Below are 142,801 nucleotides of genomic sequence, written 5' to 3' on the forward strand. Positions count from 1 at the left end.
GGGTCGGTTAATTGCACGTGGCGCAAAGCGGAGCGAACTGCGGACCGGAAGGGGCTGGGTGGGCATTTGTCCCCGGGAAGCGACAGACCGCTCAGAGGATTGTGCTCCTCCAGCGATTGCTTCTAAAGAGCTCTGAGTGTAGCTGGAGAAAATGCTGGTAGAAAAGAGTCACTGGCACATGTGAAACACAAGGAACCTGACCTGATAGAAACGCTCCCATTCACCTCGATGGGTTTTGGTCAGACCCAAGAGCAAAATCCAGATGGTCCGATTCCACTGTTAATTTACATTCATGCAGGCAGGCCATTGCCCTCAATGGGGTTTGCCAGGCAAACATTATCCTGCTCGGTAAGGTGGAGATCCTAAAGCAGGGGCGGGCAAACTTTTTGGTCCGAGAGTCACATCGGGGTGTGAAACTGTATGGGTGGCCAGGTAGGGAAGGCTGTGCCTCCCCAAACAGCCTGGCCCCTGCCTCCTACTTGCACCCTCCCACTTCCTGCCCCCTGACTGTCACCCTCAGAACCTCCAACCCCCCTGCTCCTTGTCCCCTGACTGCCCCTTCCTGGACCCCTGCCCCAAACTGCCACCCCCCCCCCGATCCCACTCCCTATCCAACCCCCACATCCCTTGACTGCCCTGACCTATCCACACCCCTGGGACTCCCACGCCATAGCCAACCCCCCATGTTCCCTGACCCCTGACCGCCCCAGAACCTCTGCCCCATCCAACCGCTCTCTGTCCCCTGACTGCTCGCCAAGCCCACCACCCCTAACCACCCCCTGCTCCCTGACTGCCCCCCTACCTACCCAATCCCCCCACCACCGCCCGCACCGCCACCCCCTTTCCATGCCGCTCAGAGTGGCAGGAGCTCACAGCCCCGCTGCCGGTGCGGTGGCGTAGCTTTGGGGGTAGGGGGAACAGTGGGGGAGGGGCCGGGGGTGAGCCGCCTGGGCCAGGAGCTCAGGGGCCAGGCAGGATGGTCCCACGGGCCGTAGTTTGCCCACCTCTGTCCTAAAGCCATATTTAGGCTGACATTCCCAGATGTGTAACCACCTACTCCACTTCCAGAATGTGCATATTCATGTGTAAGCAGGGTGCCCTCTACAAATAACATTACCCTGGGCCTGGCATTTTCCAGACATTGGTAAATAAACATGTAGAAGATCAAAGATATATATAGATCTGTGGTTTTCACCTTTTCCATACAGGACCTGCCCATTTAGCAATATGGGAAGGGCAAGATGGTCCCTGATACCTGGTCACATGCCCCTGGCTGAGAACCCCGATACAGATAATATGTAGTCTCTGAAAGTTAATTCAAGAAAGTATCAAGAGGACTCCAAGAGAAATTGGCTTCCACTGGAATTCTCAGCTTGGGGGTGATGGAAGGTGGTCTCCTGGGTGTCATTTCAAGGGCTTTTTTTTTTCTTTTCCTGAATATCAGAGTAATACTAATCCTACACAGAGGGAATAAGGCAGAAATCATAATGACAGAATAAGCTGCTAAAGTGAATAACTACTGAGTATTTCTCAGCATGAAATACATTTATATTCCATACACAGAATAACCAGAGGATGGCATTGCTGTACTACCAAAATCCCTGTGTCAGTTCAGCATACAATAACACAGTGGTTCTGAAACAGGGGGCTGGGGGGGCCGTTGGCATGTTTCAGGGGGTCCACTAAGCATGGCCAGTGTTAGACTTGCTAGGACCCAGGGCAGAAAGCTAAAGCCTCACTGCACAAGACTGCAGCATGGGGCCCCGAGCTCCACCACCTGGGACTGAAGCCGAAGCCTGAGCAACTTAGCTTCACGGTGTCCCCTGAGGCATGAGGCCCTTGGCAATTGCTCTGCTTGTTACCCTTAACGCCAGACCTGGCTTTTATATGCAGTTGTTGTGGCACAGGTGTGCCGTGGAGTTTTTATAGCATTTTGCGGGGCCTCAGAGAAAGGTTGAGAACCTCTGCTCTAAGGTGCCACAAGTACTCCTTTTCTTTTTTGCGAATACAGACTAACACGGCTGCTACTCTGAAACCTGCACTAACATATTAACTCATGACAGAAACTCCTGCCCACGCACAGTTCTTTGACCAACTTTCGGGGGCACGTTTTTGACCATTTTGTATCTAGTTTGGGGCACTTTTTAAGAACACATTTTAAACCATTTTGAAGCTTTTTTAAAAAAACAACCTAGTTTGTAAAAAGAAAAGGAGTACTTGTGGCACCGTCACTTTGGGCATTTGGGGGGCAGTTCTGTGCATTTTTTGTCCTCTTTTGGGGAATTTGGGAGCATATTTGAGGGGAAGTTGTTTTCACCGCTTTTTGCTAGTTTGGAGGAAAGTTGTTTTTTTTTCTCACCAGTTTTTTGGTACATTTAGTGTCTAAAAATTGCAAAACTCTGGCACCACAAATGCCCAATTGAAGTCAAGGGGCTCATTCAGGTTCATGAAATTAAGCACATCCTTAAATGTTTTCAGGGTGGGGACCAAAGAGAGAAGGGAGAGAGAGTGGAATATTTTGCAGTTGTGGTGACTGACACGTGCTGGGTTATTATTACTCTGGTTATTTACCTCTGATCGTCATTGCTTGGTAATGGCAGCACTTACTAGAACTCCTCAGGAGCTAGAGGATGCAGTGTTGAAGAGTTTGTATATCACCTATGTCAGAACAGAGTTGAATGCATGCTGTCCAGGATCCATTCCTCACTTTAAAATGTTTTCTCCCTCCCAGTGTGCAGAGACAGATTTCTATCAAACTCCAGATTTTCAGAACTTTGATAAACATTTTTTTTTCCTGTTTTTCAATGCTTTCATAGGGTTGAACTTTTGGAACTTCAAATTTCAGTTATAATTTTTCCACCAACTCTATTTCTCAGTACACCCGAAACAAGAAGTTTTGAATGCGTGCCTTCGGCTTCTCATTTCCCGTGTCTGTTGCCTTTCAAAAGTTAAGATGGAAGCAGCAGTCTAGCTGAAGCAAAGCTGAAGGCCACGCGGATTAGCACCCTCATACACAGGATCTCTCTTACCGCAAGGCATCGCACAACAGACTTCATGCCTTTTAATAAAATACAGAAACTAGCCATGAACAGCACCAGTTGGGGATGCCTAAAACATCTGTGGTAAGTGGAGAGTTGTAGTGACTTTCTTGAAGAAAGTGCATTTTAGTCATGAATGTTTAAAAAAAATTAAATTAGACTTTCCTTTTTGGGAATATCATTAGACTCTGTTCCAGATTATAAAGGAATAAATTACTATAATAAAGAGCTAGTACAGAGTTTAATTACCGGTGAGGAAAAATAGTCTAAGCAAGCCACAGTGAGACATTAGAACCTACATTTACCAAAGGAAGAGATGAACAAATACAGAGGGCTTTGCAGAGAGCAGGCGTTCTGTGCAGCGCAGGAATATCATAAATGCTTACAAATTTGGGCAGTGCTGGCTAGAAACGCTTACAAAGTGCTCCAGTTGGGTAGGTCATTTCAGAACTACATGCAGCTCAGACATTGGGGATCTCAGGTTCTGGGAAAGGATTATTAATATCCAACACTGGCACCCGCAGCAAGTACTTGGTTTTATGGATCTCTGGAAAGTCTTTCTCTGTCATTCCTATTTCCCACTTGGGAAAATCTGGCGCGGCCTTCAGCCATAAATCTTCCATGGGGTCTTTTGCAGTGAACCACCACGCCTAGGGAGAACAAAAGAGAGAGAGGCCAGAATGAGACTGGATCTTCAGAGAGAGCATTTCCAAGATGGGGAGGAAGGGGAGAAGTATGACAAGAGCCACCCTATTCTTGCTATCGATCACTATCTATCCCATACTGCCCCACGGGCAAACCAGGGAACAAACAGATTACAAAAGTTGCAATTTGATCCTTGGTTCCCAGCTGGCTTTGGGGAAGGAAGTAATCTGCACCACACCTAAACCAGGCATGGATCTCTTCCCCCTCCATGCTGGCTCAGCACTGCTGGCTGGCATGTTGGATTCCCTGCCTGTATGTAGGAAGGGAAGTAGGACCCCATTGAAACTACTCAGCTCCCCATGCTGTGACCCATGATACAGATAGCTCACACAGGAGTGTTGAGGCCCCTTAAGCCCCCTTACTTACACCCTTTTAGGGTGTAAAGTGAATGGTTTTCATTTGATGACTGACTCATGCTTCATGCTACAGAGGCGCTATACTGAAAGTGTATATATCATAGTGATTTATCTTTCTACAAAAGACTTTATTAGCAATAAAGCAGGCCAGCTGCCTTTACAATGACATCAGAACAGAACCGTCAAACCACAGAACTGTCCTCAGAGATGGTAAAAATGCATCTTGCCAGGGGAATTGTTCTCTCAGTTTGCCACCAGGGAGGAATTTCTCAGGCTAGGCTGGCAGAGCCTGTGGTTGGAAAGGCTGATTCCAAACTCAAGTCTTCCACATTTTGTATGGCAGAGTACTGTAAACAAGGAGCCGGAGAAGGATCTTACTCAGGTGGTTAGAATTCTACCTGTGTCCATTTGGTCTGAAAAAAGTTCTCAGACATCCGTATTTCAAATCCCCTCTCTTCCTGGTGCATGTCCTTCTGATGAAAGTAGTTGACCATGATTTGTTTGCCATCCTAGCTGTAGACTTCCCATACTTCTTTTTTCCCTTCTCCTCCAGCTGTGATTGGACCAAACGTATTTCTGGCCAATGTCTTTCTAAAAGGCCAATAGCAGGTGCTTCCTGGCTCCAAAGCTGTCAGCCTGCCTGTTAGTATTATTATTTATTATTTGTATAACCTCGTTGTGCTAGGTGCTAGACAAACAGAACAAAAAAACATACCTGCCCCAAGGAGCTAACAATCTAAGACAAGAGTCAACAGGTGGATACAGACAGACTGGGGAGCACAAGGAAACAGTGAGAAAATATTGGTCAACATGGTAGACTGTGGTCTCAGAGCACTTGGCATCATGGCAAAGGAGAGTTTTAACTCCAGCACCCACACTGGCCTTTGTTGCCTTGGTCCAAAACAGAACTGTGCAGCTGGGGCCCTGGTAGAAGGTCCTGTTAAGACAAACCAACTAGTTTTGAGTTTGCATCCATAGTAAGCTATCATACCTTTCTTAGCCTAATACTTTCAAGGGATGAGACAAATGTATCCATTTTGCTTAACTTCTAAATTCCAAACTATACACCTCAGCCATTTGCTCCAATCAGCTCCCTGGGCAGGAGAAGAAAATAGGCTCTGTGAAGAAATGCAAGAACTACATTAGAGCACTGGCTTTGAGATATTTTCTGACATTACCTCACAAGAGTGGGTTAAAATTAAAGCAGGTACTAATACGGTCAATGGAAAACTCTTCCAGTAAGAATGTTTGCCACTGTTATATGTCCATTGCGCCTGTGGTTGCCTTCACTTGTTCCATATCCCGTACATGCAGTGTGTACCATGAAAGCGCATATTACCATCCACTGATTTTCATGCATTGCAGGCATGCTACCATCTGGCAGCATGTTCCAATTATACCAGCCTCTTTGCAGGTGCTTCAGGGCACATGGTCCAGCAGATATGTATGTTGTCATGTAGGTGTCTGAGCCAGACTGCACTAGATCTTTAGTAATGCTCCTGTTTTTAAGTCTTTCTGCATTGCTGCTTGTGGGCCTTTTACATTTTTCTCTGCTTGTCTGACATTTGAGAACAGACATCTGCTGTTTATCAGGGACTGGGCATTTCTGTCCCTACTGGGAACAGTTGGCCAGGCAACCGGAAGGGGTGGGGTCAAGAAAGGAAAATTGTGGTGGGGACATGGTGTGCTGGGACCTACTGACAATGCAATGGAGGTGTAGAAAGGAAGAAGGGAAAGAGTGGCTTGTGCAGGGCTCTTACAAACACACACTCGGGAGAACCTGGGAATGCATTCCCTTCCCAACCCAAATCAGACCCCATCTGTACATTTTCACAACTAAAAAGTAGCTTACCAGATCTGAATGGCATCTCTCCTGCTCTCCAGGGTTGAACCTGCAGCTGTCTCAGGAAGCACCTCATCAGATTCCTCTTCCCCCTGGTACTCAGAGGCCTTCTCCTCTATCACTCTCCTAATGCAGTCTCCAGGACAGGGAATGTCCATCTCTGCCTGATGCTGGGAAATGCCATCATACCATACACCTTCCCTAGATGCTGTGGTCATGCAGTACCACAGCCTCTGGCCCTGTCCATAAGGCAGTAAACATGCTGATGTCAGTGCTGGCCAGCTGGCAGCCTGGTCGGATGATCCAATGAGGCAGTGTAGAGATCAGATCGCAAATCAATCAGCAGAAGAAGCCTGCCACTGTGGAAGCACTGTGCAGATAGGGGCCATCCATGTGTCCTGCACTGTTTGTACAGGTAGGTGGGTGCTGGCCAGGCTGACTCCTGGGCAGTGGAATGCAGACAAGTAACTAGACAGGCCACCTCTGCACTATGGGATTGCACTGGGAGGTCCATTTGCACTCTTTGGGCTAACACAACATTACCCTCTTCTCACAATGACACTGAAAACGACTGAGGCTCAATCAAGGTGGACCTCAAAAAACCTGTGACAGCACAGTCTATACTATAATAGAAACCCAAGTATGTGTGTAGATATGGAGCACGTTACAGCCATGCTAGGGAGAACATGCTATGTTAACCACGACATGTTTGACTAAGCCATGATGGGCAGGCAGATGTAGACAGAAGAATTGACAACATGAAAAGGAGATTTAATTTTGCAAATACAAAGTTTGCACTAGAGAGAAAACCACTGGCTCCTAAAAATGATGCTCCTATAGATCTTCCATCAAAATTTACTCCAGTCAAGGAGCCAAAGCACAAGTTCCAGGAGGCACAGAGCAGGAAGCAATGTTATTTTGGAATGGTTGGACTTGTACTAGAAATGGTCCTAAACCTGTTAAATGTTTTGAATGGGATTTTATGCTTCTTAAACCATAGTCCTGAGAACCAGTCCTGTGATGTCAAGGTAAGTGCTGTGCACACAGTGCTGAGTGAGACACTTGGGTTGAAATCTCAGGCTGAATCTCACTCCCCAGCTTGGCAGAGGTGGGCTTGTCTACACTTACCGGGGGATTGACGCACGACGATCGATACATCAGTGGTCATTTTTGCAGGTCAAGACTCACTAAATCAACTGCAGATTGCTCTCCTGTCAACTCCTATACTCCACCAGATTAAGAAGAGTGCGGGGAGTTGACAGGAGAGTGTCTCCCAATAAACATTGCATAGTGTGGACCCCACAGTAAATAGATCTAAACTACATCAACTTGAGTTATGCTGTTCATGTAACTCAACTTCCATAGCTTAATTGACTTTTCCCTGTAGTGTAGACAAGGAGTACTGCAGAGTAACCCTGGCAAGGCTTGGGGACCTATTTGTTGGGTTTTGTAAATAGTCACCACTGCAGGGTAAGCAATAGCACAGTTAATAGAGTCCTTGAGAGATTCTGTTTCATTCTGTTGGAGAAGAGTCCTGATGATGTGAGTGGGTGTGCGTGTACACAGCAGGGTGAAGGATCAGGTGCTGCGCATGCTCCTCCCCCAAGCCTTGTCCCCGAATATCATACCAGCCCCAGGCTGTCTGAGAATATACCACAAATGTTAGCAGAAGTTAGCAGTTAGGTGGGCTTGGGGTGTATGTCACAGTGGTGGGGCAGTTCCCCACCCCTGTCAGAAAGGAGTTAAAGAGCTCTTCTGGCACAACCAGCCTCAAGCTAGTGCAGCTGTATGGCTTGTCCAACCTAAGTATGGGGGTGGGGGCCTGAAAAAGGAGGATCCCAACTCAGTTTGGGGCAGCACTCTGAAGGAGCAGGACTGCAGTGCAGCGGTCCCTGACTCCCAGAAGCAGGGGTTGCTGACGGGAAACAGCTAGAGAGCCTTGCCCACCCAGGCCCTCAAAGAAAGGAGAAGGGCAGGTACTTTTGTCTTTTTTTTTGCTTTCTTTTACTTTGGCTTCCCAAACTTTTTGTTTGGGCTACTTTAATTCCCCCCACCCTGGGCAAGGGGGCAGAGGCCTTGAACAGCACTGGACTCTGCCACAGAAACAGTGCCCACCCTCTCCCCCAAGGGGTGCTAGAGAGGTATAGCCTACTGCAGGCACCCACCAGCTCCATCCAGGATTTTGATCATTTGCCTTCACAACCTCTCTCGACTTTATCTATATTGCAGCCATTGACCTGCAGCCAGCTCCACTTTCTTCTAGGGAATCCTAAATCCCTTCCCAGAGACCAGCTCATCTGGTGCTCAAAGGAAAGAACTTTCAGATTACCAGCTCTCGGGACTTACATTGCTGATCTCCAGCCAGGATTTCTCCAGGAGGTTTCCATATATGTCACAGAGTTTGAATGCTTTGGATAGGTAGATTTGGCTATGTTCTTCATTGCCCAACACCAGGAAGATATAGGCTTTCAGGTGGTAAACCCTAGGGTAATAGATAGGGCTTGTGGAGCATCGAGAGATAACCTGGTCCAAGTCCTAACAAGAGAACAATTGAGATTCATGTCAGGATGACATCCCAGAGCTTTGAGATCCCTTTGCAGGAATACAATATGCCTGAGGAGAAGAGCCAGCTAGAAAGAAACAGGAAACCTGCAGAGAGATAAAAAGTAGCAGGGGTGAGATAAAATCCAAGAAGATTCAGACTGTATGAACTTGTCTTGATCATGCACTTAGGCAGCACTCACTAACTTGGCTTTGCACTAGTCTCTTATCCAGCCTACAGGACAATTCCTCTTTGGGAACTGTGCACTCTGTGTGGCTGATTTCTCTTCTACCTCCTGTCCAGAGGCCACTCTGAGAGGATCCTAAAGATATGTTTGTTGAAAGTGAGTGGGATGGGAACGAGGAGTCATCTGTCAAAGTCTTAATAGCATCTTCTTCCACATCCTCACAACATCAGAATAATCTGTCATGGTTCTCTCACCCCACAAAGTACTGGCCCTGGAAGTTGAAGGGCTATGATAATGAAATACTGCTGTTTGATCAAGGTTGCCCCCACTTTCTGAGACCTTCCACTGGCTTCCTGCCTCTTATTGCATCAAATTCAAGTTTCTCTGTCTCCTCTACAAAGCTCTACAATGTAGACATAAACCTAGCTGCACAGTACAAAAATATCAATGCCTTCTCCCCTCCTCCCTTGCACAGCTGTACACATACAAATATAGAACATCACTTTTGACCAGTTTCCATGTTCCATGCCAAAAGTAGAAGTGTGTATGTGTGCTTTGGGGGCAATTTGTTTTGTCTAGGGATTTTTCCCCCTCTCCATTGTAGTGTATTATGGGGAAAAAAGAGTTTTTGCAATTCTTACCATCAATTTTTGGATGAATCAACTGGAAAGAAGCAAAATTAAGATCAACCTCCCCCTCCACTTGTAATAGGCTTTGCATTAGTTATTGCTCATGCTGAGCTGTAGTGCAACACAGAAGGGATTTCAAAACCAAACCACCACCTGAACAGCCATTAAAACCACAGGGGCCCGAATAGGGAACTAGGCAATTCAAAGGAGGAGACCAAGGCTAGTAGAGCTGAGTACATACACAGGACTGGAGTGCTGCAGGTGTCAGGACCCTGGTATTGAATCCAAGTCCATTGGATTCCTCAACGGTACCCCCAGCCTCCATGCCATTGCAGCATGCTGAGCCACTACCCACGACCGGCAGTCTTAGTGCTAAAGGCCTACAACCCCACAGCAGGTAGGTTCCTGATTGGCTGGACTGACAGCATTCTCATTGGGCACCTGGACTATATAAAAACCCCGACAGGCAGAGGAATCTGTCTGAGCAGCAAGCCATTGTCTGCTGGTTGGTACCTGGACCACCTTGCTGCCCTGCTATTTTGCCTGACCTTGCCTTGCTGCCCCACTGTCTCACCTGACTCTGTCTTGCCTGACCTCACCTACCCTATCTTGCCAACTCACACCCTTGGATTGGATCTCCTGGCTACAGACCCCCTGCGAGAACTCTGACCATTGCCCGGGACTGCCTGTAATACCAATTGTCCTCCCAGGACTGCCTGTAATACCAATTGTCCTCCCAGTTACCAGACCACCCATATACTATCTGGCCATGACTCTGGACTGCCCCTAGTCTGCTTCCCATCCTGACCTACCATAATGCCCAGTCGCAGAAAGGGAGGTGTCGGGAAACTTGACAGATGGCTGCTCTCAATGGGCCTGATTCAAAGCTTGTTGAAACCCCTGGAAAGACTCCTACTGACATCATGGGCTTTGGATCATGACTCTCCATGACTAGCAGCCATCAGGAGATATCAGTCCTCCAGTTGCAGAGGTATTGCATTTTACAGTCTTTCCACACAACGTGAACTTCTCCTGTTCTCACCTTTAGCGTCTTAGTACGAGTCTCCCGGACACTTTCAGGCTTTTCCTCAATGTGTTTCCGTAGCACAAGGACCTCACACTCCAAGAATCTACAGAATCCACTGATAGCAAAGAATGAGGCGCTAGTTCTCCTCAGCAACCTTCTGGCCTTTTCAAAAGGCTCCTTGAAGTTTCCCCACTGATGAAGTCTGGCAAACCTAGATCACCAAGCAAGAGATCCACATAAGATCTGCTGCAGGGGATTAGACTATTGGACTGGCCAATGGCACCAATCTAGAGGAAAATGGAAAACTCATGCTGCATCTAGATACCTGCACAGTGTTATACAATGGGGAGAGGAATTCTTCCTAATGCAATCAGCAAAGCATGAGATATGATTACCACCAACTTAGATTGTACTTTGGGGGCAGTGACTGTCTCGTTCTGTGTTTGTACAGCGCCGAGCACAGCAGGGTCCTGGTTCATGACTAGGGCTCCTAGTCACAATGATGTTGATTATAATAGTTTAGTGCAAAATAAAGATGTTTTTACTGAACCTAAAATTATCCATCCAAGGTATGTGACATGATGACAAAAACTTTTCAGCAACCCACCCTGCTTCCCTAGATAAGGTGGCCTTAAGGTTCATCAATACCCCATTCAGTCCTCTAATAGAACTGGCCCAATTCTGCCACCCTTACTCACATTGATCAGCCAAGTAGTTACTCTGATTTCAGCAGGACTCATGGATAAGGAGCTATTCAACATGAGTACAGATGGCAGAATCCAGCCCAAAGTTTCCAAGTTCCAAGCCACCATCTGGCTAAATAAAGACTAAACTAGTAACACAGCAAAGTAATTTTGAGGAGACTTTGTATATTACCAAATGGCCAGGGATGAATACAGCCCCAGCATGATGCTGTTCTGAGACATAAGGATGCAGTTTTTTTCATTGTGCTGTATGAATTCCAGGCACTCTTTAAATGACTTAAATGAAAATCCTGTAAAAGAAATTTGCATTAAAGAAGCCGTTTCCCCTTCTGGTGGGAGTGTGTTTCCCTATTCTAAAACTTCAATAGGTACAAAGATAGTCAAGAGGGATCTTGGAAGTAGCTGAATCACCTGGCAGAAAAAATTCTCAGATCTCAATGGAAATCGAAAAGAAAAGCTGCAAGATTTGGGGTTTTAACTGAGCTCCTTGGGGCCGTCATAGGCTCTGTATCAGTGGTCTCTAGTGCAAGGGGAGAAACCCCGTACTGGGCAAAAAAAATGAAAGCATCAATAACCTTTTACCCAAGCATGCAATCCGCTTTTAAACTGCCCATGTTTCTGTAACACCGAGAGACCCTGGTCATTGGCAGCCAGGATCGAACCTGGGACCTCTGGAGCTTAGTGCATGACCCTCTACTGCATAAGCTAAAAGCCAACTGGCTATTAGCTAAGGCTGTAGAGCAGACTCATAATCTTTCTCTGAGGGTCTTGGTGCCACTAGATCGGACTGAACACCACACCCAGGAGGTGTGTGGGTTACATACTTCCCCTAGGTGATGGGGCGTGTCCCAAGCTTCAGAGATTTCCCAGTTGAAATCCCAGACAAGCCCCCACTTGTAACACTGACAAACCCCGGTCATCACTGAATCTGGGACTTCGGGAGCTTAGTGCATGAGCCTCTACTACATGAGCTAAAAGCCAACAAGCTGTTAGCTAAGGCTGTAGAGCAGACTCAGAACCTCTCTCTTAGTGGACTTACAACCTCTCTCTAAGTGGCCATTAGATGGGACAGAACACTACACTCAGGAGGTGTGTGGATTACATTTGTTCTCCACAATGGATGCAATGCAGGGATGGGCAAAGCTAAAAGGAGCAGGGTGATTGGGGTTGAGATCAGGGGAATTCCTCCATGCCGGCCGAGTGAAGTCTGCAAAACCCCAGTTAACCTTAGGAGGTTTGTTAGCCAACTTTACAACCTCACACCTCCCAGTATAAGGCTCCAGATTTGTATGAGAATATCCCAAAAGCTTCAACGTTCACACAGATATCAACATCCCCTCATCGGAACTACCACCCCTTTTCTGTTAAACCTTTTAGCTCTCTTCTTTAAAAGCATGTCAATTGCAGTGTAACCACAAACAAGATGTCAGAATGGCACCACCATTTTTTGACAGTGTTGACATGGTGACCGTCCCTGTCCAGGAGCGTTTTTGCAAAGCACGCCATTATCTGTTGTCCTCATCACAGAGTACTTACCAGCATAAAGCAAGAGTTCTAAACAGTAAGAAAAGAAATAAGCCATCCCAATGATTCTCTCCTCCTTAACGGCCAACTCCTCCATCCAACTCAGCACTCGCACACAATCTTGGTACCTAGACACCATGGAGAATTATTGCATGACTCATTTTATTCTGGGGTATTTCTCCACTATCCCTTCGTTTCTTTTCCTCTTTCCATGTCTCATCCTCTATGCTCCCATCCATCATTCCACTCATGTATCTATCTTATTTTTCTCTCCAAGGATCTTTGGCAAACAAGCTTATGGAGAAGGGCTTCAAGGATGCCCAACAAGACAGCGAGTGGATAGAGATGTTCCACTGTGATCCTTCCCAGGTGCGCCAAGTATCCCAATGTGCATATAAGTGTCTGCAAGGTCCACTGTGACTATCTAGTTGCCTTTCCAGCTGGTCATTGACAAGGAAAAGCACCAGGAGCGGTGCATATAGAAGCCAGGTGGCCAACCTATCTCCACAGACAAACATGCCCCGGGAGAAGGAACAGTTGTAAGAACAAGTGTTTTCAGGAAGCCATTGTGGCTCAGAGAGAGTCATTATAGATGGATGTCTAATAAGAAGCAGACCAGTCTTCTCATCTGCTGGGGGTGGGAGGAAATAAGGGTGCCACATGACTCCAATTGACACTTCTGAGCTATGTGACCGAGGTACCTGTATCCCAAGTATGGGGATCCAAACTGCCTCCTAGTGAGGAAGAAATTCACTTCAGAAGAAAAGTACAAGCCAACCAAAGCAAAAAGCCAAACTTAGCCTGTCCATATTTCCTTACTTCCTGGCTCTATAGACCAGGGATGTCCTTGCTCCCACCTCTTTCTGTCAAGGACACATTGTTCTCATCGATAGTAATTCACATTAAGAGCTGTTATATATTGCTCAGTATTATCCCTCCATCTCCTCCTTGGTCAGCCGTCAGGCCTGACACCATAAATAGGGCACTGTGTAAATAGCATTTTCATGGAAGGGAACGGAAAATGCCCCCAAACTGTGGTCTTTGACATATTTTTCCTTACAGTTAACTACATTTACTTGTAATTCATTCCTTGCAAACTGTTGGGAATTTTCTAAAAAAAAAAAAAAAAAGGTGATTTATACAGGGCCTTAAACATAAGGATGTCCTTCCTAGAGACACTATCTTACCTGGTCTGTCTTCTGTCATTGTAGCCACATGCCCTGCCCACTGAAGTCATTGGGATTTCTTTACTTTTACTATACTTGGGTCTCCATCGACCTCCCACAGTTCCCTATTGGATTTCTTCTCCACACACCATTCTCCTTAGCCCATCCATATGGAAACATAAATTTGCATCATACCTGATGCTCAGAAAGAGAGCTTTGAAGAGCATGCAGAGAACCAGATAATCTAGCTTGGGTTTCTTTAGACGCACACACATTTCATGGGCTCGATAGCCTGTGGAAAAAACAAATGTATTAAGTGTCTCTCCCTTAATACTGACACCTTCTCTTCACAGTATATGATGAAAGCAGACTTACCTAATTGAATAGATAGGGGCAGGTTACCCAAGCAGAGCTTCATATAGGCCAATGACTGTGCTAATTTAACTGTTGTTAATAGCCCTCCTCCAATAACCTGGAGGTGAGAGCTACGCTGGATGGCCATCAGCTCATATTTCATCCATTCATCTTGGTAACCCATCATCTGGCAGCAGAGTGAGAATTCCGTATAGGATGAAATAATCTAAACGTTCCAAACAAGAAAAAACAAGAGCCTGAAACTGTTGACTGAATCGTTACCTTGTGTAGGTTCAAAAGGGACACATGGACAAACCAGAAGCCCCCATATTTCTTTGTTCCTTTTTCTCTTACAATATTGACCATTAAAAAAAATTAGGATTATTAATACTAACATTTATTATGCTCATGTCTAAAGGCTCCATTCAGGATCCTGCCCACCGTGCTAGGTGCTAAGGCAAAGAATATAAACTAGTGTACATGAAATTAGCAATAGCTTAAAAATCAAAACCAAGCTAAACTGTTACAATAAAAAAATGAAACTAAACCTCAGATCAACTCTTTTGGGAGGTTTAAAAAAGCTCGGTGAACTGTAATTGTTTGTCATTTCACCACATCTCTGCCTCCGCAGTTCTTACCAGAGACAGAAGTGCTGCAACATTACAAGGAAGACCATGGGCATGTTTTACCAGCCAAGACAGAAAGAAGCAAGCATGCTGGAAATCTGACAAGAAATCTGGTTTTCCATGAGATTTCCAGCCCCAGAGGCTTAGACAGTGTGAATGAGGTTCAGAAAAACATCAGAACATTGGGATGATTATCCAAAGCAAAACTTTTACAGGTCAACCCATTGCTCATTGAAATCAGACATCTGCTCCATAACAGCCAGGACGCCCCAATTGCAGGGTGTGTCCTGTCATTACAGTTACTTCCAATGCTGCTAGTTACTTCCTCTTCTTTGGGGGCAGAAGGAGAGGGTTCCCAGCGGCAAGGGTGGACCCACCTGGCTCTCATCCTCCGATTTCTCTGCTGAGTTCACCTTCATAAGCGCTGCCAGGCGACAGAACTTCTTGCTGTTTGTAGCAGTGTCCAGGCTGAAGAGTTGCCACAATAAGGAAAGGCAGTGGCCCTGTTGGTGCAGGAAAGCTAATTTCTTCTCCCTATCACACAAGAGACATCTTTAGCCAGAGCAGATCACAGCAGCACAAAGATCTCACTATCGCTACTAATTAAACAGAGAGCCAGGGTGGGAGGAGGAAGAGGTGGGATCCTGAACTGGACTTTTCCTCCTCTTCCTAGGAGAGGAGACATGGAGGATTCCAGGAGCAGGAAGGGGGAAAGGAAGAAGTAGCAATCAGATGATGGGGTACCAGTTGGGGGAGGGTCAGTCAGTGGAGGGATGGCATTGTGGGGGAAGTGGATGTAGAAGCAGGAGGTTGGGAGTAACTGTGGGCATTGGGAAGGAAGGGGAACTCTGCTCCCCAACTTTGGCTGGCTGCAGAAGGGAGCAGCACAGAGGAACCTGAGGCTGCTTTATGCAGCAATGCTGAGAACCCTCCCCCTTCCCTGGCCACTACAGATCAACTATTAGGTTCCAGCCAGTGGGGATTAGCAATTGTAGCCCTGTGCCAGCAGGGGTTGCTCTGTCAGCAGAGGGGAGCAGGACGGGCTTGGCCAGGGCATGAGGAAGCACCACTGGCTGGGGTAGATGCTTCTCCCCCACCATCCGGCAACCATGGGGGAGTACAGTTATGGGGAGGATCAGAGGGGACAGCTGTGACAGGGATATGGGGAAAGCCATGCTGTCAACTCTCACAATAGTTGGCATTTTTCTTAAAGCCCCAGCTCCTGGAGTCATGGGATCACAGGAGAACCTTGGCTGCCATTTATTATTTCAAAAGAACAAGGTTCATATTGTGAAGAAAAGCTTGAGAGACTGGTGATCTTGGGGAAGGGAAGAGAAGCCAGAAGAGCTGAGAGGGGGAGAGAAACTGACTGGGATGGGAGGCTGTTTGGGGCAGAGAGAAAGAGGAGTCTGGGGCAAGAGGGAGAGAAGAAGTGAGTGTGGGGAAAGCAAGAGGGGAGACTGGGAACTGATGGAGGAGAATCTTGGCAGGCGGTGCAGCACAGCTGGCTCAGGGGGAGCTGTTGGGGAGTCTGGATGGATTTCACATGGAGAGAAGTCTGGAGGGGGAAGGAGGGTGGAAGCTCAGCTCACCATCTGGAGACTGCTGCAGTGTAGGCTGGGAGCCTCCCACTGGGGACACTGTAGGGGGAGGCCAAAGTAGGTGTTGGGTGTTTTGTTGAGGGGTATTGGATGAAAGGCAGTTGCGCTGGGACATTTTGGTGATCCAGGGAGGAGGGTGGCTTCATGGCAGGGAATGACTGTCTATCTCCCCCACCAGTGAGGGCAAGAGGTGAATGTAATGTGGGCGGGGGGGGAGTTGTGCCAGCCGGAAGGGGGTTCCAGCAGAGATGGGGAAGAAGGTGAGCAGAGGAGGAGGGTGGCAGCAGCAGGGGGATACAGTGAGGTGTGTTGGGGATTCCTGGGGGAGAGGTGAGACAGCCTGACTCTCCCCTGGTGCTTCAACCCAAACTCTGTCATCCCACCCCTCAGGGCCTCACCTACCCCTCCTGGAATCCAGCCTTTTCCTGCTCACTTTTTCCCCCACTCCTGAAATCCCCCTGCTGGACTCTCTGTCACTTCTGTCCTCACTACCTCACCTTCACCCCCAAGCACCCCATCTTCTGACTCCCCTTCTCCCCTCCTGCCTTAACCCTTCACTTCTGCCACTTCCTCCTTTCTACTGCCTTAACCCTCACCAGCCGGTACCCCAGGCTGCCTCATTGATCTCTTCCCCCAACCCCTCCCCTTCTGTTCCACCACTGCCTCCCCTCCACTGGGGCTCCCTTATCTCCCCCTGCTTCCCTTTCCACAGCATGTCCTCCATTATGCACCCCACTCTGATATCTCCCCTTCCTGTGGTACCTCCATCCCCTCATGCTGATACCCTCACTGCCTCACCTCTCTCTCTCTGCTTGAATCCCCAACAACACTATCCCGCATGGCCCAAAGGGTCTCTTCATAACACCAGATGCTTTTCCTTGCTCCCTCTCCTCCTGTTGCCCCCAAAGACCATGGCTCCCAACAGAGTTTCTGCTAATCTCAGGTGCCCTTTCACCCAGGACATCCCTGAACCACTAAGATGATGACTTCTTGCTCCACAACCTAAAAGAATGCTCATAAACACATTATGCAGCCATGCAGTAGAATACATTCTGTTAAAACACTGGCACTGTTCAGGTAGATTATTTATAGTGCAAATAAAAACCTTACAAACTTGTTTACATATGTTCACCCATTTTTACTCACAAACGGGTAAACTGAAGCACTGTCCCCAGACTGAAATATGAGCATTCCCATGACGAGACTGGTTAGCAAGGAGAGGCCAACATTTGGAAATAATGCCTTTAGCAGTAGCAGGGAGTATAAACATATTCTCAAAAGCACATGCATTTCTTTGCAATCGATTCCTGTTTTTCAAAATAAATGCCTTGCTTTAAAGTACTGTACCATTGGAAATGCACATACCTGTAATTCCCCCTTTACTAGAGTATGTAAACACCACGATTTAAAACCCCCACTCTTCATGTGCTTAATTTGAAGCATGCGAGTTACACGCTTCCAATTAAGCATGTGCTTAAATGTTTGCAGGATTGAGGTATAAATGACAACCAGGGACTAAGGTAAAATCCACCCAACTTGGTTTTACTCCAGTTCTACTTCCTACCCTTTACTGCGACTATACAAGAATTGCTGCTTCTTCTGGTGAGACGCATGCTTTGACACTTCCACCAGAGTCTTAAAAAAGACTCCAATCAAGGTAAATGGGAATCTTCTGTTTAATAAAATCAAAGCCTTCCTGATAAATTTCTTTGCCAAATTCATTTGGCCCATGTTATAACAGACCTGCAGAGGGGAAGGGAGAGGGAGACAAAGACTGTTTGTAACTTTATCATCCAGCTGCACGTTCCAAAATGGTCGGGCTCTCAACTGCCATTTTCTAGAATGACATCAATGCTGGAGCCAAGGGCGGAAGTGGGGAGTAGAGAGTGGGTTGGGTTAAACCTCATTGAAACTATTGTGACCTCCACCCCTCATTTAAGATAGCTGTGAGAGACAACTCAGTGGCCCCACCTAAAGCAAAGGGGGCATGCAAGCCCATCCAGTATTTTGGACTTTTAGTTTTGGATGAGGTTGTACAGACATAGCAGGGAGACACAGAAAACCTCCAATCATCTTCCAGGATGGCCCCGACCAGATACATAAGGAGGTTCCTCAATATCTTTACCTCACCCTTCAGGCTGTAGAAGGTAGCTTCCTCAAACTGGTTAATTACAGTCGCTCTGAAGTCCACCGATTTGATCAGATTCTCTGCTGTATTCAAATTGCAAAAGGCCTAAAGAAAAGCAAACCGCAGAGAAGGGTGGGTGACCATCTGTGCCGCACACTTTCTCCAACCCCACCACCCGCTGAAGAGAGAGGGCTGGATTCTCCCATCTGCTACGGCCATTGCAAGCAGCCAGAGATGGCCAATGGAGAATCTCCTCTGCGCAGGTAGAGGCAGCTCTGTGTCTCCTGCCCCCCTTCTCCCATGCCCTGTGGCAGGGGAAGGAGGGAGTGTTCTGAGGGCAAGGTGTGAGCAGAATGGGGTCATGGCAAAGCTTTACACCTGATCTTCCACTAGTGGAAGCCTAAGCTAGGGGCTGCCCTTGTGCAGCTATCTCACACCAGGGCAACATGGCACTGAATCATGGAGCTGCAGCTGTGCACCCCGTCTCTTCACCACCCTAGCTGTGCTCACTCAGGGGTGAATCAAGCCACAAAGCAAAGGAAGCTCTCTTCACCCTGTCTAGGACAGCAACATTGCTTTCTTTCCCCTTGGAGTAACCTAGGAGCTGCTGGAGCTGCCTGTAGAGCTGGGACATAATACCCACGGGTTTCTTTGGCTGAATGTATAGAGGAAATGTAGTAGTGAAGGACTGATGGCACTGAGTCCCAGTCACCCTTCAACCCCCCTACCCTGCTCCACACACACAGCCCTGCCAATGCACCTTACTCCTGACCTGGCACCACCTCCAGGCTATTCCAGTCGAGGGCCCCTTCCACAGCTTAGTAACATACTCCAATCCTGACTACAAGCACCCCATCTCGCCCATGAGCTCTCCATGGTAGAGATTGCTAATTCATATGATGAGTTTTGTCATATGACTAAATGTCACCCAGAGACTATGATGGGCCTCCCAAAATCATGTCCCTAATGATCTCCTTATCCTGCCACCCCCCATCCCCATACCCCAGCCTCTTGAGGACTGAGGCTAGTGCCCTAAACCACCACGCCTTTGAACATTCCTCACCCCTCTCTCCCCACTATAGTCACTATACTGGGGGGATGGGTGAAACCGCCTTGAGGTCAATGGGTGTTAGCGCCGGCCTTCACTCCAGACAAATATATAAGGCACTCAGCTCTTTTCTGGAACAGACAGCCAAAGCAATAGGAGCCTCCCCCCAAAACACAGGCTACAGGCAAAGCTGGAGCAGGAGTTGATCCATGTGACCTAAGAGGTTTCATTGGAGTCTGATAACACACAGGGCTGGGGATTGACTGGATTGCACAGGCGTGTGTGGGTGTGAGAAACACCACAGAAAGACCCAGAGAAGGCAGAAGAAAGCCAAGGACAGCCACAGAAGGACTTGTAGCATGACCCTGAGAAAAAGGTGAGAGAGAGAGCATTTGGGCAGAGTGGTGTCTGGAAAGAAGTTTGGATCTGTGAGCAATCAACTGTCTCCAACTGTTTGAATCCTACAGTGTTCAGGGAAACAGAACTTTATGTACATTCCTTGTAAATAAAGAGGATTGCATCAATGAAATGCCTGACTCAGTTTCTCCTTCTAATAGAAAAAACCCACACAATCCCAAATTTTGACTAAAAGCTCAGGTCAAAAGGGGTAATAATATTAAACCGGATGTATGCTTATAATCTCCCATGTGCTGTGTCTGTGACATTAAAATCCTGCACTACAGCTCAGGGTTTCTAGCAAAGTAGGAAGGAGAGGCAAAGTAAATGTAGGGCCTAACACTACCATTCTGAAAGAACCAAAGAACGTGTTCCTAGATGAAATCAGGGCTAGCCTGTTAATGTGGATAGAAGTAAGAGGGAGACCAAGGGAGAGGACATGAACTTGCATGGGATCAAGGGAGCAAAGCAGCTCACCATGTAGTTGTTTGACAGATGTAAGTAAGCCGCTGCACACTCCAACAAGTAATACAAGGCTCTGGCGTATTCTCCCATCGCCATGCAGTGCCGGGCCAGGGGCACAAAGACAGACTCCACGATCTCTTCACATTCGCAGGATCCCAAGTGCCTGATCTTCTCCTGGCCCCTGTCAGAATGCTGAATGATCTCATCCAGCCTCTCCAGAAACTCCTTCTCTATCTCTTCAGCTCTGGCCAGAGACAAGATGGCAGAGAAGGGGCAGGATTCCCGTGTCACAAGGCTTTCTTGTGTGTCCGTGTGCACGGGGTTCGGTAGAATTCACAGTTCTAATTCCCTGGTGCTGTTTTTATGTTGTTCTCATGACCCAGGGGACAGTGCTCTCTGTCCCTAAACTCCTAGCCCCTCCTGGGCCTTTATGGCACAGTTCTATAGGAAGACTATGGTATTCCTTTAAGCAGGGCAAGTTTAAGGCAATCTGCGGCTCTTTGCACACCCCCACATGAGGTCTCCTGGCCACTAGAGGGTGGACCTGTGGCAATGCTCCCCCACCATCACCTTCAACAGGCACGGCAGAGCCCCCCTTCTCCCTGGGCCATGCCCTGTCTGCTGTGGGGTGGGCTCAAGCAGCTTCCTCCCTAGCTACAGTGGCTGCTGCTCCCCTTCAGACTCAGGCAGACATCACATCCCTGAATCAATTACTCTCTCTCTTCTGTTTTTTCAAATTCTTTTTTTGCAAGGGCTGGAAACAGACTTCTTAAAAATGAAAGCTGAGATGCAGACATCATTGCAGGATTCCTGGAGGGAGCCCAGGCCCACAGCACAAGCCTGTGATGTTAGCCAGCCCTGGCACCCTGTGCTTTTAGCCAGGATGCAGGTAGTCCTTTCTCTGCCTTGCTTGAGAAGACAGAACAACATCGTCTCTGACAGCACCAGCACCTAATCCCTCCTAAAAAGAACAACCAAAACCATTTCAGCTTGGAGATCTTCCTGTTTCTTAACACACCAGAGAGAAAGCAGAGCACAAAAGTTGGCTAAAATGTACCTGACAGAACAGTGGCTCTACAAGAGAACTTTGTAAGCAGGCCTGAGTACCTTACCTTGGATAGAAAAGAAATGTGACCTAAAAGCTTGCTTAATCTGTATCTCCTGCCCTTGGCTCATGTGCAGCAGGACTGTGAACCATAGATAGCCCGTACAGTATGGAGCTTTCATGACTATCTGTCTTTCCCGAGCAGGACCTTGAAAATGTGAACTGAGTGTAAACAGATGGAGAGATGCCTGCCTGAGTCTGCAGAGAGCCTGAAACAATCATTCTGAGAGTGTGTTCTACCGTATCCATCTCAACCAGGGCTCCATCGACTCTGCTCTTCCATGGCTGTGCAAGTTGCAATTTTTCCAGAATGCCACAGAAACCACCATTTCTGCCATGGAAATCACTGTTTTGCTGCATTCAGGCACTCACCGTTTTATCTTCCTAACCTGCCAGGACCTGCCTGCAGCTACCTTTTGCTCTGTGGATTTCCCCACAACAGAGAGTTATTTCAGTGCACACTCCCTGCACAGTTCCATGGAGCCAGGGAGTGGGGAAAGTGCCAATTCCATGGAACAACACAGGCTGGTGAGCTAAGCAGGCTGAAAAATGGTACAACAGCCAACGTCTGAGAAGATGAGCCACTAAGCCAGCTCCCAGCTTCCCAATTCCCTGGCATCCATGGGGGAAGAGGGCTCTGAGCCAGGCTGGGGCAGGAGCTAAGGTTTGGGGTGTGGAGCCAGGCCACCCAGAGGGTGTAATGAAAAATCCATTCTTGGACTGTTGAAAATAAACAAATTCTACTGCAAGAATGTTTAGTTATGAGCCACGGGGGGATAGAAAGGAGAGTCAGTGGGAATGAAAGGCATTTCCCAGAAAGAGAGAGAGAGAGAGAGTAAATTAATGCTGCTGTAGAATGTAGGATTCCCATTTTACCATGGAATACATGGGGCCTTGACAGTAGGGATGTTCCATTCTAAGGGAATCCCTCACACCCTCCAAACTCCCAGTCTCCATGGGTATCTCGCACCCCATTAGATAATGTCTTCCCCCACAGGTAGCAGCCAAACCCATATATTCCACTCACAACCTTTGGAGCCCATAGGAATCTATTTCTTTGTAAAATGGTCTGGTGAATGAAAACCTTGCTCCCGTACTTAAGATTTTCCTCTGGCAACATCTTGTGTTTCTTTAGTGTCTTTACAGTCTCTGGAAAGAAAATCAACCATGGGTTCAATGCAACATCATATGTCCTGGAATAAGAGCCGCTTTTTACCATTCTCTAACACTAAGGTAATGAGATGAAATTCCATAACATAGGAAATGTCTTCACTGCAGACTTAGCGTGTGACATACCAGGGCAGGAAACTCCAAAGGCCACAGTTAATGGGAAGAATCCCACCCACCCAAAAATCCTCCAAATGCCAACGGCTTAAAGAGGAGAAACACCCACTACTCCCAAAAATGTTCTTTATGGCCCAGATCTTTAGCTGGTGTAAATCAGCATAGCTCCATTGATGTCAGCACAGCTACACCCCCTTACACCAGTATATGATCTAACCCAGTGGTTTTCAACCTATTTACCATTGTGGGCTGCACATGTGGCCCACAACGTGTTATGTGGGCTGCATCCAATACTACCTCTATGGCCCTGAGGATTTCACACGGGCCGCAGCTCTGTGCTGATTGGGCCATAAGCAGCCCGTGGGCAGCAGGTTGAGAACCACTGGGTGGGGCTTTTTGCCCAAACCTGTTAGTCCATAGTGCTCTTCATCAAACTGTTAAAGGTTCTTTTCAGTGCAGCATTTTAGGCTTTGGCTACACTAGCACTTTTGTTGGCAAAACTTTTGTTGGTCAGCGCGTGTGTGAAAAAACACACCCTGACTGACATAAGTTTCACTGACAAAGCGCCAGTGTGGACACAGCTATGTCAGTGGGAAAGTGTCTCCTGCCAACATAGCTACCGCTGCTTCTTGGGGGTGGTTTAAATATGCAGACAGGAGAGCTCTCTCCCGCCGGCATAGAGCAGCTACACATGAGACCTTACAGATGTGCCGCTGTAAGGTCTGTAGTGTAGACATAGCCTTATTTAGTCAGAGGGAAGGGGAAGAAATTCAGTTCCCTCTAGCCACCTATTTTTGTTTGTTGCGTTCTTTTAAACAATATTTTTCATTCCTGAATTTTTCAGGCTAATATATGATGCTGAGGAGCCAAATTCTGCTCTCCGTTACAAAGATGCAACCCCCATTGAAATCAGTGGAAGTCCAATATCTAATAAATCTGTGATTTGAGCTAGACAAGCACAGTTCTGTTTGAGTTAGAAGCTGTTACAGTCAAGCATGGATTTGGTCTTTAATTTCTCATTGCTGCACTGACTGAGTCTAAAAGGAACCCCTGGCTGATCTGTTACATTCCAGGAAGATAAGCTTGAATTTACCTTTCTCAATGTCTTGTGGAAGTAATAACTCTAACTTCTTGGAGACAGTAGAAGTAGTGATGTCTGAAATTCAAAGAACAAGGGAGAAGGCATTATCTAAGGGTGCCTGCCGCACACATCCTTTGTTCAAGACAAATGGTTCTGGTACAGGTTGCATACATAGAGAAGAATCTTTACTGGCATTGGGGATCTGGAAAATTTCAGGAGATGGTTGTCTGGACACAGAGATCCTAGTCAAGGGTACACCTGCTCAACATGAAAAAGAATCAAAGAATAAAGTTCCTCTGAAAAACCATCTTAGAGTCATCACCTGCCTCTGCTTATTGGAAAGAGAGTGTGATGAGCTTTCATCGCGACCCCGCCTGCAGCCTGCAGATGAGAAAGAGAGTGCTGCATCTATGAAAGTGACTACCATCCCAATAGACTTGCCATTGAGCATTAGCCATTTTCTGTTGTACTCTTTTGTACATGATGACTTGAACACTCCATTCATTTCTTTCTGCAAAAGGACCACAACCAGCATAGTATGACTGTCTTTTGTATGACATGCCAAACTCAGGTACTGACCATTCACGGTCATGAAAGATTTCATAGCACTTTTCTCAAAAGTTAGAGATGGCAACCCTGTTGTCCTGGCCTAATTTCTTTGTGAAAATGTACATTCGGCTCCATAAACACCTTTCGGAGTGTCATTTGAAATAGTTATTCCTTCCCTACTACTCCTTAAAACACCCTGTTGGGTAATGTTGCTGATACAGAGTAGTTGCAGTTCTCCACCCCAGAGATGGCTGCATTTCATTGGTGGGAGAGTACTCCATGTTTAAATAAACTGTAAAACATGATGCCATTGAAAAACACTGTATAAATACTGTAAGAAGTTTTATTGTATTTTCAGTTCCCCCTTTGGCCATGTTTTATTCCCACAATAAGCGTAATGCCCCTACTCCATTTGTTACATTCTTAGACCTGGTGCGATGAACAGCTCAGTGGTGTAGGGGAGAATATATATATAGAGAGAGAGGTTTAATTATTATCACAAAACACCACCACACACGGTACCTCTAATCCACCTAACTCATTTCATTAAGAACTAAATGCCCAGTTCTTTCGCAGAGTCTGTGCAAAGCTGTACATTCTCATACATTAACATACTAAGTCAAATTCACTTTAATCCAACTCCAATGAAGTAGGCTTACTCTTCTCTTTAATTATTTGGCAATAGGTTTGTTACATATTGCACATATTTTCCTACTCATACTGTGAACAGCAGCATTCTTTAGAGAGAGCCAATGTTTCAACCTTCAGGCTGTCTGAACAGAAGCAGGCAGAAAGGAATGACCCAAACTAGAACTTGATCAGAACACCTGGGCTTGGATCCTTCTTGTTGCCTCATTTGCCATAGGATCTTACGGAGCTCAATTTTACATTTCATCTGAACAATGGGAAGTCTCCAGCCAGGCAGCACTCCCTAGCACCATAGTAGGTCACTAGGTCAGTACTGACTCAGGGGACTAGGCCTCAAAGGTATTTAGGCGCCGAGCTTCCATTGAAATCAATGGGAGTTAGATGCGTAAATACCTTTGAGGGGCTGGACCATAGTCAATTGCTCCCTGTGATGGGGCTTTCTTCCCATCACCTGCAAGGCAAGGGAAAGAACCCAATTAGTCATATTCCACACTTGGGAAGTGATTAACTAATTGCCTCCTGGCCAAAGGAAACAGAGCAAGGCATTTTAAATAGACTGAGGGTGCTCAGGTGGGGACAGACTACAGAGCACACAGATTTCTGATGGAGCAAAGCCTTGACAGCGGGTTTAACAGACAGGAAACACCAGAGGAAGAACTCTACAGGAGTGGATTGGGGCCCTGCAGGAGAAACCCTGAGGGAGGGCCAGCAAAGGAACTATAGTGGACCCTGATGCTGCAGAAGAGGTATTAGTTTGATGATCTGATTGGACTTTCATTTGGACTTCTTCATGTTATCCCTGAAAGGGGTTTAAATTTCCATGTGCCTTGGCCTTATGGCCATGCCACAGCACCCCCAGAAGGGGCAAAGAGGAAGCCTGAGAAAGGCCACCGAAGGGCAGAGAATGACCCCAGTAGGTGAGGCAGGAGACAAGGACCCTGTGCAAGGCAGCATGAGGGGTGCCCACAAGGTGAGGATGTGCTACTAGTACTACACTGCCCCTGAATCCTTCTCCACTCTCCATACCAGTGGTTCCCAAACTTATTCCACTGCTTGTGCAGGGAAAGCCCCTGGCAGGCCAGGACAGTTTGTTTACCTGCTGCGTCCTCAGGTTCAGCCAATCGTGGCTCCCAGTGGCCGCAGTTTGCTGCTCCAGGCCAACGGGAGCTGCTGGAAGTGGCGGCCAGTACGTCCCTCAGCCCGCACCGCTTCAAGCAGCTCCCATTGGCCTGGAGCAGTGAACCACAGCCACTGGGAGCCGCGATCGGCCGAAACTGTGGACGCGGCAGGTAAACAAACCGGCCTGGCCCGGCAGGGGCTTTCCCTGCACAAGCGGTGGAACAAGTTTGGGAACCACTGCTCCAATCTTTCTCGCCACAGCTCCCTGGATTTTAGCGTGGTGGTCTTGCCTCGCTCTCTCCAGGTTACTGTGATTTTCTGAAACCTGTATCTGATGGGACATTTTACCTTCACTTGTCCTCTGGACACTTTCAGGGAAGCATGTGGTGGCTAGGGAAGCCTCAGCTGTCACAGCTTTTCCTTCCATCCCTGCAAAATCAGAGGGAGAAACAGATGTTAATAAAGAGCTGTAGAACAACTCCTCATCGCTATTTGCATGGTAGTAGCCAGCGGAAGCCAGTGGGCCATTGTGCTAGGTGCTATACTGACTCAGAATACAAAGATGGTCCCTCTCCAAAAACACTTACAATCTAAACATTTAAAAGACAAAGGGTAAGTTCTGTCCTCAGTTAGACCCACTCAACCCCACCAACTGCCCAGGGGTAGGGCCCTACCAAATTCATGGCCGTGAACCATGCCTCACTGACCGTGAAATCTGGTATCTTCCATGAAATCTGGTCTTCTGTATAGTATAGGGTAAAAACACACAAATTTTACAGGGGAGACCAACGTTTCTCAAACCTGGGGTCCCAACCCAAAAGAGGGCTGTGGGGGGGTCACAGTATTGCCATCCTTACTTCTGTCTTGCCTTCAGAGCTGGGTGGTCAGAAAGCAGCAGCTGCTGGCCAGGTACCCAGCTCTGAAGGCAGTGTCCCACCAGCACCAGCGCAGAAGTAAAGGTGGCAATACTGCGTCCCCCCCCTACAATAACCTTGTGACTCCTACACAACCCTCTTTTGGGTCAGGACCCTTGCAGTTACAACACCATGAAATTTCAGATTTAAATATCTGAAATCATGAAATTAATGATTTTTAAAATCTCATGACCACAAAATTGACCAAAATGGACCGTGAATTTGGTAGGTCCCTACTGGTGGGGGTTACACAGCCAGGGCCTGCTGTGCTCTGTGGAACAACTGTTATTTATTATTTGATTGCCATAGTGCCCAGGAGACCCAGTCAGAGATCAGGACCCCACTGTGCTAGGGGCTGAACAAGCACAGAACAAAAGGTCCCTGCCTCAAAGAGCTTGCAGTGGACCAAATCCTGCAGCAGAACTCCTAAATTCTACCAACAGGGTGAATTCTTTGGAAAATTCTATGGCTGCTGAAACAGAGTCCACAGGGCCCTGATTAAGATGAATGGGATGGGTCACACCTCTCACAGCCATTTTTCCTCAAAGCCATTGTTTCAGGCAGGTGATACTGCATCTGTTTCCATTTTCTCCACCATCATAAAGCCTATAAACATATCTGTCCCAACAAGAGAGCTCAGATTATGAAGAACAATTCTGGGGCAAGGACTCAGTTCCCCAGCAGCCATGGAAGTGTGGAGTACTCTAGGCCCTGTGTCTAGGTGTAGCTGAAGGCAGAATTTGGCCCAGCCTAGGTACCCCCTTCACATATCACCAGCCCAGCTAACATAGCCTCCTTCCCTGCACACAGTCCTTCCACTCCACACCTCTGCCTGCTTCCCGCTACACCTTCACAGCCCCACGCTGCCCCCACCACAGCCCTGGACTTTCCCCTACCCTTCAGATCCTGACACCAGACCTAAAGGCTGAGCAGAAATGTGAGGGGGCATGCAAAGGTTACAGCATATGTGGGGCTTGAGTAAAGTGGGGATATAGGGGAAAATAAGGGGATTGTGAGGGCATGGAAAGAGGGCCAGGATGCCTCTCCACATTTCCCCTAGGGCGGGAGGGGATATGGAGCAAACGGGGCTACTGGAGGTGAAGGAGAAGGGAGAGAGGGACTTGGCAAAGGTGTCTGGTGCATCCCACCAGCTAGGAGCAGAAGTTGCCCAGAAGTACACTTAGTCACACCCACCAGGCCCCAGGTCTCAGAGAATGCTGAGACTCAATACATTCCCGTGCAGATGCGTTGAGGATTGTGCAATGTCTGCATAGCCTTAGTCTCTGCAGCAGTGAGCAAAGCCTTCCCTGTAAGATTCTGCCCCCTCCCAGCAGCATGGTCCCTTGGGGAGCACAGTAGAAACCAGGGCTTCCATTTACCTTCAAATGAGGGTGCCTGAAGCTTTTTCAGGGTTGTATTAATGATCAGTGAGGCTGCTTCACTGAACGGGTATTCCTTGTGCTGCTCAGAAATGTCTTCCTGAGACTCAGTGTTCACCAGCATCATCTCCACGGTGTGACGGTGAAATGAAATGAAGTCCCCTTCTCCGCAGCGTCTGCATTTGTGAGCCTGCCCTTCTAGATAGTTCACGCACTTGAGATGTAAGGCTTTCTTCTGGCTCTTCAGCCAGACCTCATAGGCTGCTTCCTGCAGCAGTGGTGTGCAGAACGCCATGATGCTGCTTTGCATCACCAGCTGTTCTTGCTTGATTCGGTTATAAACAGAAGAGCGGATATCTGAAAGACAACGTGGATTTATCCATAAGCTGTCAGCTAGGCCAGCTCTCATGCAGGGCTCTGTTTCTGCTGCAGCCACTGATGGAACTGTCCACACTGAAGGTGTAACACTGTCCTGGGGGGTGGGTGGTAGGGATCAAACCCAGAACCACCAGATCTGAAAGCATGAGACATTACTGCCTGAGTTAAAAAATGCAGTCCTTAGCCACGGATGTAGTAGGCTCCTCAACCTCCACATTTGGGCCAGAGTTCCACACTACATGGATTATCACCACTTGGTTATACACCAGCAGACTCCGAAATAACCTCATCCACTTTAATTCACTCATGTTGCTTTTGTTGGTGCCAAACTTGCACTGAAATAACAAAAGATGTGAAATAACAAAAGATGTATGGTGATTTCTGTGCCAATCTGTGTGTAGACAAGCCCTTAGACACCATAGGGAGGGTTTAGTGGAATCTAGGTGAGGTAGGAGGAGAACAGAACAAAATAAATTCAAGGGTAAGACATATTAGCTCATACCAGCCCATTTTGACCTCTATTCATCCTCACAGTATGTTAGGGGGTTTGGAATTACTATAATTTAGTGCTTTAAAGTATATGCTGCCACATCATGGTTATTATTGTTTGTATTAAAATAACTCAACAGAAATCTCAACTGAGCTGAGGGTTACATTGTCCTGGGCACTGTATAAACGCATAATAAAAGACAATCCCTGCACCGATGAGTTTATAATCTACATACGAATCAGACAAAGTTGGGAATGGAAAACTGAAACACAGAGCCAGAAGTAGAGATTAGGTTTCCTGTGTGTGCCAGGTCAGTTTCCTATCCCCTGCACCCAACTGTCTCTCTCTAGGTACCGCAGGAGTGACTTGAATGCATTTACAATAGCATTCCTAATGCTGCAACAGCTGAGGTTTTTTAATAGAATTTTCCTTTCTTTTTTTAAAGAAAAAAGGCATTGACAATTACCCTGAAACAGATGCTTCTCAGGAGTTTATTTCAAAAGTGTGATGCAAGATTCTGTTGTGTAGGCTGTGACTGTCAGTAGATACATTTAAGATGCAAGCAAGTACTAAAAGCTACCGGCAAAAAAAATCTAATGATCTGTACATTCCCTCCCTACTAGAAATAACCCTGCACTTTATGCATGTTAACAAGATGGATTCACACAGCACTCTGGAAAGATCATCAAGAACACAGACAAGGAGCTGTGGGATTTCAGCACACTCTGATGCCACCAGTCCTTGGCCAGCTCCACGTACCTGACTCTTGTCCAGTTGATCTGACCATCCCTGGGCAAACAAGTAATTCTATGGAGGGCATATCCTGTGATTGTGCATTCTGGGAGTCCTTTCTTTTATTAAAACACTTGAAGATATGGGAATCCACCAGGGCTGCAAGTGTCTGGTTCATCTTCCTCTTGGTCCATTCAGGAAGGATGTGGAGCAGCAGCTCAGTCGTGAAAGTCAGCCCGATGATAGCCGCACACTTCACTACCATCTGCTCTGAAGGGCTCATGTTGTCTAACTCAGCCAGTGCAATGCCTACCGAAAACAAATCATCCAGTAAATCACCACTTCTCCATGCTGGGTGCTCCTGAGAGACCAAGACAGTAAGATTACAGTGGTTAGCTTTAGCGTTGGGGGTGAGAGGAGGATGGACGTCCTATCTGGATCCTGTCCTTTTTACCCTACAAATAAACTGACCTGAGAAAGCCAACACCTCAATTATCTCTTCTGGAAGCTGCCTTCACCAGCAACTACTGATAATGGCCAGTCACGGGGAATTCACCCACTGGATTTTTGTATTGACCATGAGTTGATCCAGGATCCACCATAACTGCTCAGTAGCTTGATTTGTAGAATGTATAAGGAGGGCTGTGTTTATATTAATTCTTAATAGTTTGTCATTTAAATGAGTTTTAAAGCGGCTTCCCAGAACAGCATCAGGACTCTGCAGCACCGAGCTAGAGTGCCGACTACTGGACTGGAAGCTTGGCATGACTCCAAGAGCAGACCAGCGTATTCAGGGATTAGACTGGGGCAAAAGGAGGGGAGAACCTTTTACAATACAAACGCCAGAAGAATACCTGTTCAGCAGACTGTAGTGAGGCTGAGTAAGCGAGTGAGTGGCCTGCCTCCAAGCTGGAGAGCGAGGGACCTCTATACTCCCCCTGGTGGGCAGAGCTAAATCTGCCATTCCCCCCTCACTGGAAGTCCTGGGGTGGGACAAAAAGTATAAAAGGAGAACCCCAGAGCTCAGTTGTGACTAGCAGGGCCATCCTTAGGCATATGAGGTTGCGTAGGGCACCTGAAAATTTGGGGCACCACTGAGTCTTAGTGTCCACCCTCCTGCCTCTTCCTATCCCTGTTCTGACCCTTCCTGCAGGCTCCCACAGCTGGCTGCTGCAGCCTGGTGACTCTTACTCTGGAGGAAAAAGAAAAGGAGTACTTGTGGCACCTTAGAGACTAACAAATTTATTAGAGCATAAGCTTTCGTGAGCTACAGCTCACTTCATCGGATGCATCCGATGAAGTGAGCTGTAGCTCACGAAAGCTTATGCTCTAATAAATTTGTTAGTCTCTAAGGTGCCACAAGTACTCCTTTTCTTTTTGCGAATACAGACTAACACGGCTGCTACTCTGAAACTTACTCTGGAGGGGATCTAGTAACTTAAAAGTGAAAAAGCCTGCCATCCCTATTAGCACAACATTGAAACTGTTAAAGAGACATTCAAGGGGTAATGAAGCCATTTAACAGACATTTGCCAACCCCAAGATATATACTGTCAGTTTCTGAATTTACTGACAAAAACAGTTGTGCATTATTGTAATATTTACTCAGAACATGTTAGTCTTCAGGACCTTAATTTAAAATTTGCTTTAAAAATATTTCATTAGTGAGTTGGTGAAGATTATAAAATCACATCTCTAAAAAATCCTTGCATAGATTTTTAGATGCACAATCATCTTTAGCCTTAAATGCTTGGATCTTCAGAAATACAGTTTTTTTAAACAGATCCTTCAAAAGACCACCCTTATCTAAAATACACATTTTAATTTTAATTACTATAGTAAACAAAACTTGCTTCCAAAGTCTTCCTGTCCTTTCTATCCATCCCTTTCTCCCTTCAAATTCCACCCACCCTCCCACCCCTGTTGAAGAGAGCCCTTAAAGGGACAACACACCTTTCCTTCCAGATAGCTGGACAAAGAGTTTCCCTTTCTTTACTTCTGACTATATGATTAACTAGTTTTAAGAGAACTCTCCAGCAAAATCAGTACCTAGTAAGATATAAAATCCTTTGTTATGCCTAAAATCTTTGGAAACATATTTTTTAAAATGGTGAAATTTCATAAACATGTCTATTGTTATGGAGATCACACAAAGTAAATTAGTGTTCCCTTTTTCTTAAAGCAATGAACATTATTATGAACACACTAAACCTCTGTGACTGATTAATTTAAAATAATGTCTTTTTTCAGTGAGTTAAATATGTAGTATTCTGGAAGTATTACTTTATGAAAGCTAAAGAATACGTTTAAAATATAATCAGTATTTCTAAGCTGATTTTAAGAAAATGTAAAACAGAGAAGAGCTGCATCATGTATTCCATAATATTTGATATTGTATTCAGCAAGACAGCTGACTTGCCCTTGCTACAAAGTTTTTGCAAATAAATCTCTGACAAACTTCAGGGTATATCAAAAAACCTGTGGCGGACATTTTTTATTCCCAAGTTTAGTGCTTTTAATTAGGTACCTTCTACCATCATCTGGCATGCAATGTAAAACATGCCCCATTTTCTTTAGAAAGAAATTGCAGAAGAGTGGTTTTTTCAAATGTAATTTGCTTCATTTGGGTTCAGGGATTTGGCCGGAAGGGGGTGAGCAGGATGGGGGAGGGAAGAAAGGAGGGAGATAGTGGGGAGAGGGCGAGGTCTGGGCAGAGTGGGGTGGGGCCTGGGGCGGAGCAGGGGTGGAGTATGTGTGGGGACACAGGCAGAAGAGGTGGGCTGGGGAGCTAGCCTCCCCAAGCAGCCGCTTCACCCACAGCCAATGACAGCAGGTAAGAGCAGGCTGGCTCCTGCACACCGAGCGCACACTGCAGTCTCCTTAGGCAGGGGTTGTATTCACAGAGCTGAATGCGCCGGCGCCGCACATTCTGCGTTAGGGAGAGGGTACGGGGGTCTCTAGGAGGAACTGTGACTCTCAGCCGCTGTGAGGTGTGCCGTGGGGCTCGGTAGCCTTTGCTGCCTCGTCCCTTCCCCCCCACACCTTTCCCCCACCCCAGGCAGTGAGCCTGGGCTGCCGTCAGGCATGGGGCACCAGTTTAATAATACTGCATTTGGCCCCATAAATCCTAAGGACAGCCCTGCAGACTAGGCCCTGAGTGGAGTTGTGCCCTGCGGTCGGAGGAGACAGACGAGAATCCCCAAAGATTCCCCACCACTGTTAGGGCCCTGGGCTAGGACCCGGTGGAGTAGGGTGGGCCTAGGTCTCCCTATCCGCTGCTGCCAACCCCACCCCTGGGGTGGCAATCTACCCACCTTAGGCCAGATGGTCTACTTGCCTGCTTTTGCTCTGCCCCAGTCAGGAGGCTGTGAGCCATAGACTGCCTGTGCTCTGCCCCCCCCTCACCTCCCCCCCCCCCCCCCGAGGGCCAGAGCTTCCCCATAGACTATTGATTACTACCTACCTGTAGTGAGGCAGAGTAGCCTCCATCCCCACTTGAGAGTGAGGGACCACAATACAGACTTCTTGCCTAATTGGAAGGTCTGGCCTATTCTGCAAAGCTCAGACTCGTCCTTCTCCGCTTTGCTCCAAAGTTCAGACCTGCTCTGTCTGCCGCATTCAAGCTCCCAGGCCCTCTTTAACTGCTGCTCTTAAGGAACAGAAACATTGTGTCCCCACTGGCTGGAGACATCAGGATCAGACCCTTACCTTTTAACGTAGGGGGCAGCATAATATTTTGCAACTTAACGTTCTGGCGAATGGTGCAAATGTACAAGTCATTGTCTAAGCTGGAAAGTGATTCTGTTTTGGAGGGGATGACCTTGATTGCATTGGCTGCATGGAGAGAAAGAGGAGAAAAAACAATTACAAGAACTCACATTTTAATTTGTTTGCTTTTTAAATATAACCAAAGCAAAACAATACTTGGCAAGATCTGATGGGAATAGCCTTTATAGCCAGTTTGGTGTGAGAGTAAACTCTATCACCCAGCACGCAAAACGGGTTCCATTGCATTTCTACTTAATCACAACATTCCAAGGCCGGCTCTTCTGGGGGCCAAAGCTTTCGTATTTGGTCCCCTGCCCAAAGGGATCTCCTAGATTTTCCAGACTAATCAGATCAATGGCCCATCCAGGCCAGTATCCCAGCCCCACTAGCTGCTTAGAAGGAAGCCGTAACTCTTCTTCCCTTATGGAAATTTGGAACTAATATGTGGGGAAGTACCATCCTAATCCCAGAAAGTAAATGGCTGGTTTATGGCCTGAAGGAGCTGGGCTGCTATTTTTCTCTTCCCACTTATTTATTTAGGAAGTTTTAAAAGGCTTACAAAATCATTGTCATGGAATTATTATCATTTTGTTTTTGATATTTACAACAGCTTTTATTTAAAGAAACATTATTCAGTATAATCAGATCTCTCTGTTTAACAGGGTGTGTTACCTTTTCACTACGCAAGACGTTTTGTTTCTGGTGATTGTATTATTCTGATTACCCATTTATCAAGCCAGGCATATCCATCAAATGTTAATAATCAAAAACACGGACAGATGTGCTGGGTTTGGTTTGGTTTTGAGGCAAATGTACTTTGTCTGAATATTGAACAACATATCTAAGAATCTATCCCCTACATTTCTCATATCTTAGCTAGTATAACTGCAAGTTGTAGTATAACTGCAACTACCATTCCCATAAATATCAAAATCTTTTCGAAGATATTTGCTTCCATAATATCTTATATCAATTAGTCCACAGATTAACTGTGTGCTGAGTAGGAAAGTGTTTCCTTTAGTATTTTAAATATGTTGCTTTTTCATTTCACTGGATGGCAGCATAGTCTATTGTGGGAAACTATAACAATTCACTATTAGGGGGTAGTACATAGCTGAAACCTTTTAAGGTTGCTAACAAATTGCATTATAACCCTCTTTTTCTGTGATTTATAGCTTTGTTAGGCATTAAGCTTTGGGACTGAAATTTTCCATGCTTGGTCTCTGCCTCAGATTGTTTTTTTTGAAAAGTTAAGACTTAAAATGGTTCCGCAGTTTTATTAATGTTAAAAAAAATGCATATTTTCCCCCTTCCTCTCCCATACCTCCTTTTTGAGCAGCTTTAGTATCCCAAAGATTTGGAGCTGGAATAGAAATTTGTCAGGGACAAATAGCATCTAAGGGTTTTAACTCAGTCCCATGCTTTAACCAGTCAACCTTACTCCCCTCCTGGAGCCAGGAATAGAACCCTGCCACCCAGCATTCTACTGCTGCCTATCAAAGTGCTGCTCAATGTACACCGCTTACCCTCTGCTGCCTCCCCCGACCCTTGTCTCTCCTCCTTTCCTAGCCTGTGCAGCTACTCTTTCCATTCCTCTCAGCATGTCTCTTCCTTGCCCCTTGCACGCTCCTTCCTTCCCTGAATTCCAGCAACCAGTGCCAGGCTGACAAACATTCCCAGAAAAGATGAGAACTGCCTGGGAGGGTGATTCACTCTCCTGCGAACAGTATACAGTGGGCAGTGGCATTTAAGAATGTAAGAATGGCCATGCCAGGTAAGACCAAAGGTCCATCTAGCCCAGTATCCTGTCTTCCAACAGTGGCCAATGCCAGGTGCTTCAAAGGGAATGAACAGAGCAGGTAATCAAGTGATGATGAATTAATGACAAGTAGCTTACTGAAAAGGATCTCCCACTCATCATCTACTTCCTCCTCCTCCTCCCACAGATGGAAGATGAGCATGTTGTTTAAATGGAGGTTCCGCAGCAGCTCCTCGCAGTAAAATGGGATGCCATGGCTTCTCTGTATCAAGAACCTAAAGAGAGGCAAAACTATCACTACCATTAAAATGAGGGACTGCGATGCTCCTCAGGCGATGATGGAAATGGTAGCTACATAGACGCCATGGTGACAGGTGCCTTCAAAACACCTAAGGTTGCAGTTGAAATGGACGAGGCCGCACCAAGTGTCCTGTACACCTGCTATGTGGTAGATTGCAGGGCTGCTACAAGTACAGAGTATAAGCCGTACTGAAGATACAGAGTGTGTCGTGGGGTGAATGAGCACGCACCAAGTGTCCTGTACACCTGCTATGTGGTAGATTGCAGGGCTGCTACAAGTACAGAGTATAAGCCGTACTGAAGATACAGAGTGTGTCGTGGGGTGAATGAGCATCAGGGCAGGGGGTCAGGCTCTTAAGAAAGTATCTCAATGTTCAAATGACAGTCAGGTGTAAATCAGCATTTAACGTAGCTATGGATGTTTACAACAGCTGAGGATCTGGCCCCATGTTCTTTTTTAAATGTTACTAATAGCAACTAGATTACTAAAACTGGACCCATCCATGTCAAGCCTAAATATTCTCTGCTAACTCCTCACATAGGTGGCACCACCTTCCTGCAGAGTTCCAACCCGTCACAGCCAGTCTCTTCCTCAAACACCTTCTTCCTTTCTCCCATAAAGCCCCATCAGTCACAGGAAAAGCTCCCTGGCAAAGTCCATCTAGTCCCCACCTTTTCCTTCTTCAAATCCCTCCTTAAAAGTCACCTCTGCCTTTATGCCTGCAAGACACTGCCAGCTCACATTGGCTAGGCCATCTGCGAGCCATAAACACTGTTCATTGTGCTAAAATGTACTTGTTTGACTCTCACCCCTCCCATTCCCACCCAACCACACTCTTTGGCTACGTGTTGTAACATACAGTCTCAGTGTTTTCAGGGCAGGGACACTGGAGCCCTCATCCTGACTGGCACCCTTAGGTGTTACCATAATATAAATAAATGCCAAGATTTTCAAAAATGGGAGCTTAGAGTGAGGATCTTAAATCCACATTTGGGCACTTACATAAATTGCCTGATTTTTTCAAAAGTGCTGAGCACCCAGCAGCTCCCATTGACTTCAATCATGCAACTTTAATTGTGCATACACACACTGATTCAATCTTTAATTAATTACTGTCCCCTGCTCCCCCATGGGACTCCTTGCTTCACTCAATGCACACAAGGGAATCTAGGATCCTATGGTTACACCAGTGTGGGGATCTCATAGGAGTCCTTGGAGTTATTTTAAGGGTTCCTTCTACATATCCAAACCAGGAGGAGGGTAAGGAGATTCACTTAGGCACATACAGCAATTAGACATCTAACTTCCGGTTGCTCTTTTGAAAATCTCTCCATTTTATACCAGGCTTTTTGTTTGCAATGTTATAAACAGTTCGGCCAATATCCATTGACCAGTTGCTATGACATTTGCCGCCTTTCAGCCACTTGAATTGCAAAAAGAAAAGGAGTACCGGTGGCACCTTAGAGACTAACAAATTTATTAGAGCATAAGCTTTCGTGAGCTACAGCTCACTTCATCGGATGCATCACGAAAGCTTATGCTCTAATAAATTTGTTAGTCTCTAAGGTGCCACCGGTACTCCTTTTCTTTTTGCGAATACAGACTAACACGGCTGCTACTCTGAAACTTGAATTGCAAAGACTCAACACGTCAGTAAAGCTTCCTATGGCACAATATCCCCAAAGTCTGCTCATTACCTGATGTTTCATCGATTCACAGATTCTAAGGTCAGAAGAAACCACTCTGATCAGCTAGTTGCACTGCCAGTGTAACACAGGACATAGAATTTCCCTGAAATAATTCATAGAATATCAGGATTGGAAGGGACCTCAGGAGGTCATCTAGTCCAAGCCCCTGCTCAAAGCAGAACCAATCCCCATTTTTTGGCCCAGATCCCTAAATGGCCCCCTCAAGGATTGAACTCACAACCCTAAGTTTAGCAGGCCAATGCTCAAACCACTGAGCTATCCCTCCCCCTGTTGGAACTAGAGCATATCTTTTAGAAAAAAACATCCAGTGTTTTCGTACCATGCTTAGCTTTAGTATCTTAGAAAAATATATCTTTAGTATCTTAGAAAATACGGAAAAATGGAAGTAAAATGAAAAAACCAATGATAACATTTTAGAATGCACTGTGCAGGGTTTTTTTTAGTTGATTGCTTTTAGCGGAAGGCAGGTATCAAATAAGGCTTAATGCATTTTTAGCCTTGCAATTTGAATAGGTGAAAGGGCAACCTGGAGATAGACATTAGCTAAGTCTGTTTATAAAACTGAAGATGGAAGCCTAGTATAAACTGGGTTTTACTTAAGCAAAAAGGGAACTGCTGATACAACCCTAAGGACTCTCGGCAGGTCACAAATGGGTATAGCAATAGGCAGAAAGAGTCTAAAACTGGAATGAGTTGCCCAAATTTGAGGTACTGGCAGCTGTGTTCAGCTGGCTGGAATAATAAAGACAGATGGGTGGGTACGTCACCACTTGCCCCCTGTGGGACATGTTGAGAAGAGGTGTAGGAGCCACTGGCACTAGATGGCTGGGGGGTTATTCCAGAAAGCCTATGCTTTACTGTGAGGATTTTATCTTTGTTTGTGGGCTCTGGGAATTACTCTGAGGACATCCAGGCTTCACCCAGACTGGTGAGGACTTTGGGCCCCATCACGGGACCACTGGATCCCAGACTGTTTAGGGGATGGGAGCCTGAAGATTTCTGTTGGTTTCTCTCTCACCTGTCCCCGCTGCCTGATTCTATGCTCCTCCTCAGTTACCATCCAACCAACTCTGAGGCTGACTGAACCACATTGCACCATCATGACAGGCCAAGACACCATCTCAAGCTCTGCAAGCCAGACATGCCACCGCTGAACCTGTCTGGAGCTGCCCTGCCTGCACTGATTCTTGGGACAACCCCAGACAAAAAACTGCATTTCCCCAGCCTTTGCTGCCTCACCTTCCCTCCCCTCCTGTGCCAACCCCTTTGCCTAAAGAGCTGGAATAATCTCTGACCATGTTGACTGGAAACCCAGCAGCAAATGTAGCCTTTCTTTCCCTTCCCCAAAGGGGTGGACCCTTTAATATCACCAAATATTCTGACCACCTTCCCTCTAAAGGACTCTGAAAAACACTCCAGTCAGACTACTCCCAATGCAGAGCCACTTTCCTGTCAGAGCTCAGACAGCTCAGATTGTATTTTCCCTCTTTGCATTGAGTGAGTGTGACATTATTGACATGAACTGTGACCGTATAGATCATTGTTGCAACCAAGGTCCTGTAGTTGCACCAAATCTTGTACAAAGGAGGTCGAGTAAAGTGTCTGTAGAAAGGTTGTAATTTGCTGGTTATGATTATGCTGTTTGTATGTGTGTATCATTTTTGTATTTGAAGTTATGAATATTGGCTATGTACTTGTATCTCAATGTGTTTGATACTAAGTAGCCTCAGTGAAGCATTTGGTCAGCTTCTTGAGAAAGGACTATTCTCAGTAAGTGCCCAATCAAGAGACACTTAACTGACAATGGACTTTGGGAGACACCAATCCATATCTGAGCTTTCCTGAGAACATTCAAGCTAACATGTAAACAATGGCATCAGCCTGCAAAAAGCTGAATAATTCATGGACGTGTGATTTGCCCAGGTGGTTACAAACTCCATCTTGTTGCTGTGACTTTGCACAGAAGAACAAAGGGGTTTCCGCCCACAAGAGAGAGAATATAAAAGGCCCCAGAACCCCCTCCATTTTGTCTTCAGCTGGCTCAAGAGATGGCCTCTCCACCCCAAAGAGATGCCTGAAAGAAACTGGGACAAAGGCCTGTAACTACGGGGGTGTAAGTGATTGCTGGACCCAGGCCATAAACCACAACGTTGGTCTGAAAAGGATTGGGCCCAGACTAGGAAGAAGTCTAATCCGTGAAAGAAGTTTATTGGGATATCTCTGAGAGTGAGATTTACTGTATTCAGTTTCCTACTGTATTAGGCTTAGACTTGCTTGTTTTGTTTTATTTTGCTTGGTAACTTACTTTGTAGCGCCTGTCATTATGTGGAACCACTTAAATCCTACTTTTTATACTTAATGAAACCACTTTTGCTTATTAATTAACCCAGAGTAAGTAATTAATACCTGGGGGAGCAAACAGCTGTCCATATTTCTTTATCTGTGTTATAGAGGGCAGACAATTTATGAGTTTACCCTGTAAAGCTTTATACAGAGTAAAACAGATTCATTTGGGGATTGAATCCCATTGGGATCTGGGTGTCTGGATGCTGGAGACAGGAGCACTTGCTAAGCCGTTTTCAGTTAAATCTGCAGCTTTCGGGGCGTGGGTCAGACCCTGGGTCTGTGTTGCAGCAGATTAGCGTATCTGTCTCAACAAGGCAGGGTTCTGAAGGCCAAAACTAGCAGAGAAAACGGGTTCAGAGGTAGTCTCAGCACATCAGGTGACAGTCGCAAGGGGGTCTCTGTGACCGAACCCATCACAGTAAGTAGCTGAAGGAATTTTGACAGGGTGGTTTCTGTAGTAAGGTGCACTCACACCTGACTGATGAATGGTGGGGCAGGAAACAAAGGTCAAGTTAACATCTTAGCCTTCTGTGCTCACCACTCTTCACCAAAACAGAGGGGATGCATGGTACCACCTAAGCTCCCTGCCTAGGGAGCAAACTGATTGAGAGATCGCCCAAGCAACTGCCCTGGGATGTACTTGCAAGCCAGAACATTAGAAGGCAGTGACAAGCCAAGAACTCAATGTTAATAACAATAATACCTGGACTTTCTTTGGTGCTTTTGTCAGTAGATCTCAAAGTACTTCACAAAGGAGTTAGTATAATCATCCTCATTTTACAGATGGGGAAACTGAGGTACATAAAAATGACGTGACCTGCCCAAGGTCACCTAGTAAGCCAGTGATAGAGCTAGGAATAAACTTCAGGCCTGCTGAGTCCCAATCCAGTGCTCTATTCACTAGGCTACAGTGAATCTTTGCCAAGCCACTAGAACAGCATACAGTTAGGGCCGACCATGTTTACTAGGTGCTAGGCTATTGGGCTGTTTTGACCCTGCTTTCATGGACCTACAGAATCAGTCACCTGGCCATGAGCTATGTGGTTCGTCCTTTTTGGACCTGCTCCCCTCTGTTTTGTAGAAAAAGGTTGGTTTGCAGCTAAGAGCACAGAGCAGGTGCCTATCACTTACGTTTCTAGCTCCCGGGGGATGCTGACCACCCCAAGGTCCTGGCAGGCTTTTTGCAGGATCACAGAGGGCTTTAGCTCCCGCAGCTGAATGTAGGTGGTTTTTGCATTGTTAATGATGCTTGCAGCAGAGACACAAGGCAGCCGTGCTTGGTGGCTGAGAGGAGATAGAGACATGACCATAAACACTGGGATGCTGGAGAGCAAGTTGTCCAGAAATTCCCATGAGGCAGGATCAATGAAGTGGGCTTCATCAATGACAAAAATGAGAATGTCTTTCTCCACTGCCTAAAAAGGCAAAGAATCGCCTGAATAAGGTGTTGCTTCAGTTACGTATATCTTGCCTTCAGGCCAGGGCCCAGGTGTCATACCCCCACCCCCATGACTGCTACTCCAACCTATGGAGTGGAAGAGCAGCTGCAGCTCCTTTGTGTTGGTTAAATAAGATACTGGGGTCTCCATACACATGGATCCATGGCCCTTCCCGTGGCCTGACCCCTGACCACCTCTAACATGACTTTCTGTTCTGACTAGGGAGGAGACAAGGTCCAGAGCTTTCCTCCCAGCCAGCTCACCCCGCCTCACTGTAAGAGGGCTGTGTCCCTGCACACCAGGGGCAATATCACCCAAGATGATTACACTCTTTTGGAAAAGGGGGTTATTTATGTTTTTCCACTCTGGGGGTGTAGTCAGTGCATTTTGGGAGGAGATTCAAGCTTTGAGACAAAGCATGAGCCAGTTTCATGGAGAATCCATCCCATAATCTGAATTTGAGAAGGGCCAGAAAGTGCTCTCGGTGCTATAGAAAGACATAGTTCCTACCCTCTAACTTTAGACATCACACAGTGAGCACAGGTAACAGGAATTAGGATTGAGGAGCGATACAGAGGATAAGGACATAAGGAAAATGGCTGGGGTACACCAGATTCCCAGCCTGCTAACCAGCTGCTCATTAGCAGACTCTGCAAGTCCAGTGCAGTCTGGGGAATCATTTCTGTCTGTTTCACAATGAAGAGAGTGGTTCACCTTCTGTAGTATTTTCACAAGAAATAGTTCCATCTCCTTTGTCCTTGTTTCATTATTCATTTTGGAAACCTCGGCAGAGGTGGGAAACTAGTCAGAAAAAAATGAGAACAGTGAGAGAAGAGGCAGAGTTCCTGTTCATAATATACACATTCATGGGAAAAGCCCTGACTGAAATGTCCAGCCTAGTGAGACACACACGTTCATCTCAGTGTCTATCCTTTCCACACAGGGACTGCATCGTCTGGGCCTGCATATGTGACTATACCAAGGCCTCTACTTCTGGATCCTCCATCTAAGTCCAGCTGAACAATTAAACTACCATCTGACAGCTCTTTGGTGACCTATGTGAAATAAACTGTTGGTCTTAGTCCTGCTCTGGGTAGGAGGGTGCCTATAGCAGAGGAATTATGGGTGAAATCCTGGGCGTTGGGCATTGGGCATTGACTTCCCTTGTGATTCAGTTGACTCTGGTTGACTGACAGTGGACAGGCTAAGAACTGGAGGGGCTGGGACAGCTGAACTGCCCTCTCACCTAGAGAGGTGGTCCTTTCAGAGCAGAGGTGGGAAGTTGTGTGTTTACAGAAGGCTCACTCTGCCATTGTGGGAATTCTGTGGATAAGGAGAAGGGTTTCGTTCTCCAGGGCTGCCAAGCCTGCACCTTTCACCCAGCTTCCATTTTTGAAGCCTCACCCTCCATGACACCTTTTTCCCCTTACGCCTCTTTTGAAATCATGTTTCCATGCTGTGCAGTGACAGGCAGCAAAACCAAATCACTGAAGTGTGGAAAACAAGAAATGAACCCTCCCCCATTTACTTTTATGGCAACTAGTGCAGATATCAGAGTGAATCTTTCTCTCCACATTCAACTTTTCTCCACTCCTGTTCCCCTTGAAGTGAAATTCAACTTCTCATTGGAGGGGTCCTCTTACCATAACTGACGAGCATCCATCCATTCTCTTAAGTACTCTGTAAATCCCCTAAGCCCCCATCTGAATCCCCAACTCCCCCAAGTGCTGCTTTTGAAGTCTTTCCTGGGAGAGTAAGGGCTATTTCTTGCCACCTCACAAGTCTGGGTGGAATTGCTTTCCTTCCTCCTGTGTAGTTACAGATGGTAGACATTCTGTGAATATCTTTTAGAATGTATAGGAACAAAGTCCAGTGTGTGTGCACAAGCTAGGATTCAGACTCACCAAACAGGTCAGCCTCATGACTGCAAGAAGGCCAATCCCAGAATAAGAGTGAGGAAGTGGGACAGGTGAAATGGATGGCATCAGATCGACAGCATGATGCCACTAACGCTTCCATGCAGATTTAGGAACAAACATTTCTTCAGCCACACCCAGCACCCTATTTATCCCAATTATAATGTGTTGAATTTCATGAGTATTCACACCTTGGATCTAGTGTGCAATTTCAGGGCAAGAATAAAAAATGCTGAGATGCGGAATTGGTGTGAAGCAAGGTAAATAACAGAATCCAGTTCCACAGACAGGCTTTTCCCCCAGAAGGTGAGGACTTTCTCCATTACCTTAACAAGAAAGATGTTATTCAGGAGGCAATAGTAGGTCTGTTCTACCACACCTCGGAGTTTGCCTTGGAGGATGTGCTGTCTTGCATCGTAAGATTTACAGACATCAATCCCCAGAAACATGGCCATGAGTGTCCGGATGGCAAAAAAGTTCTGCTGCACATTTACCTTCGTCAGCTCCATAGCAACAACCCTGCATGATTAAAATGAAGAGAAATTATATGGAAGTTCTAACAGGGAGTAAGGAAGAGCCAGCACATTCTGAGAAAGAATTACAGAAACACAAACCTACCGCTTATCATGTGGACATCTAGACACATAGAAAAAGCTTCCAAATGAAGGAGAAATAATGGAACCAGCGTTCTTCAGCCCTTTGTGATCGACCTCCAAGACAACTACAAGACATTTCAGCACCTGATTTTCCTTATGGATAAATGGCTGAGGATCAGCAGTGGATTTGAGCAATGTCCCCTGGTCTCTGTTTCCTCCATGGCTGGTGCAAAGCAACCTAACCGCAGAGCTCAGCCTCTCCATTTTTCGCTTTTGTTTGAGGGACACAAAAGATTAACAGCCCTGAACTGATCTCCAACCACCTTTCCCAACCACACCCTTTTGGGTTTCTGGCAGAGTCCAGACTGATCAGCCTGTTTATTGTCTTCTGGAGAGCTCACCCTTGTCAAAAGCACCTGGCTGCTTTCAGTTCAGTTCCATGCATCCCCCTGGACTCTAAAGTTATCCTGCATTGAAAGACATGCAACCATACATACCCATGAGCATCCATCCCATTAGAGCTGCTCTCATTGCCATATCGCATGCATCCAAAAATGCCTTCTCTCAGTGAGGGGCCATCTCCCAGCCTCTCACTAATGACATTTTTAAAGTCTGTCCATTTCTCTTGGGGGGAGAAAACCCAGCACACGCATGAGCTTTCATCCACAGTTTAAAAATTGGATTAGCTCATGAAAAGCTAGTTACTCTGTGTCCAGGTAGACTGAAAACATGGGCCAGAGTTGATCAAAACCTTTTGAATTTTGAAATTTCAACATTTTTAATGACAGGTTTCATAATAGCAGCCGTGTTAGTCTGTATTCGCAAAAAGAAAAGGAGTACTTGTGGCACCTTAGAGACTAACAAATTTATTAGAGCATAAGCTTTCATGAGCTACAGCTTATGCTCTAATAAATTTGTTAGTCTCTAAGGTGCCACAAGTACTCCTTTTCTTTTTGCGAACATTTTTAATGTTGAAATTTGAAAAGTAAAAAGGACTTTTTTTGTTAATATTGACAATTTTCATGGAAGTCTTTCCCTAGCTTTCAACCAAGTACTAAGCTGTTCAAAATATTTCAAATTTTTAATTTTTAAATTAAAGGGGGGGAAAATGAGAAGAGAATTAATAAAACAAATTAGCAGAATGCCCCCCAATTTATTTTTAGCAGTTCTACTAGATACAGTCTTGCTAAACATGTTTCCTCTTTAGCATCAAATAGCACTGAAACATGAATCCAACTTGATCTGGGTCATGACAGCCTCAACCAAGGAATCTCTCATAGGATGGATGGGAGAAATAGCCAGCGGTGTCTCTTTCTGATGCGTATTCATGCGCTGCTAGTTTTGAGGTTCCCAGAAATCACACTTTCCATATGTTGTCAGAAAACAGATGGACAGCTATGCCTTCTGATTCACGGGGAGTGGATGGCTCAACAAACCAAATGGACAAGAAGCCACAGTTAATCAAAGAGTAGGTGAGGTTAATCTTTTGAACCACAAAAGGACCCATCCAACCACAAGTGAATCTCTCAGATTGCCTCATTTATTAAATGAAGAATTAGAGCAGTAGACAGGCATTGATAGGTACAATTGGACCAATGGTTGTTTCATCTCCCCTGTGACTGTGCTGGCTATTCCTGTATGTGAAATAATAGTTGTGCTAAAGGAGGAAGTTACTAAAAGCTCCTCTTCCCCATGCAGGGCTCATTTAAGCCATTAGAGGTCAGTTTGCAGCCAATTAGACACCGTCTCAGTCTATGCCAGCCTCACAAAGCCTCCATACCATTGGCATTTTTGCAGTCTCTGTGGGAATGTTGCAGCTCAGGATCACGATGCAGGGCAGAGGTGTGTGGGGCACAGGGGTTAGGTGTATCAAAGTGGGCCAGGTGTATCAAAGTGAAGTTAAAGGCACTTACCTGTGGCCAGCATTCTGGCCTAAGTAGGCAATTTCAGCAAGTAACTGGCTTTTTCCATAGCCCATAAGGCCTTCAAACATTATGATGCGGCCTTCTGTAGACCCCACAAATCCTTTCAATAAAGTGTCATAGATTTCAAGCTCTTTTTCCCGACCTAAGAAACATTGAGTGACTGTAAGAAAGCAAAGACCAATGCACTTCCCTTTCCCTCTTTGCTTAGCAGTGGCAGCATGTCTCCATCCATATAGAAAATGCATCCATAAGTCACTGGTTCATTTCCACCTCTGCTGCAGTCCTTATCCATCCCTTTCTCCCCACTCATTTTGATAATTGCAGCTTCCCTCTATAGCGTAGTCCCAAACCCGACTGTCCAGATTCCAGCAGACCGCTGCTACCCTCCCCCGCAAACACACAAAGAAGTATGACTACATTATCCCTATCCTCACACAACCCCTTGTTCATTCCAATACCCAGGGCCACTCTTCAGATTTGTTGCCAGCCTTCCTTATGGACCCTGAGCTACATTCACTGGAGCTGACACAGGGAAGCGTAATTTACATCTCTCCTTACCAGCCTGCCAACTAGGAGATTCACCTCCAAGGAGGGCAGATAGTAGTTGAGTGCATCAGCTCCTACAGGGCAACAAGATTAAAACTTAGAGACGAGGTGGAGCTCACCCAGTATTGGGGTACTGGGATCTAGCATTTTGCTTTAACCCCATTTGTCAGTAAAGTGAAAAGCCCTTAAAATGAAAACAACAAGGAGTCTGGTGGCACCTTAAAGACTAATAGATTTATTTGAGCATAAGCTTTCCTGGGTAAAAACCACGATGCAGCTGAAGAAGTGGAATTTTTATCCACGAAAGCTTATGCTCAAATAAATCCATTAGTCTTTAAGGTGCCACCGGACTCCTTGCTGTTTTTGTGGATAGAGACTAACACGGCTACCCCGTGATCCTTAAAATGAAGTGGGCAGTTAACACCTCTGCTCGAAAACTTGTTTCTTCCACTAACAGGAACTAGTCCAATAAAAGCTATTCCCTCACCCACCTTGTCTCTCTCCTATCCTGGAACCAACACAGCTACAACAATATGGCAAACTTGTATTCCATACTCTTGTCTGACCATGGACAGGTCCTGCACTCCTTAGCACCATATAAGGCCTGCAAGATCAGTGTAAAGGCCCCGTATCTTTAAGAGCATCCTGAGCACATCTCAGAGCTTTACATTTCTGAATGATCCCAATGGTCAATCACTTAATATCCTCAAGTAGTGGCTCCCCCTCAGACATTTCCCCCCACATCCATCTTTTCCCCGGGCATCATCTTCCCAGCACCAACAACTGCTCCACAGGTTCCTAATGACAAACCAACTGGAGTTCTGAAGAGCTCTGTCCACCTACCCAGTAAGGGGTAACACTCAGACCTCTCCTTGGTGAGATACGCTTTGCCAATCATTCTGCAAGGAGGAAGAGAAAGGAAAGCTGCAGTTAAAGAGCGAAAATACTCCTGGTCAGAATCTACATGAGTGGGGGCGCAGCGGGGCTGCCCACTCTCTCTGAATCCAAGCCCTGCTTCCAAGAAGGGTTTCATTATTCTTAGTCTCCTGCACCCAGAAGCTCAAGTTGAGATGGGGTGAAGTAGTGTCATGGGGTTTCCCTTCAGAAGAGCGCTAGAGGAACATCAATAATTAAGGAGCCTGATGAACCTGGTATAACGGGAGGATGTATTAAAATCCATCAGAGAGCTAAGAAGGAAATGAGGCACAGCAGCCTGTGAATCCTCTGGTAAAGAACAATACAATGCCCACCAATCTGGTTTCCTGAGGCTGCTCAAGGATCTGAAGGTAACAAACAATTTTGTACTGCAAATGGGCTAGAGATGAGAGACAAGTAGGAATAGATAGAGTCAATAAAACTTGCAGGGGAAAAGATAAGGAAAGCGAAAAAAGCAGAATGAGTTAATACTAGGCAAAGGCTGTAAGGGGAATAAGAGTTTCTATAAACATGTCATGGGAAAAAGAAAGTAAAGCCATTAATAAGTAAGAAGGTTGATGAAATCGGTGATTATTCTGAACTACTGCTGCTTTTTAAAATCTCTATTTAGCAAGCTATACATTAACAACAGCCCGGCTCCTGCAAATTGCTTCCCACATACGGACTCCCACTCATTTTAATGGGGCTCCTTCCACATAGAGGAACTTGTAAGAATGTAGCCTTGGATTTGGACAATGAGAGCAAGGCAGTTCTTGTATAAACAGCTGTTGATGAAAGGAGGTATCAGGATATATGAAAAAACAGAACACATGCAAACTTGGTCTCTGAACTCAATAACTAGCTAGCTACACCACAATTGCTATGAATTTGGATTTTTCTGTACTGCACCTTTAAATTTCTGCCAGCACAGCTGATGCAGCATGTTCCCAAGAAGGGACCCAAACTGTGCTCCCTCATGGAGACTTTACTTTTGTTCTTTCTTAGTCTGTTGTGCCCCTTAATCTGAACTGAAAGTCATTTGAACTGAGACTACAGGGCTGTTCTAGGGGTATGGAGAAACACTGAATGCTTCTACATTTCCATGGTGCAGTTTTCAGTCTCCTAGTAGCTGGAGCTGATGTGGGAGTGGGAGAGAGATGCAAATGAGACACTATAGTTACCCATTTTCTCAAACATGAGGCTTGATTGAAGATATGCCAGTTAAAGGTATTTTTACACTAAGGTATTTGCTGTCCAAGCAGCTGTTTGTCTCCTTGACTAAGTTGCCTTGAGTCGATCTTGTATGGGGAAGTACAGGACTTTGGAGATGAAATTTCTTAAGCCAGCTGTGAGATGATGCTCTGGATTCTGGCAAGGATGATGCACATTGTGGCTTTGAACAGACAGGATAGCACACACACCCCTTTGTGCTGATCAAAGGAAATTTGCCCTTTCATCACCCCCACCCCACTGTGGTAAAATGGGGGTGTGACTCTGGAAGCCCCACAATGCCAACTAGCAGAGGGCCCCCCTACTGTAACTCACATCAGGTCTGACATACTCATTACCCCAACACACTGTTGTCATGATATATATCTCAAAGATGTCATGAAAGGTATCGTATATAACCTGGTGACATGCTGGTTCCAAAAATCACTGTGTGATGTATGTACAGGTCGGGTACAAAGTGTTATAGATGTGTGCTGGAAATATATTCATGAAAAGTGTTTGGGAAGTAGAGCATAAAACCCAGTCTGCCCTAGGCAAAGGCATGTATATTTACCTGTCTTACCTGGGTTACCAGCAGAGGACAATGGAAGTATATTTACATATAAGGAAAATAAAGACATCAAGCTAAACAAGCAGGGGAGAAGACTGTGGACTTTGAGTAATATAAAGGGAACAAAAAGACCTTTTAATTCTCTATCACTGAGGGGACAGTAGAGTCCAGCACCTTTTGAGCCTACGAAAGCTGGATTCTCTTGGCCTGAGAGGCAAGAGCTGATGGAAACATGATGTGAGAAACTGCTCAGGCAAAGATTGCAACTTGCTGAGATTGAGTTTTCATCATTAGAAAGTGTGTTTTGTTTTGTTTGTCACCTCGCCTGTCTCTTTTGCCCTTGCTTAGTATCACTTAAATCCAGGGCTTTGTGAATAACTTTTTTCTTGTTTTATTACAAAACCATCTCAGTTCTGTGTATTAAAGTGAAGTGTGAGGCCTCAGCTAACCTCACAGGCTGGTGTGTGCTCTGTCTCTTTGGAGGTAGTGAGTGTAACATGAGGGACTGGATGCTGCAGGGAGACGTCTCTGGGGAACTCGGCAGCTGGGGCTTACTGATGGTTACCAGCAAGCCAAGGTTTAGACTGGCAGAGTCTTGAGAAGTTTGCTGGCAAGGCAGACAGGCTGGTGTGTCAGGGACCTGCCACAGAGCTTAGCAGTACCAAAGCTCTCGCTCTTGCTAAGGCAGAGTGGTAACAGTGGCTCACAGTTCTGAGTGTTCTGAGCTTGACGTCAGAGGGGGCACTTACGTTTTCTCACTGATGCCAAGATAATGATAGACGACGCCGGGATTCACAACTCCTTTCATCTCAGTCTGGGGGAGCTCTTTGAAGAAGTAATGAGGCAGCCTGGAGTTGGCGTAGGTCACTGCATCACAGGACACTAACCCTGGATAATACATCATCATCCGGGCAGCAAGATTCACCTTCTGGCCAATGACTGTGTGGTGGAGAGAGCAAGAAAATGGGCACTGAAAAGTTAACTGAGCTCCCACCCACCCTCCTGTGGAAGCTCCATGCATACATACCCCTGCACCAGCAAAAGTATGCAGCCTACACACACACTCTGTGGGTACCCAGGAGATACCAAACATCCACAGGACCAGAGAAACAGACTGTACCTGTGTATTCATGCCTTACACGATGGCCAACTACTCCACAGAACACTGGCCCGCTGGTTACTCCGATGGAAACTAGCCTAGCAAGCAATGAGAGCAACATGGAGTCGGCAATCCCAAATGTCCAGTCCCTCTTGCCACATCTGCTCACGCACCCTCTCCCCACCCACACTCCTGTAGTGCTAATTTGTATTGACTATCCCCACATCAGCCAGCTAGGTCTCCGAACAGCCTGTGTGCAGCTCTGTGTGTGCGCAAAAGGGCTGGAGAAGGATGCAAGGAGGTTCCCTCATGCACATCCCCATGTAATGACAGTTCTTGTGCTTCCCAGAGTGCAGAGTGCTATGAGCTACCATCACTGTTGGAACTAGCCTCCCCAGAGAGATAGACCACAGCCCCACCTCTTCTCCATCCCAGCTAGCAGAGCTGACCCCAGGCCAAAGGTAGCCCATGTCCATCCTTTGCAAGGGTGCCATGGAGGCTGCATTCTTTAGGCAACTCCACAGGCACAATGTCTCTTTGACCTCCCCATGGGTTGTGAGTCCCTGTTCTCCCTGTAATGCAAAGCCACAATTGAGCCCTCATTTCCTGGTGTGGAGCTGGAGGTGAAGCCCAGCCTTAAAGTTCAAGGAAGTATTCACATTTTCTCAACACATTTATCTGCCCACAGTAGAAATCCTGCATGCTTAAAATGCTTCCATGGGTGGGGAAGTGGTGAGATGGGTGTAGAGTTTCAGCCCTCTTTCCTTGCATCATCCAGCTGTCCAGTCCGTTATACCACACCCATCGCTATGGTATGTGTATGCTTCCCATATTTATAATGGGTGCACACAGCAGAAAACTGCTTAAGCTGTAATTGTCACTGGACACTGATCTCGCAGGGTACTCAAGCCTGGAATTTAATTCTCTCACATGTGACTGGTTGAATTTCCCTGGCTCTTTATGGTTGGCATGCCCCTTAAAGGGAGTGGCTACTGAGCAAAGCACAAGACACACACCCCTACTGGCTATCACGCACTGTTCCCGGCTGAATATAAATTCTGCCCTCTGAGTGTGCCAGTCTGAATTCTCCCTGCTGGAGAGTCAGGAGCTGGAGGGACATCAGAAAAAGGAGAGTCAGGTTACACAAAGATTCAAAGAGATCAGTGCCAGTGATGTGAAAAGGGAGTGGGGTTTGATTTGGTCTTTTCATTTATAGACACAAAAGGGGACAAAGGCTCTGGTCCCACAAACATGCAGGAGTTTAATTTGAAGCCTCAGTGAAATCAGCAGTGTTTGCATGTCAAGGCACAGGCCTCAGAAATTCAGCAGCCGGACCAGAGCGTGCTGGAAGGTAGGAGAGGGTGAAGTGCTCTCTCCAAGCACTGCTGGAGTCCTGCCAGCTGATGGGCTCAGGATCCCCTTCAGTCGGGAGCTCCTCCACCAAATGTAGTCAAGAAGGGCTTGATGGGACCTTTGGAGGCCAGTGGGGTTGCGGGTGACAGTCAGTAGGGGTTTTGGCTCATGCTCTGTCCTGTTACCAATGCTTTCAAGGAGCAAGATGCCTTTAGAGCTCAAAAATTTGCCATTCTCACACAAATGGAGCTGAGAATCCTGCACAGCTGGTGTCATTAGTGAAAGACACATTGCTCTCTCTTTTCTGCAGGGCCTGGACTTGGGGATTGGAGTTTCTTGGGCTGTTGTGGGATGGGTTAGTGAAGGTGGTTGGCTTTGCATTTTGCTCTTAAGGATGCTGAGGTTCACGATCATCCTGAGCAGGTTCCAGATTCATGGCCAGTCACCATAAAAGTTCCATCACCTACACCCACCAGTACCACCCCTTAGGCTGTGGTTCTATTGCTCCAGTGGCATGTAGCTGTCTTAGGAGGTCAGGGTCATGTAGTGTGAAGGGGAGCCCAGGTAAACTGGTCTAATCCCAAATTTTGTCTCCCAGCTGTCATGTCACTGCCTTCTGCCCGCTAGTGGGGCCTTCCTCTTGGGACGAGGGAGTTTAGATGGCAAACAAGCCCATAGTACCCCTGTAGACCCCTGTGGAGAATTGCACCTTCCTGCTTACTTTATTTTCATGAGCTTCTCAGAACAGAAGTTGAAGATTTTAAACGCGCTGTCCAAGGCGTGGGTGCTCTCGTCAGCCTGCTTATCCCCAGGGAGCCCAAACACACACAGGAACGTGCAGCCCTGCCAGGGAGGGGAAAGAAAACACCAAAGAGGGGAGGGTTTTTTCCAAAGAGCAAATCAGTAACAATGTCTGTAGCAAACAGTTCCACTGTGCTCCAGCTCTCCCACCCATTCTGTTAGAGTAGTGCTGTCATACAGCACCCCCAAAATGCTCTGGAAGGCCCCACTACCACCCCAGACTCAGTCTCTTCAGCACCGAGCTTCTTATCATTCCTCCTGATCGTTGCCCTCCACCTCCCTTCTCTATCCCTAATGACAACACCACTGTCCCTCCTGCATCCTACTAGTCCTGTACTCTCAAAGGAATGTTTGACAGCTCTGGCTGCCTGGCTGGGATGGCCTTGAAGCTCTGACTCACTTTGTCAAACATAAAGACTTTGTTGATTTTGCCGCTGAAGACGTGGATGGTGTCTGAGATCTTCACGTTGGCATCTTGGATGGCCTTGCACAGATGCAAGGTATTGGCACTTTCGTCAAACTGCAGGTTTACAAAGACAATTGTGACCGGCCGAAGCTCAGATAAATATTCCAGAGGTTGGTTGTCATCAATCTGAAAGAGAAGAGCCAGATGTACTCAACAGTCCGTACTCCTGGTGAGCGGGAAACATTCGCTACTCCATATACCCCTCCTCCAGCTGGGCTGACTCTGCTCTCAGATATAGGTGCTAACTTCATGAGGGCAAAGATGTTAGATCAGCCATTGCCATAGGAAGGAGTGGGCCCCCATCAATGGGAAGCACTCTCCAGTCTCAGGAAGATGATCCTTTCAGCACAGGACTGGGAAATGAGGCTAGGCACCAAGGAGACAAATGGGGAGATAGCTGAGCAGAGCCTCTCAATGTGACTTTGCTACAACCCAGGTCTCCCCATAAACTTTAAAATTTTAAACAGAACAAAGAAAAAACTTTTTCATACACCTTACAATTAGCCTGTGGAACACATTGCCTGCAGTCAAGAACTCAGCAGATTTCAAAAAATGATGACAACATCCAATGTTATAATAGTAAGGATTTTTTTAAATAAAACCTAAGAGTTTTGGAAGGGATCTAAACCCTAATGCCTCAGGTCATGAGCCAAGGGAGCAGGGAGGAGAAAACTTTCCATGTGGACAAGTTGATCCACAACTACGCACTGCAGGGTTTCTTGTATTTTCCTCTGTATCACAGAATCATAGAATATTAGGGTTGGAAGAGACCTCAGGAGGCCATCTAGTCCAATCCCCTGTTCAAAGCAGGACCAACACCAACTAAATCATCCCAGTCAGGGCTTTGTTAAGCCGGGCCTTAAAAACCTCTAAGGATGGAGATTCCATCACCTTCTTAGGTAACCCATTCCAGTGCTTCACCACTCTCCTAGTGAAATAGTGTTTTCTAATATCTAACCTAGACCTCCCCCACTTCCGTGTGAGACCGTTGCTTCTTGTTCTGTCATCTGCCACCACTGAGAACAGCCTAAATCCATCCTCTTTGGAACCCCCTTACAGCTAGTTGAAGGCTGCTATCAAATCCCCCGCACACACTCTACTCTTCTGCAGACTAAATAACCCCAGTTCCCTCAGCCTCTCCTTGTAAATCATGTGCCCCAGCTCCCTAATCATTTTTGTTGCCCTCCGCTGGACTCTCTCCAATTTGTCTACATCCCTTCTGTAGTGGGGGGACCAAAACTGGACACAATACTCCATGGGTGGCCTCACCAGCGCCGAATAGAGTGGAATAATCACTTCCCTCAATCTGCTGGCAATGCTCCTACTAATACAGCCCAATATGCCATTAGCCTTCTTGGCAACAAGGGCACACTGCTGACTCATATCCAACTTCTCATCCACTGTAATTCCCAGCTCCGTTTCTGCAGAACTGCTGCTTAGCCAGTCAGTCCCCAGCCTGTAGCGGTGCATGGGATTCTTCCTTCCTAAGTGCAGGACTCTGCACTTGTCCTTGTGAACCTCATCAGATTTCTTTTGGCCCAATCCTCCAATTTGTCTAGGTCACTTTAGACCCCATCTCTACCCTCCAGTGTATCTACCTCTCTCCCCAACTTAGTGTCATCTGCAAACTTGCTAAGGGTGCAATTCATCCCATTGTCCAGATCATTAATAAAGATGTTGAAAAAAACTGGCCCCAGGACTGACCCCGGGGCACTCCGCTTGATACCGGCTGCCAACTAGACATCGAGCATCAGCAGAACCTCAGAAAAATTCTAGCTGTGTAAAGCACAGACCATCACGCCAAAAAACAAAATTCTGTGAAGTTACTGCTCTACCTTCTTCAGAATGTTTCTCATCACAAACTTCCGGAGGGACTTCTCCAGCTCATCATTAGGAGACAATGTGGAGGTTTCTCTGAGGATACCTAGGGGAGGAAATTCAATACTTTAAATAGGAGAAGGAAGACTTGTGGTTAAAGCATAGGGTTTTATTCCTGGCTTTGCTCAAGGGCAGCCTTTTGCCAGTGAGGACTGGATAGTGCCTGGATGAGGCTGGAGATTCTTGTCTAACCTATTTCACTTACAATCTTGAAAATGCAAATCACAGTTGCATAGGTGCCGAGTTTCTAATCTGCTGGCTCCCTGCAGGCCCCACCCCCGCTCCACCCCTTCCCCCAAGGCCCCAGCCTTGCCCTGCTTCTTCCCACTCCTGCTCTGCCCCACCCTACCTCTTCCCTGCCCCTTCCTGCTTCTTCCCTGCCTAGTTCTGCCCCTTCCCCGAGCACACTACACCCTTTCTCCTCCTCCCTCTTCCCCAACACCTCCTGACACAGCGAAATAGCTGATCCGTGGTAGGCGCTGGGAGGGAGGGAGAGGCGCTGATCAGTGGGCCCACCGGTGGGCAGAAGGCACTGGGGGGAGTGGGACCCTCTGGTAGGGGGGCTGCTGCACAGCACCCACCATTTTTTCCCATGGGTGCTCCAGCCCCAGAGCACCCCTGGAGTCGGCACCTATGCACAGTTTGGGTTTTCTATTAGAAAATTCCTTGTGTGCTTATATCAGCACCACTGAAAGCTTGCTTGCCCAGAAAGACTGTAGGCACTGAGCAGGGGTCCCTATAGTATCTCTTCTTGCCAGTCAGGGGCCTCCATAGAGCTGACACAGAAGGTAGGGAGAGGGTCTCTTCTCCTCCACAGTCAGTGTAGCCCTTGCTGGTGTCCAGACAGGTTGAAGCCAGCAGGGGGGAGAGGGAGTTGAAATTCAGCTGGCTGCCTTGGGATTTTGGTGGCAGGAAAAGGACACAGGAACTCAAAGTGGTACAGGGCAGGGGCCCACCTGTGCAGTCCATTCACCCTCTCACATTTACACTGTCGGAAAACAAAGGAATCTCAGCCTGCCATCTCCCTGGGGGTCAGCGCAGTAGAAGGAAGAGGGACTCACTGTTACTTTCACCAGTTGGGTAGTTCTGTAGGTATTCAGTACATTTCCAGAAGAACTCATCGAACTCAGTCTCAGAGATGTTCTTTATGTATCTAGCCTGAAGGCAGACAGAATTAAAGGCATCTGTCTGCTTTCCCAAGCCTAGTGTAGAATTATTCAATAAAACGCACTCCCATACTTCATTGTCACCTCCATCATCAACCTCCCTGTCAACTGGATGGAGGACACAGCAGCAATCAGCAAAGATTTTTTGGCTGGAGCAAAACAAATGACTACGCTCCCAACAAATGCAGCAAAGTGATTCTGCAGCCTCCAAAGCTGGGTGCAGAGCCTTCCAATTCCACAGTCTTTCTCCTGCAGGGTATCTGTCCCAGCCGCCAATCCTGCAAAGGCTTACATATGTGCTTAACTTTAAGCACCTGATTGGCCCCACTGATTTCAATGGGCTTACTCCTAGGCAGGTGCAGGAGTGAAGCCCAGTTTCTTCTCATGATGTCTGTCACTGAACTATCTCACTGCCTCCAGAAAGATACTAACTAAAATCACAATAGGCCCGCGGTCTGATTCTCCTCCCCATCCTCACAGCTGCTCTCCAAGAACCAGTGCAAGGCGCAAGAGGGGAATGCTCAAAATAACTGGTGGGCTGCAGGTGGCAATGCTCCCGCTTCCACTCCTTGGCAGGTTGGTCGTATTTTCAGAGTTCAGAGTGGGGACACCGGGGTTGGTGAGAGGGATGGGTCAGGGGAATTGTGTGTTATCCTGTCAGGATGAGTACTTGGGACCTTTTACAGGAAAAGGTAGGGAAAGTGAGAACAGTATTTACCCCTCTGTGACCCCTTTCTTGTTCTGTCCTAGCTCTAATGTCTCCCATTCCAATCTAGCTGTACCCTACCACACCCCGACCGACCCCTCCACAGTCACTGATTCACCTACACCCTCAGTCACCAATTGACTCCATCAACCTTCCCCCCAAACTCTTCCCTCACCTCCCCACCTGCTGAGAAACACGCCCACAAACACACCCTTTCACCCAGGCTGAGATCCTCCCTCTTCCTAACAGACCCCCACAGCTCAGGCCCACACCCTCAGCTCTGAGCCCTAGCCACCAGACAGCCCCAGGCTCAGAATGCCCCCACACACCCCTCCAGCTCTAGCGAATCCATTCCCAGGCTCCAAAATCTCCCCCCTCCTACCTGACACCCACCACCACCAATCTCAGATGCCCCCTAGGTAGAAACTCTGCCCCCTCCTCAGAAAGCTCTGGTATTCGCTGCTCTGCACCTCCTCCCTCTGCCACTTGCATCCCTTCTCTTGCAGAGACTCTTGCAGGGGCTAGAGGCTGCAGAGAGCATGGGTAAAGAGCCCCATATTCTGGCTCTGTGGCTCTGTCCCCTGCAGTACAACAGCTACACTACCCAGTTCTGAGATCACGGGTGGGGCTTACCCCCCTTAAACCCTAACGACCAGCCACTCCTGGCAAGAGGAAGCCAAAATTAAGCCCATGTTTCCAGGGAACAAGATATTTCCCACATTCTACTATGCCTTCTTACTTCATCACCACTTTCAACTTTCACATCACCATCCCTCTCGCCTCGCTCTGCCCAGCTGGTCCATTAGATACAGGCCCAATAACAAATATACACACAAGCATACGTGTGAGGTTGCATCCAGCAGAAGACAATGGGGCACGTAAACATACCCCAACCTAGATAACAAAGCAATACGAATTCCACTAGTTTTGTTGCACACTCCACATTGCCCACCTTAACAGCTCTTTGATCTTTAATTCTTTCTATTTCTATCATGTTCCTGTTACAGAGTTCCCAGCAGTTCGGCGACAGAATAACCTCGCTTGCTTTTGCTAGGTTTTGGGCCAACCGAACTTCATCCACTGCTCGGCCAATTACCAGAAAATATTGGTGCTTATTGTCTCCAACAACAACTTTGGAGATGTGACCTGCAGATAGCCCTGACAAGAGAAACAGGATTGTTATGGACGACATATTTACTTTACCATTTGTAATATATGTATCTCATTTATCTTGGAAGCGGATTTTGGAGGCCAACCTATTTCTTTTGAGGTGGGGGGTTTGGATCAGTTCTTGACATTATGTGATATTTATTCTAGGAATCTGAGGATTTCTAGAACAACACTCTCCAATGAATTAAACAGCACATCAGTTAATAAATAATAATAATAATGCACACATAATTACAAGGGTCACACAGTAGCATCTGTTATAAGGTTGCAAATTGGTTTGCATTATAACAATCTGTTTATAGTTGAAAAAGAAAGCAGTGTGTTATAATAACATTTAACATTCCTGTGGTGGGAAGAATACATCAACAGCCCAACACTGTGGCATTTAATCTCAGAAAGGGGAACTATGCAAAAATGAGGAGGTTAGTTAAACAGAAATTAAAAGGTACACTGACTAGAGTGAAATCCCTGCAAGCTGCATGGACACTTTTCAAAGACACCATAATAGAGGCTCAACTTAAATGTATACCTCAAATTAAAAAATGCAGTAAAAGAACTAAAAAAGAGCCACCTTGGCTTAACAAACATGTAAAAGAAGAAGTGAGAGATAAAAAGGCATCTTTTAAAAAGTGGAAGTCAAATCCTAGTGAGGTAAATAGACAGGAGCATAAACACTGCCAAATTAAGTGTAAAAATGTAGTAAGAAAAGCCAAAAAGGAGTTTGAAGAACAGCTAGCCAAAAACTCAAAAGGTAATAACAAAATGTTTTTTAAGTACATCAGAAGCAGGAAGCCTGTTAAACAACCAGTGGGGCCCCTGGATGATCGAGATACGAAAGGAGCACTTAAAGACATTGCAGAGAAACTAAATGAATTCTTTGCTTCCATCTTCACAGCTGAGGATGTTAGGGAGATTCCCAAACCTGAGCCATCTTTTGTAGGTGACAAATCTGAGGAATTGTCACAGATTGAAGTGTCACTAGAGGAGGTTTTGGAATTAATTGAGAAACTTAGCAGTAACAAGTCACCGGGACCAGATGGCATTCACCCAAGAGTTCTGAAAGAACTCAAATGTGAAATTGCGGAACTATTAACTATGGTTTGTAACCTGTCCTTTAAATCAGCTACTGTACCCAATGACTGGAAGATAACTAATGTAACGCCAATATTTAAAAAGGGCTCTGGAGGTGACCCTGGCAATTACAGACTGGTAAGTCTAACGTCAGTATCGGGCAAATTAGTTGAAACAATAGTAAAGAATAAAATTGTCAGACACATAGAAGAACATAAATTGTTGGGCAAAAGTCAACATGGTTTCTATAAAGGAAAATCATATCTTACTAATCTATTAGAGTTCTTCAAAGGGGTCAACAAACATATGAACAAGGGGGATCCAGTGGACATAGTGTACTTAGATTTCCAGAAAGTCTTTGACAAGGTCCCTCACCAAAGGCTCTTACGTAAATTAAGTTGTCATGGGATAAGAGGGAAGATCCTTTCATGGATTGAGAACTGGTTAAAAGACAGGGAACACAGGGCAGGAATAAATGGTAAATTTTCAGAATGGAGAGGGGTAACTAGTGGTGTTCCTCAAGGGTCAGTCCTAGGACCAATCCTATTCAATTTATTCATAAATGATCTGGAGAAAGGGGTAAACAGTGATGTGGCAAAGTTTGCAGATGATACTAAACTGCTCAAGATAGTTAAGACCAAAGCAGACTATGAAGAACTTCAAAAAGATCTCACAAAACTAAGTGATCGGGCAACAAAATGGCAAATGAAATTTAATGTGGATAAATGTAAAGTAATGCACATTGGAAAAAATAACCCCAACTATATATACAATATGATGGGGGCTAATTTAGCTACAACTAATCAGGAGAAAGATCTTGGAGTCATCGTGGATAGTTCTCTGAAGACGTCCACGCAGTGTGCAGCGGCAGTCAAAAAAGCAAACGGGATGTTAGGAATCATTTAAAAAAGGGATAGAGAATAAGACAGAGAATATCTTATTGCCTGTATATAAATCCATGGTACGCCCACATCTTGAATATTGCGTACAGATGTGGTCCCCTCATCTCAAAAAGGGTATACTGGCATTAGAAAACGTTCAGTAAAGGGCAACTAAAATGATTAGGGGTTTGGAACGGGTCCCATATGAGAAGAGATTAAAGAGGCTAGGACTTTTCAGTTTGGAAAAGAGGAGACTAAGGGGGATATGATAGAGGTATATAAAAGCATGAGTGGTGTGAAGAAAGTGAATAAGGAAAAGTTATTTACTTGTTCCCATAATACAAGAACTAGGGGCCACCAAATGAAATTAATGGGTAGCAGGTTTAAAACAAATAAAAGGAAGTTCTTCTTCACACAGCGCACAGTCAACCTGTGGAACTCCTTGCCTGAGGAGGTTGTGAAGGCTAGAACTGTAACAGGGTTTAAAAGAGAACTGGATAAATTCCTGGAGGCTAAATCTATTAATGGCTATTAGCCAGGATGGATAAGGAATTGTGTCCCTAGCCTCTGTTTGTCAGGAGAGAGATCACTGATCATTATCAGTTAGGTTCATTCACTCTCAGGCACCTGGCATTGGCACTGTTGGTACACAGGATGGACCTTTGGTCTGACCCAGTATGGCCATTCTTATGTTCTTATGCTGTAATCTTGGACTCCCATTCAGACAATACCTGGATCTATGAGATTTGTAACAAGCTGTGTTGTTCTCGAATTGGGCTTGTCAGCCATAAGTGGATTCATCAGGCACCTGACTAGACCTCTTATGTGTACACCATGATCCAGTGAATCAACGGTTGCCTATTATTATACCTGATCATAAGTTTCCACAAAGTTCACCTCTTGGCCAATGAGTAATTTATTTCAGATATGGAGCATAATGTTTACATTTTTCTCATTTAAAATAATTGTTGCCATGCTTTTTTCTTCACAGACAGATAACTCAAAAACAACTGGAGTTTGGTACTTAGCCTGTAGCACAGGGGTGGGAGAACTTTTTGGCCCAAGGGCCATATCGGGGTGCGAAACTGTATGGAGGGCTGGGTGGGGAAGGCTGTGCCCCCCAAACAGCTGGCCCCTGCCCCCTATTTGCCCCCGCCCACTTCCCACCCCCTGACTGTCCCCCTCAGAACCCCCGACCCATCCAACCCCCTTGTCCCCTAACTGCCCCCTCCTGGGACCCCACACCCCAAACCCCCCCCAGGATCCCACCCCCTATCCAACCCCCCCTGCTCCCTATCCCCTGACTTCTCCCACCTATCCATACCCCTGCCCCCTGACAGGCCCCCTGGGCCTCCTATGCCCTATACAACCCTCGCTGTTCCCCGACCCTTGACCGCCCCAGAACCTTCACTCCATCCAACCACCCCCTGCTCCCTCTCCCCAACTGCCCCCTGGGACCTCCCACCCCTAACCTCCCCCTGCTCCCTGTCCCCTGACTGCCCCCCCCCGGACCCACTACCCAACCCTGTCACCACCGCACACGCCGCTGCCACCCCCTTACCATGCCACTCAGAGCAGCAGGAGCTTGCACCCCCACTGTCCGCACAGCGGCATGGTTGTGTGGGAGGAGGAGCAGCGGGGGAGGGGTTGGGGGCAAGCCTCCTGGGCCAGGAGCTCAGGGGCTGGGCAGGACGGTCCTGCAGGCCGGATGTGGCCCGTGGGCCATAGTTTGCCCACCTCTGAATGTAGGAAGTGCCCACTGAGGAATACATTCATGAACAAGTTTGAGAAACATTGGCTGGATAGCAATAAAGTGATATGCAATTCAATAATCCCTTCTGAACCTGCTCAGTGCAGCATTTACTAAGACTTTGAGTAGATCTCAGTAAAAAGCACTCTCTCATTTGGGAAATCACTGTACATTCTGTCTGTGCAGTCTAACCAGGAGGCCAGCAAGCAGAAGGGTTTTGCTTTCAGTCTGCTGCTGCTGGGAGTTTGCGTGAAGGGAGCTTGTAAATGTCTGCTTGAAAACACACACAGAAAAAACATCCAGATGTAATCTAAAACTCCCCAGCTTAATATAAGGAAATGGCAAAAGAGCAAGCTCCTGAAGATCCCAAATTTAAGTGGCTTTACATTCTGTTGCCCAAACGGACAGTTGTGTGAACAGAGGTACTATGAAGGCACTTCCCACAACTCTAATGGCTATCAACTTTCTGTTGCTTTCCATGGATGTGAAATACTCAGAAGTAGAGCTGGTAAAAAAAAAGGGGGTACTCTTTCCACTGACAATTTCAATACAAACAAAAAAGAAATAATTTTTATCTAAATTTTCCATAAATTTTTTTGATTTTCAGCAGAAATCAAATGCTGAAATACTTTGGCTGAAAACAAAACAAAAAAATTGACTTGGAAATACTCCCACTTTATTTATGGGAGTTGTAGTTCTGATGCCTCAGGCTCCCATTATCTTTTATAGGTTGGGCTCTGTAGTTTAACTACATCACCCATGATGCTTCTTAATGTCCCTTCTTAGTGAGGGGAATTGGTTAATAATCAGAGGAGTCCTTGTTTGTGGTGTACAACGGGAGATGTAATCCAGCTGGGGAGGACATTAGATGACCAAAATACAATTCCCATGACACTGTTCCCTCTAAGCTGTGCGCATGTGTGTGTGCACATGGATCCTAAACCCCATGCACACAGCGAAACACCACACACACAAAAATTTGCACAGAAGCACAACAATTTGCACAGAAGAAATTTTTTGCGCACATGGCCTGTCAAAAATTAGAGGGAACATTGCCCATGAGGCACTGTGGCAGGATTTCTAAATCAAAATATTTCAGTTTTCAGCTGTTTGGGGGTTTTTTGATGGAAAATTGAAATTTTCCATGAAAAACAGACACTCTTCATAACAAGAATTGTTTAGTAGAAAACCCAATTTTCCATTGAAAAACAGTTTTGATGGAATTTTGTCCACGAGTGCTAGTCAGAAGCTACTGAGATACAGTCATAGCTCTGTAAAAATAAACTAGGTACAGTTAGCACCAATGAAAGGTGCCAGATTGGCAACAATAAATAAATTGTAGCTGTTTATTCACATAATAGATGCAGAATGGCCAGCTGTAGGACCAACTACCCCAAACTGCGTCCCTAAGGTACTTCAGCAGTTTGATCCTCAAGGCCCATTCAATCCTTGGTTTCTTCGATGAAACTGTTTCTGAATGTAAGGATGGTTTATGTGTCACAGATACCTGTCTGCTAGGAACTCAAATGAGACCTGCAATGCATTTCACATGAGCCACTAGGCAATCAGATAGGAATGAGTCTCAGTCACCACTTCCACAGGCTGAATTTGAACCAGCAACTTAGAGGTGAAATGCTCTTTATTCCAGTCCCCAAAAGACTCTTCTCTCTGACCAGAAATACATTTTCCCTACCACAGAAGCAGCCTTCTCATGCAGCTGCTGAAAAGGATGCAACTGATCAAAGCACCGAGCAATTCATGTCTTCTACAGACTCCTGGCCCACTAGAAATGGAACAAGATTTGGGCATGGTGTTTCTCAGAGACATATCTCGGGAGCACGAGAAGTGAGTGGGGGCTTATGTGACTCAGGAAGCAGAATTGCCTACTGGTTAGGGCAGGGAACTGGGAGTGAGGAGTCCTGAACGCTCATCCCATCTCCACCACCAACTCACTGTGTGATCTGAGACAAAATATTTCATCTCCATTTGCCTCTGTTCCCTCCCCTGCACAATGGGGTGAATGCTTCCTATTCACTTTTGTAAAGTGTTTTGAGAATGTGCTCTCTAGTTACTGCAAAGTATTGTTATTCCACTAGTAGCCATGGTACCTATCTTCACTCGGAGCTCCAGACCCACTTCAGTCTCACGAACCCCATACTCTTCCTGGATCCTCAGGCTACATTTCAGCGCCAGTGTAATGATATCGCTCAGCTGGCTTCGTTGCACTTTCCACAGTGCTAGCAGTGCATCCCCTGGGGAAGGCAGTGTGACAGAGACTTATGGGACACATGCTCTTCTTGTTTCTAAAGTGCTGACAAAGCCACTTGGCTTTTCAACAAGCCACAGCAGATCTACCTGTACCAGCCCAGCACTCTGACCCACTGAAAGATTGCTCACTAACCACCCCAAACTCCTTAGCAGCTGCTGACTGTGAACAAGCCAACCCCTCTATGCTTCTAGCACAGGGGTAGGCAACCTATGGCACACGTGCCAAAGGCGGCATGCAAGCTGATTTTCAGTGGCACTCACACTGCCTGGGTCCTGGTCACTGGTCCCGGGGACTCCACTGCTGGCCTGGGGTACCGTCCACCAGCCCCCTGCCTGCCGGGGTTCCGTCTGTTGGCCCCGCTCAGCCCGCTGCTGGCCCTGGGTCCCAGCCACTGGTCCCAGGGGCTCCGCTGCTGGCCTGGGGTACCGTCTACCAATCCCTACTCAGCCCACTGCCAGCCGCAGGTCACGGCCACCGGTCCTGGGGGCTCCATTGCCGGCCTGGGGTACCGTCCACCGGCCCTCTGCCAGCCGAGTTCCATCCGCCGGCCCCCCTCAGCCCACTGCTGTCCCCGGGTCCCGGCCACTGGTCCCAGGGGCTCTGCTGCTGGCCTGGGGTACCGGCCGCCAGCCCACTGCCAGATGGGGTTCTGTCCACTGGCCCCCTCAGCCTGCTGCCGGACCCAGGTCCCGACCACCAGTCCGGAGGGCTCCGCTGCTGGCCTGGGGTTCCGTCCACCAGCCCCGCTCAGCCCACTGCCAGCCCCAGGTCCCGGCCACCAGTTTGGGGTCTCAGCTGTCAACCTGGGGTCCCAGCTGCTGGGCCAGGGCTCTGCAGCCACCCTCAGCTGTGGCCCTCTAGCCCCAGGCTGGGGCAATGAGGGGTGCAGACTGGGTCAAGAGGGGGCGCAGCTCAGCATGGATCGCATGGATTATTATTACTGGCACGTGAAACCTTAAATTAGAGTGAATAAATGAAGACTCAGCACACCACTTCTGAAAGGTTGCCGACCCCTGTTCTAGCAGCTGTCGGTTGTGACTACCTCTTCTCACTCAGTAATCCCTGCAGCTGCTTTTACAAGTGAACCCTCCATCCTGGTGATCCCTTATAGCCACTGACGGCAAGCGTCCCTTCCCCGTCAGTGACCCTGTGCAGTGGCTTGCTGCATGTTCCCCTCCCCTCTCCCACACAAACAAACCTGTGTCCGCTGGCTCAGGTACACCTAAGGCATTGCACCTCCTTGGGTAACTGCTAGCACAGTCATTCAGGCCCAGATCCCCAAAGGTATTTAGTATCAGAGGGGTAGCCATGTTAGTGTGTATCCACAAGAACAACGAGGAGTCCGGTGGCATCTTAAAGACTAACAGATTTACTTGGGCACAAGCTTTCATGAAGTGTATCCATGCATCTGAAGAAGTGTGGTTTTTTACCCACAAAAGCTTATGCCCAAATAAAGGTATTTAGGTTCCTAACTCCCATCTGATCTCACTTCTAAAGGAAGCGCCAGCCAGGGTTTCTCAATCGGACACAGAGGAAGGGGAATCAGGGTTGTTTCTAACTGAAAGATATAGTGTAAATTCTTGCTTCTTCCAAATCATAGATCAATCCTGTGGGAATAGGAGCCAGAGGGATGGGTACAATAGAACAAGGAAAGGGATTCGGCTAATGTTAGTGCCTCCACTGTCCAGAGCCTCACAAGTCAAATGACAGGGAAAATAGGCCGCTCTACCCCACCCCAGTGCTTCTCCTTAGATATCACAAGCTAATAAATACCTGCAAAGTTCAAGATATCGCCTCCGTAAATCAGCACCTCTGCAGCAAGAGAAAAGGCAAGAGAAGTTACACACAGCTCTTGTCAAAGAAAATCACAGAACAAATTGTTCTGTCGATCGGGGGAGGGGTGTGTGTGTGGGGGGGGGGTGCGTGTCAGAAATATAAAGGGAAGGGTAAATACCTTACAGGGTAATCAGATTCAAAACATAGAGAATCCCTCTAGGCAAAACCTTAAGTCACAAAAAGACACAAAAACAGGAATATACATTCCATTCAGCACAGCTTATTTTATCAGCCATTTAAACAAAACAGAATCTAACGCATATCTAGCTAGATTACTTGCTAAATTCAAAGACTCCATTCCTTTTCTGTTCCTGGCAAAAGCATCACACAGACAGAGAAAACCTTTGTTTCTCCCCCCGTCCAGCTTTGAAAGCATCTTGTCTCCCCATTGGTCATTTTGGTCAGGTGCCAGCAAGGTTATTCTAGCTTCTTAACCCTTTACAGGTGAAAAGGTTATTCTTCTGGCCAGGAGGGATTTTAAAGGTGTTTACCCTTCCCTTCATATTTATGACAGGAGAAACAAAGGTTCTCTCTGTCTGAGTGATGCTTTTGCCGGGAACAGAAAAGGAATGGAGTCTTAGAACTTAGTAAAAAGAAAAGGAGTATTTGTGGCACCTTAGAGACTAACAAATTTATTTGAGCATAAGCTTTCATGAGCTACAGCTCACTGCATCCGATGAAGCTTATGCTCAAATAAATTTGTTAGTCTCTAAGGTGCCACAAGTACTCCTTTTCTTTTTGCGAATACAGACTAACATGGCTGCTACTCTGAAACCTGTCATTATGCAAGGATTAGAACTTAGTAAGTAATCTAACTAGATATGTGTTAGATTCTGTTTTGTTTAAATGGCTTATAAAATAAGCTGTGCTGCATGGAATGTATATTCCTGTTTTTGTGTCTTTTTGTAACTTAAGATTTTGTCTAGAGGGATTCCCTATGTTTTGAATCTGATTACCCTGTAAGGTATTTACCATCCTGATTTTACAGAGGTGATTCTTTTATTTTTTCTTCAATTAAAATTTTTCTGTTAAGAAGCTGATTGCTTTTTCATTGTTCTTAAGATCCAAGGGTTTGGGTCTGTGTTCACCTATGCAAACTGGTGAGGATTTTTATCAAGCCTTCCCCAGGAAAGGGGGTGTAGAGTTTGGGGAGGATTCTGGGGGGAAAGACATTTCCAAGCTGGCTCTTTCCCTGTTATATATGTGTTAGACGCTTGGTGGTGGCAGCAATAAAGTCCAAGGGCAAAAGGTAAAATAGTTTGTACCTTGGGGAAGTTTTAACCTAAGCTAGTAAAAATAAGCTTAGGGGGTTTTCATGCTAGTCCCCACCTCTGTACCCTAGAGTTCAGAGTGGGGAAGGAACCTTGACAGTGGGTGTGTGTGTATGCACACACACATTGAGAAGGCATATTTTGCAGAGTAGGTGTGACTGAGTGAGCAAGATGGTGTATGCTTGAGCATTTAATCACAACAAAGTTCCCAGCTGCTGAGGGCTCAGAGCAAAAATCAGTGAGTTAAACTCCATCTCAAAAGCCACCATAAGGAGGCAGAGCACAGTGTTCTCTATGGCAACTAGAAATATCCCCTCCCAGACCCACCTCTTCTCCCAACCCTTCAAATCCCCTACTGCTCAGTTTTCAAAATGTCACATCCAACAGGGAGGGCCCTGGGGACAGCTTGAGAAGCACTGCTCCATGGGAAGTTTTGAAGCAAGTTCTCAAAAGCAATGTGACAGCGAGAGATAAGGAAGGATGATCCAGTGGTTAGGAAGCTAAGCCAGAGACTCTTGGTTCCCTGCTCCATCACAGACTACAGATGTGACCTTGGGCAAATCAGCTGGCCTCTCCATGCCTGGGTTCCTTATCCATAACATGAATAATAGCACTCCCCTACCTCACTTCCTCACAGGGGTGTTGGAAGCCATATAAGAGGCTAAGATAGACAAGGAAGGGCCACATTGTGCTCTCAGGCTGTTGAGGAACTTTCTAGATCCTGAGAGGGAATTAGTAACTTTTGTCAGAGCTCAGTTCCCCAAATCATTAGCTTGCTGATGTCACAGGGGCACCTTACTCCTTGGCCACATAAACAACAAGACATTGCTCTTCCAGTGAAATGGGGTGGAGATCAGTGTTCCCTCTAATTTTTCCCACCCATGTTGGGAATGAATTTTGTTATGTGCACCAATATGGAGGTGATGTGTGACACATAACAAAATTCATATGGTGGGGGAGGGGTCAGGGCAGAGGGGTTAGGAGTCTTGGAGGGGGTCAGAGCTGGGGCAGAGGGTTGGGGTGCAGGGGGTGAGGGCTCCAGCTGGGGTACAGGCTCTGGGGTGGAGCCAGGATGAAGGGTTTGGGGTGTGGGAGGGGGCTCCGGGACTACCACATGGAGAGAGGAGTCCCCCCAGCTCTTTCTCCCCGCAGCAGCACCTGGGCTGGGGGGGAGAGGGGCCTCTACTCGCCACCGCAGCTCTGGGGCTGGAGCTGCAGAATCAGTGCCCCTCCCCCAGCAGGTCCAGACCGGGACCGCAGCAGGTTGAGGCCAGGGGAGGGGCGCCCCTCCCTCAGCCACAGCAGGTCCCCTGGTGGGTTCCCTGAGCACCAGCATGGCTCTAAGAAGGCTACCACGTGACCGCACAGCTTACAGGGAACTTAGGTGGAGGCATACACCAGGGTAGAGCCACAGGAATAATGGACCCTTCAAAGCAGGACACATTGTGCCAGTGAGGAGCAGCAATGACTGGTTCCCAAGGCAGCTCCATCCAGCCCTCCTAATCTTGGGAGATTTTCAAGGCTCCCTAAGTGACAGAGAAGATCCCAACCTCCAAGTAAAGAAGGGCCCACGCTGCTTAACAGAACACCTTTCTGATGGGCATTTCTTAAGTTCCCCAGACCTGAGCCAAGGAAGTGCTCTCAGCAAGGGATCGTGCTGCCTGGTACTTACCTTCTACAATATCTCCTACGTAATGATTGAGGGTCTGCGTTAGCTGGTCAGCACCACGGTCCAGACTGGTGTCCATGCTAAACTTCTCCGTCAGTGCAGTAAAACCTGTAACACAAACAGCAGTTAGGCAGCCACTGGAGGAGGCAAGAAATGGCAGATCTCAGCGACTGCAGACATGTTTTGTGTTACCTTAAATGTGCTGGATACATAAGAAAAAAAGTTTAACAAACTTATTTTCCATTTAAAACTGATTTATTAAGCAAAGGAGGTATTATCTGTAGTTAGTGAATTGAACTGGAGTTTCTAGGTCACCACGTCCTTCAAGATTTTAGAACAAGTTGATCTCATCCTCTTATACCTTGTATTTGTTTGCAATTGGAAAAGGAAAACAAGCATTCCCTCTTTTTCAACTTCCAACTGGTTTCTTGATTTTGAATGAACTTGTCATTGAACTGAACTAGCTGAATAAACTGAAATGAAGAAAATATTCTCTCTGCACCACAATAAGAGGCTACTTCTGCCAAAAACTGGTTTAGCACATCAGCTAACTCTGGTTCCAGGTGCTTAGCCAGTGACTTCTAGCAGCTCATTTGAAATGAAATTTGACTTTCATTAAAACTTGGCAACAAATGTGTACTGCTATGTATTATTTTTGTATGTGATTTAAATGATTTTAATAGGCTGTAAGTTTAAGCCTTAACATAAGTTGTTAATTTCAAGTTTAATTTTAAATAGGGTTGTTTTTTCTTAAAATAAATCTATATTTAAATAAAAATAATCCTATTTAAATTAAAAAAACTTTCATATTTTTAAATTAATTTTTCTCCATCCTGCATGCAACATTCCCTGATTTCAAGTCCCCAGTTCTTTCAGATTTCAGAGTAGCAGCCGTGTTAGTCTGTATCCGCTAAAAGAAAAGGAGTACTTGTGTCACCTTAGAGACTAACAAATTTATTTGAGCATAAACTTTCGTGAGCTATAGCTCACTTCATCGGATGCATACAGTGGAAAATATAGTGGGGAGATTTTATATACACAGAGAACATGAAACAATGGGTGTTACTATACACACTGTAACAAGAATGATCAGGTAAGGTGAGCTATTACCAGCTGGAGAGTGGAGGTGGGGGGAACCTTTTGTAGTGATAATCAAGGTGGGCCATTTCCAGCAATTGACAAGAATGTGTGAGGAACAGCAGGCAGGGGAAATAAATATGGGGAAATAGTTTTACTTTGTATAATGACACATCCACTCCCAATCTCTATTCAAGCCTAGGTTAACTATATCCAGTTTGCAAATTAATTCCAATTCAGCAGTCTCTAGTTGGAGTCTGTTTTTGAAGTTTTTTTGTTGAAGAATTGCCACTTTTAGGTCTGTAATCGAGTGACCAGAGAGATTGAAGTGTTCCCCGACTGGTTTTTGAATGTTATAATTCTTAACGTCTGATTTGTGTCCATTTATTCTTTTACGTAGAGACTGTCCAGTTTGACCAATGTACATGGCAGAGGGGCATTGCTGGCACATGATGGCATATATCACACTGGTAGATGCGCAGGTGAACGAGCCTCTAGTAGTGTGGCTGATGTGATTAGGCCCTATGATGGTGTCCCCTGAATAGATATGTGGACAGAGTTGGCAACAGGCTTTGTTGCAAGGATAGGTTCCTGGGTTAGTGGTTCTGTTGTGTGGTGTGTGGTTGCTGGTGAGTATTTGCTTCAGGTTGGGGGGCTGTCTGTAAGCAAGGACTGGCCTGTCTCCCAAGATCTGTGAGAGTGATGGGTCTTCCTTCAGGATAGGTTGTAGATCCTTGATGATGCGTTGGAGAGGTTTTAGTTGGGGGCTGAAGGTGATGGCTAGTGGCGTTCTGTTATTTTCTTTGTTGGGCCTGTCCTGTGGTAGGTAACTTCTGGGTACTCTTCTGGCTCTGTCAATCTGTTTCTTCACTTCAGCAGGTGGGTATTGTGGTTGTAAGAACGCTTGATAGAGATCTTGTAGGTGTTTGTCTCTGTCTGAGGGGTTGGAGCAAATGCAGTTGTATTGTAGAGCTTGGCTGTAGACAATGGATTGTGTGGTGTGGTCTGGATGAAGGCTGGAGGCATGTAGGTAAGTATAGCGGTCAGTAGGTTTCCGGTATAGGGTGGTGTTTATGTGACCATTGCTTATTAGTACCGTAGTGTCCAGGAAGTGGATCTCTTGTGTGGACTGGTCCAGGCTGAGGTTGATGGTGGGATGGAAATTGTTGAAATCATGGTGGAATTCCTCAAGGGCTTTTTTCCATGGGTCCAGATGATGAAGATGTCATCAATGTAGTGCAAGTAGAGTAGGGGTATTAGGGGACAAGAGCTGAGGAAGTGTTGTTCTAAGTCAGCCATAAAAATGTTGGCATACTGTGGGGCCATGTGGGCACCCATAGCAGTGCCGCTGATTTGAAGGTATACATTGTCCCCAAATGTGAAATAGTTATGGGTGAGAAAAAAGTCACAAAGTTCAGCCACCAGGTTCGCCATGACATTATCGGGGATACTGTTCCTGATGGCTTGTAGTCCATCTTTGTGTGGAATGTTGGTGTAGAGGGCTTCTACATCCATAGTGGCTAGGATGGTGTTTTCAGGAAGATCACCGATGGATTGTAGTTTCCTCAGGAAGTCAGTGGTGTCTTGAAGATAGCTTGGAGTGCGGGTAGCGTAGGGCCTGAGGAGGGAGTCCACAAAGCCAGACAATCCTGCTGTCAGGGTGCCAATGCCTGAGATTATAGGGCATCCAGGATTTCCAGGTTTATGGATCTCGGTAGCAGATAGAATACCCCTGGTCAGGGGGGGTGTCTGTGCGGATTTATTCTTGTGCTTTTTCAGGGAGTTTCTTGAGCAGATGGTGTAGTTTCTTTTGGTAACCCTCAGTGGGATCAGAGGGTAATGGTTTGTAGAATGTGGTGTTGGAGAGCTGCCTAGCAGCCTCTTGTTCATATTCCGACCTATTCATGATGATGACAGCACCTCCTTTGACAGCCTTTTTGATTATGATGTCAGAGTTGTTTCAGTTCACTTTGCTCCTATGCTGGAACTCTCCCTGCTTTCTAGTTCTGATCCTTCCCCCACTACTTTTGACCCTGTTTGCCATGAGATCATGCTGACTCTTCTGAGAGAGGTGGCAGAGATCCAGGGGAACATGCTAAAAAGCTTTAAGTCCTTTCTCGGTAGTGATGGGAAATTGCCCGTCTCCCACCAGACCTTTCACTTGCAGAGTGTCACAAGGATCAATTCTCTCTCCAGTCCTATTCAATACCTACAAGCTAGTCAGACAACAGGGACTCAAATGCCAGCAATATGCAGATGACACACAGCTCTGTTCTCCTTCCGCATATACATATGATTATATCGCTATCACCAAGATGACCCAGTGCTTAGAGGAGATCAGTTCATGGATAGAGAACACCTGATTAAAGCTGAACCTGAGCAAGACAGAGGAGATGCTAGTGGGTAGAGACGTTTGCAATCACAGTGCAGTCTCCTTTGGTTGAAGGTACACATCCATCGTTGCTCAATTCAATCTGTAGTTTAGGAATGCTTGCTGATGATACACTCTCACACAGTAGCATCCACAAGTAACTTTCTCTGCATCATCCACTTGACTAGGAGAGGCTCATCGTAGAGGATGATGACCTGGTCTCTGTTATAGATGTTTCCTCACCTCCCAGCTGGGCTACAGAAATGCAACATACCTGGGCATAAAGCCTTCACGCCTTAGAAAACTGAGAATGTGGCAGCACATCTCCACAGCAAACCAAACTATCACATCAAACCTATCCTCCCACATAATATAAAGTCAAGTTCAAGGTCCCAGTCCTTATCTTCTAGGTACTCTTTGGCCTGGGCCCATCATATCTAAAAAATTGCATAAAGTTCCAAGATGGGGACAGCAGTCGACAACTCTGCCCTGAGTTGCTGCTACTCCTGTCCCAAACTCTTTTGAGCCTAAAGACAGCCAATTCTGCAAAACCGTCCCAAGTGCTGTAATAAAGATGAAAGTCCCTAAGCCATTTCAGCTGTGACTTCAGCTAGATTTGGGTCCAAGCCTCCCATTACTGCAGACAATATCTCTTTTAAACCTTCCATGTACTAAGGCTGGGCTTTTCAGAAAGGCCTAATAAAGGAGTTAAGGTTTGTCTACACAGTGAGTTACTGCACAATAAACCAGGGTGTGACTCTACAGCATACCAGTTTGCCACCCAGTCATTCATCGTGTGGACATTGCTAAGTCGTGGATACAGCTTAGCATGCTGCTGCTTGAGAGCACAGTACATCAAGCCACACTCTGGAACTTTTCACTCTGCTGTAGCACTGTCCACACATCAAGTTAGTACATGGCACGCTGGCATCCTATTGATTCACACCCTGTCTTGCTGCACAATAACTTGCCATATAAACAAGCCTTTAGGCACATAAATCCCATTGATTTTCAATGGAAGTTGGGCACCTAACTTCCTTGGGCCCTTCTGAAAATCCCACCTGAAATGTCTTCAAAAATCTCTCTACCCACCTGAAATGTCTGCAAAAAGCAATACTCCATCAAAACTCTCAATGAAAGGCACCTCCTTGGAGAAATCGCCATATACGATGAGATCGGGGACATGAGCTGCTACTTTCCCAATTGTAGTGCTGTCACTTGACTTTCTTTGCTCCATGTTGGCCATGAATGCAACCTGCTGCCCAGGGCCCTGGAACACTGATGGATAATTCAGTATATGATCCTCCCACTCCGGGAAGGAGGTGACTCCCACTAGCCTGCCATATCCACGATCACTCTTCTGATGATCAGACAGCAGCACCATAAAGGACAGGTCACAATTCACTGACGGAAGGGTTTCAGCCAGTAACATTCTCTGTATATCACAGTCTATGTAGCAACAGTTGCTAGGTGAGACAAGCTTCCTTCATTAATGTATTTTAAACCCACTTACACAGAAATGGTGTGATGGGGTATAGAAACCACACATGAGTCTGGGCTGTTGTGACTCTTGGGCCTACAGGAGGCTCTCCTCTTGTAAACTCAAATGTAAAAAGTATGTAAAAGTTCTTAAGATGTTACAATAACCATGAAAAATAGGTCAAATTGTTTACAACCCTGAATGTTGTAACAAGTCCAAAAGAACCAGACAAAGAAGCCGGATTAGTCTAAACCAAAAAAGGCCATGTTGACATAATCCAAGAACAGTTGAAATTATGACTGGTAAAAACAGAAGATGTGGAACCAGAAGTTAATACCCAAAATTGGTGTGATGGATATGAGGCCTAACTGGTGAGAGGGATGAACTATGACTCCTACTCTCCCTTTTTGGTTTCCTTAAAAAGAAACAGTGAAAAAAAAGACACGATCAGTTCTGTTCAGATCAATTTCGTGCTCTCCCTCTCATCTCTCATCTCAACACCTTGCATCCCAGCTCATCCCCCAATCTGCCAGCACTGCAACTCATCCCAGCTTACCTTGATTCACCGGAAGGACTTTCTTCCTGAGAGAAATGCTGGCTGGCCTTAATCTTGTTCAAGGAACTTTGTTTTCACCTGTGAGTGCTGAAAGTCATCACATGATCATGACATCCAGTCCTCAGCCCATCAGTGGGGATATCCAATTGCCAGTACTGCAGAGGCATATGTAAGAGCCTGTATTGTTTTCCCTTCCCTTGTTATGTTATTTTCTGCCTCCCCCACTTCTTTCCTATCTCTCATTCTCTTGGCTGTTTTTCAAATTCTGAAGTCAACTATGGTGTATTCATCCAAGCCTGCCTTGTCTAAGAAGAAAAGATCCAATCAGATGAGGTCCCTGACCAAATCGTAAACCAGGATCCAAGCTGCAGGTGTCATGGTTGACTTACCAACCCAAAGCATCCACTCATAACTAATCAGCAGTCCAGTGTTTCAGAAACATCAACAAAAGCCATATTTCACCCATCTTTTCTATCCTCTCTCTTCTCTTCCTTGTGTCTGTTAGTTAAGAACAGGATAAGTAAATGCCATCCACACATCAAAACTTAGAGTAAAAGTAACCCTTTCCTTTTAATCAAAGAACAGTTGTTCTGAAAATATGAGTCTGCTATTTTGCCTCCAAAAGAAGGACTTTCAAGGTTTTGCCTAAGCTTGTTTTCCATAAACATTCAACCATAGTTTGACTATAAATGCCTGTTTTGATTTCTTGTTCTTTCTTGTTTTTAATCAATAAACTTTTAATTTAAATTAATGCTTTTGGGTGTTTGCCAAGTTACCGAGTAAAATCAAGCCCTCTGTTTAAAATAATCCCAAACCTACCTATCCCAGAAGTTGGACAGTGAAAGAGTTTATAAACACCTTTAAGTCTTTGAGCTTTTGAGATCAATATCTGTACAACAAGGCCCAGTCCATCCTGCCCTGTAACACCTGAACCAAGTGTCAGGCTTCATGGGAGGAACTAAAAAGGGAGAACCCAACACAGTTGTTTCCTGGCTGGGAAAGAGAGCAAGTCTGAGGCTTTCACAGTGTGATAGATTGGTTGGAGCCAGAAACTGGGGAAGAAGGGAAGGGAAGAATTTATGCTTCTTTGTGTTTATTTTGGACTTTGGGCACCCCGATAAGGTGGAACTGTTACATGACCTAGCTGAAGAGGTAAGTCACTTCAATCCAGAAGATGTTTGAGCCTGGATGGAGCAATGGAGGACCAGGAGGGAAACAGAGGCAGAGCCATGGCCACACAGTGCCATGCCATGAGGGGATATAGCAGGAGGGCACGTGGGCCACAGATGGCTAATGCCATGAGACTCTGCTGGTCTTTCCTTTCAAACTCTGGGCTTCCTATGCTTCCCCACTCAATAGTTGAGTAGAAATAAGGAGGCTATATTACCTCTGTATTTGGCACTGGTGTGACTGCTCCTGGAATAATATGTTCAGTTCTGATGTCCACAATTCAAGAAGGATGTTGAGAAATTGGAGAGGATACATTGGAGACTGTTCAGAGAAGAGTCATGAAATTGATTTATGGATTGGAAAACATGCCTTCCAGTGAGAGGCACAAGGAGCTCAATCAGTTTAGTTTAGCTTTCTCTTTGTTAAGGGGTGACTTGATCACAATCTCTAAGTACCTACGTGGAGAACAGAAATTTGATAATAGGCTCATCAGTCTAACAGAGAGAGGTGGAACAAGATCCAATGGCTAGAAGCTGAACCTAGTCAAATTCAGACTGGAAAAAAGGTGCAAATTTTGAACAGTGAGGGTAATTAATCACTGGAACAATGTACCAAAGATTGTGGTGAATTCTCCATCACTAGCAATTTTAAAATCAAGATTGGTGGTTTTCTAAGAGCTATGTTTAATCCAAACAGGAATTAATTCAGGGGAGTTCTCTGGCCTGTGTAATACAGAAGGTCAGATTAGATTGTCACAATGATCCCTCCTATCCTTTTAATAGTCCTTATATTTCCTCCAGCTCCCTCAGATGATACCTGTCTAAGTGCTCTCTCCATTGCAATACCCCAATTTCTCCAGACTGCAGCCCCTGCAGAGAAGCTACCCATTTGCTGCCCTATTGTTCCCTGTCCCCTTCCAATAGAGACAAGGAAATGAATGGGAGTCGGGGAGCTGACTAACCTCTGTAAAACCCCGCCACACAGTGTCCTGTTGCCTTTTCCATTGTGACCCAGTCAGATGTGCTATTCCCCCTAGAGAACTTCTCATAATGACCATCACCAGGGGCTACCCCTGTACATAAAGACCTGCTGCTCTAGAGATACCTCATTTGCTGTCCACCCTTATAGAGAATACTCAGGCTGTTACCTCTCTGACCTGTAAGGGCCTCTCACACACCTTCTACGCAAGAGATCTTGCTCAGAAGGGTCCCTCAACAAACCACACACACATAGCAATGACCCTCACCTTCTATTTCATGCAGATCCCACCCAGTCACATGCTAACCCCGCAGAGAATTCCCACATGGCAACCACCGTTCTACTGACAGCTCCTAGACACTTAACAGATCTCTGGCTTATCCAGCAGTGCAAGTATGGTGGTACAGTATGATATGCCATACCAGCAAGATATTTATAGCCAATACAGAGTAACAGAAAGACACAGGAGAAGCCGGTGGTTCCATGCAGGCAGCTCCTCTGGTGCGGCTGTACTGCCTCCAGCCCTGCCCCCTGCCCTTCCACAGAGCTGCATCTCCTTCATCTGTATGGCAGCCTTGATGGAGGACAGGGCTGGGGGGCAGGGCTGGGTGCAGTACAGCCGTCGAAGGAGCTGCCATTGTTCTGCTCCTTTTCCCGCTGCCCCTCCCAGCGGGAAAAACTATCTAATAATTATCAACATAGACTACACACACAAACTAGGTTAAAAAGAACATGATTAAGGTTGCAAAGTCAAGCACTCAAAAATTATGAAATTCCAGAATTAAGAGGTCAGACTTAAGGCAATAAGGGTAATATTTTCAAAAGTACTTAGGTCCCATTAACTTTCAGTAAGGCTCTTAGGTGACTTAGGTGTTTTCAAGATAGGACTGGACTAAGGCTTCTAAGTCACTTAATTTTCCCTGATTGAAAATGCATGTGAAAGCCTCCTTTGCATGGTCTACGTATTCAAGGAAGGAAAACAAAATATACCCACACACACAAATTTCCACTGCACATATTATATAAATGCAAAGAAACACTCCTAAGCACTGTATACAGGCTCTTAAAAATGTAAAATGCACACAGCCAAAGTCCTAAAGAAGAAGGCTTTGATCCTAAATAACACATAATACAATGTAATTGTTTGAGTAAGGGTTTGCAGAATCAGACCCTCAGTAAGAAAAGAACAAAGAAAGGAAGCCTGGAGGCTGGTGTTACTACAAAGCAGAGTTGCACTGAGTAACTCAACTATGCATTCTGTAAGCCCCTGCGGGTAGAAAGCTTCCTTTGTCATTGGTCTGTAAATGCTATACACATCTATGAAATGTGTAAAGAACTCATATTCATAGCAATAACATTGTCGATGGGAGACAATGCACTGAGCCTTTTACAGGAGTGTAAGAAACCATGTGTATTATTACAGGCACCAATACAAAAGAGGATTACACCAGATGACTGGCTGCATCGGTCTCAAATCCCAATGCAACAGCAGTGGGAAACTGGGGGCTTTGGTGATTTGTGTTTAATAATAGACATATTTCTTGGATGGGGAGAATGGTTAATCCCCATATTCAAATGATAGATTTCACATGTGTGTTGGAGACTTTCTGGTCGGGGAAGGGAGGAAAAGGAGCAGCCCTTGCTAGAATAGGGTGGGATTTTCCCAACAGCATCATCCTGCTGCCAGAGGGGGGTGAATGAGGAGTTGAAAGAAAAGGCAGAAGCCCTATATGTCAACTAAGGCAGCTCTCATTCTCTTCTGTGTCGGGCTTTGCTGCCTTCTAGCAACACTTTGTGTGTGAAATAAACAGGAGGTTTTGTGTTTCCCTGGTGGGACTAGTGTGAGAAGTGCAGTTAAACTTTAATGCTTTGGGTGAACATAACCAGGCCGACTGCCTTGGACCAAGAACACCTCTCTTCTAGCTGGGAGGAAAATAAGAAGCATCCTGTTCATGTGAGCCACTGCCATAGATACAGATGAGATGACTCAGATAAGATGTATTTTCCATGCATCCAAACCCATCCCACCAATGAAGGAGGACTAGAGGGCAGCTGCAAGGGGAAGTAGGAGAAATACAGTACCAGGTGCATAACAATTAATAATATACAGTCAAGGGGTGACTGGAATGTTACATATCTGTCTTGATTTACCATGAAGACAATAGTGACATGAGAATTCACCTCTCATATTTAAGTAGCAATTTTTCCATCCATGTTTCCAGTGTTAGATGTAAAAGCTTAAGAGTGCAATGTATTAAAAATAATAGCAACCCAATATGCTTAGCAACAGAGAGAGAGCTTACATAAACAAGCAACAGCATTCTTTCTTTAAAATGCAAAACCTTTTACATTTGGTATGTGTCTAACTGGAATCTTTACAGTACAGTCTTTAGCATTACTTCTTCCATCACAATCATAGAATTATAGAATCATAGAATATCAGGGTCGGAAAGGACCTCAGAAGGTCATCTAGTCCAACCCCCTGCTCAAATGTTAGATGGGGTAGGATCTGAGTTACTACAGAAAATTCTTTCCTGAGTATCTGGCTGCTGAATCTTGCCCATATGCTCAGGGTTTAGCTGATCGCCATATTTGGGGTCGGGAAGGAATTTTCCTCCAGGGCAGATTGGAAGAAGCCCTGGAGGTTTTTCACCTTCCTCTGTAGCATGGGACACGGGTCACTTGCTGGAGGATTCTCTGCTCCTTGAAGTCTTTAAACCACGATTTGAGGACTTCAATAGTTCAGACATAGGTGAAAGGTGTTTCGCAGGAGTGAGTGGGTAAGATTCTGTGGCCTGCGTTGTGCAGGAGATCCAACTAGATGATCATAATGGTCCCTTCTGACCTTAATATCTATGAATCTATGAATCAAAGCAGGACCAATCCCCAACTAAATCATCCCAGCTAGGGCTTTGTCAAGCCTGACCTTAAAAACCTCAAAGGAAGGAGATTCCACCACCTCCCTAGGTAATGCATTCCAGTGCTTCACCACCCTCCTAGTGAAAAAGTTTTTCCTAATATCCAACCTAAACTTCCCCGAAGAGGTTTCATCAAGAGAAGGTGCCCTTTGCGGGAAGAGAAATAAATGGTCAATCTCATCTAGTAACCTAGTCAGAGCTTTGACACACTGCATGTGTTCTCTCACCTGAAATTATTGACAAACTGCCCCTAAGTACATTACAGCCACAACTAGAACCCTGCTGTTCTCCCATAGTACGGAAGAATAGGTGTGTGGGTCATTGCTATCTTTTTTCCTGTTTCTGTCAATGGCTAAGTAGCATCAATCTGTCCCCCTTAGTTCTCCACTGGGATCTTTACGTTGTATGATTTCAAAGAAACTGTAATTTTCTGGCACGAAAACCTGGACGACTCCAAAATTAGGGCTTTGACCTTAGTCCCTTAGAAGTTTTGTTTGAAAGTTCAGAATTACTGTGATGGGGTCCTCGCACCAAAGAGGTGCCTCCTACTGGCCTTCACAGGGAATAGCTCTGCCAGCCAGTGTGCCCTCTTCAGGTGGTGCCCTCTCATCATCTTCTCTTCCTGCAGACTTGCCTCAGTCCAAGTACCGTAATGTCCTCTTCATGACTCGGCCCTCCAGCTGAGTCAACATCTGTATTTCCCCCTTCAAGCCAATTCCCCAGTGGCAAATGGCAGAGATCCAGGCCTGCCCACTACTCCGTGTCCTGACCCAGGGACCTTATAGATAACAGCCTCCTGCTGCATCTCCTTAACTTCCTTCAATGCTGCTTCAATTCCCTGGGCCACTTCCCCATGCGCTGGTCCTTCTTTGCTCTTACCTCAGGGCATTCAGCCAGCAAGTCCCAACAGCCAGCCAGGAGCTCCCTCTTGATCCCCCTTCCCTGCCAACAACTGTTCTGTCTGCATGCTACCCTTGGTGCAGCCTGTTAAAAACACAGTCCTCCCTCCTTGGGGTCCCCACAGCAACGGAAACTGACTCTGCACCTTCAGAGTCTTTTGTACTAGCCTGTTAGGCCCTGATTGGCTGCTTTATGCAGCCTCCCTCCAATTGGCTGTTTCCTGTGCAGTCTTCCTAGGCTGTGTGGAGGACTCACCTCCCCTGCTCCTTTCTGGGATGGGGTACGGCAGGCCCCCGAGGCCTTCATTAACCCCTTCCATGCCAGTGTGGAGTGAACACCCCATCACAGTTACCTTTTCATTCTGCTCCCTTTTGCTGAAAGAAGTCATAGTTTTCTCATCTTCACCTACACAATATGATCCCATTCGTATCTTATTTCTGAATGCTGAGAATTATTTTTCTTTATAAACAAGCGTAATGGGGTGGCTGTTATGTTCCCAGCATACATATAGAAGTTAGATAAAAACCTAAATACTCTTGCTGGAAGGCTGTAATGTAACATGACTTTATTTTTGAGAATTCAGCACAATAATACACAAGACCCAAAAACAGGGAGAGACAAAGCAGGCTGCTCCCTGAGGCAGAGAAGCACCACTCAACCCACCTTGCTTTGAGCTGGTTCTTTCCACAAAGACTCTGCTTGCATGCTTTCACACAGAGCCTCCGAGCAAGGTTGCCAACCTCAAGGCTCGAGTTTTTGCCAATCACATGTCAAAAGTACTCAAAATCACTTAGGTTGGCACCATTGCATTCTTCCACACTTCTCCCCTCTCCAGTAATACTCTCCCCAACCCCAAAAGTCCCCCCTCAAGGTGAGTCTGAGGTGTACACACAGAGGCTGCAGAATCCCTGTTTCCTTCTCTCCTTCCCCCCCTCACCCTCTCCCTTCTGCCTGCCTGGCTCTTTGTTTCCTGCCACAGACTGACAGGAGAGTGGCTCCCACCGCCTCTGCTGGCTCCTCACTGAAAGTAAACAAGCATCAGGGCAGCAGCTGTGGGTAAGCCACTCCCCATTCCCCACACAACTCTACCCACTAAGACTGCCCACATGCACCACACACATCACATCCCATTGGTTGTGTGAGTGCACTGCCTTGTAGCCCTTCACAGACTTGCAGGTGCACAGCCCTTAGCACCCACTCAGATTCTTCCCATCAGTCGCCCACCCCAGATTACTTCAAACAAAATACCCCACTTTATAATTATGGTTTATTAATACTCCCTTTACAGAGCACAAACCACTTCTTTAGTGTGTCGCGTTCACACCCATTGTGGGGCTGTGTAAGACTCCTAATAGATTTCCTCCCACTGTTCAGGAGGCCCCAGCCCTCCTCCTGGCCTGCCACGAAATGTCTGTACCTACTGCAGGAGGATTTGTGGTTCCAGGATCGGACTCCTGAGTCATCTCAGGACCCATATGTAAATCCGTGGTAGAGATCATCCTCAAAATCGAGGGATCACCAATCATCATCAATCGGTCATATTACTCTGTGTGTGTGTATGTGTGTGTAAACCATCAATGCACAACAACCACCTTAGTGGATCTAAATATTAACAAATCAAGTAAAGTAGTTTATTAATGAGTGGAAGGCCATTTCTAAAAAAAATGTTAAGGATTCAATATTGCGCCATTGAAATCAATGGGAGCAGAATCAGGCCCCACAGTATAGCCCTACGGTTGATTTTCGTTTTAACTCTAGAAAATGAAAAAAAAGAAAAGGAAAAAGAAATTAGTCTGAGAATTAGTGATGCAAATACCCAGAGGTAAACACCGCTGTGTGTATTTTCCAGTATTACCTCCTTTGTAAAGCACTTTGAGAGCTACTGATGAAAAGCTCTATAGAAGTGATCAAGAAATGAAAGAGTTTCATGATTTAAAGGAAAGGAAGGAATGAGAGCAGCATAATAAAGACAATGGACTTCAAAAAAGCAGACTTCAACAAACTCAGAGAATTGGTAGGTGTGGTCCCATGGGTAGGGTATCTAAGGGGGAAAGGGAGTTCAGAAGAGGAGCCAGTTTTGAAAAGAGATAATACTGTATTAAAGATACAACAACTAACTATCCTGATGCAGAAAAAAGATGGGAAGAACAGGAAGAGACCAATATGGATGCATCAGAAGCTGTGTAATGCCTGAAAATCAAAAAGGAATTGTATAAAAAGTGGAAATAAGGACAAATTACTATGGATAATTTCAAAAGAATAGCGCAAGCATGTAGGGAGAAAATCAGAATGGCTAAAGCACAAATGAGTTACAACTAACAAAGGACATAAAACGCAATAAGAGATTCTATAAATACATTAGAAGTAAGAGAAAGGCAAAGGACAGTGTAGGCCCATTACTTAATGGGGAAAGAGAACAAATAATGGATGACACAGAGACAGCAGAATTATTTAATGCCTTTTCTGCTTTCCACATTTACTAAAAAGATTTATTACCAGATGCTTACCACAATTACTATTGACAATAAGGGGGAAGTAATACAGATCAGAATAGGGAAATAACAGTTTAAAGCAGTGGTTCTCAAACTTTTGTACTGGTGACCCCTTTCACATAGCAAGCCTCTGAGTGCAACCCCCCCTTATAAATTAAAAACAATTTTTTTATATATTTAACACCATTATAAATGCTGGAGCAAAGCGGGGCTAAGGTGGAGGCTGACAGCTCGCAACCCCCCATGTAATAACCTCACGATCCCCTGAGGGGTCCCGCCCACCAGTTTGAGAACCTCTGGGTTAAAGAATATTTAGATAAGTTAGATGTATTCAAGTTGGCAGAGCCTGATGAAATTCACCCTACATAAGGAACTAGCTCAAGCAAACTCTGAACCATTAGCAATTCTCTTTAAGAACTACACAGAGGGTGGTGAGGTCTCAGGGGACTGGAGGAAGTCAAACACAGTACCTATATTTAACAAGAAAAGGGAGACCCAGAGATTAAAGAGCAGTCAGCCTAACTTCAGTAACTAAAAAGATACTGGAACAAATTATTAACCAATCAATTTGTAGGTACCTACAGGATAATAAGGTGTGAAGCAATAGCCAACATGAATTGTCAAGAATTTGTCAAGAACAAATCATGCCAAAACATTGTAATTTCCTTCTTTGACAAGGTAACTAGCCTAGTGGATGGTGGGGAGGGATGGCTGATTTGATATATCTGGACTTTCATATGGCTTTTGACACAGTCCCTTATGACGTTTTCATAAATAAACTAAGGAAATATGGTCTAGATAAAATTACTGTAAGTGGGTGCACAACTGGTTGAAAAGCCGTACTCCAAGAGTACTTATCCATGATTCCCATCAAAGTGGGAAGACATATCAAGTGGGGTCTTGCAGGGGTCAAGTGGGGTCTCAAGCTGGGAGATGTTGCAGGTACTTTGGAGAACAGGATTAGAATTCAAAATGACCTGGACAAATTGGAGAATTGGTCTAAGGGTTTCTAAAAAGAGGATGGTGATCAGTTTTTCTTCATGTCCACCAAGAGTAGGACAAGGAGTAATTGGCTTAGTTTGCAGCAAGGGAGATTTAGGTTAGATATTAGAGAAATCTTTCTAACTCTGAGGATTGTTAAGCACTGGAACAGGTTACCAAGGGAGGTTGTGGAACCCCCATCATTGGAGGTTTTTGAGAACAGGTGAGACAACACCTGTCCAGGATGGGCTAGTTATACTTAATCCTGCCTCAGTGTGGGAGGATAGACTAGATGACCTCTTGAGATCCCTTCCAGCCCTACATTTCTGTAAAAGTAAGGAATAATAAATAATAATAATAATAATTCTGGTATTTTCTAATTTTTGAGGTCTTGACTTTGCAACCTTAATGTTTTTAATGTACTTTGTGTGTGTGTAATTTAACACATATATTGCAGTGGCTCCTAAAGGCCACAACCAGGTTTGTCCCTACTGTAGTTGGCATTGTGCAAACACATAATAAGTGACAGTTCCTGCCTCAAAGAGCTTTCAGGCCAAAAGACAACGTAGATCTCAGTAAAAAGGCTGGTGTGCAGAGGATCATCAAGCGAAGGTTCTATAACACAAATGAAGCTAAAAGGTCTAAGCAGTTTAAAAATTTTGCCTTGAGTGTAAGTGCATGTGAAAGTCTCTTTTGTGTGATCTATGTATCCAAGGAAAGGAAACAAAACCAAGACACACACACACACACACACACACAAGCATTGTAGATATAGATACAAGCCTATTTGTTCTATCAAGCAGATCTATATATCCACCAGAGCAAATGAACACTCACATTATATCACCATTACATAAATACACACTTGTATACAGAGGCACTGCACTCACATGGACCTCATTGCATCAAGCTCTACACTCTTTCAGTACAGCCACACACACAGAGCTTTGTGCCCGCATGAGACACAGACAGGCACATTTGTATATACACACACACAGATCTGCACTTCTGGCCATGTTAGAATTCTCTCTCTGAAGCCAGGCTGCCTTTGCAAGCTACTGATGTCACAAAGGTGTCAACTGGCAACCAATGTGACTCGTAGATGTTCTCATTTGCAAGCAGCTCTTCTTTACTTTCAAACACAAAGAGGGTGAGCTCTCTCTAAGCAGCCAAGTAGGCAATCTGCCAGGGAGCTGCATGAGTGAGGGATACAGAGAGCTTCCAAACAGCCTCACAGCTCAACTCCTCTTCGGTCTTACTGGAATGAGAAAACTGCTTGCACAGGGCTGGTTCTTTGTAGCTCTGCAGGGCCTCTGCCACAGCATTCTCTGAAGGGCTGAAGCAGTGTGGAGGAGCTACAGTAGATAAGGTACCGTGTCATGTCCCCTCCTAATGGCCCCAAATCCCTGTGGCTGGTGCTTCTTTTTGGAATGGGAGTGATGGCAAAGAGCCTGAACTGTCCAGCAAAGTGTACCTGTGAATACCTGGAAGTGAACTGCACAGGGCAGCAGCTGCAAGATTTCCCTACAGCCATTCCACTGGACACAAGGCAGCTGATTCTGGCTACCAACAACATCTCCTACCTGCCATCGGTGGAGCTGAACTTCCTAAGTGACTTGGTCTATCTGGACTGCAGGGAAAATGCCATTAGTGAAGATCTGGATTTTGCCTTTATCAGTCTCAACAAGCTCATCTACCTAGACCTCAGCTTCAACAACCTCACCCGGGTCACCTTCACCACTTTCTCACAGCTCAGTAGCCTGGTGGTGCTGAAGATCTCGAATAACCCAAATCTGGTGGAGATTGAGAAGGATTCCTTTGCCAACAACACCTGGCTGAGGCACCTGGATGTGAGCCGGACTGGCTTGACGTTCCTGGATACTAGCATTGTCAAGGATCTGCCCAATCTGAAGTCCCTGGGTCTAAGTGAAAACCTCTGGAACTGTAACTGCTCCTTCTTGGACTTCACCCTCTGGATGAAAGAGAGTGGCGTTCACTTCCCAGGTGAGGACTTTGTGTGCCAGCCCAGGCACCCCGAGATTTGGCTGCAACTAAGCAAATGGTTCTGCTTTCTGTATCAGAATGTCACTGTTACTCTTTCACATTATGGGCCAGATTCGCAGTTCGTGTAAAGTAGCACAGGTTCATTGAAGTCAACTGAACCGTGCCAATTTACCTTAGCTATGGATTGGGCCCCCTGACCATAACAATATACATACCATCAAACACATACAAGGGCACCCATTAATGCCTAGCTCATAGACTCATAGACTTTAAGGCCAGAAGGGACCATCATGATCATCTAGTCTGATGTCCTGCACATCGCAGGCCACAGAACCTCACCCACCCATTCCTGTAATAGACCCCTAACTTCTGGCTGAGTTACTGAAGTCCTCAATTCATGATTGAAAGACTTCAAGTTACAGAGAATCCACTATTTACCCTAGTTTAAACCAACAAGTGACCCGTGCCCCATGCTGCAGAGGAAGGCAAAAAAAAACCCAGGGTCTCTGTCAATCTGACCCGGGGGGAAATTCCTTCCTGACTCCAAATATGGCAATCAGTTAGATCCTGAGCACGTGGTCAAGAGCCACCAACCAGACAGCTGGGAAAGAATTCTCTGTAGTAGCTCAGAGCCATCCCCATCTAGTGTCCCATCTCTGGCCGGTGGGGATATTTGCTACTAGCAGTCACAGATGGGCCATGCCATTTTAGGCAGTCTCATCATATCATGTGCTCCATAAACTTATCAAGCTCAGTCTTTAAGCCAGGTAGGTTTTTTGCCCCCGCTGCTTCCCTTGGAAGGCTGTTCCAGAACTTCACTCCTCTGATGGTTAGAACCTTCATTTAATTTCAAGCCTAAACTTGTTGATGGTCAGTTTATATCCTTTTGTCATTCTGTCCAGATTAACCCTTAATTTAAATAACTCCTCTCCCCTCCGGTATTTATCCATCTATGTATTTTTAGAGAGCAATTATATCTCCCCTCAGCTGCATACAAACAACGTGCGCGCACATGCACACACGCACACACACACACAAGCAACCACAAAATGCTAAACTAACAATCAAGAACCGTCTTTAAGTGATAAGAAACAAAGAGATTGCTAGACCTTTAAAATTCCTGCTCTCGCCTCAGCTGGTGCCACTGTAGTCTGTGATCAGTTCAAAGTGCCATGTGTCTGTCCTGCTGTATTACCCATAGGCAGTTCTGAGGCAAACTCTGGATGGGGAAAGCTGCTCCTCTAAACTTCCGGATGTTTCTGGAGTTCCATTCTGTAAGTGTAGTTTTTTGCTAGTGGTGTTAAATTTCTGTGTTTCTAATGGTAGATTCAAAAAACCCCTCTTAAGTGAAAATGCAAGAGGTACCATTATTCCAGCCCTGGGGCCTCACACACCATTCCCAGCCCTCCTCAATTCTGACCTCTAGTACCCTGCTTTTCCAACCCAGGGCTCCCCATAGTTCTGCCAATGCATCCCCACTCTAACCTGTAAATCGTCCTTCTGTTCCATTTCTGGGTGTCTCTCCTTGAACATAGACATTCATTTGGGCCAACTATATGGCAATTTTGTTCTGTGCACCATAGGTGAAGATTTCAGAGAGGCCAGGACTTCACTCTACTTTCATAGCCTTCCTATATTTTTGTTACATAAGCAGTACAGGCAATTACCTTTTCCCTAAGAGTAAGAGCTGTTCTGCTGGAGCAGTGGTAAACCACTTCTCTAATCACACTGACTATCACAGCACTTTTATCTCAGTCATTTTTGCCCTAAATGCGGATACGTTTTGTACAGCACTCAGTATTAAGGGTGTGATACAGAGCCCATCCTGAACTCAGTGGGAGTCCTTTTATTAACTGCAGCAGGCTTTGGATCAGGCCCTACATTGAGGGGGATTGACAGAGTGTAAAACAGGACAAGTGTGATCATACTCAGGAAAAAGAAAAGGAGGACTTGTGGCACCTTAGAGACTAACAAATTTATTTGAGCATCAGCTTTCGTGAGCTACAGCTCATCCGATGAAGTGAGCTGTAGCTCACGAAAGCTTATGCTCAAATAAATTTGTTAGTCTCTAAGGTGCCACAAGTCCTCCTTTTCTTTTTGTGGATACAGACTAACACGGCTGCTACTCTGAAATGTACTCAGGAAAGTATCTCTTGTGCATTAGCTATTTTGGGGCTCCCATACGTTCTCTCTCATTCTCAAGGATGCCAGAGCAAACTGACTCAATTTACAACATGAAGTCCTGGATCAGGAAAGCACATGAGCATCCGCTTAAATCCCTTTGACTCCAGTGATACTTAAGCACACTCTTAAGTGCTGTTCTGAATACTGATGCTTTCCTAAGTTGGGGCCTGAAAAATGATTTTTTTCTTAAGTCACCTGAAATGCCTAAATCCAACTGTGTTTTTTTTTTTCCTACCTCAGATTATGTAACTGGATTGTAGCTGTTGCTTATGCACAGGGTAGAAGAGTCTCCATTTCACTTTTCCAGAATCGTTTTGGTCCCAAGAGTAAGAGAATGTTTGAAATGTATGCTGGCTTTTCCCAACTCCAAATGTACATAAGCCCCAGTCTTTAAAGAATTACACACAGCACAATGCTGAGAGGAGATCCTGAAAATGGTAATTGTTTAAGGATTGGCTGGGCAAGACCCTCAGTAAAAACAAAGAAAGGAAGATTGGAGGCTGGTGTTATTCAGTGCAGAGTTAAGGTTATCTGAGTACCTGCTTTGGGGCAGGAAGCTCTTTTGTTTGCCTGTAAATGCTACACATGCCTGTGGAGCTGTGTAAAGAACTAATCCTAGTAATAACATTGTAGATAGGAGAAAGTGCACCAGAAACTTATACAGGAGTGTAAGAAACCATGTGTATTATTATAGGCACCAAAACAAAAGAGGGTTACAGCAGATGACTGGGTGCATCAGTCTTGAAGCCCCATGCAACAGCTGTGGGAAACTGGGGGCTTTGGTTATTTGTGTTTAATAATAAGTGTGTTTTTCTTGCATGAGGTCAATCTCCATATTCACATCACAGATTTCATGTGCATGTTGGAGACATTCACATGGTGGGGCAGAGGGAGAAGGAGCAGCTTCTGTTAAGACTGAGGGGGAGAAGAGGGATTTTCCCTATCAGCATCACAGCTGCTAATCATGGGTACCAAAGAGGGATGAATAAAGAGTTGACAGAAAGGGCAGAAGGCCTATGGGTCAGCTCTCATTCTCTTTCCTGTCAGGCTTTGCTATCTTCCAGCAACACTTTGTGTGTGAAACAGGCAGGAGGTTTTATGTTTCCCTGGGACTAGGGTGAGAACTGCAGTTAAACTTTAATGCTGCAGGTAAACATATCCAGGCCGAGTGCCTTTGACCAAGAGCACCTCTCTTTCCAGCTGAGAGGAAAATAAGAAGCTCCCTGCTCATGTGAGCCACTGCCACAGATACAGGTGAGATGGCACAGATAAGATGGATGTTCTATGCATCCAAACCCATCCCACCAGCGAAGGGGGACTCGAGGGAAGCTGCAGCTGATGGGCAATTCAGGCAGCCCAACTGTACTGCAAAACAATGCCCCAGCCAGGCCTGTTAAAAGCTTCTGATGCCTCATAAGGAAACAGAGCACCAACGTTTTATGCAGAGTTGTGTTTGGATCCACATGCAGAACTGAAGTTGCCCCAAGTTTGGGGGTGTTCAGGCTCATCCTGAATGTTATTCAGATACAGAGATAAAACCACACTGATTTTAACCTCCCCAGCATCCTTTATTACTAGGGACATTTGCGTGAAGATAAGTTATTTTTCTACATTGCCTCCAGACTCCTATTTACTGTTGATAAAGGCACACACAAGAGAGGGTTTCTTCTGTGTTTCCCCTACAGATCCTGAGAACATCACCTGCTACAGCCCAGCAGCTCTATATGGCTGGTCAATGCCCGAGGTGGAGTCGAAGCTCCACTACACATGTCTTCTCCATTTATACGATACGGACTATGCCTTCCTGGGTCTGATTGGCTTCTGTATATTCTCTGCCGGCACTGTGGCAGCCTGGTTGGCTGGGATGTGTGTAGTGCTATACGAATTCCACGCAACAAAGGGGGGGAATGATGATGACGAAGATGAAGACGAAGAAGCAACTATCTAGAACTAGCCTCTGAAGCCCTGGTGAATAACTATGCTGGGATGCCACAGAGACTTATACTAGATGTCCCTTTCTCTTGGTCCCCCGGGCTTTCCCTCTATCTCCCTTTCCAGATGAAATTCTTGTGACCCAAAATACAACTGCAGGAATCCTTTTGCTGTAGTTTAACCTTCTTTTGGGGAATTTCTTCCTTCCTCCTTCTTTTCTCCAAAATTTCTTTCTCCACCTGGGCTTGGGCCATTGACAAACTAATTGATGCCTGCCAAAAGTATGGTAAGTGCTCATCTATCAACCAGCCAGATAATTAGTACTTGTTATTTACGGAATGCTCCAAAATAGCTAAGAACCTTACTGAATATGTAGGAAGCCATGAGCAAAGACATTCAAAAACAGGGGCCTAAAGTCAGGCTCCAAAATTCATATGTAGGCTCTTGGACTATGTGTCCTGATTTTCAAAAATGTTGGGCGTTCAGTTGCACCAATGGAGATCACTGGAAGTTGCTGGGAGCTAAATGCTTTTGAAAATCAGGTTATTTATCTAGGAGCCTAAATATGGATTGAGGAACCCAACTTTAGGCTCCTACTATTGAAAATTTTGGCCATGCCCCTGTCCCAGAGAGCTTGCAATCTAAGTATGATTTGTAAAAGATATACAAGTTATTCTCCAAAAGATGCTGGAGATGAAGCAGCCAAGTGTTACAGAAAGATCATCATAGAGTGACCTCTAGCTGATATATATGTTTAACATCTCCTTAATATTGCAGCCAGGAAGAGACAATTACCTGCTGAGAGCAGCTCAGCTTAGCTCTTACTGGCTGAAACTAATAGCATGTCTCCTAGAATCTTACTTGAAAGATTAATGTAGATTGGTTTGGACAGAAGCTGTTGAATAATAAACTGCGTGAAGGACAATAAATATATAATAATGATAAACGGCACTGTACTGAGTTTGGGGAAGATGGCTAGTAGGGTGCTGCAGTGATCTGTTTGGTCTGGACTTCCTTAACAGCTTCATGAAAGAGACTAATTTAGGAGGAGCTGAAAATAATAATAAAGACAGAACTAACTCAAAGAGACCAAGAGTGATTAAAAATGCAGATAGAAAATAATAATAGTTATAATAAAAAGATTAGTCTTGTGAAAATGAAACTAAGACATATGGGGAGTATTATTCTTTGGATTGCAGTAGCACTTAAGGTTTCCAATCAGGGCCCCATTGGGTTAGGTGTTGTGCACGTATATAATTACACAGTCCCCATCTCAAAGAGTTTACAATGAAAGGGCTAGATTATGAATCCCTCATCCACACTAGCGTGCAGTTACTCAAATAAGTATTGCCATTGACTTCACGGGGAATACTTGTATGAGTAATTGGTCACCAATATGACTAGTAGGTTTACAGTCTGGCCCATACTGATCTGAAATCTAGATATTCAACAGCAGGGAGAAATCTAGGAAACAGAAATGTTGCTAGGAGACTACAAATTAGACCTGAGTTTGTATTGAGAGTGGCTTATTTGAGTTTAGTTTAAACTGATTCCTAATTGACTTAAGCTAAACTGAAATAAGCCTCGTTTAAACCAAAATCAGAGTGTCCACGCAGGCTTTTGCACTGGTTTAACTAAACTAGTTTAAAATGATGCCTTACATTAAACCAGTGCAGTTTTCTCATGTAAACAAGACCTAAGAGCCATATTGGTGTGATATTCCTCCCATTCAGACAAATGTTGCTTAGAAATCAAAGGTGCCCTACTTAATTGTGAAGAATCCCTGTAGACTTCACAAGGCCTGATAAATACAGTTTGGAAAATCAACCTTTTGCAAGCATCTCCTTAGCTATTGGGGACAAAGGCCCTGATCCCACAAGCACTTCAACCATTCCAGCAAAGTTAAGCCTGTGCTTAACTTTAAGCATTTGAGTAGTCCTAAGTCAATGTTAAAGTTAAGCACAGGCAGTAGTGTTTTGCTGGATCTGTGCTTTAAAGAAGAAGGCTTGAATCCCCACTCCACCCCAGCTTTCCCACCAGCATATTTCCTTTCATATTCAAGGATGAGGTGAGTAGCCGATGGTGAAAGAGGCAGAAGAGTTATCTCTGCCACGTTTCCCCCTGCAGAGAGTTCCTCTGGTTTCCACTGCTTGTGGCCTAAGAGAATGGGAGACTCCAGCCCCAAAACTCTAAATATTGTACCAGATGCTATATTAAAGCTGGAATTTTTTCATATTGTATGGGAATGTTCAAAACTATTAGTTACATGTGACAGTATAGTCAGAAATTATGGCCATTGTGATACAAATCACCTCAGAGTTATGTATACAGAACATGACAGATGTAAAATGTATAGAAATAAGATCCTTAGTATCACAAGCACTGTTGATTGCCAAAAGAATCATCATCTTACAGTGAACAAGGAAAGCAACTCCACGTGTGAAACTCTGGCCTCTTGATCTGATTCAAGCTGCATCTGTGAGCAAAAAGGACAAAAATGAGAAAATTTTAGCAAGCATGGTCAAAATTCACACATTGTCTCACAGCAATTATGCTATGACCTGCACATAGATTGTAAAACCGACTCATGAGCCTATGGCTGGAATTAACACTCAATGATCTTAAATATAATTTCACAGAGGATACACCACAGTGTACTAAGAAAGCACTATATATATATATATATATATATATATATATATATATATATACTGTAATAGAATGAGCTGCTTCAAAGGGACCATAAGATGATCCTCTTCCTCATGCTGAATAATTATAGCACGAGTACTCACACTAAATTCAATGGAACTACTTGCAGAGGAAGATACAACTCAACATGAGTAAAGGTATCACAATCTGGCCCATGAGGTTAAACAGAAAATAGTCAGATAGTCTTAGATACTGTTGAAATTTTACTGTTCAGTTGATGTCTCCTGTCTTAAAAATGAAAAGAGAAATTTAAACATATATCACAAACAAAGACGACTTATTAGGACTCACATACTCATTAGGGACCATATGTCAAAGTGTCATTCTACACTGCGAAAGTAATTCAGCTCAAACTGGTTTAAAGGATACATGACACCTAAAAAATGATAAATAAAATGATACTTTCTATAAATGTTAATGAAAATATAACAGGTCTGGGTTTCAATTTTCAAAAATGACTAGTGATTTTAGATACCGCAATTTTGGGGGACCCAACCTGAGATACCTTTAAAGGGCCTGATTTTTAGACAGGGATAAGTACCTGCCTTTTGACCATCAGGCCTGTTCAAGGTATCTCAAGCTGGGGCTGGACACCCAAAAATGGAGAAATTGGAAACCAGTAGTCACTGGTTTCTTTAGCCACTTGTGATGGTTTTGTACAGTCATACTAGATTTCTGGTTGAAGGTCAAAGACATTTCAAATGGCATCAGAGGACTCCATATTCCATTTTACCCAGCCATTTCCCCCCCTTAGGATTCTATCCAAATACTCCTCTGACAAACTTTTATCAAAATCTTGGCAACCATCTTATTATGATAGCTAAAAATGTAATCGGTCACACCCAGAAGAGGAAAAACACCTGCTATTGATTAAGGAACGTATATTCTTACCATGGTCAAATTAACTCTTAGCTTGACAGACAACTATATGGACTCTATAAGTGCATGACCTCCTCTAAGTATGTAGGAAAGAAGTCTCCCAATGCAGGAAGATCTAAAGGCTATGAACAAAAATTTCAAAAGTTTGCAAAGTAAAATTTGGCAGTTTGCAGGTTTCATACACACAGCATCTTCATGGATTGAACAGAAATATTTCCTGTTCCTAAAGGTTGCAATGTGTCAGTTGGGAGCACTCCAGGAACTATGGGTTCTATGCATGGTTCCCAGCACCAACAGAAAGTGGGCTCTCCAGTAGAACTTCCCCATGATTGCTCTCCTGGGGAAGGTGATGTAATCAGATGCCCTGCTGACTGTGGCATTCAGGAAGTCCTCAAGGCAAACAGAGGAAGCAAATTGTGATATGTTGGACGTGTCCACTATGCTCATTGTACGAGGAGGAGGTTGCGCAGCTCCTCCTTTTTTTAAAAAAAAAGCACTGTCAGAGGAATAGCAGAGAGCCAGGAATGGAACAATAGAGGCTGCTGTAGGTCTGCCATGTGAAACTAGGCAGAGCTGTTTGTGACCCTCAACCCAGAAATGAGTAATGGCTCAAAGCAAGAAATCCCAACCCACTAAAATCCTTGAAATGGCATCCATAGTTCTTCATGGCTGTCCCATCACTGCATACCTGCCTTTCATCACCTAAACCCTGATTTCCCAGCTAGGGTTACAGCTCATTGTTCAGCTCAGCACCTAGAAAATTCTCCAGCAGGAGTACAGCACCTCTTAGATTGGCTACCAAGTGACAATAAACCCATTCCTTAGGTCCAGCCAGCAGGATTGCACAAAATTGTGTGAATGCCATCAACTCCACTCCTTCCTCAAGGGAGTCAGCCTCTGGTTTTATTTGGCCTCTGGCTGCTGGGATCTCACAGCCAACATGCTGCTGCTTTAAGACAATATTATGAGACAAACCTTTCTGCTCTGAACCACCTCTAGTAGCCCACCTCAGTGAGTCCCAGCCAACCAGGAATGGTTTCTTTAAGTAGTCCATAATCATCAGTTAAGATGAATCCATTGCCCTGCAGGCTCCCTCATCAACTTAATGACCCACTGGTCTAAGATTCAGATGCCTCCGTCAGGGTATGACTCAGGGTCATCTTTTGGTTCTGTTTTAGTCAGCACCTCTTTCCCCAGGAGAAAGAATCATCTATCCTATCCATAAGAGGTCAAGTACATATGAGATGTCTTGAGGATTGGTACCGTGTGAGATTGCCTCAATGGTCATGGACGTCTGAGTGAGTGATTTTGGGAGTCCCTGTGATGGAGATTAAGAGGGAACTTTTGTGAGTGGTGTTTGAGGGGATATTGTGGATGGGTGTCTCAGAGATTATAGAAGGTTCTTTGGGGGTGTCCTCGTGATTATATGGGGTTGTGTGGGGATTTCCCAGTAATGAAATGGGAGCAGGTGGGTGGACGTCTTGGTATTTAAAAAGGACACTGCAGGGGATAAAAAGAACAGGAGTGCTTGTGGCACCTTAGAGACTAGCAAATTTATTTGAGCATAAGCTTTTGTGGGCTACAGCCCACTATAGCCCACGAAAGCTTATGCTCAAATAAATTTGTTAGTCTCTAAGGTGCCGCAAGTACTCCTCGTTCTTTTTGCGGATACAGACTATCAGGGCTGCTACTCTGAAAACTGCAGAAAACTGCAAGGGATAGTGTCATTGATTGAGGGGGTCTTTTGGAGGGAGCCAATGATTATAAAGGACTCTGTGGAGTGAGGTTGTCACAGTGATTACAGGGGACTGTTCATATGCGGGGCTTTAGATAGGTGGGTGTCACAATGGATATGAAGCTGGATATGAGTCAGCAGTGTGACTTGTTGCCAAGAAGGCTAACGGCATATTGGGTTGCATTAGTAGGAGCATTGTCAGCAGATTGAGAGAACTGATTATTCCCCTCTCTTGGGCACTGGTAAGGCCACATCTGGAGTATTGCGTCCAGTTTTGCGCCCCCCGTTACAGAAAGGATGTGGATAAATTGGAGAGAGTCCAGTGGAGGGCAACAAAAGTGATCAGGGGGCTGGGGCACAGGATTTACGAGGAGAGGCTGAGGGAACTGGGCTTGTTTAGTCTGCAGAAGAGAAGAGTGAGGGGGGGATTTGATAGCAGCCTTCCACTACCTGAAGGGGGGTTCCAAAGAGGCTGGAGCTCGGCTGTTCTCAGTGATAGCAGATGACAGAACAAGGAGCAATGGTCTCACGTTGCTGTGGGGGAGGTCTAGGTTGGATATTAGCAAACAATATTTCACTAGGAGGGTGGTGGAGGTGGTGGAACCTCCATCCTTAGAGATTTTTAAGGCCCGGCTTGACAAAGCCCTGGCTGGGATGATTTAGTTGGGGTTGGTCCTGTTTTGAGCAGGGGATTGGACTAGATGACCTCCTGAGGTCTCTTCCAACCCTAATCTTCTGTGATTCTAATGATTACATAGGGTGTTGTGTATGTGTGGTGTCACAGTGATTATGGGGGTGCTGTGTGTTGTCCCCTGCCACCCCAGTCAGAGAGCATGTTGTGGGGTGTCACAGTGATTATGGGGGCAAGGTGTTGTGGGGTGTCACAGTGATTATGGGGGCAGTGTCGTCGTCCCCCAGTCAGAGGGGGTGTTGTAGGGTGTCGTGGTGATTATGGGGGTGCAGTGAGTCCCCCTCGGCAGAGGGGGTGTTGTGGGTACCACAGGGAGCATGGGGGTGGTGTGTGTCCCCTCGCTCAGAAGGGGTGTTACGGTGATTATGGGAGCGCTGTGAGGGTTCTGGCTAACGCGGGGTTGGGAAGCCGCAGCGCCTAGAGTCTCCCGACGGCGGGGCGGGGCGGGCTGAGGGCCAGGGGGCGGGTGTGCGCGGCGCTGCGGGCCCGCCCTGGGGGCGGTGGCTCGGCGGGGCCCGGGGCGAGTCCAGACGCGGCTCTGGCTTAGACAGTCCCTGGCTAGCCCCGGGCTTCCCCCGCTTCCCAGCATCGGCAAAGGCAGCGGGTGAGTCCAGGCGGCTCCTTCGCCAGCTGGGAGCCAACCTGGGGCCTGGCGCCTCGGCCTGCGGCGGGCAGCCCGGCCCATGTGCCCGCCTCTGCGCCCCTGGGGGCGCGCAGGCACTGGACGGCAGCCCCCCCCCGCCCCCGGGGCAGCCCTTCGTCGCCCCCCCCCCCGCCCCGGCTCTGCGCCCCCGGGCAGCCCCCCCCTTTCCCCGCGGCTCTGCGCTCCTGGGCAGCCCCCCCCTTTCCCCGGGTGGGAGGAGAGGCCATGGGGCCCTTGCCCCTAACCTCTGGTTTTAGGCCAAGGGGCGGGGGCAGGGGGGACATGGATAATCTCCCAGCCCCTAGGATCTCTAGACCTCCTAGCTGGGGTGTTGCGTAAAGTCGGAGTCATTCCCTTTAAAGTTGTCTTTGGCCCTTCAGTGCGCGTGGTGAGGCTGGGGCCTGTCCCAGGGGCTGTTGCCGGGCCTCTTCCTCCTGGTTTAGGTGGGTCCGTGCCCCTGTGCCCCCTGCCCCAGCTGCGGTTCCACTTAATGACGCTCCCCAAGAGGTCTGTGTGTCGGCTCAGGCCCTGCCCACGGCGGCTTCCTGCTGGGCTTCCCCAGGCTGGCAGTTTCCCCTGCACTTCACCAGTGGGCAGCTTCTTTCATCCCTGGCTCCCTGTGGGCTCTTCCTGCCGGCTGTACTGGTCCCTGCCTACCCCACAACCACTTCTTGGTGACTCCCCTGTCTGCTCTGGGTTCTCCTGCCACAGCTCTGCTGGGCTCACTGGCCCCTGCGGCTTCCGAGGTGCTTCTCTCCCTGTTGCCTCTGTAGGGCCACTTCCTCCCATTTGACCTGCAAGCCACTCTCGAGCCCAGTGCTCACACAAACCAATGCCTGGTCACTTCCCTGTTCCACATCCCCAAGCAATCTAGGGGTCACTTTTCTTTGGCACAGTGGATCGCACAGTACTCTACTGATTAGACTCTGGCCTGAATTTCTGGGCCAGTCCTCTCCCACCAGGTAACTGGGGAAGGACACCCAGTAGGGAGCCAGAAGATGTATTTAAAATCCCATCACTGAGTGGGGTTTCCATTATATCTCCTTTCACAGTACCTATGCGGCATAGAAACAATAGGAGGGGTTGCTCAAGGGTGGGGGAGAGAGATGTCACTTTCTTGTGCAAATGCTGCATCCTCTTGTCTGTCTCCTTTTGTCCCACTTGCTGCAGACAGTACCTTTTTCATTTCAGACCTGCCTGTGCTGAGGCATTGGTTATTGCAGAGATCTTGCAGTGAAGGAGATGCTACCAAAATTGATTAGCTCAAATTTGAACCTACCCTGAAATGTATACAACATAAGAAGAAAGGCCTGCAAGATTGTTAATCCCAGTATCTCTGTTGGATGAACTACTTGCAAGAAACCCCCGAGAACTGGATTTGTTGTGGGTATTGCATACACTCTGAGTTCATCCAACTTCTTGTTCCTGTGAACTAGAACATTGCTCACAAGGAGTGGGGTATTCAGATATATAAAAACGTACATCTTGAGAATCAAAACAAAGCTAACTTTTCAGGTTTCCCAGCTAGGATGGTGTCAAGCATCAGAGGGGTAGCCGTGTTAGTCTGTATCCACAGAAACAACGAGGAGTCCGGTGGCACCTTAAAGGCTAACAGATTTAGCCTTTTTTACCCATAAACCTGTGTGAGTAAAAAAAAACACTTCTTCAGATGCACGGAGTGAAAATTACAGATACAGGCATAAATATATTGACACATGAAGAGAAGGGAGTTGCCTTACAATTGGAGAACCAGTGTTGACCAGGCCAATTCAATCAGGGTGGGTGTGGTCCACTCCCAATAATTGATGAGGAAGTGTCAATTTCAAGAGAGGGAAAATTGCTTTTGTAGTGAGCCAGCCACTCCCAGTCCCTATTCAAGCCCACATTTAGTGGTGTTAAATTTGCAAATGAATCGTAGCTCTGCAGTTTCTCTTTGAAGTCTGGTTTTGAAGTTTTTTTGTTGAAGCTAAGATGGTGCGTATCCTTGTCTACACTGGCAATTTACAGCGCTGCAACTTTCTCACTCGGGTGTGAAAAAGCACCCTCCTGAGTGCAGCAAGTTTCAGCGCTGTAAAGTGCCAGCGTAGACAGTGCCCCAGCGCTGGGAGCTGCGCCCCTCGTGGGGGTGGGTTTTTTAGAGCGCTGCGCCGTGACCACACAAGGCACAGAGCGCTGCCACCTTGGCGCTTTAACATTGCAAGTGTAGACTAGCCCTAATTCCTGTATCTATTGCTTGACTTACAAGGCCATGCTGTGTCAGGATCTGTGTGGTTCTAGGAGTACCTTGTCTGTATTGGCTTCAATTTGAGGGTATGTCTATATAGCAAAAAACCGCGGCAGCAAGTCTTGGAGCCTTGGTCAGCTGACTTGGGCTCATGCTGTGGGGCTAAAAATAGCAGTATAGACATTCCCATTTGGACTGAAGTCTAGAAGCCTGAGCTCTGAGAGCCTCCCCATCCTCATCACCAGGTTTCAGAGGCCAGCACCCAGCCCAAGTGGGAACATCTACATTGCTATTTTTTTCAGAGTAGCAGCCGTGTTAGTCTGTATTCGCAAAAAGAAAAGGAGTACCCGTGGCACCTTAGAGACTAACAAATTTATTAGAGCATAAGCTTTCGTGAGCGACAGCTCACTTCATCGGATGCATTTGGTGGAAAAAGCAGAGGAGAGATTTATATACACACACACACAGAGAACATGAAACAATGGGTTTATCATACACACTGTAAGGAGAGTGATCACTTAAGATAAGCCATCACCAGCAGCAGGGGGGGGAAGGAGGAAAACCTTTCATGGTGACAAGCAAGGTAGGCTAATTCCAGCAGTTAACAAGAATATCAGAGGAACAGTGGGAAGGAGAAATACCATGGGGAAATAGTTTTACTTTGTGTAATGACTCATCCATTCCCAGTCTCTATTCAAGCCTAAATTAATTGTATCCAGTTTGCAAATTAATTCCAATTCAGCAGTCTCTCGTTGGAGTCTGTTTTTGAAGCTTTTTTGTTGAAGTATAGCCACTCTTAGGTCTGTGATCGAGTGACCAGAGAGATTGAAGTGTTCTCCAACTGGTTTTTGAATGTTATAATTCTTGACATCTGATTTGTGTCCATTCATTCTTTTACGTAGAGACTGTCCAGTTTGGCCAATGTACATGGCAGAGGGGCATTGCTGGCACATGATGGCATATATCACATTGGTAGATGCGCAGGTGAACGAGCCTCTGATAGTGTGGCTGATGTGATTAGGCCCTCTGATGGTGTCCCCTGAATAGATATGTGGACAGAGTTGGCAACGGGCTTTGTTGCAAGGATAGGTTCCTGGGTTAGTGGTTCTGTTGTGTGGTGTGTGGTTGGTGGTATTTGCTTCAGATTGGGGGGCTGTCTGTAAGCAAGGACTGGTCTGTCTCCCAAGATCTGTGAGAGTGATGGGTCGTCCTTCAGGATAGGTTGTAGATCCTTGATGATGCGTTGGAGAGGTTTTAGTTGGGGGCTGAAGGTGATGGCTAGTGGCGTTCTGTTGTTTTCTTTGTTGGGCCTGTCCTGTAGTAGGTGACTTCTGGGTACTCTTCTGGCTCTGTCAATCTGTTTCTTCACTTCAGCAGGTGGGTATTGTAGTTGTAGGAATGCATGATAGAGATCTTGTAGGTGTTTGTCTCTGTCTGAGGGGTTGGAGCAAAGGCGGTTATATCGTAGCGCTTGGCTGTAGACAATGGATCGAGTGGTATGATCTGGATGAAAGCTAGAGGCATGTAGGTAGGAATAGCGGTCAGTAGGTTTCCGATATAGGGTGGTGTTTATGTGACCATCGCTTATTAGCACCGTAGTGTCCAGGAAGTGGATCTCTTGTGTGGACTGGTCCAGGCTGAGGTTGATGGTGGGATGGAAATTGTTGAAATCATGGTGGAATTCCTCAAGAGCTTCTTTTCCATGGGTCCAGATGATGAAGATGTCATCAATGTAGCGCAAATAGAGTAGGGGCATTAGGGGACGAGAGCTGAGGAAGCGTTGTTCTAAGTCAGCCATAAAAATGTTGGCATACTGTGGGGCCATGCGGGTACCCATCGCAGTGCCGCTGATTTGAAGGTATACATTGTCACCAAATGTGAAATAGTTATGTGTCAGGACAAAGTCACAAAGTTCAGCCACCAGGTAAGCCGTGACAGTATCGGGGATACTGTTCCTGACGGCTTGTAGTCCATCTTTGTGTGGAATGTTGGTGTAGAGGGCTTCTACATCCATAGTGGCTAGGATGGTGTTTTTAGGAAGATCACCAATGGACTGTAGTTTCCTCAGGAAGTCAGTGGTGTCTCGAAGATAGCTGGGAGTGCTGGTAACGAAGGGCCTGAGGAGGGAGTCTACATAGCCAGACAATCCTGCTGTCAGGGTGCCAATGCCTGAGATGATGGGGCGTCCAGGATTTCCAGGTTTATGGATCTTGGGTAGCAGATAGAATACCCCAGGTCGGGGCTCCAGGGGTGTGTCTGTGCGGATTTGTTCTTGTGCTTTTTCAGGGAGTTTCTTGAGCAAATGCTGTAGTTTCTTTTGGTAACTCTCAGTGGGATCAGAGGGTAATGGCTTGTAGAAAGTGGTGTTGGAGAGCTGCCTAGTAGCCTCTTGTTCATACTCTGACCTATTCATGATGACGACAGCACCTCCTTTGTCAGCCTTTTTGATTATGATGTCAGAGTTGTTTCTGAGGCTGTGGATGGCACTGTGTTCTGCATGGCTGAGGTTATGGGGTAAGCGATGCTGCTTTTCCACAATTTCAGCTCGTGCACGTCGGCGGAAGCAGTCTATGTAGAAATCCAGGCTGCTGTTTCGACCTTCAGGAGGAGTCCACCCAGAATCCTTCTTTTTGTAGTGTTGGCAGGAAGGTCTCTGTGGGTTAATATGTTGGTCAGAGGTGTGTTGGAAATATTCCTTGAGGCTGAGACGTCGAAAATAGGATTCTAGGTCACCACAGAACTGTATCATGTTCGTGGGGGTGGAGGGGCAAAAGGAGAGGCCCCGAGATAGGACAGATTCTTCTGCTGGGCTAAGAGTATAGTTGGATAGATTAACAATATTGCTGGGTGGGTTACGGGAACCATTGTTGTGGCCCCTTGTGGCATATAGTAGTTTAGATAGCTTAGTGTCCTTTTTCTTTTGTAGAGAAGCAAAGTGTGTTTTGTAAATGGCTTGTCTAGTTTTTGTAAAGTCCAGCCACGAGGAAGTTTGTGTGGAAGGTTGGTTCTTTATGAGAGTATCCAGTTTTGAGAGCTCATTCTTAATCTTTCCCTGTTTGCTGTAGAGGATGTTGATCAGGTGGTTCCGCAATTTCTTTGAGAGTGTGTAGCACAAGCTGTCAGCATAGTCCTATTTTCGACGTCTCAGACTCAAGGAATATTTCCAACACACCTCTGACCAACATATTAACCCACAGAGACCTTCCTGCCAACACTACAAAAAGAAGAATTCTGGGTGGACTCCTCCTGAAGGTCGAAACAGCAGCCTGGATTTCTACATAGACTGCTTCCGCCGACATGCATGAGCTGAAATTGTGGAAAAGCAGCATCGCTTACCCCATAACCTCAGCCATGCAGAACACAGTGCCATCCACAGCCTCAGAAACAACTCTGACATCATAATCAAAAAGGCTGACAAAGGAGGTGCTGTCGTCATCATGAATAGGTCAGAGTATGAACAAGAGGCTACTAGGCAGCTCTCCAACACCACTTTCTACAAGCCATTACCCTCTGATCCCACTGAGAGTTACCAAAAGAAACTACAGCATTTGCTCAAGAAACTCCCTGAAAAAGCACAAGAACAAATCCGCACAGACACACCCCTGGAGCCCCGACCTGGGGCATTCTATCTGCTACCCAAGATCCATAAACCTGGAAATCCTGGACGCCCCATCATCTCAGGCATTGGCACCCTGACAGCAGGATTGTCTGGCTATGTAGACTCCCTCCTCAGGCCCTTCATTACCAGCACTCCCAGCTATCTTCGAGACACCACTGACTTCCTGAGGAAACTACAGTCCATTGGTGATCTTCCTAAAAACACCATCCTAGCCACTATGGATGTAGAAGCCCTCTACACCAACATTCCACACAAAGATGGACTACAAGCCGTCAGGAACAGTATCCCCGATACTGTCACAGCTAACCTGATGGCTGAACTTTGTGACTTTGTCCTGACCCATAACTATTTCACATTTGGTGACAATGTATACCTTCAAATCAGCGGCACTGCGATGGGTACCCGCATGGCCCCACAGTATGCCAACATTTTTATGGCTGACTTAGAACAACGCTTCCTCAGCTCTCGTCCCCTAATGCCCCTATTCTATTTGCGCTACATTGATGACATCTTCATCATCTGGACCCATGGAAAAGAAGCTCTTGAGGAATTCCACCATGATTTCAACAATTTCCATCAACCTCAGCCTGGACCAGTCCACACAAGAGATCCACTTCCTGGACACTACGGTGCTAATAAGCGATGGTCACATAAACACCACCCTATATCGGAAACCTACTGACCGCTATTCCTACCTACATGCCTCTAGCTTTCATCCAGATCATACCACTCGATCCATTGTCTACAGCCAAGCGCTACGATATAACCGCCTTTGCTCCAACCCCTCAGACAGAGACAAACACCTACAAGATCTCTATCATGCATTCCTACAACTACAATACCCACCTGCTGAAGTGAAGAAACAGATTGACAGAGCCAGAAGAGTACCCAGAAGTCACCTACTACAGGACAGGCCCAACAAAGAAAACAACAGAACGCCACTAGCCATCACCTTCAGCCCCCAACTAAAACCTCTCCAACGCATCATCAAGGATCTACAACCTATCCTGAAGGACGACCCATCACTCTCACAGATCTTGGGAGACAGACCAGTCCTTGCTTACAGACAGCCCCCCAATCTGAAGCAAATACCACCAACCACACACCACACAACAGAACCACTAACCCAGGAACCTATCCTTGCAACAAAGCCCGTTGCCAACTCTGTCCACATATCTATTCAGGGGACACCATCAGAGGGCCTAATCACATCAGCCACACTATCAGAGGCTCGTTCACCTGCGCATCTACCAATGTGATATATGCCATCATGTGCCAGCAATGCCCCTCTGCCATGTACATTGGCCAAACTGGACAGTCTCTACGTAAAAGAATGAATGGACACAAATCAGACGTCAAGAATTATAACATTCAAAAACCAGTTGGAGAACACTTCAATCTCTCTGGTCACTCGATCACAGACCTAAGAGTGGCTATACTTCAACAAAAAAGCTTCAAAAACAGACTCCAACGAGAGACTGCTGAATTGGAATTAATTTGCAAACTGGATACAATTAACTTAGGCTTGAATAGAGACTGGGAATGGATGAGTCATTACACAAAGTAAAACTATTTCCCCATGGTATTTCTCCCTCCCACCCCACCCCCCACTGTTCCTCTGATATTCTTGTTAACTGCTGGAATTAGCCTACCTGCTTGTCACCATGAAAGGTTTTCCTCCTTTCCCCCCCCTGCTGCTGGTGATGGCTTATCTTAAGTGATCACTCTCCTTACAGTGTGTATGATAAACCCATTGTTTCATGTTCTCTGTGTGTGTGTATATAAATCTCTCCTCTGCTTTTTCCACCAAATGCATCCGATGAAGTGAGCTGTAGCTCACGAAAGCTTATGCTCTAATAAATTTGTTAGTCTCTAAGGTGCCACGGGTACTCCTTTTCTTATTGCTATTTTTAGTTCTGTAATGCGAGTCCCAGTCAGTTGACCCAGACTCGCTGCTGTGTTTGGGGTTTTTTTTTTTTTTTTGTAGTATAGACATACCCTAAATGACGACCAAAACTGCATAAATGGAGCTTTCTTAAAGGTGACCTGCATAGGACACTTACGAAACTGGACTTGTGCTTCCTTCCCCCCCCCCACACCTTTCTTTTTTGCTACTTATGATATATAAAGAAGGCTTGAAAAATGTGTTAGGTTTTGTTTCTAAAATGTCCTGCTTTTTCTACCATAGAAATATAATTAATGTTGAGTGTGGTCTACCATGGTTTTAGAGCAGAGGTGGGCAAACTATGGCCCACGGGCCACATCAGGCCCTTGAGCCTGGAGGGGGAGGCTAGCCCCCAGCCACTCCCCTGCTGACCCCACTCCCTTGCAGCCACAGTTCGCTGTGCTGCCAGCGCTCTGGGCGTCAGGGCTGCAAGCTCCTGCCGGGGAGCGCGGCGGTGTAGCTGGCTCCAGCCGGGTGGCGCGGCTGCCAGACATGCTGCTCTGAGCAGCATGGTAAGGGAGCAGGGAGGAGGCGGTTAGATAAGGGGCAGGGGGTCCTGGGGAGCAGTCAGGGGAAAGGGAGCAGGAGGCAGTTGGATGGGGCAGAGGTTCTGGGGAGGGGGCTTGTCAGGGCATGGGGAACGGGGGGGTTGGATAGGCGTGGGAGTCCCAGGGGGCTTGTCAGGGGGCGGGGGTGTGGATAGGGGTCAGGGCAGTCAGGGGATAGGGAGCAGGGGGGGTTGGATGGGTCGGTGATTCTGAGGGGGGCAGTCAGGGGACAAAGTGGGAGGGGGCAGACAGGGGGTGGGGGCCAGGCTGTTTGGGGAGGCACAGCCTCCCCAACTTGGCCCTCCATATAGTTTTGGAACCCCAATGTGACCCTCAGGCCAAAAAGTTTGCCCACTTCTGTTTTAGAGCATAGCTCCAGGACAGTTATTGAGCCCTAACACCTTAAAAGAATCGGTAGAGGTTCTGGCTATTACAAGACTTCCTTCATTAAAAAGTGTTAGTCATTCAAGTTAAATAGGATTTAACAAAAATCAACCAACCAATGGCTTTTGAACCGTCTTGATTTCTTATTGCAATTACTCAGCTTTCACTCTCAGCAATTGTGATTTCACCATTTCATTAGTTCTCCAGGCATCAAGTCTTCCAGCGTGGACAACTGACCCCTGAGCCTGTTTCTCCAATGTCCCTCGATCCAGACATTTTTAATGTTATTACCTGGAAGGAAAATGCCATAGTCAAATGCATGAGTCCTTCCCATCAGGAATGAAGGCTGTGCATGTGAGTGTTAATCAGGCATGGTAGGTGGCCATGTGTTGGAAGCTAGAGACTGTTGTGAAGCTGACAGCCTATGAGGGTAAAATGAAGTGTAGATGGTAATACATGTGCACTGAGTTTGCTCTGGATACTTGTGGCCTTAACTAGTGATCTCTTTGGTTTGTAGTGATGGTGTTGAAAGGAAATGCTCTTGAATAACCTTATCTCCAGGCTAATGAAATGTTTAATGTGAATTCATTAATGTTTGTAAAGTGCTGTGAGATTTTTACTGGGTTGGTCCTAGAGAAAGACAAAATATTTAACTGGTTGTAAAGCACCAATAGTAGCGCACTGTGCACTTTGCTGAGAAACATGCAAACTTTAGGCTCTGTCTCAAAGAGTTTACAGTCTAGATAACTATTATGTGTTATCACTAATTACAATTTAGATTGAAAAAATGGAGTCCTTGTGGCACCTTAGAGACTAACAAATTTATTTGGGCATAAGCTTTCGTGGGCTAGAACCCACTTGATCAGATGCATGGAGTGGAAAATACAGTAGCAGGTATATATACGCATAGTAGATGAAAAGGTGGGAGTTGCCTTACCAAGTGGGGGAGTCAGTCTAATGAGACAATTCAACCAACAGTAGAATACCAAGGGAGGAAAAATCACTTTTGTAGTGGTCAAATTAATTCCAGTTCTGCAGTTTCACGTTGGAATCTGTTTTTGAAGTTTTTTTGTTGAAGAATTGCCACTTTTAAGTCTGTTATTGAATGACCAGGGAGAGTGAAGTGTTCTCCTACTGGTTTTTGAATGTTATAATTCCTGATGTCAGATTTGTGTCCGTTTATTCTTTTGCCTAGAGACTGTCTGGTTTGGCCAATGTACATGGCAGAGGGGCGTTGCTGCGTGTGTTTCTTTATTCATTACTATTAGTTGCCTACTGAGCTGCTACAAGCTTTTGAGTCTTGGAATATGTAATGGCCTGCATCCTCTTCAATCCTTTGAGCTCAAGTTGTCTCAAGGCTCTAAGGTCTTGTCTGCTTGGGGAAATTGACTGGCCGTGGCTATTCTAGAATAACTATTCCGCAATAGTTCTTCTGGGATAACTCCCCATGTAAATACTCTTATTCCAGAATAGTTGTTGCATTTTAAGTTCAAACTTTACCTTATTCTGGAAGAACATCTTTGTGTAGATAATCCCTAAGTACCTGCAATTCAGGGGGAATGAATTCAGCCTTATGACCCACGTCATTCAGTTTGTTAGCAGAGTCTTTGTGGTTGTGGTCAAAGGTTGCTGAAATACACTGTGTGTCTGCAGGTCATAAAAAATAAGACTCAAGTTGAGTCCTGTTGAATTCCTTTGCCTGGTTTTACTGTACTTGGGTGTGACTTTCTTGTAGTCTTGTACAAGCATATAATGTTTGTTATAATACTGACTTTGATATAACCTGTGATTGTGTTGGCCTTTGCTACAACTGAACATGACAGTTCCTTCCAGCTAACCCAATCCTTAGTAGTTCTATGCCATGTGGTTGTAAAAGTTGTCAGTTGGCTCACTGCACTGTAACTGTGATTCTACTACTGCTAGGCTGATGATTGACTGTGCACAGAGGTAACCTATCAAAGCATCCTTCAGTCCTGACTCATTTAGCAGAATTGCTCCAGCAATGCTGAGTCAGGATGAAAAGCCAGTCTTGCAATATCTATGGCAGTGTTACAGTGCCAAGGTCATTAAGACTCTCTTGTGACCTATGGACTTACGCCACTGTGAAGCAAAGGTAAGACTGCATGCATCAGGTGAAAGTGTCTCTATGTTGCTATCAGTATTCCCACACTTGTCTTCAGATGTTGTCTGCAGACTCTTCCTTGTAATGCTTTCTTACTCCTTCTTCCTTAGTCATTTCTTTCGACTATTTATCTGGTTAACATGCATTTAGTGAGCAGTGGGCCTGTAACATATTCAGTGACGCACTTAGAAGTAATTCTTGTTTATTTTTTTCCTACTATCTTTGAAGTTTGGAAGCCTGTTTCCGTTTTCTTACCGTTTTTCATTTGATACTCTTAAATTACCATCTGCAGTTTTTAAAGTTAGTTACTTTTGATCTCATCTTCTTCATACTTGTTTTGATTTTATTATGAAATAAAACAGACTTCCAGTGTCTTTTTGATATGGCAAAATTATACATAAACAGATCCAGGCCCAAAGGCACTACAGTTATCATCTAGCCTGGCCTTCTGCATAACACAGGTCCTAGAATTTCACCTAGTCATTCCTGCAGTGAATTATTCTTTCCTACCACATAAGAGAACGGTATTGAGACCAGTAACTTGTGGATTTATCTAGATGTTCTTGGACATCTGGTCTTGACCTAAAGATTCAAAGTGATGAGGAATTTACCCTTTCTCTTGGTAAGATGTTCCACTGATTAATTACCTTCTTCTGTAAAGGAATTGCTCAGTGCACAAGAAACACATTTTACTTACAGTATTTCAGGCTGGGAAAGTGCTGCTATATTCAACTATATGCAAACAGGAGGGGGCACACTAAATAGGAAGTAAGGGAGAGGTGGAGCATAGCTCCAACCCATAATATTTTGAGTAACCCAGTTAATCCCTTGATGACCACTTTACTTACACCCTCACTGTTTAAAATGTTGCATCTCATTTCCAATTTGAATGTACATCTAACTTCAGCTTCCAGTCATTGGAACTCGCTGGACCTTTGCCTGCTAGAGTAAAGAGCTCTCTAGTATCTGATTTCTTCCTGAGCAGGGGTTTACAGCCCAGGATCAAGTTACTTTTTAACCTTCTCTTTGATAAGCTAAATTGATCTCTAAGTGTTCTCCAGAGCTAGAATCATAAATTTTTGTAGCTCTTCTCTGCACTGTCTCCAAGTTTCCAACATTTTTTTAAAGTGTGGACACCAGAACTGGACACAGTATTCCAGTAATGTTCTCACCAGTGTCCTACACAGACATAATATCGCCCCCCTGCTCCTATTCAGTATATCCCCTTATTTATACATCCAGGTATCAGTTTAGCCCTTCTTAGCCACCCTATTGCTCTGAGAGCTCATACTCAGTTTGGTAGCTACAATTATCCCCATGTCCTTTTCAGAGTCAGTGCTTTCTTGTAAGTGTTACCTACATGCTTTGTTTTTAAATATCTGCCTTTGCACTTGGCTATAAAAATGCATGTTGTTTGATTGCACCCAGTTTACAGATGCTCTGTATTGGTGAACTGTTCTCATTAGTATCTTACTACTAATCCTAATGTGGAGATGTTATGCCTTTATTCCTAGCAATTTCTGTTTTCTGTTTCCAATTTGTGTTTGGAGATAATCAGTGCAGAATGCTGTTGTATGTGTTTTTTAATAAAACCTGATTACCTGGACCATACCATTCAAACTTAAAAAAAAAATCTTTGTGCATTCCTGGTATGATTTTAAAGTATATTATTGACTTATAATGTTGTTAGCCTCTGGTCTGAATACTTGCAAGTGGGAACATACAAATGACCGACCAACTTCCACTAAAGTCAATGGAAAGATTCAGAAACATTGTCTAGGGAGAGCCTTACAAAATATATATCCCACCGGCTCAGCTGAAGAGGTGTTAATGTAAACATGAGCCCCTGCAGCCAGACCCATTTTTACCCATTCAGCGGTTTTACACTGGTAAAAACAGCACAGACTTTTCTACACTAGGGCTTATGGTGGTGCTTAACATTAGTTCAGCTGAACCAGTGTTGGAACAAGCAGGAATTCTTCTGTAAAATTCATGAGCGTAGACTTGGTTTCAGTGGGAGTCGTTTGGCTTCACAAGGTCCTATGATCTAGTGAGCCATTTGGAAAGCTGAGTGGGCTTTAATCTTCCAATATAAGCTTTAACAGTTCCTTAGTTGGGGTGCTGCATTTGATTGTTGGACTCTGACCCTTTTCTAGTGAAGGGCCCTGTATGAATGAGTCTTAGAGCTGAAATTGAGATGGTAATTTTGACTTTACAGAAACGTTAAGGGATGCTGCCCCAAGAAGGTGGGTCATCGTTTCATAGAAGGGGCCATTAAATCATTTAGTCTACCTGAATATCACAGGCCTTAAACTACATCCAAATACCCCTGTGTTGAGCACAACAACAATAGTGAAACCAAAGCATTTCAGTTCATCAGGAGACTAAATTGTTATGTGAAATGGGCAGAGAATAGGAGAAACTGAGGCATCACCTTTGCTATTGCAAGGGCATTGGGCAGGGAACTGATGAGGTGGAAGATACCCAGATTATCCTAGCAGGTTTGAGAGGTGACACCCCTTTAAACAATATTCTTAAGCAGTAACTTATCTGGGTGTTTCACTGAGCCAAAGCTGGTACAAAAATGGGGGTAGGGCTCCTCCAACACAGCCAATAAAGCACCCCTCAATTAACACAAGCCTCTGGAGTCTCTTCTAAGGCCTTGTCTACACTACCCACCGGATCGGCAGGCAGCAATCGATCCAACAGGCGTGGATTTATCGCGTCTAGTATAGAAGCAATAAATTGAGCGCTCTCCCATTGACTCCGCTACTCCCACCAGAACAAGGAGCGCAAGCGGAGTTGATGGGAGAGTGTCAGCTGTTGACTTACTGCAGTGAAGACACCACGGCAAATAGATCTAAGTACATCGATTTCAACTATGCTGTTCACATAGCTGAAGTTGCGTATCTTGGATTGACCCCATGTGATAGTGTAGACAAACCCTAAGAGTGCTACATGCAGTATGGCCCTGGTGCCTGTGGAAGGAGAGGGCATTTCAGAAGTGCTCTGCCTATACTCCACAGCTCCAGCCTTGCAGCCTCTGGGACAGGTAGTCATTCAGGCAGGCTGGTCTTATGCAGGGCAAGTCTTTTCAATACTAATCATAAGGCCTCGAATTTCACTTGCAGACTAAGCAGCTTCGGTGAAGCGTGGGTGTCCGCTTCCGTGGGTGAAAGCCTTTATGCAATGGCGCTGTTGTGTTCCGCAGTAGTAGCGGCCTGTGAGACGTTCTCAGGGTAGCCCCTGCCAGTGACCCAGGTGACAGGCAGAGATGAAGTCTGTGGGTGGAGGGCAGTATCCCTCCTGAGTATCTGAGCAGAAAAATGCTGCTCCTGATCACCACTGGCAGTTGGTATTATGAATTCAGCTTATAATAAAAAATGACCCTCAGTTTGCTGACCTGTTGTGTTTGTGAAATGCTGATCATTTACGATAGTCTAAATGAAGTGTAGTAACCCTTATAACAAGGGGTACTGCTCATGCTTACAGCCTTAAATCTGCTTTAATTTTCAGTGTTCTCATGAATGCTTAAAATAACTACAGTACCTGCAAGTTTTCATGTGCAAAGTCTACGCCATTGTCCTTGATAACCTCATTCCTTTCCATGTTGTTTATAATTATCCTTGTAAGTGTGAAACTAAACCTCCTCCCTTATGAATTTCTGTTCCATTGCTCGTGAGTGCTGGCAGCATTGCCAAAGTAGGCTGCAGGTGCCAGTTTCCTAAGGTAACATGTTCTTCCAGGACTGCTCTGGTTCTATGTCAGTGAAGGATAGGAGGCCTCCACTGCCCAGTGGAGTTACCAGATGGAAAGGATCAGTTAGGTTTGACTTGACCCTGTAAAATGGAGAGAACCTTGTTCAAGTAGTGGAGAGAGGTAACTTAACTGGGAAAGCTCATTTGCAGGGCTAGGGGTTGGGTATCGGGAGACATGGTTTGTGTATAACAGCTCTGCAAGGCCGTCTCCTGATAGCCAGTGGAGCTGCATGTGCAACTATTGGTAAATACCAGAGACTAGATGCTTCTGGAGACTTGCTGTGTGCTTGTGAATCTGAGCCTGCTCCCTGGCATTGTTCTCTAGTTGCTGGGAGGAAGAACATTACTCAGCTTACCAGTGGCTAGCTGGGCTGAAGTATGGTTTCCACTTTTCACTCACGTGGGTACATTTGTCAACTTTGCTGTGCCTCCCACTACCCCCACACTGTGTGCAGTGTCAATGACCATGTGGCCACAGCTAGAGTTCGGATGAAAGGGCTTCTGGAAGGCAGTCTGCAGTGCTTTATGTCTAGGGTTAAACCTCCTGTAACATCTCCTCACTCAGGTCACCAGTATCTGTTGTCTTCTGGTGTGACACCGTCCCATTTAAGTCAATAGTCGTCCTGACATTGACTTCAGTGGGAGGAGGACAAGGGCCCTAATCTAGAATTTGGGACAGTTGCAACAGTAGAATTTACATATTTGTTATTAAGACTTATTCTAAACAATTAAGTGAATTTAGTGCTATTGAAAATCTGTCAGATAGACCCCTCAAGAGAGAGCTGTCCTATCACTGGTCTTGTCTACCCTAAAAGTTGTACTGCTCTAACTATACCAGTACAGTTAAAGCAGAACAACCACGCTCCATGTGGGTGCAGTTATAGCGGTATAGCTATTCCTGTATGGGAAGGGAGGTGATGATACCAATATGTCACCTTTATACCAGTATAACTGAATCCACACTAGAGCTTTTACAAGTATAACTTTTTCAGTTAAAAGGTTCTGCTGATATAACTGAAGTGTATACCAGACCACAGTCACAGACCAGGCACATGTACTGAGGCAAGCTTCTACCCATTGTCTCCTTGCATGCACCGCCCAAGATTGCCTCTTCTTGATCTAAAGAACCACTTACGGGACATTCTGACTCCAGGGCCCAATCCATCTGTGACTCCTCTACTGAAAGTGCCAGCGAGGAGACACAGTTATGATGGTGAAGGTTATGCTGTACATACTTGCCTAATATGAACTGGACGTAGAGACCCTGACTCATTTCACATAGTACTGTACTTAACTGCCTGGGCTGGATTTCAGCAAGCAGCTTAGAGGTGAAAGCCCATAATTTGTCACTTCCCTCAGGCACCCAGGTCCCCATGCTGGAAGGACGTTGGTCAGTGTTCAGTAAATCTGGACTTTTCAGACCAATGGGGGTTAATAGTCTCTTGTGGATTCTCAGTCCTGTCCTGAGATTGTAAACGAATGCTCCTCTCTCAACAGTGTCAAGATGGTCGTTCTCTCAAAGGAATACGGCTACGTGGTCCTGACCGGTGTTGCCGGCTTTATCATGATAACGCACCTCGCTGTGAATGTGGCGAAGGCACGCAAGAAGTACAAAGTGGCGGTGAGTGGGTAGTGCAGGTGGTCCTGCCATTGAGGCACCAAGAATGCCTCTACTGGCTATCTTGAAGGAGAGAGGCCCAGGCATCTCATTAGCTGGCTTAGTATGGCAGAAGCACTGGTAATTAGGGGAAACACAAGACTTCGTGGACTAGGTCCCATTCTGTGTGAATTGTTTGATGAACAGGAATCTGGTCTTGTCTAGATCCTAGTACATAAGGAACATTGCAGTACGGGATATCATGAGAATACTGCACTTCTCCAGTGTTTGGCTCTTAGCCTTATGCCTCAACATATCCTAGGAGCTCTCTGCAGAGGAGCATATCCATGGTGGTGGTCCACTCAGCAAATGTAGTAACCCACTAGTCACTGTGTGTGTATTACATATACATCCCTGTCTGATGGGTCTGTTACAGTTCTTCGTTGGAGAGCCTGGTTCTTCACCTCAAGCTGTAGTGTGTCATGCTTATAGCTGTGGAGTCCCTGGTTCAGTCTCCAGTGTGTTGGCCAAGATAGCAGTAGTGACATTATCACTGACTTTGTGGGTTGTCTACACTTCAAACACTAGTTTCAGAGTAGCAGCCGTGTTAGTCTGTATTCGCAAAAAGAAAAGGAGTACTTGTGGCACCTTAGAGACTAACAAATTTATTTGAGCATAAGCTTTCGTGAGCTACAGCTCACGTAGCTCACGAAAGCTTATGCTCAAATAAATTTGTTAGTCTCTAAGGTGCCACAAGTACTCCTTTTCTTACTTCAAACACTGTAGCGGTGCAGCTGCAGCACTTCACTGTAGACACTACCTATGCCAATGAGAGGGGTTCTCCCATCAACATAGGTAATCCATCTCCCTGAGAGGTGGCAGCTAGGTCAACAGAAGAATTCTTCCATTGACCTAGCACTGTCTACACAGGGACATAGGTCATCTTAACTACATCGCTCAGGAGTGTGGATTTTTCAAACACTTGAGTAACATAGTTGGGTCAATATAATTTTCTAGTATAGCCCAGTACTAAATGGGAGAATATAGTGAGGTGAAGTAGTTCAGAACTGTGCAGCGATTCCCCATTATTCCCTGGACCTGAGCCCTAGCTATCATGCCCCTCCAGCGCTAGTTATTCTATTATCCTTTGTACAATCCTCCTAGAGGGGTGCTTGCAATAACCCTCACAGTGGATATTCTTACCCTTAAGATTTGAAATCAGTGGAAGAGAGTTATTGACTCAGTTCCAGTCTCCGCTTCTGTCTCCCAGTTGCAGCAGTCTCCTTCCAGTACCCACACAGATGCATTTGAAGGCTTTCCCCCTCTTGGTCGCTGTGCCAGATCTCCTGCTGCTGTTAGGCACTGTTGTTTCTTTCCCATGAGAGGTGAGGTGTAGGACCTGGCAGCAATGGGCTGAGAGTTCAGGCTGGGGGAGATATGATGGGACTGGCTCTGCTGAGGTGTTCTAACCTCTGTCCTTAGGCACGGGCTGCTGCCTCCCTGCTACAGCACCTTCTAGGTCTATTCACCCCCACCTTCAACCTAGGCAGCTGCAAAACCCAAGACTTTCCAGGACTCTAAAACTTAGAACATCGCACGTAAACACAGGTTTTCCCCACCCTTATAACCTGGCAATATGCCTCCATGAGTGTGTGTGGTTGGGGAGCTGGTGTTTTTGTGCTCCGATCTCCAGAGTTAGATCTGTGGACCTAGCAATGTGGCAGATCAGCTGCTTGGGACTGAATGGGGCTGCTGAAGGGTGTCTGAAACAGAGAAACTTAAGAGACCTGTGACAAGCAAATAACCATATCGTCCCTGTCCTATTTACTTATGCTTTTCCCTGCTACTAGGTGGGTAGATCTTGCCTTTGGGAAAAACCCAGTTTGGATTTGGGGCAGGAGAAAGTGAGATGATCTTAGAGGAGCATTTAAAAATAGAGGGAGAAGGGCTTATAAAATTCAAAGGAGATATTTAAGAGGAACAATAGCAAAGAGGACCCTTTGTAAACTAAACTTAATCTCGGAGTCCACCCTGGAACCTATTAACAGCTGCTGCTGTGAGTCAGGACGTTGGCATGTGGAGCCTACTGTGCTTGGAAGCAGCTTTGGCACTTTGGGCACTTCCTCCAGGGTGTGATTCTAGAAACTTGAGAAAGGGTGAAGGAGCTGTATGGTATAACCCTGAAACATCCCCAAGAGAGGGCCAGTCAGTGGGTGAGTACGAGGCTGCAGCAGCATCTGGCTGCTGGGTTTTATGTGCACCACTGCTGCTCTTTCCCCACACGTGAGTGCATAGAATGGGGTGTTCAGGGGGACTTGGATCAGAACATAAAAGGCCGGCTGTGATGTATTCTGTATGGGGAGCCCATCATTCAGTGTGTTACACGCCTCTCAGGGCTGGTCCACAGAGGAAGAGTTCAGTGCAGTTCCCAGCTAGTGGAATTACCCATCTTATTCAAATGGGAAGGACTCAACACTGCAGATTCTGGGTTCCACCCCTGCTGACAACGCATGATGGCAGTTTCTTCACACAACTTGAGAGTCTCTGTTTAAGGTTATGGGCTAGCTTTGTGATGTGGCGTGACCATCCTCAGGGCTCCATGTGAGCATGGTATAGATAAGGGAATCTCCATTCATGCCCATTTGTTGTAGACTGAGTAGAAGCAATGGGCAATAAATTCAGTGCTGGGAGATGGCAAGAGAGAGCTTGGCAGGATTAGAACCAATGTAGACACTCCTGGATTAAATTCCCACCCAGACAGCAAATGCGTGCACAGAGATCTAACCCCAGCTTGCTTCAGGAAAGTATCTGCAGCTGAGGGACCACTCCTGCTTGCTGCTCAGATGTGCAGAGGAGATGGGGGAGGCCGTGAGCCTCCAGTCCTTATTCCCACCTGCGATGTTCTGCCCAGCTCTCCAGATGAGACGGTGTCCAGGATTTTTTTTGGGTGGGAGGGAGGAGTGTTTGCTCTAGCCTCCATTCCAGCCTTCAGACTGGCTCCACAGAGCAGATGGGATTGCACAGAGAGGGTCTAGCCAACTCCGGCCTGTTGCCTTTTGGAGGGGGTATAGAGAGAAGCAGCCAAGTGTCCTTTCCCAGAAGTTCTATCTGACCAGAGCCAAAGGATGGTCTTAAAGTAGCAGCTGGGGGGACGGATCTCCATTTTGTGTCACATCTAATGGCATTTGCAAGATCATGGGGACGTGAGGCCAGGGTTCACTTCGTGCCACTGTTCAGCCAATGCACCCAGGAGTTTGAAGTGCAGCCTACAGCTCATTCTTGAAGGAGGGCATCATGACACAACTTGAACTCCAAACCCCCCAAGGCAGTCAGGTGGTCTTGCCAAACAAGCAGAGCTGAGATTCAGATCGCCCCGGTTGAGTGCTCTGGGAAATAACAGCCCCCGCAGGAAGCGGCGAGTGACGCTGAGAGGCCACAGAGCTCCATGTGTTTGCTAACACTGTGTTGTCTTTAACAGTATCCAACCATGTATAGCACGGACCCTGAACATGGACATCTCTTCAACTGCATCCAGCGCGCACACCAGAACACGTGAGTATCGTGGACGGCCCTGAGTGCTGACTTGAAGATTTAAGTTATTAAGCACTGGCACCTGGAATGTAGCAATTGCTTCTGCTAAACACTTTGTCTGTGTCTGGATTGGGCTCTGAGAAAATGTAAGGCTCTGCTGCAGCGTAATGCTTAGTAGGTGAGACAGGCCCTCATCCAGGGGTTCATTTCCAGTCACCTAGGTGGGGACTACCATGTTATATCACAGTCCTGGCAGTTTGCCCATGTGGACGGATCCTAAGGCCCAGGAAGCTCTGTGTTACCAGTGGGATATGTCGTACCTTGCCTTTTGATGGTCTCATTTTTTCAGCTGCCTGATGAGTGCCTGGCTCTCCCAGAGAATGAATTCACCAGCCCAGAGAGACCTGGCTCTCAAACGGAGCATGGCTGGTGTGTTCCCATTCCCCAGCTAGTAAACAGTGGCTTAGCATTTGACAATGGAGTTCCCTTTTAAAGTCAGGCCTTGTAAGCAAATACGCTGCTGATCCTGGGCAGTGGCTCAGGGATCTTCAAGATTCCCAAGGGTTTGTGCATCCGTTACTGCACACTGTGTGTGTAGACACCACTGTGGTTGTCACAGCATGCTTGCAGAGGCAGCTAAAAGCTGGACTTGAAGGCCTCTTCTGAGTAGTCCAGTCCCTTGCTCTAGGTCTCTAAGCAGGCTGAGGGTGTTCCCTAAAATATGTTGCCCAATTCTAAGAAGTGTGGGGAAAGGTGGGATGGGCAGGGATTGATAGTCTAGATATCCACAAAGGTCTTTTTAAAAGCAACCAAAACAAAAAACCTCCTAGAGTTTAGTCATAAGTGCAAATCTCTGTCTTTTATTTTCAGATTGGAAGTTTATCCCTCCTTCCTGTTCTTTCTAGCCGTGGGCGGAGTCTATCACCCGGTGAGTCATGTCCCTAGCCAGGTTTGAAATGATTGGATTAGAGACTGTTCCTACTCTCCCCTGCCTTCGTGTTGGCTGCAAGAGAATGTGCTAAGATCTCCCAAGGAGGCGAAGTCTGCCTGATCAATCTTTAGCATGCTCCACTCTAGCCTCATTGTGCATTGTACTTGCTCAAGAGGTGCTGATGGGAGCCATCAATCACCTTGCACAGCTGAGAGACAAGTGTTCTGTAAGACAGGTTCCTGATCTGTGTAGTGCATCCTACATTAGGCTGCTGTCTCCCAACTTGAACCATGCACCTGTGCTGAGCCAACTGGAGCTGCTGTTGCCTCCAGCTTGCTTGGGTGCATTATAACCCCTAGTGAGCCTCAGGCCCCTCCAGTCTTCATGGCACACTGCAGCATGTGCAGGATCGCTGGTCAAAACTGTTCTGTCAAAAAAAAAAATTTTTTTTCTTAAAGCCTTTATCTAAATGAAAATCTCCATGGAAAAATTTCAATTGAGACACCAAAAATGTTTTGTTTTTTCTCTCTGCCATTAGCAAAAAGGGCTGGGGACAAGGAATGAAGAATGTTCAGGTTTAGGTTTTTCTTCCAAAATCCAGACGAATTTCATGAAAAACTTACCAAGATTTGAAACTTTTTGCAAAAACCAATTGCCATCCTTTGCCAAGCACTGGTGTGGAGAGACTGGAGGCAGCAGCACGGGCAGGTTCAGCTGAGGTCCTAGTCTGGCAAACTGGAACCACAGCCTGAAAAACAGGAACTAAGCTGTTAGGTGGAAATTTGCAGTGTCTGCAAATGGGGAAGTGCCACTTGTGTGTTTGTACTTGCTGAGATTTCTTGCAACGTAAGAGCGAGGGATAACTTCTACTTGGTTCCTATCTCTGGTCCACTCCAGAAAGTGGCAAAAAACAAGCTTTCAAAAACTGGTTGGTTTTGTTCAACATACCTGGTGGCTCAAGCCTGGAGCAGACAACTTGTGGCTGTAGGGACTAGGCATTTCTAATTACTATAGTCCCTTTAATGCTGTCAAGTTTGCACCAGGTAGTGCTCTCTCCACTGTGCTTAGGACACTGAATGAGGGGAAAGATCTGGAGCACAGTGAAGAAAACAGTTGGTGAATGGAAGAGTTTGGTTAACCAGCATCTGGTAAATTAGGGCTACACTATATTAGTGGCTATAGGTCTGGCTGGTCACTGGGGATGTTGGGAGGTGGACAGGAAGGAGGGCACATGCCACAGACTGATGACACCAGGATCAATTCTAAGACATAATGTGGCATCTGTGTTGGGGGCAGTGTATATGTGACACTGATACAGACCACATGCTATATTTCATGGCATTGTCACACTGTGCTCCTCTGGGACGCTGATTTCTGGTGCTGCTGACTTCGTGAGGACTCCACAGCTTAACGAGAGGGAATTATTAGAGACACACATTCCTTTTCTACACTGACTCCTTACCATGTTGATAGCCAGTGTTTATAAAGCAGAGTGCCTATTTACATGGCCAAAGGAGCATGGTAAGTTTTCCTCAGCTCCGAAATCCTTAACCTTTCCTACTTTTCTCTAGCGCGTCGCTGTTGGGCTTGGCATCACCTGGATCATTGGAAGAGTCCTCTATGCCTATGGCTATTACACAGGAGGTGAGTCTTTAGACTGACAAAGAATGAGCCCCAGTTGAGACCTGGGGTCTCCAGTGCTGACCATCTGGCCTCTTTAGTGGAAGGCTGCCCTGTGAGGCAGGAGCATGAATAAGGCTTCCTTTACTACTGAAAGGAGGCTGGTGCTTTTGCCCCACATGCTGGGGTGACAGCATAGACTTGGCATTGTAGAGTCTGCATGCGCTTGTCCTTCTCTATAAGGAGCTCTATTCTGGGGATAGGATGAGCTAAATATGGCTACCCCCAGTGCCATGATATCTATTGCTCCACCCTGAGACTGAACTATAGTTCCCAGTCCCTTGTTCACTTCTCTGAGTTTGCGAAGGCAGATTAATTTCAAAGGTACAGTATCCTAATTAGACCTGCAGCACATATTCCCCCTTCCTAAGAAAAGAAACTCTGTCCACAGTGGGAAAGGATAGACTGATTTGTGTGTGTCGATACCTTCTCCCACCATATACAAGTGGCATTCTTTGACTTAAAGAGCAAGGACTTTTAGCCCTGACCAACTATCTCCTCCTCCTCAATCCATGATAAGCATGCTCTTCTGGACCAAATCTGTACTATTTAATTGTGTCTATAGCACCTAGCTAATATGGTGCTGGTGCTTCTATAAATACTTGGATGATGATAGGGAAAACAGATGATTCTTCCCCGTTATTCCTCAAAAAGCAGTGCAAGTACTGAACAGCAGAAGGACAACAGCCCTTTAAACTTCCATCTGTAGGACAACATTCAGGAAGCAGAAGAGCTAAAATTCCCTGTTGCTCACTTTCTCTAAAGTAGTTATTCACTGTGGGGTATTCTGTGTGGAGTGCTACAGCCTGGCAATCTAGCCCTGGAACCCAATCGGTCTTTGGGTAACTGGCTTGAGTGGTCATATAGTCATGATAAATGTCATAAAGTGATAGGGTTAAAGAATGGCAAAACATTTGTGTAAAATGAAATACAAAAGTTACAAGCCTCCAGAGCAGTGACAGACTGCAGACTCAGATGGGAAATACAGCCTAGACCTGTATGTGAAGGTCATTCCCTCATCCATTTACCCGCCAAGTTCTGTTACACCTGTGTGTAACTGATGATGCAGCTCCACGGGGTGTCAGTTACACTAAGTGGAGCAGGGGAAGCTTGGAATCCTGAATTCAAGATTTAGACCTTAGGGGATCTGTAGGGCTAAGCATGGAGGTTTCAGCCTGCAACAGTCTTGCTTGCTTTTAAATGTCCATGTTCCATAGAAGCTTTTTGGCTTCCCTTTCAAAAATGAACTAACTGGGCAGCTGAGAATGCAGTTTCTCTGCAGCAAGCTGAGCCCTGACCTGCATCCCCACTTCCTCAAGTACTACCTTGTTAAATGTGTATTAAACTTCCTTATAGCATAGGCTAGTGCTGAGCAGCATGGCACAGGATGGTGCTGCTGAGCTAGCTAAGTCTTTGCACTCTCTCATCTCTTTCTATAGATCCCGGAAAGCGAAACCGAGGGGTCATCGGTTCAGCTGCACTCCTCGGATTGGTGGGCAACACTTTGTACTCAGCCTTCCAGCACCTTGAGTGGGTCTCCAGTGAGTAGCCAGCCTCCATACCTCTTCACAGCTTTCTGGAGAATCTCCAAGGTGTAGAGTGTTAGGGATTTTTTTGGGGGGCGGGGTGTTTTGGATAATAAAACTTAATTTCCAACTTAAACTATTTTTTTTCTAATTAAAATTCAAAGGAATTGTTTTCATCTTGAAATCTCGAGTAAAAGTGCTTTTTATAGTAGGCCTGGGCAATAATACAGAGGGGGATTGGAAAAAAGCCTGTGCTAAACATACTGGGATATACAGAAGTCCTGTAAACTGGAACTTTTTTGTAATGATATTGGCCTAGCCTGGTGACCTGTCACATGAGAGATCAAACTGGGCCTCCTAGTCCATCTCCCTCCCTGTGCTAGGACTGTACAGACAGAATGCTCACTCCAAGCATCTGATCTCCAACAGCAAGTGACTCCGCTGGGTGGCTGAGTAGAAGAGGTTGAGTTGGGGTCCCGGTCCCAGCCAGGAATATGTTTCTTCCTTTCCCTATAGTGAGCTGCAGGCACAAGAATCATCACTTGGTGCTGGCCTAGCATCACTACCCAGTTCTTGGTTCTTAGTTGGGCTTTGGCCTCTGCTGTAGGCAGTGCTAACTGAACCAGATAAAAAGCAGGATCACTGACACTTATCACCATGATCTCATCTTGCTGACTTCAGTTAAAGCAGCATTTAAGAGCAATGGAAAGGAACAAAACAGCTGAAATGAGAAATTTTGGCCCCTCTGCTCCAAGGGTAGCTCTTCCTGCCCTTCTCCCAGCCCCTTGAATCCTGCGATCCTTTTTCTCAGAGAAGGAGCTGTTCCCTTGGTACCACTGCTGCAGTCTTGGCAAATGAGGCCTCGTCTGTGTTTTACGCTGCAGTCTGTATTTCAGGCAGATGAGGATAACTTCTAAATAAGGTATGCAGATGAAGGAGGGGGTGAGGGCCAAGGCAGCTGTGCCCTGGGAAAGAGCACTAGCTCCATCCTTGTATATAGGCTTCTCCTGTTGGTATAATATTGCTAGCCTTCAGCTGCTCCTTTGAGTTTCTCTGCTGGAAAGGCCCTCTGTGCTTTGATTTCAGAGATGGATGATGTACTGGATTATCTAGGGCAGGCAGTGCTGGGTGTTTCCCTCTGTCTTAAGCAGGAGGTGGAAACCAGCACAATTCAGTATTGTGTACTTAGCTTTTGAACAACAGGCAAAACTTCAGTTATCCTTAATTTTACCCCTTTGTTCTTTATGCTCAAGGCCTCCTTGGTGGTGGTAGTCCCTTTACCTACTCCAGTTTAGCTAAGCTAGCCATACACAGCTCTTTAATTCTTCCTCACTCAGTCCCTCTAAGGGTGGGTGCAGTCTGCTCTGAAGTGCTGCCAATGCTATACTAGCCTGCTGGGGTCCTAGAATTGAACACTATGCTAAGAGCATTGTATATCGCCACCTTTTTGGAGTAGCAGAAACCTACCTCTTGAAAGCCATAGAAGGCAGTTTTGCACTTGGCAGTGCCTTTCTGTACCCATCGTATCAGTTCCACTTCTGAGACTCCCTTTGATACTACACTTGATTTAAAAGTCCTGGTGTCCTTTATGTAGTGAGTGATCTAGGCAGTAGCTCTGTTGTAGGTGGGACTCTTGAGAGTTAGCTTTGCTAAACGCCAGGCTGGATGGCTTGAGCCTGCTAGATGCTTGTTCCCTGCTCACACACTAGTCCTCTACCCCACACTTGAGTTGCAGCTGCTCTCTAAAAAAAAAAACATTCTCCCCCCACTGGCAGGTAGCACTTTGAGCTACAGCTCCAATTCTTCCATAAACAGAACTTTCAGATAAGGCCATATACCAGAACTTTTATTTGATTGCTAAAATAAAGTAGTATAAAACAGTTTCTCCAAGTGCGTGCGTGCGTACACAGAATAGCTTGCCTAATTGTTGGTGCCCTGGGGGATAAACAACTTTCACTACACCAGCAACTACCCCTAGGTGATTCTAGAGTGGAGCGCTAGCACTATTCCATAGCTGCAGGTGGATGCCATTATACACGGCTATCCTCACTGCACAATGAGCTATATGTGGAAAAAGACCCAACCAAGCCTCAGTCAGCAACCATCCACATATAGAGATGGCCAAATGGTGTTCCAACACCCCGCTCTATACCAAAATAGCTTAGGATAAGGGCATTGCTGTTCAGAACTGGTTTAAGAGAAGTTAGTCAGGCTTCTACCAAGGCTCTCATACAGCATAGTGTCCATGAAGGAAACCTAGGCCTACAGAGACTATGGCATCACTGTAGATTTTCTCCATGCACAATGAGCTGTCAGAGCATGACCCAGTAGTTAACCAGAAATTGTTACACTAAACAGCTGCTATGTCTACTGGCACTTACTTCATTAGCAACAGTTGCTGGTGATGAATTAAGATCACTTAAGCCAATTTTAGTCGTAGGCAGATTGGAGAATGGGACACTCAAACCCAAACCCCAACTGTTTGTCTCCCATCCCCCCTCACAAATGTGAAGGATTGCAGCACACTGCCCTACCCCAGCTTCCCCCATTGGCACAGGACATTCAGAGCACTTGTTACTGCCATCTAGAAGTTCTAGTAGAAATCTCTGGCCGAGTAGGACAGTCTGTTGCTCTCCTGTGAGGCCCATGCCATTAGAACACAGATTCCACATCACCCATCTCCACACAGACGGTTTTCAGCTGCGAGTAATATTCAATTGCTGCCTGGCCATTCTCTCTGCCGAACCCTGGAAGGAACAGACACCATATTCAGGAGTGAGATGGCAGTGCCAGTCATTGCCCCCCACCCTCTTGTGTTATTGCTCTGTCGCTAGTCATGTGGTCAGACTCAGCCATGCACACCTCTGGCCCTTTGGGGAAGGACGACCTGCTGCAGGCAGCAGTCCAGCATCACTAGGTTCTTGACATGGCACTTCAAGTTATCCCTAGACTGAGTAGCTGAGTCAGCTCTGAGCTAGGAGCCAAAGCAGGCGATGTAAATTCCCTTCCCTTGCTTTCTTGGTGTGTAACATTGCAGCCACCTCGCCAACCTCCCACCATTAGTTTCTAGCTACAGCCCCGAGTGCTCAGAACAACCATCAAGCTGCTGAGCAGCTTTTGGCTTCCCACAGATGTGACAGCCTCAGTTTTTGGGGTCTCAGCCTAGGATGACTCCACTTGATTCTGCTATCACAGGAATAGGGGACATTGATTCCTATATGCTGGAGAGGTTTAAAAGGGAAGCTCTAGTAGGTTTTGCAGAGCTGGTGCCTTGCTCACCTGACATCTTGTATCCTCCAAAGGGCAGCTCCACAGGGCTGATGTTATAGTTGTTAATGAAGCATATTCCAGCCTGGAGAGCAGCAACCACCCTGTGAGCCCGCTGGATATCCCTGTGGGAGGAAGGCAAGGTGTAGTGCAAGCCTTCCCTTCCATACCAGTCCCCCAACCCTCTGCAGGCAGCTCAAGTGGTAGGAATTGAGTCCACTAGCTGCCTTTGCTCCCCCATGCCCAATAGCAGAGCTGTGCAGAAGTGCATGAGAATCTAGTTCACAGGCAGTGGTTTGACCCTGAGGAGAGATGCACCAAATCTGTGCCTGCCCAATGGATGTAGCAACTAATTGCCAGGAAACCTAGGGTGGCATTTAATTTAGAGCTATTAGCCACTAGTGGCTGTCTTGTCCCCCACCACAAGGGAAAGCAGGCAAGAGCTGCCTTTGGACACTTGGTGTGTGGATGTCCCAAAATGAGGCAGAGTGTCTTCCTGTGGCAGGGAAGACAGGCAGGGCTGTGAAGGAGTTTGAGTGGCAGCTGGAGACAAGTTGTTATGAAAAGGGGAAACGGGAAAGGAAAACTACCACCAACTATCATTTACAAGGTCTGTACTCCCAGCATGGTGCATTTTGTTAGTCTTTTACATTACAAACTACTAGGGAAGGGGCCATTTCCTAATCTATGTCTGCACAGTGGGACCGCTGTCCTACCTGGAATAAAATAGTAGCAGATACTACATACCCAGCACACAGAGGCAGGGACTTTTTGTTCCAGGTTTTGTACAGCACCAGGACAATACGGTCCCGATCCATGACTGGAAATCCTAGGTGCTATGATTATATACAAAAAATAAATAATAGTGCTTTGTCTTGATCTGAGCCATCTTGCTGCTCTCTGTGGCTGTTAGAAGAGAGCATCCCTGAAGCAGAATTGCCACCAGGACTTGGTGTTCTAGTTTGGTAACATTCTTCCCCTATCCCTAGTCCATTTCAGGGACTGAACACTGCCCCCCACCTGTACCTGGTAAAGACACCACCTGCCAGCCCAAAGGTGGTGTTATTGGCTCTCTCCAGGACCTCCTCCTCAGTGTCAAATGGTAGGATGGACATGACAGGCCCAAAGATCTCCTCTTTCACACACGTCATGTCATCTCTGCAGTCCCCTGAAAGTATTGCACACACGTGTATTTGCAGTGCTGAATTATGTATAACCCCAGCCCCACCACAACAGTCCTTAACATAGCATCTTGATTGGTACTCCATTGGCCAATTTGGGAAAGGTTTAGGGTAGAATGTGGGTGGGGAGGGTGGCATGTCCTACCTCTCACATGCAGAGAGAAGCACTAACTTTTACACTCATCCCCCTGACTAGTCATTCTACTGGGCTCCAATCCACAACTTGTCTGTCACTTCTCTGTCAAGGCCCCCATGGTCCATCCATTGGGTCCCTGTGTCCTATCAAAGCTCCCGAACCTATGGATCCATTGCCTTGCATTGCAATCTGAATCCATTATCTACATTACTTGTGGGAAATGTTGCAGTTCAGGATTGAAGGGCTAGGCAGAGCTATGTATGAGGCCAAAGGAGGGTACTACAAGTCAGGACTGAATGTACTGGCAGATGGGGGAAGAGAATGGTGGCATGCACAAGCTTGCACATCATCTGCCTGTACCATGCCTCCAAGATCCTCCAACAACTAAGACAAGTAAATATCATGTCCAGCCATGGCATTGACATATGACTTCTATTCTGGCTCTGCATTATGCAGGAAGTTGGCAGGCTACCTGCCCACAATTCAGAGCCCTCAGCTGCTGCTTCACATCCCAAATTCCCTCACATTCCCCTTTAAGCCTACCCACCATCCATTCTTGTACCAGTATATCCAGCTCTACCAGCCCTGGGGCTGAACAACTAGAGAGGGTTGCAGGAGCTTCAGGAGGGTATAACAAAGCTGGGCAAACTGGGTAGTGTGATAGATTAAATTTAATGTGGGTCAAGGGTATATACCGGACCCTCACTATAACATGGGGTTCAAGATCCATGTGCAGTACCACATTAACACGGGGAACACGTTATAGCAGGGGCTGTGTTACCCTGGATCCTAATTTAAATATTTAAATTTGGGATCCATCGCCCTGACCGTGCTATAGCGATGCGTGCTCTAGCGAGGTTCCACTGTATCTACACCGCAATTGGAGGGGTGATTGCAGCACATAGATATACCCAAACTAGTTATTTCAAACTAGTTAGATCAAAACAATAGACGTGAAGCCATTGCAGCAGTATGTATAAACTCCCCTACCCTGAATACATACTTGAACTGCTAGCACTTGCAGCTGCAGTGCTCTTGTTATTCAAACAAGCTCAGTCAAAGCTAGCTGTGGTCTGTGTACAAGTGCTGCAGTCACAGCTCTGACTGCAGCGTTTGAAACGCCCTAAATTGCAAGGTAACACACAGTATGGGACACATTTTCAACTTCTCATAATCCTTCCTGGGCTCTAAATGAACTCCAAAAATGGACCTAGGCATTGTTGTGGACAGCTCAAAGACCTCTGCTGGATGCACAGCAGCACTTGAATGTTAGGAAGCATAAGAAAATGCAGACAATATTGCTACACTGTATAAAAGTCTGCCCTTGAACACCATGTAGTCAGTTCTGGTCACCCTTTGCAACATAGTCAAGTTAGGAAGGGTCTAAAAATATTAAGAGGTCTACAGAAGCTGGAGACTATTCAGTTGAGAGGAAATGAAGATGGGATGTGATAAGAAGTGCATCAAACAGTTCAGAGAAGGTAGATCAGGCGCTGCTTTCTCACATAACAAGGAAACTCCTTAATTTAAAAGTGATAAAAGAAAGAGCGTTTTTTAAACTAAAGCCCTGATAATAAGCCTGAGGAACCCACTGCTACTAGATGAGATCAAGAGCCCCATAAAATTCAAGGAGAATTAGGGGTTTTTTTGTGGGTGTTTTGTTTTTTTGTTTGTTTGTTTTAAGATAATCATCTACAGTTAGGGTTACCATATGTCCGTATTTTCCCAGACATGTCCGGCTTTTTGGTTCTTAAATCCCCGTCCGGGAGGAATTTTTAAATATCTAAAAATGACCAGGATGTTGCCATTATTTTTCCCCAAAGAAGAGTTGATCATTCAAGAAAGAGAGCAAATGTTGATCACTCAAGAAAGAAAGTGAATGTTGATCACTCAAGAGAGTGCCCGCTTTTCCCCTCCAAGCTCCCAGCGCTTGCACCGTGAAACAGTTGTTTCGCATGGCTGGGAGGGAGGGCCAGGGATTTGGGGAAGGGGTCTCATGGGGCAGGGATGGGGCGGAGACTTTGGGGAAGGGGTTGGAGAACAGGTGGAGTTGGAGTGGCGCTGGGGGGCATGAGCAAATACCACCCCCCCCATGGAGTGTCCCCTTTTTTGAATGTTCAAATATGGTAACCCTATATCTACAGTCAAATTACCTGGAAAAAGCTTCTTAAAGGGATATCAACTTTCAGGACACAGAGCAAGCACCATCTACCCAGAATTAGGGAGAAATTTCCAACCCCTTTGGGCCAGTTCTCTTGCAGTTGTCCTTTCTGGGAGTATTAATACATCTTCCTCTGAAGCATCAGATTCTGGTCACTGTCAGAGATATTATACACCACTGATCTTTGCCCAGTATGCTCCTATGCCTCTAGAGTACCATGTGTTGGTTCAGCTGTCTGAGCAATACAAACTATCTGAAAAGGGTTACACATTTCACAGATTTCACTTTAGGCAGAGGGACTGACAGAGCTCGGGAACTTGTTAGCATTAAACCTATGCATATAAAATAGCTCCATTGAGCTGAAGAGGAATCATACCTAGCACGCAGGGTCGCATATAGTAGCCATTCTTCAGCTTGGGGTCATCAGGAACATACGGCTCCCCACCACACAGCACCTTTGCCCCCTGAAAATGAGCCAAACTAGAAGGTACACAGGTGTCAGAGAGCCAGCACACTGTCCTGATGTGCCTGCTGGCCAGCAGCAGCAGCCTTAGAAGAGGCCTAGGTTGGATGGAATTGGCTACAGTCACAGGAATAATGAAATCCGGAAGTCTGGGGGTTTAGGGAGTGGCAACAGTCAAATCAGCTTCAAAGAGAGCTGCCCAGTGAAGGCCCTGGACTGCTTGGGAGGCTAAAAGAGCAGGAGCTGTCACCCTGTGGCTATGTAGAGACCAGAGCAGGCAGTTCTCAGTGACAGGATTAGCCAATTCCCCAAGAGCAGGAAGCCTCCCTCCCTCCTTCCCTTTATACCCACAAAGTACAGGAGAACAGCAGCAGTTGTTTGGGAAAGCCAGACTGGATTCCCAAGGTTATTTTGGTTTCTTCACCTCTAGAACTCCTCCCAGAGCTTTAACACAAACAGATGCCTAAAGGCCCAAGTAGCATGTGACTGGCCAGACACATTATGGGGATGTTCATCCCGCCTAGAAGGGAAAGGGGTCTGCTCTACTCTACTAGCACCACTGCAGGCAGCAGAATGGAAGTTAGCAATCTGGCACCCCACCACCACCCTTGGCTTGCTCTAATTTTTTAGAGCACATGATATCACCCAGCAATACATGCTTTTCCACAGGCGGACTGGAAAGGAAGGGGTTAAAGCAGATGTCTGCAGAAGGCACCCTGCTCTAGTGCTTTGTCCATCAAATGGTAACTGCAGTACACCACTGTTACCCAGCTGTCACTGGGGACAGCATTGACTTGAGTAATCAAGCTGGGACCTATTCCCCCCTCCCCCTCCACCCCCGTGTGGACAATTTATTGTGCGCTTTACTACACAAACCCATACCTAATAATTTTAGATACAGATTGAATTGCCTTTGAAAAAAAAAAAATCACACACACGTGCGCGTCCTTTATGGTTTATCTTTGCTACTGAACAGGAGCACCTGTATTCTAGCTCCAAGAATGATGAGCAAACAAAACACTTCTTGCTTCATCCTAGTTTGGCATTGTGCCATTTTCACTAGCAATCTTGTTTTCTTTTTGGAGATGAATTCAGGAATAATTCAATACATCTGTGCTGCACGTGTGACCTATCCTTGGCCATATGACGATGCAGTTGCTGATGGGTCTCAAAACGTACATCTGCTTCTCCTGAGCTTTCCCACTGGAATTATATTCCATGGTGATTTTTGAGAGTTTCAGTGGAGCAAAAAAAAAAAGTACGTCTTGGGCACTAGCTTGACAGGCTTTCATGTTTTCCCTGGCCAGTGTTTGCTATCAGCTAAGAATTGAAAACCCTTGAGTTTAGAGCCACTCAGAGCCTGAGCAGATAGCATCTGCAGCTGCCCATGCCACAAAGAGAAAGCCTGCCCAAGCAAGCAGATAAAGGAAAAAACTGGTTTTCAGCTGTTTGTATTAAGAGCTGACCAGGGTCCAAAGTTCAAGGCTCTGCCATTCTCCTGTTACAGATAATGATATTGCTAACAAGGCTGGTGAAGCCAGGAGCTGCAGTCTCTTGTTAGTATGTCAGAAAGGGTAATGCAGAGCCCTAGACCTGGCCTGTGCCTGGAAGAATGCACTTCCCCCTGCTTTGTTTGAAGAGCCCAGTAAGCTGTAATTTGAATCTGCCCAGGTGATCTGTTACTGATCTGGCATGTTAAACAAAGAGCTCTGCAGTTAAACTTTAAACCAGGACTGTCAGACTCATTCTGGGGAGAGACACAAATTCAGCTTTTCATTGGGGCACCTGGTACAAGTTCAGGACAACAGTCTCTTCTCGACCCATAGCAGAACTCCAACTGGGATCAATAGGAAGTTTGCACAAAGATCAAGGGTGAAATCTGGCCTGTATGTAATAACTTTGGACCAGCCCCTCAGCTGGTGCAAATCAGCATTCCTCCAGTGGAGCTATGCCAGTTTACACCAGTTAAGGATCTGGCCCTTAGTTGTTCATTTCATGGTCATGTTCAGCAGGAAAATATTCTCCACTTCAGAATGACTCTTACTTCCATTATTTGTTTCTCTTCCCTCCCTGTCTGTCCCCTACTTTCATCCCCCTGCATTTCGTTCTCTGCACCCTCACAATTCTACCCTCTCCAGGGTACACCCCAAGTCCCTTCCCAATTCCTGATGCTAAAATGATCAGCAGTTAAATGGTTAGTGCTGACATATGAACCTCATTAGACTTTAGCATGGCTAGACCAAAGGCATTAACAGACATTGGGAAGTTCACCAGTCTCAAAGCTATTATATCCAGGCTGCCTGAAGACCAGGCATGCATCACTTCACTGGTTACACTTGTGTTTGCAATGAGAACCTTCTAGACTTGACCCAAGACCTACCATTTTGTTTTTAAATGAAAGCTGAGATTCTACAATATTCAAATATGCGAGGTGTTTGCCACCTCTGCTTTCCATGTTACAATGCGTGCTATCTATCCTCATGACCCCATAGCCCTGCCGAGACACTAATATCTGAATGGTATGATATTTTACCACTCTGATTCAAGATTAAGCCATTGTGTAAATTTTAATCCAGGGATCCCTTCTATATGTACCCTCTTGGCTTGTGTAATTCAACCTCAGCAGGGAAAGGGCTTCACCCCCGAAAGGGTAGGGAGAACATGCTGCCTGTCTATTAAACTAGCAGCGGAGGGAGGTGGAAAGTCCCTTCCCCAACATGTGAGACTCTTTCCAACAAGCCCCCTCAAACCCAAGAAATCCAGATGCTCTCACCTGCTCCTTCGCCTGAGTAATGAACCCCAGGACTCGCTCCAGGTGGGGGCGGCTGATGAGGGCCCCCATCCTTGTGTCTTCCAGAAGTGGATCTCCAATTTTAATCTTCTGGGTGCGTTTCACCACTTCCTTTGTGAAGGCCTCCAGGATCTCCCTCTGCACAAACACTCGAGTGCCATTGCAGCAAACCTGGGACATCAGAATCAGCAGTATCTTATACAAGGCTCTTTAGGGGGAATATGCAACATACTATAGTCCCCCACAGGACTCCCCACTAGCACATTATCCTACCCACTGAAGCTGCACAAGCACCAACCACTTGTTTCACTTGCAGCTGAATCCCATTTCTTGGAGGAAGTATTAAGTGGCTATTAAGTGACCAATGTAGCTACCAAGTTTAACCCCCTCATGATCTTCCCTCAAACATATTGGGAGTGAGCTGAAGGACTTGAGCTCCTTTCCCTATCACCAGCTCCATATGGGCCACTAGCATGATTGCTGTTTGCATGGCAGTCTGGTTGATTAGAGAGGAGCTCAGAACAGCCTAGGGGCCTTCCTTCCCAACTCTGGGGCTGGATACAGAAGTGAACTGCATTATGCAGCTCAGTCCATCCCCAGGGGCAATAAAAGCAAAGGGAATGATTGCTGTTCCCTCTCTCACCACAAAACACATCACATGCAAGTATTTTAGTGGTCTCGGTGCCACCAAATGGTGAAAATATATATGGCCACTAGCAGGGATAATCAGAGTTAGCTGTTCAAACCCCAAAGGTGCTCCAAAGGGACACACAAGCATTTAGCTATTATGGCAATAGATGTTACAGAAAGGCCCAAAGTGCTCCAGGGGCTGGGCCCACAGGGGGTAAACATCTTGCAGGATGGCATGGGGATGGGAGCATCATCAGCAAGCCAGAGAGAAAAGCCCCACACTGCTGCAGACTCACAGCAGCTGATCTAGTCAGTAACGGAATCCAAAGAGACCACAGTAGGGAGGCAGAGCCATACATTCTGATCTCTGTGCTGTGGGCTTGATTCCAAGGGCCAAGATGCAGGAACAGCTGATCTTAGGGGCTGGTATCTTACACAGAAGAAGCTCCTGGAGCCACCACCTCCACTCCAGAGAATGATACTATCTGCTGGGGCAAGTGAGGAAGGAGCTAGAGGTGGCACAATAGGAGGCATTCAAACCCCAGTTTTGCCCTCTATTGTGATTCTCACTGGAGGCAGAATCCAGGAGACACCCTCAAACAACAGGGTGTGTGCTAGAGCCCTGCTTAATCCTGCTCCCACAGATCCCTGTCCCGCTGCAGGGCTCTACACTAGTCCTGTGCAGAGCTCCAGTGTGCCCCCTTCCCCAAGCCTGTGCAAGAAACCTCATAAACAGGTTCCATCATGAGCACTGCTCCCCAGGGCACTTTCTCCTATCATGTAAAAGGAGGGTGAATAGAACTTGAGTGTTTTATGACATCAATCGCTGTAGTATCTGTGGGACTGAAGATGTGGAAGGGAGGGAGACATGAGAGTAGAGAGTAAGCAGGTAGCATTCACATCCCCTTGGAGCTACACACCTCGCCCTGCGTGAGGAAGTTGGCTATCAGGGCTCCATTCACGGCATTTTCCAGGACGCTGTCAGAGAATATGATGAGGGGGGACTTGCCCCCCAGCTCCAGAGTGACTGGTTTGATGCCTTTGGCCGACATCTCCATGATCTAATACAAACAAAGATGGAAGGGACAGGCTGCTGGGGGATGAACAAGAACAGCACTGTGAGGGCCCAACCAGGTCCAGAAGGGCCACAGGAGATGACAAATACATGCCCCCCCCCATTCTAGAGACGGGGGGAAGGAGAGGAGAAATTCACCCCTGGCCCCCACACATGCCCTTTGCAACAACAGAAGTCAGTCAAAGTTGGGGACTGCATTTTTTTTTGTTTTAGTGGGGGGCACTCAGGACTGTTCCCATACTGCAGTCCCGTGATGGCACAAGAGACTTTTTGTTGATTAAAATAGTAGTTGAAACCTAAAGAGCTGTGCACATTGAAAATTTACAGTTTTAAGGGTGTATAAATTTTAACATGTAATAGACCAATTGAGTGCAAGGATCTAGATACGCAGCACCAGTCAAGGGTGTACATAGGGCGCATCATCTAGATTAGCAGGGCACGTGTGTGAGTGTGTCAGTCTGTGAAAATATCTACAATACCAGAAGCAGAGTGACCCAGTCTGTGCTGTGCTACTCTGCTCTTCAGGTAGTTTTGGGGCCTCACCTGCCTCAGGGAATGGACAAGGGCTCTGGTTTCTCAGCAAAGAGACTTTGTCAGGGACTGCAAGAGGTGTGGGGAGGGTGTATTTTTGTTTGCTTCTGAAAAGGCAGCAACTACAAACCGAGCGGAATGAGCTAGATCTCCATCCCCACCACGGGAGATGGCCAGGATCAGTTAGTATCCCACACTAATGGAGGATGCCTGCTTGATGGTCCATGGGGAAATGCTCAATTCTAGGCTCACATGGCCCCAGGATAAATCTTCCCCAGCTCCAAAGAATTAATTGTCTCACTGCGTGCACATGAGCAGAATTTGCTGTAGGTCAGGGTTTATTCCCCAAGATACCATTGCTAGGTAAGCAGCTGTCCAATAATGTGGGGTAGAAAATTACTAACAATGATTGCTACCCCTCCTCCCTCTAGGGAAAAAGGGGTCTCTGCATATTAATTTAACTTGAGTTTGGGTTGACTGGAGGGAAAACATTAGTTTCCAGGAGTTCCCATGTGTTGTCTTTCTGCTAGTTCAAAACACATCCTGACCCAGGTTTACCCATTTAGGTACCTGTATTTATTCCCTGCTAGAGAACCCTCTCTTCACCAGACCATAACAGGCTGAAGAGTTTAAGACTATCAGAGCAGAGACTCTCCATAGATCTAATAGCTCCTTTCTAGAGCAGAGAGACCCTTCAAGCCTCCCACCCTGCAAAAAAAAAAAAAAAAACCCACAACTAGTACTCCAGGCAGGCCCTTATAGCATAAGTACAGCCTTTTATCTGACATTTCTGTGCCATATTTGAATAGCTGTAAGGCATGCCCCATGTGCCCAGACATTCTCCAGGGCAGGCTGCTTGTGCACAGGCTTGTGGGAGGGTCTGCCTCTGCTGCATGTCCTCTGGTATTCATGCCGTAATTAAAAGTCCCTTGCCCTCCCACCTAGCAGAGTGGTCTTTACCTTGATACCAGTTGGTACGCTCCCGGTGAAAGAGACTTTGGACACATGCTGGTGCTGGCACAGAAACTGGCCAGTGGCAGCTCCACCTTGCACCACATTGAATAGCCCATTGGGCACACCGGCCTGAGTGAAGATCTCTGCCAGCATTACCACCGAGATGGGGGTCAGGGGAGATGGCTTGTAGATCATGGCGTTACCTATGTGAATCCAGTACAGGGTGAGGGGGTAGAGGGGGTGTTAAAATTGGAGAGACACTGGGGACAGGGAGGCAGGGGATTTCACGTTCAAATATCTCACCCTCCAGGAGGGCGATGGATTTTGCAGAGACTGAAAACAGGAGAGCAATTGGAAGTTTTGCCCCTTTCAATCCTGACAAGTACCCAGGCAGGGCAGCGACAGCATTTACAAATGCAATATTTTCAGTAACTGATGAAATGGGAACACAAAGGGGAGCAACTGCAACTGAGGTCACACAGCAGCAGGAAGGTGCTAGTATGGTACCTGCTACTGGAACCAAGTCAGAAGGAGAAGCAGGGACACTGCTTTGCTGGCCCTACCTCTTTGCTCTCTCTCTCTCTCTCTCCTCCCCCCCCCCTCATCTTTCACTGAAACTCTTACCTGTTTGGTGTGAAGCAACAGAAGCACCCCATTCCTGTCATGCTCCCACCCCATAACTTATTTGCTAACTCTCCTTTGCCTTGTGCCCCTCCCAGCCAGAAAAAAGTTTCTCTGAGAAACAGACCCAAGACAAACAGATCCTTCTTCACCCACTAATGGAGCTCTTAGTCCATGAACGCTTAACCCCTGACCCTCTTTCACCACACGATCACCCACATCACAAAGAAATCTTGCACAGACAGGGGGTCTCATTACCACAAGCCAAGGCTGGGGCAGATTTCCAACAGGCAATCTGGAAGGGGTAGTTCCAGGCTCCAATCCCAACACACACCCCAAGCGCCTCTCTTCGGGTGTAAGCAAAGGATCCCCCAGGAAGCTGGATGTGCTGACCTTGGCGGGAATAAATACAGGTGCATGAGAACATATGGAGTTAGATGAGCAAACTAACAAAGAACCTTCGAGCCTCCAGACAGCTTCAGATCTACTTCCCTGTATCAGTGCCAAAGTGGGATCTAGCAAATCCCTCTATACTAACAGGTTTGCAAGTGCCCCAAGACCAGTAGCACCAAATGGGCTTTGCCCAAAGCGGTCTTAAGATTTTGACTCAAGGAACAGCTCCACCTCTTAGTGAATTTGAGAGTGAGATCCCCACAATGCCACTGGAACTAGCAAAAGGACAGAGACTAAAGAAAAAATTTACTGCTGGTCCAGGTGGGTGCCTACAAGCCCACTGAAACCAGCTGCAATTGATTATGCCAACAGTGGCAGGAAGGTCTTGTGGTTAAAGCACTGGCCTGGGAGCCAGGCAATCTGCGTTCAATTTCCAGTTCTGTTACAGACTCCATGTGTGACTTTGAGCAAGTTACATCTTTGTGTGCCTCGGTTTCTCCATCTGTAAAAAGGAGAGAATAAGCCTTTCTTCTCTCACCCTTTGTTTTGTTTATTTATGCTGTAAATTCTTCAGAGCAGGAACTCTCTCTCACTACATGTATAAACAGCACCCTACCACAATGGGGCCCTGATCTCAGCTGGGGCTTTCAGGTCTGGATAACAGTGAATTTGGTCCCTGAATATAAAGACAAAAAAGGAAATATAACTTCCATCTGTTAGCTGCTTTACTACAGCCTCACCCATTTATATTTAGAGCTGTGCTCCCACCCCCAGATTATGATAAAGCGTTTATCAGTAGAGCCATCCCTAAGAGGAGATGTTAAACCAGGGTCCATTCTGCATTGTCTGGTGGAAGCTGAAAGTCACAAGGCACTTGTAAAAAGAAGCCAGGGACATCATTGGAGGTGTAGCCAGTTACCTTTCTCCCATCACAATCAGCATCAGTGTCCAAGATGATAAATGGACTCTTGCTACATGTAGAATGCCTGCCCTGTTTACCTAGTCACTGCTTTCCAGCCCAATTTAATCCCCAGGCACTCCTGCTGAAGTCAATGGAGTCACACAGGTTTTAAAGCAGGCCAGAATTTGCCCCTCATGTCTAACTCACCACTGCATAAAAAGTGTTGCTACACCTGGGATAGGAAACATGGTATCTGAAACCAAAATTCTACCCTATTCCAAATAGCCAGGGACTTTCTAGGGGCCCTAAGATTTAATCATCATCTGACTAAACGATCATTGAGGTATATGAATGACTGTCTCACAGCTGGGGAAAAGGAATGAGACTCCAGTGACTAGTATAGCTCACCTGCTATAGCCCCTGCTAAACCTGCATAATACTCCAGGCACTGCCAAGATATGTCAACGTCCACTCTGGCTTCAAAGATGGATTTCCCATTATTGATTGTTTCCATGGTGGCAATTTCTTCCCTCCGTTCCTGTAAGAACGGCACAGTAACAGCATTAGACAGACTGTGGCACGACCCACAGCATGCTAGCTGCTTTCCAAACGCAGATGAAGACAATCTTTGCAATCAGTGATGACCCAACCTTCTCTCCAAGGAGTTTTCCACTTGCCATTTACCAGCCTGTCAATGTGTTGAGCTGGGTGTAGAGAAGTATCTAACAAAGACCTGCTGGGGGTCTGCCATAGGTCTCCTCTTGCTTAACATCCCTGTTTAGATTTATTGATCATTTCAATTTAGAAATGGGAGTAAACAAAACATTAAGGAAGTTCACAGATGATACCAAATTGGGAGGAACTGCAAAGAGCAGGGACAAGAAAAATCCAAAAGGGACCTAAAGAGGTTAGAACCATGGATTTAAAAATAAATAAATTCTACTGGTAAATCACCTTTATCACTAGACTGCCCTGAACATGGCATTACGATTCCACTGTAGGGGTCAGACAGCAGGAGAAGCTGGACTATGAAGGAAAAAATAAGCACAAATCCCTCCAAAAATATAGCAGAGGCAAACCTAAAATGCAGCCAAGTATACTTTTCAGTGTATGTATTCTTTCATTTGCCCTAACAAGAGTCCCATTCTAATGCATTCCAGTTACAGGATTACTGCACTAAGCCCGGGCCAACACTGCAAACTTAAAATTGGTATAACTATGTTGCTCAGGGGTGTGGAAAATCCACACCGCTGAGCGACACAGTGATACTGATTTAACTCCCAGTGTAGAAAATGCTATATCGATAGGAGGGACAGAAGCTCCCCCACTGGTGTAGGCAGTGTCTTCACTGAGCACTACAGGTTAGTGTAGTTAAGTGTACATAAGCTCTCAGTAGTTATGAAGATAAGGCAGTGTAACAGTTATCCAATTTAAGTTCCAAAAGCAAATGGAGATAGGGATAGTACCCTGTACTTTCTGCAGGCACAGAAGTTCTGGACTGAGCGACGTTTCACTTCTAGCAAGCTTACGTGGATTTTTATAGGTCTCCTGCAAACAAAACTAAGTTTACTATAAGGATACAGAAACTACAGTAGTGGGGTAAGCAATCCAGAGACCTCAACTCAGGCATAAATTTGGCCTATATTCTTTGGGAAAGGGGAGACCCAAGTGATAAGGGAGGCAGGCAGGCAGGCACATTTAGGGCTCTGAAGAGAAGAGAAGAGAAGAGAAGAGAAGAGACCACAGACTTAGCTAGTGGTCACAATTCCACAAACAAAGCTACCTTGATGAGACTGGAGGCCCAGCCCTGCCCAAGGAAATCTCTCTGCTGATCAAAGATGACTTTCAAAATGTGCATTATTCATGCAATTTGACGAAATGTTACCGCATTAGTGGTCTTATCTAGTGCTGCAAGCACAGCCCAAAAGCAAGCTGTGAAGGGTTAAAAGAACAGCTCAGGAGGAGGATCAAGGACAGGACCACATCATTCCAACACAAGAGAAAAGCTTCACCACATACCCGGATAATCCTGGCAGCCTCCAGCAGAACCCTGCTGCGCTCCATGCCCGATTTCTGGCTCCATATCTTAAAGGCAGCTTTGGCACTCTGCACAGCCAGATCCACCTCCTTCTCCCCAGAGAAGAGAAACTTGCCCATCACTCGACCTAAGAAAAAAAAAAAAGGTATATATTTTAGAGCTTTCGTTCAGAGATTTTTGCCACTAACCTCACTATTAGCAAGCGTTTATACGAGTAGCACCAATGCGATCCATGGTTTACAGTATCAGAAGTAGTATTCATTCTGTCTTACTGCTTTTGCATGTATGCTAACAGATTTTAAGGCCATAAAGAATCATTGTGATCATTTAGTCTGACCTTCTATCTAGAGGATTTCATCTAGTAATTCCTACACTGAGCTCAATAACTTGTGGTTGAACTACAGCATCTTTTAAAAAGACATCCAATCTCAATTTAAAGATTTCATGTGATGAAGAATCCACCACAACCCATGGTGAACTGTTTCAATGGTTAGTTAACTCTGCTGTTCAAATTTTGCTCCCTATTTCCAGTTAGAATTTGTCAAGCTTCGACTTCCACTTGTTGGATCTTATGTCTTTATCTGCAAGATTAAGGCGCCTCCTCCCTGTGTTGATTCTGTAGGATTTGGGATAACCCAACAACACCCATTTCAAACATCCTCTCCCCAAAAGCCTTCTAATCCCAGCATTTTAAGACAGTTATAATTTTTAATACATTTTGAACAGGTCATCTGCCAGTACCAGAAGTTGGTATTGGAAGAGATTTTTACTGTCACCAAGGGCCAGATCCTGTAGAATTCTGCATGGATCTTCCATTAAAGTCCGTGGGCATTCTGCTTATGGCCTGGGTGCAGGGCTGGGCTGCAGAGGTTGGTATTGGTATGGACCGTGCCAGCTTCTGGTATTGACACTAATTCCAAGCGTTATTTGCTAAAATACTGACAGACAGCCTGCCTCTGAATATGACCATTATGCTACTAGCACCAAGTGTTATCTGCTAGAACTATGATTTTTCCCGGGTGCCCTCCTTGAGACACCATAAAGGGATCTGACTTTTAGAGAATGGGTGCCCAATGCCTTATGAAAATCAGAACTGTTTAAGGGGTCTCAACCTGAGACGCTTAAAAGTCACAAGACCCTTTTGAAAACCTTGGCATAATTCACTAGCGTGAAGGGTGGCCAAGGCAGAAAGGAGAAGCAGCTATATGAAGATTTGAAATCCTTCAAGCATTTGAGGAGCAGCACCAAAGGCAATTCCCACATAGGAAACGTAAACACAAGCTTCTACTTAACTATCCTGTGGGTTACTGGCTGGTGTATCAGTACTGAATTTCCATCAGAGGTAGTCATTCGACCCAAATACTGGCTCTAAGGCAAATTCACACTTTTCTGAATGCCACTGCATAGCACCTACAGATATTCTCACAGACAACGCGACTGATCCCTAGCTGGGATGATTTAACTGGGACTTGGTCCTGCTTTGAGCAGGGGGTTGGACTAGATGACCTTCTGGGGTCCCTTCCAACCCTGATATTCTATGATTCTATGATTCTATGATGTGAAGAGTGGAGGTGCTGGTAGGAGAGAGTGGGATGCTATATACTCAGAGATGGCAAAGGGAAGAGAACTAGGTGTGTGTGCCCCACAAGGCGGTAGCAGTGCAGGGCACCCGGCTAGAGAGATGAGAAAAGTCCATGCTTTCCTGTCTACCTCATCACATCAGGGATTTGCCGAGTGCCTTTGCTGTTTCGCCCCATTCTGTTAAGTATGAAAGAGCACTGGGCTTAGTCTACATGAGGACTTGGGCCCAACTAGCCCCAGGGCGGATGCAACAGAATGGGAAATCCAAGCCACTTATCAGGAGCTGTGGCAATATTTGCTGCACTAACTCTCTTCCTCCTGAGCCCTTATACCAGATAGCACTTTCTTTTCCTATCCCATGCAAGTCTAAATGGAAAGAGAACCTGTTCCAGGGCTTTGGAGCTGTGCTCCAGCTCCAGGCAAAAACCTGCAGCGCCACTGCACCAGAGCTGCTCCACGGGCTCTGCTCCAAACCCGTGTTAAACAACAACATCTTTATGAGTAAGACAAGCTATGTAAGTACTACCCAAATTGAAGGCAGTGTTGTTGTAGCCGTGTTGGTCCAAAGATAATAGAGAGACAAGGTGGGTGAGGTAATATCTTTTACTGGACCAATTTCTGTTGCTGAAAGAAATCAGTAAAGAAAGCTGTTTAAGCATGGAAGTTTCTCTCTTTCACCAAACAGAATTTGGTCGAATAAAAGATATTATCTAACCCACCTTGTCTCCCTAAGTTGAAGGGACAATTACTTGGAGACATTGCAATATGCTGGGCCTCGCAGTGGAGCTTGGGATTTCATCTGCTGTGTCTATCTTGACAGGTTTCAGAGTAGCAGCCGTGTTAGTCTGTATTCGCAAAAAGAAAAGGAGTACTTGTGGCACCTTAGAGACTAACAAATTTATTAGAGCATAATGCATCCAATGAAGTGAGCTGTAGCTCACGAAAGCTTATGCTCTAATAAATTTGTTAGTCTCTAAGGTGCCACAAGTACTCCTTTTCTTTTTTTGTGTCTATCTTGTATTCCATTCTAGTTCACGGGCACTGGCAGGTTGTTATACATCTTCAGGCAATTGCTACTGAGAATACAGCAGCTCCTCCTTGGCTCCAGGATCCCAGGCCCCACAGAAAGCAGTCAGTTACCTGTCGCTGGCTCATTCACCTCCTCACTGTGGCTTCCGTCCACGGGCTGAATTCGGGCCCCGGCCCGGTAGTTGAGTGGTTGCTGCAAGTGGAAGGTGCCAGTTTTGCTGCTCATGGTGGCGAAGGGGAGGAAGGAGCAGAATCGAGGTAAAAGGGACAGGCCGCGCCGTGGGAACATCCAGGGGGCAAGGCAACAGGAACAGGCTATAGAGAAAGAGAAACAGAGACAGGTGTCAGTCACCAAGTGCCCAGGCTCATTTCCAGGAACCACCAGCACCACCCCACACAAGAAAGGGAAGGGCCCCTTGCATTGGGGGAAGAATTGGGGCAGGGGTGCAAAAATCCCCATAATCCCAGCAGGGGAAGGTACCCCACTTCTGGAGAGTGGGAGAAGGTATGAAATCCCCCATGACCGCCTGTAGAGGGGACCCTGGCACTGGGGGGGGGGGTAAGAGGTATGAAATCCCCCATAAGTCCCTGAATAGCAGACCCTGACACTGGGGTGGAGAGCAGGGAAGGGGTATGAAATCTCCTATAACATCCCCTGCAGAAGGAACCCTAGCATGGGGGAGGGGTATAGTATTAGGGTGACCAGACAGCAAATGTGAAAAATCAAGACAGAGGGTTGGGGATAATAGGAGCCCATATAAGAAAAAGACCCCAAAATCGGGACATCTGGTCATCCTCTATGGTATCCCCCATAGCTCCCCTAGGGAGGGGCCCAACGGCGGGAGGGGGCGGAGGGATATGAAACCTCCCAGAACTCGCCGAGGGGCGCAAGTCGCGCGGGGAAGAACCCAAAGCCGGCCCGGCCCGGCGGCCCCGCAGCGGAGAGAACGGGGCCGGGAGCTGGCGCAGCCGGCGGGACTCGCCTCAGGAACAGCTCGCGCAACGGCGACGACTCGACTTTACCCTGGCGCGGCCCCGCCCCCTTTGCGCCTGGCCCCGCGAGCGTCCGCCTTGTTAATCGCCTCGCTCCCTACCCCAGGCCTCGCGCTGGAGGAGCGTGCGCATGCGCATGGGCACAGCACCCCTCCCTCCCCCCCCCCCCCCCCAGCGGGTGACCACGACTGACAGCGGGCCGTGCTCGCTGTGTGACCCAGATTGAGCCCGGGGGGCGGGGTAGGTCAGACCCCCTCGCTCGCTCGCCCGCTCTCCCTCCCGCCGGGCTCTGCCCCCTCTCCCCACACGCCTCGGGGGGAGCCCGCTGCCCCCAGTACCCTGGCGCGGTCCTGCCTCAGAAAACCTCCCACCTTCTGCACGCAGTTTAATCTACTCCACCCAACCCTTCCCAAAACGCACCCAGACTCTGCCCAAAATCTCCCCAAACCCTACCTATCCAACCCTCCCCTAACACTACCCCAAACCCTACCTGTCCAAACACTACCTCAAACCCACACACTCAACCCAAACCTACCTATCCACCCCTCCCCAAACCTACCCAAACCCTACCTAAACTGTACCCCAAACCCACCCACACTCTACCCAAACAGACCCTACCCCAAACTCCCCCAAACCATACCTATCTAATCACACCCAAACCCTACCTAAACTCTACCCCAAACCCACCCACACTCTACCCAAACAGACCCTACCCCAAACTCCCCCAAACCATACCTATCTAATCACACCCAAACCCTACCTAAACACTACCCCAAAACCACCCACGCTCTACCCAAACAGACCCTACCCCAAACTCCCCCAAACCATACCTATCTAATCACACCCAAACCCTACCTAAACACTACCCCAAACCCACCCACACTCTACCCAAACAGACCCTACCCCAAACTCCCCCAAACCATACCTATCTAATCACACCCAAACCCTACCTAAACACTACCCCAAACCCATCCACACTCTACCCAAACAGACCCTACCCCAAACTCCCCCAAACCATACCTATCTAATCACACCCAAACCCTACCTAAACACTACCCCAAAACCACCCACGCTCTACCCAAACAGACCCTACCCCAAACTCCCCCAAACCATACCTATCTAATCACACCCAAACCCTACCTAAACACTACCCCAAACCCACCCACGCTCTACCCAAACAGACCCTACCCCAAACTCCCCCAAACCATACCTATCTAATCACACCCAAACCCTACCTAAACTCTACCCCAAACCCACCCACACTCTACCCAAACAGACCCTACCCCAAACTCCCCCAAACCATACCTATCTAATCACACCCAAACCCTACCTAAACTCTACCCCAAACCCACCCACACTCTACCCAAACAGACCCTACCCCAAACTCCCCCAAACCATACCTATCTAATCACACCCAAACCCTACCTAAACACTACCCCAAACCCACCCACGCTCTACCCAAACAGACCCTACCCCAAACTCCCCCAAACCATACCTATCTAATCACACCCAAACCCTACCTAAACTCTACCCCAAACCCACCCACGCTCTACCCAAACAGACCCTACCACAAACTCCCCCAAACCATACCTAAACACTACCCCAAACCCACCCACACTCTACCCAAACAGACCGTACCCCAAACTCCCCCAAACCATACCTATCTAATCACACCCAAACCCTACCTAAACTCTACCCCAAACCCACCCACACTCTACCCAAACTCCCCCAAACCCTACCTAAACACTACCCCAAACCCACCCACACTCTACCCAAACAGACCCTACCCCAAACTCCCCCAAACCATACCTATCTAATCACACCCAAACCCTACCTAAACACTACCCCAAACCCACCCACACTCTACCCAAACAGACCCTACCCCAAACTCCCCCAAACCATACCTATCTAATCATACCCAAACTCTAACCAAACCCTACCCCAAAGTCACCCACACTCTACCCAAACAGAGCCTCCCCCAAGCACACTCAAACTCTACCCAAATGCTACCCCAAAACCATGCAAACTCTACCCAGACAGACCCTACTCCAAACCCTCGCAAATGCTACCCAAACCTTACCTATCCA

General features: G+C 46.3%; 4 protein-coding genes across 9 annotated transcripts; 2 read left to right on the forward strand and 2 right to left on the reverse strand.

The window, feature by feature from the left end:
• Positions 1-3,319: 3,319 nt before the first annotated feature.
• Positions 3,320-73,284, reverse strand: ADCY10 (adenylate cyclase 10). Its single transcript, XM_043490851.1, has 35 exons — positions 72,945-73,284; positions 68,408-68,512; positions 65,402-65,440; positions 63,468-63,611; positions 57,440-57,645; positions 55,677-55,773; positions 54,573-54,661; positions 52,672-52,863; positions 52,192-52,313; positions 50,139-50,215; positions 49,768-49,957; positions 47,167-47,222; positions 45,766-45,937; positions 43,583-43,775; positions 42,055-42,141; positions 41,033-41,316; positions 35,684-35,820; positions 33,727-33,852; positions 30,046-30,327; positions 28,419-28,775; positions 26,474-26,554; positions 23,822-23,884; positions 22,542-22,593; positions 20,352-20,583; positions 18,428-18,535; positions 17,867-18,045; positions 16,294-16,341; positions 15,079-15,235; positions 14,097-14,301; positions 13,917-14,013; positions 12,568-12,683; positions 11,204-11,321; positions 10,343-10,538; positions 8,289-8,477; positions 3,320-3,688 (listed from the first exon to the last, which is right to left on the reverse strand). Exons 1-35 carry the CDS (start codon positions 73,282-73,284, stop codon positions 3,500-3,502), a joined length of 5,325 nt encoding a protein of 1,774 aa, XP_043346786.1. The 3' UTR covers positions 3,320-3,499.
• Positions 73,285-84,534: 11,250 nt separating this feature from the next.
• Positions 84,535-90,294, forward strand: LRRC52 (leucine rich repeat containing 52). The gene is made up of 2 exons (XM_038414302.2): positions 84,535-85,331; positions 89,201-90,294. Exons 1-2 carry the CDS (start codon positions 84,707-84,709, stop codon positions 89,461-89,463), a joined length of 888 nt encoding a protein of 295 aa, XP_038270230.1. The 5' UTR covers positions 84,535-84,706; the 3' UTR covers positions 89,464-90,294.
• Positions 90,295-95,909: 5,615 nt separating this feature from the next.
• On the forward strand, positions 95,910-120,024 carry MGST3 (microsomal glutathione S-transferase 3). Of its 3 annotated transcripts, XM_038413038.2 has the most exons (7): positions 95,946-96,065; positions 97,296-97,487; positions 112,202-112,325; positions 115,780-115,853; positions 116,703-116,760; positions 118,335-118,407; positions 119,883-120,024. In XM_038413038.2, exons 3-7 carry the CDS (start codon positions 112,209-112,211, stop codon positions 119,990-119,992), a joined length of 432 nt encoding a protein of 143 aa, XP_038268966.1. In that variant the 5' UTR covers positions 95,946-96,065; positions 97,296-97,487; positions 112,202-112,208; the 3' UTR covers positions 119,993-120,024. The 3 variants fall into 3 exon arrangements, with proteins under 3 accessions (XP_038268965.1, XP_038268966.1, XP_038268967.2); XM_038413037.2 differs by lacking the exon at positions 97,296-97,487 and having other exon boundaries at positions 95,910-96,065; XM_038413039.2 differs by lacking the exons at positions 95,946-96,065; positions 97,296-97,487 and adding an exon at positions 106,816-106,937.
• A 1,770-nt stretch (positions 120,025-121,794) lies between these two features.
• On the reverse strand, positions 121,795-140,839 carry ALDH9A1 (aldehyde dehydrogenase 9 family member A1). 4 transcript variants are annotated; one of them, XM_038413035.2, is made up of 12 exons: positions 140,705-140,839; positions 139,833-140,036; positions 137,093-137,238; positions 135,482-135,611; positions 134,038-134,172; positions 133,165-133,361; positions 131,519-131,659; positions 129,951-130,139; positions 127,091-127,178; positions 124,263-124,404; positions 123,249-123,361; positions 121,795-122,716 (listed from the first exon to the last, which is right to left on the reverse strand). In XM_038413035.2, exons 2-12 carry the CDS (start codon positions 140,008-140,010, stop codon positions 122,622-122,624), a joined length of 1,554 nt encoding a protein of 517 aa, XP_038268963.1. In that variant the 5' UTR covers positions 140,011-140,036; positions 140,705-140,839; the 3' UTR covers positions 121,795-122,621. The 4 variants fall into 4 exon arrangements, with proteins under 4 accessions (XP_038268963.1, XP_038268961.1, XP_038268962.1 ...); XM_038413033.2 differs by having other exon boundaries at positions 140,601-140,739; XM_038413034.2 differs by lacking the exon at positions 140,705-140,839 and adding an exon at positions 140,591-140,610.
• Positions 140,840-142,801: the final 1,962 nt, after the last annotated feature.

This window comes from Dermochelys coriacea, chromosome 8 (assembly GCF_009764565.3).
Source record: "Dermochelys coriacea isolate rDerCor1 chromosome 8, rDerCor1.pri.v4, whole genome shotgun sequence".
NCBI classification, from domain to species: domain Eukaryota; kingdom Metazoa; phylum Chordata; order Testudines; family Dermochelyidae; genus Dermochelys; species Dermochelys coriacea.

Coding starts and splice junctions, on each gene's coding strand:
- LRRC52 (XM_038414302.2), top strand. CDS start 84,707: ATGTCCCCTCCTAATGGCCCCAAATCCCTGTGGCTGGTGCTTCTTTTT. Junction 85,332..89,200: donor GAGTGGCGTTCACTTCCCAG/GTGAGGACTTTG, acceptor TTTCCCCTACAG/ATCCTGAGAACATCACCTGC.
- MGST3 (XM_038413039.2), top strand. CDS start 106,840: ATGAAAAGCCAGTCTTGCAATATCTATGGCAGTGTTACAGTGCCAAGG. Junction 112,326..115,779: donor GCAAGAAGTACAAAGTGGCG/GTGAGTGGGTAG, acceptor TGTCTTTAACAG/TATCCAACCATGTATAGCAC. Junction 118,408..119,882: donor CTATGGCTATTACACAGGAG/GTGAGTCTTTAG, acceptor CTCTTTCTATAG/ATCCCGGAAAGCGAAACCGA.
- ALDH9A1 (XM_043491074.1), bottom strand. CDS start 140,534: ATGGGGGATACCATAGAGGATGACCAGATGTCCCGATTTTGGG. Junction 140,037..140,491: donor CCAGATGTCCCGATTTTGGG/GTCTTTTTCTTA, acceptor CTTTCTCTATAG/CCTGTTCCTGTTGCCTTGCC. Junction 134,173..135,481: donor TTTAGCAGGGGCTATAGCAG/GTGAGCTATACT, acceptor ATTCCCGCCAAG/GTCAGCACATCCAGCTTCCT.
- ADCY10 (XM_043490851.1), bottom strand. CDS start 73,284: ATGTTACTGGCTGAAACCCTTCCGTCAGTGAATTGTGACCTGTCCTTT. Junction 54,662..55,676: donor CCCAACTGGTGAAAGTAACA/GTGAGTCCCTCT, acceptor TTCCTCCCCTAG/GTATCCTCAGAGAAACCTCC. Junction 22,594..23,821: donor TCCACAAGACATTGAGAAAG/GTAAATTCAAGC, acceptor TTTTCTTTCCAG/AGACTGTAAAGACACTAAAG.